Source organism: Entelurus aequoreus, linkage group LG01 (genome assembly GCF_033978785.1).
Source record: "Entelurus aequoreus isolate RoL-2023_Sb linkage group LG01, RoL_Eaeq_v1.1, whole genome shotgun sequence".
Classification (NCBI taxonomy): Eukaryota; Metazoa; Chordata; class Actinopteri; order Syngnathiformes; family Syngnathidae; genus Entelurus; species Entelurus aequoreus.
The window spans coordinates 794,889-917,460 of NC_084731.1; the positions used below are offsets into that span (position 1 = coordinate 794,889).

At 42.5% G+C, this 122,572-nt stretch overlaps 9 protein-coding genes across 17 annotated transcripts; 7 read left to right on the forward strand and 2 right to left on the reverse strand.

The window, feature by feature from the left end:
* Nucleotides 1-357: 357 nt before the first annotated feature.
* On the reverse strand, nucleotides 358-22,270 carry creg1 (cellular repressor of E1A-stimulated genes 1). Its single transcript, XM_062041610.1, has 4 exons — nucleotides 21,915-22,270; nucleotides 10,056-10,175; nucleotides 1,295-1,408; nucleotides 358-873 (listed from the first exon to the last, which is right to left on the reverse strand). Exons 1-4 carry the CDS (start codon nucleotides 22,185-22,187, stop codon nucleotides 787-789), a joined length of 594 nt encoding a protein of 197 aa, XP_061897594.1. The 5' UTR covers nucleotides 22,188-22,270; the 3' UTR covers nucleotides 358-786.
* Nucleotides 22,271-24,116: 1,846 nt separating this feature from the next.
* setdb2 (SET domain bifurcated histone lysine methyltransferase 2) lies at nucleotides 24,117-37,207 on the reverse strand. Of its 7 annotated transcripts, none has more exons than XM_062041647.1 (10): nucleotides 36,972-37,207; nucleotides 35,717-35,830; nucleotides 32,693-32,788; nucleotides 32,475-32,617; nucleotides 32,154-32,408; nucleotides 28,117-28,442; nucleotides 27,886-28,055; nucleotides 26,349-26,719; nucleotides 24,417-24,505; nucleotides 24,117-24,340 (listed from the first exon to the last, which is right to left on the reverse strand). In XM_062041647.1, exons 1-10 carry the CDS (start codon nucleotides 36,976-36,978, stop codon nucleotides 24,154-24,156), a joined length of 1,758 nt encoding a protein of 585 aa, XP_061897631.1. In that variant the 5' UTR covers nucleotides 36,979-37,207; the 3' UTR covers nucleotides 24,117-24,153. The 7 variants fall into 7 exon arrangements, with proteins under 7 accessions (XP_061897631.1, XP_061897640.1, XP_061897650.1 ...); XM_062041656.1 differs by lacking the exon at nucleotides 36,972-37,207 and adding an exon at nucleotides 36,786-36,827; XM_062041666.1 differs by lacking the exon at nucleotides 36,972-37,207 and adding an exon at nucleotides 36,600-36,621.
* LOC133646390 (uncharacterized) lies at nucleotides 36,623-47,806 on the forward strand. Of its 2 annotated transcripts, none has more exons than XM_062041710.1 (9): nucleotides 36,623-37,036; nucleotides 39,898-40,086; nucleotides 40,150-40,272; nucleotides 40,348-40,580; nucleotides 40,713-40,850; nucleotides 46,937-47,124; nucleotides 47,248-47,327; nucleotides 47,390-47,473; nucleotides 47,643-47,806. In XM_062041710.1, exons 1-9 carry the CDS (start codon nucleotides 37,021-37,023, stop codon nucleotides 47,789-47,791), a joined length of 1,200 nt encoding a protein of 399 aa, XP_061897694.1. In that variant the 5' UTR covers nucleotides 36,623-37,020; the 3' UTR covers nucleotides 47,792-47,806. The 2 variants fall into 2 exon arrangements, with proteins under 2 accessions (XP_061897694.1, XP_061897685.1); XM_062041701.1 differs by having other exon boundaries at nucleotides 36,625-37,047; nucleotides 39,900-40,086.
* Nucleotides 47,807-49,734: 1,928 nt separating this feature from the next.
* On the forward strand, nucleotides 49,735-59,012 carry f7l (coagulation factor VII, like). Its single transcript, XM_062041686.1, has 8 exons — nucleotides 49,735-49,954; nucleotides 53,159-53,322; nucleotides 53,401-53,425; nucleotides 54,941-55,054; nucleotides 55,127-55,267; nucleotides 55,336-55,424; nucleotides 55,488-55,608; nucleotides 58,375-59,012. Exons 1-8 carry the CDS (start codon nucleotides 49,735-49,737, stop codon nucleotides 58,920-58,922), a joined length of 1,422 nt encoding a protein of 473 aa, XP_061897670.1. The 3' UTR covers nucleotides 58,923-59,012.
* A 2,661-nt stretch (nucleotides 59,013-61,673) lies between these two features.
* On the forward strand, nucleotides 61,674-66,707 carry LOC133646410 (coagulation factor VII-like). Its single transcript, XM_062041732.1, has 8 exons — nucleotides 61,674-61,889; nucleotides 62,044-62,207; nucleotides 62,299-62,323; nucleotides 64,086-64,199; nucleotides 64,267-64,413; nucleotides 65,611-65,729; nucleotides 65,824-65,944; nucleotides 66,117-66,707. Exons 1-8 carry the CDS (start codon nucleotides 61,835-61,837, stop codon nucleotides 66,695-66,697), a joined length of 1,326 nt encoding a protein of 441 aa, XP_061897716.1. The 5' UTR covers nucleotides 61,674-61,834; the 3' UTR covers nucleotides 66,698-66,707.
* A 262-nt stretch (nucleotides 66,708-66,969) lies between these two features.
* On the forward strand, nucleotides 66,970-72,220 carry f7i (coagulation factor VIIi). Its single transcript, XM_062041722.1, has 8 exons — nucleotides 66,970-67,183; nucleotides 67,289-67,452; nucleotides 67,538-67,562; nucleotides 67,697-67,810; nucleotides 67,894-68,031; nucleotides 68,779-68,882; nucleotides 70,813-70,933; nucleotides 71,001-72,220. Exons 1-8 carry the CDS (start codon nucleotides 67,126-67,128, stop codon nucleotides 71,621-71,623), a joined length of 1,347 nt encoding a protein of 448 aa, XP_061897706.1. The 5' UTR covers nucleotides 66,970-67,125; the 3' UTR covers nucleotides 71,624-72,220.
* Nucleotides 72,221-75,687: 3,467 nt separating this feature from the next.
* LOC133646417 (coagulation factor X-like) lies at nucleotides 75,688-83,810 on the forward strand. The gene is made up of 9 exons (XM_062041746.1): nucleotides 75,688-75,837; nucleotides 76,022-76,182; nucleotides 79,924-79,948; nucleotides 80,028-80,141; nucleotides 82,262-82,387; nucleotides 82,464-82,735; nucleotides 82,812-82,929; nucleotides 83,007-83,194; nucleotides 83,272-83,810. The coding sequence occupies exons 1-9, from the start codon at nucleotides 75,777-75,779 to the stop codon at nucleotides 83,680-83,682; spliced, it is 1,476 nt and encodes a 491-aa protein (XP_061897730.1). The 5' UTR covers nucleotides 75,688-75,776; the 3' UTR covers nucleotides 83,683-83,810.
* An 11,279-nt stretch (nucleotides 83,811-95,089) lies between these two features.
* On the forward strand, nucleotides 95,090-103,667 carry LOC133646431 (coagulation factor X-like). Of its 2 annotated transcripts, XM_062041773.1 has the most exons (7): nucleotides 95,093-95,308; nucleotides 95,930-96,043; nucleotides 98,904-99,029; nucleotides 99,106-99,377; nucleotides 101,288-101,405; nucleotides 101,483-101,670; nucleotides 101,748-103,662. In XM_062041773.1, the coding sequence occupies exons 1-7, from the start codon at nucleotides 95,221-95,223 to the stop codon at nucleotides 102,156-102,158; spliced, it is 1,317 nt and encodes a 438-aa protein (XP_061897757.1). In that variant the 5' UTR covers nucleotides 95,093-95,220; the 3' UTR covers nucleotides 102,159-103,662. The 2 variants fall into 2 exon arrangements, with proteins under 2 accessions (XP_061897766.1, XP_061897757.1); XM_062041782.1 differs by lacking the exon at nucleotides 95,930-96,043 and having other exon boundaries at nucleotides 95,090-95,308; nucleotides 101,748-103,667.
* Nucleotides 103,668-113,626: 9,959 nt separating this feature from the next.
* On the forward strand, nucleotides 113,627-118,929 carry prozb (protein Z, vitamin K-dependent plasma glycoprotein b). The gene is made up of 8 exons (XM_062041758.1): nucleotides 113,627-113,846; nucleotides 115,468-115,631; nucleotides 115,706-115,730; nucleotides 117,278-117,442; nucleotides 117,507-117,638; nucleotides 117,778-117,854; nucleotides 117,938-118,070; nucleotides 118,228-118,929. The coding sequence occupies exons 1-8, from the start codon at nucleotides 113,759-113,761 to the stop codon at nucleotides 118,845-118,847; spliced, it is 1,404 nt and encodes a 467-aa protein (XP_061897742.1). The 5' UTR covers nucleotides 113,627-113,758; the 3' UTR covers nucleotides 118,848-118,929.
* Nucleotides 118,930-122,572: the final 3,643 nt, after the last annotated feature.

A 122,572-nucleotide genomic window follows, 5' to 3' on the forward strand; every position in this document is an offset into this window, starting at 1 on the left:
CCCTGTGCACTAAATACTTCTTTGCACACTGTTGGCATTCTCTCCATGAGCTTCAAGAGGTAGTGGTTTTCACTTCACAGGTGTGCTTGAAGCTCATGGAGAGAATGCCCAGAGTGTGCAAAGCAGTAATCAGAGCAAAGGGTGGCTATTTTGAAGACACTAGAATATAAAACATGTTTTTGTTAAGTACATAACTCCACATGTGTTCATTCCTAGTTTTGATGTGACAATCTACAATGTAAATAGTCATGAAAATAAAGAAAACACACTGAATGAGGAGAAGGTGTGTCCACACTTTTGGCCTGTACTGTACTGTATATTATGAACATTTCAAAAAAGGTTATACGACAGCTGGTAAGGTTACACTTTTTAGACCAAATCAAACCTCGCCCGTCTTTGAGGCTTTAAAAGAAGCGCACACCCTTAGAACTGCAAATTCATTCTTTGACACTTGCACACACACACACACACACACACACACACACACACACACACACACACACACACACACACACACACACACACACACACACACACACACACACACACACACACACACACACACACACACACACACACACACACACACACACACACACACACACACACACACACACACACACACACACACACACACACAACATTGTACAGAATATGTACCGCACTGTGCAATCTACTAATAAAAGTTTCCATCAATCAATCAAACAGATATTTTGCATGACATATTTGTATAGAAAGCACATCATGATCCACGGCATAGAACTACACACTGAATATTAATAGTAATTAATTGTGCTTTTCGTTTGGGGAAGCTTGGAAGTATTCATCTGGACTGACTGTCTTCACCCCGCCAAAATAATCTAGCACCCAGACCTGCAAAACAAAATAAAACAATAACATTAGCAATGTACTTACAGTAGTACCTCAGTTTCCTTTTGTTATTCATCCCTTTCTAAGAGTAAGTTGAAAACCCAATCAATGTTTCCCTGTAGGAATAATGAATGAGTTCCAGACAGCAGAACATATGACCACTCTTTGTTGAGATTGAATGCATCACCTCTGGAAAATATGACGGCGTCACCAGAGGAGGATAATCATTCACTTTAATTTGGTAGAAAAATAAATCAAGAAAATAAATTGTGGTAGTAACAGGAACTCTTTTCTTATGCTTTTGAAACATTTTCTATATTTACTTCTTGTAATTGTGATAAAATAATATACCATGGGGATCAAGAAAGTTTTCGAAAGCCGAGGTAGCACTACAGGTATATTAGTGTTGTTAGCATTTCCTTACCTGTGTGATGTTAAACTTGGCGAAGAACCAGTTGTGGTCGGACGGCCAGTCAATCATCTCAGGGTGTCGATCAAAGAGTGCTTTTTTAGCAAACTCAGCCTCCGTGCCATTCACCTGGAGATGCACAGGTTAGCATGACTACAAACTCAGCCTCCGTGCCATTCACCTGGAGATGCACATTTTAGCATGACTACAAACTCAGCCTCCGTGCCATTCACCTGGAGATGCACATGTTAGCATGACTACAAACTCAGCCTCCGTGCCATTCACCTGGAGATGCACAGGTTAGCATGACTACAAACTCAGCCTCCGTGCCATTCACCTGGAGATGCACATGTTAGCATGACTACAAACTCAGCCTCCGTGCCATTCACCTGGAGATGCACAGGTTAGCATGACTACAAACTCAGCCTCCGTGCCATTCACCTGGAGATGCACATGTTAGCATGACTACAAACTCAGCCTCCGTGCCATTCACCTGGAGATGCACAGGTTAGCATGACTACAAACTCAGCCTCCGTGCCATTCACCTGGAGATGCACATGTTAGCATGACTACAAACTCAGCCTCCGTGCCATTCACCTGGAGATGCACATGTTAGCATGACTACAAACTCAGCCTCCGTGCCATTCACCTGGAGATGCACATGTTAGCATGACTACAAACTCAGCCTCCGTGCCATTCACCTGGAGATGCACAGGTTAGCATGACTACAAACTCAGCCTCCGTGCCATTCACCTGGAGATGCACAGGTTAGCATGACTACAAACTCAGCCTCCGTGCCATTCACCTGGAGATGCACATGTTAGCATGACTACAAACTCAGCCTCCGTGCCATTCACCTGGAGACGCACATGTTAGCATGACTACAAACTCAGCCTCCGTGCCATTCACCTGGAGATGCACATGTTAGCATGACTACAAACTCAGCCTCCGTGCCATTCACCTGGAGATGCACAGGTTAGCATGACTACAAACTCAGCCTCCGTGCCATTCACCTGGAGATGCACAGGTTAGCATGACTACAAACTCAGCCTCCGTGCCATTCACCTGGAGATGCACATGTTAGCATGACTACAAACTCAGCCTCCGTGCCATTCACCTGGAGATGCACAGATTAGCATGACTACAAACTCAGCCTCCGTGCCATTCACCTGGAGATGCACATGTTAGCATGACTACAAACTCAGCCTCCGTGCCATTCACCTGGAGATGCACATGTTAGCATGACTACAAACTCAGCCTCCGTGCCATTCACCTGGAGATGCACAGATTAGCATGACTACAAACTCAGCCTCCGTGCCATTCACCTGGAGATGCACATGTTAGCATGACTACAAACTCAGCCTCCGTGCCATTCACCTGGAGATGCACATGTTAGCATGACTACAAACTCAGCCTCCGTGCCATTCACCTGGAGATGCACATGTTAGCATGACTACAAACTCAGCCTCCGTGCCATTCACCTGGAGATGCACATGTTAGCATGACTACAAACGCACCCTCCGTGCCATTCACCTGGAGATGCACAGGTTAGCATGACTACAAACTCAGCCTCCGTGCCATTCACCTGGAGACGCACAGGTTAGCATGACTACAAACTCAGCCTCCGTGCCATTCACCTGGAGACGCACAGGTTAGCATGACTACAAACTCAGCCTCCGTGCCATTCACCTGGAGATGCACATGTTAGCATGACTACAAACTCAGCCTCCGTGCCATTCACCTGGAGACGCACATGTTAGCATGACTACAAACTCAGCCTCCGTGCCATTCACCTGGAGATGCACATGTTAGCATGACTACAAACTCAGCCTCCGTGCCATTCACCTGGAGATGCACAGGTTAGCATGACTACAAACTCAGCCTCCGTGCCATTCACCTGGAGATGCACAGGTTAGCATGACTACAAACTCAGCCTCCGTGCCATTCACCTGGAGATGCACATGTTAGCATGACTACAAACTCAGCCTCCGTGCCATTCACCTGGAGATGCACAGATTAGCATGACTACAAACTCAGCCTCCGTGCCATTCACCTGGAGATGCACATGTTAGCATGACTACAAACTCAGCCTCCGTGCCATTCACCTGGAGATGCACATGTTAGCATGACTACAAACTCAGCCTCCGTGCCATTCACCTGGAGATGCACAGATTAGCATGACTACAAACTCAGCCTCCGTGCCATTCACCTGGAGATGCACATGTTAGCATGACTACAAACTCAGCCTCCGTGCCATTCACCTGGAGATGCACATGTTAGCATGACTACAAACTCAGCCTCCGTGCCATTCACCTGGAGATGCACATGTTAGCATGACTACAAACTCAGCCTCCGTGCCATTCACCTGGAGATGCACATGTTAGCATGACTACAAACGCACCCTCCGTGCCATTCACCTGGAGATGCACAGGTTAGCATGACTACAAACTCAGCCTCCGTGCCATTCACCTGGAGACGCACAGGTTAGCATGACTACAAACTCAGCCTCCGTGCCATTCACCTGGAGACGCACAGGTTAGCATGACTACAAACTCAGCCTCCGTGCCATTCACCTGGAGATGCACATGTTAGCATGACTACAAACTCAGCCTCCGTGCCATTCACCTGGAGACGCACATGTTAGCATGACTACAAACTCAGCCTCCGTGCCATTCACCTGGAGATGCACATGTTAGCATGACTACAAACTCAGCCTCCGTGCCATTCACCTGGAGATGCACAGGTTAGCATGACTACAAACGCAGCCTCCGTGCCATTCACCTGGAGATGCACATGTTATCATGACTACAAACTCAGCCTCCGTGCCATTCACCTGGAGATGCACAGGTTAGCATGACTACAAACTCAGCCTCCGTGCCATTCACCTGGAGATGCACATGTTAGCATGACTACAAACTCAGCCTCCGTGCCATTCACCTGGAGACGCACATGTTAGCATGACTACAAACTCAGCCTCCGTGCCATTCACCTGGAGATGCACATGTTAGCATGACTACAAACTCAGCCTCCGTGCCATTCACCTGGAGATGCACAGGTTAGCATGACTACAAACGCAGCCTCCGTGCCATTCACCTGGAGATGCACATGTTATCATGACTACAAACTCAGCCTCCGTGCCATTCACCTGGAGATGCACATGTTAGCATGACTACAAACTCAGCCTCCGTGCCATTCACCTGGAGACGCACAGGTTAGCATGACTACAAACTCAGCCTCCGTGCCATTCACCTGGAGATGCACATGTTAGCATGACTACAAACTCAGCCTCCGTGCCATTCACCTGGAGATGCACATGTTAGCATGACTACAAACTCAGCCTCCGTGCCATTCACCTGGAGATGCACAGGTTAGCATGACTACAAACTCAGCCTCCGTGCCATTCACCTGGAGATGCACAGGTTAGCATGACTACAAACTCAGCCTCCGTGCCATTCACCTGGAGATGCACATGTTAGCATGACTACAAACTCAGCCTCCGTGCCATTCACCTGGAGATGCACATGTTAGCATGACTACAAACTCAGCCTCCGTGCCATTCACCTGGAGATGCACAGGTTAGCATGACTACAGTATGTGTAGCAGTGAGGTTCATGACTGATGAGGCGCTGACATTTCTTGTAATTGTGTTCTAATCCAACATTTCTTAACCACAGGGTTTCTTAAGCGAGAGTATATTTTCTTCTTGGCTGTGGTCTGTATGAGCTGCAGCAATACTCCGTAGTAATTACCTTTTCCACCACTTGACAGTAACGACAATCTCAAATGGAAGAAATCTGGAGCTAAAGTCATTAAAAGTTATCGAAGCGCAAAAATGATGACTAAAGTGGTGAAGTTGTATTTTCATCTGAACCAGTTTAGTTAAGAAAAATGTTCATTATTAATTTAGCACAACATATGTACATTTATTTTACGTCATTTATGAGTTTCTTGGTATGTTGTATATTTAGAATACTTGTTTTCCTAATCAGCCTGACCTAAGCCTACAGTTGATGTGTTAAGTAATAATCTTGGTAAATAACACAGGGTTTCGTATCATTTGACAAGGCTATAAACTGTAAGTAGGTTATATATCCTTATTGAATACCATTACAATCAAGAGTAAGATGACTAACGCAGTGTTAATATTTGAGTGATCCACTGACCTCTGTGTGATGGTAACGTTAGACCCCGAGGTCAAAAAAGTTAAGAAGCCCTGTTCTAATCAATATATTAATACAGCTTGTTCATTAAAAGTGCTGTTTGCAACTTCCTCACAGTAACATTTTTCAAAGCAAAAAATATAACAACACCACCGGCGAGCAGTGGTTTGACATAAAACATTTGGTTGACAATTGTCTATAAATATACACTAGCGTTCAAAAGTTTGGGGTCACATGTAAATGTCCTTATTTTTGAAGGAAAAGCACTGTACTTTTCAATGAAGATAACTTTAAACTAGTCTTAACTTGACAGAAATACACTCTATACATTGCTAATGTGGTAAATGACTATTCTAGCTGCAAATGTCTGCTTTTTGGTGCAATATCTACTAGAGGCCCATTTCCAGCAACTATCACTCCAGTGTTCTAATGGTACAATGTGTTTGCTCATTGGCTCAGAAGGTTAGTTGATGATTAGAAAACCCTTGTGCAATCATGTTCACACATCTGAAAACACTTTAGCTCCTTACAGAAGCTACAAAACTGACCTTCCTTGGAGCAGATTGACTTTCTGGAGCATCACATTTGTGGGCTCAATTAAACGCTCAAAATGGCCAGAAAAAGAGAACTTTCAACTGAAACTCCACAGTCTATTCTTGTTCTTAGAAATGAAGGCTCGAATGAAGGCTATTCCACTAAATTGTTTGGGTGACCCCAAACTTTTGAACGGTAGTGTATATATATATATATTCCACAATGATAAAGTTTGCTGACATTTTTACCGGCCTGAATAAAAGGATTGGTGTTCATGGCGGTCCTTCACTCAGTCACAAACACACATACAGTATGAAAGCAGTCCAAGAGAATTTGCAGTCATGTTGTTATGATAGAATATACATTCAATGGCAGCTAACGCTAGCTATCATTAACTAACAACTAAAGCTAACACGTGTGCATGTGTGACGTCGTACATAAATACATCATTTAGTAGAAGAAAGCAGGATAAAGTGTGTAAAATACATGGGACCCTCTAGGCATCTGTGTACATGTTGCAAACTCTCCCTTTAAGCAGATACCAAGAATAATTAAAGCTGCAAACAGCGTTGGTCGGATCCGCCTTTTGGCAGGTGCTAGTCCTAGGTGTCCCAATACTTTTGTCCAGTGGTAGTCCTGAGTGAGACCTACATAGAGGTTTTTGTTTCGTGTCTCTACGATATTGGTACTGGGAGTTAGAGGAAGTTGTGTCTGAGTTGACATTGTCATTATAGGCTATTGTGTGTATTGAGGCCAAAGAAGGAGTAATCGCATTTTCGTTGTCATTTTTGGCACCGGAGCAACTTTAGTGCTGCGGGTCTTTGAAGGCTCGTAAAATCAAAACGGTAGCACGTATCAAAAATCCGTACCGACAGTTTAATCAGAAGGGTTCAATCTCTCTCCTGTAGCAGTTTGAAGCCGAAACGACAAACGCGCTCAGAGGAGATAACGTTTGATGTTTGGTGACCGGGTGTAACAAAAATGTTGTTTTGAAGGAGGAATAGCAAACTTCCTGTTGATTTTTGCTGAAGGATGTCAATCTATGAAATGTAGGTCTAGGCGAGACCTACATAGAGGTATTTGTTTCATGTCTCTAACACGTTCCTACCGGAAGTTACAAGCAGTTTTGTCTGAGTTTTCCTCTGAGGAGCAGTTTTTTCTCTGTTTTTTGCAAAAATTATGTATAGCACAATTTTGAGTTTTGGGGTTCGGTTTTTTTTTAAGATCGCAATTTCCACCAGTCCCGATGTGTGTGAGAAGTTTGGTGAGTTTTGAAGTATTTTAAGGGGGTGAAATTACAGCTCAAAAATAAAAAATGAGTGTTTTTAGTCATTTTTTGTCTTGAAGGGGAAATTGCCAACTTCCTGTTGGTTTTCGCCCGAAGAAGTGAAATTATGAATTGTAGGTCTAAGTGAGACCTACATACAGGTTTTTGTTTCATGTCTCTACGACCTTCCTAGTGGGAGTTAGAGGCAGTTTTCTTCCTAGGAGGCGCTAGAGCGCAATGATGATTTTTTGGGTTTGTTTTTTTTTACTAAAGTGTGCTGTACCCCGGGTTTGTATGTGTGTAAAAAATTTGGTGAGTTTTGAAGCATGTTAAGGGGGGCAAAGTAGTGCGCAAAGCTGCGGAAGAATAATAAAGAATAATAATAAACATTACAATAACAATAGGTTCCTTTGTACAGGGTACAGGGCGGACCCTAATAATAAACATTACAATTTCAATAGGGTCCTTTCGTCCCATTGCAAAAGGACTCCCTTTGGGATTCCTTTTGAAAAGGTCCTGTGCGGACCCTAATAATATAATTCACTTTATTAAAAAACCCAAACATTTTTTGAGTTACTTCTTAATTCCACTTGTTTAAAAAAACAAATAAGACTGTTTTAGATACATGGTCCCTGGACACATACTCAGTGATGTAACCTGGGATCACAGGGGTTTCTGCTCTTTCAACAGTCAGACAACCACCCCCAGACCACCCAGCATCTGAAATCCTTCACTCTTAAGGGCGAGAGTCATACCCCCTACAGTCATACCCCCTACAGTCATACCCACTACAGTCATACCCCCTACAGTCATACCCCCTACAGTCATACCCCCTACAGTCATACCCCCTACAGTCATACCCCCTACAGTCATACCCCCTACAGTCATACCCCCTACAGTCATACCCCCTACAGTCATACCCCCTACAGTCATACCCCCTACAGTCATACCCCCTACTCCTCGTTATGCCCACATGCAGAGAGTCATCGGGACACCACTACCTTCACGGGAACGCGCACAATGTCGGCTAAAGTCTATCCTAGAAAGTCATGGTGTAGAATTGTTTCTGTGCAACATTATATCAGCGACATGGTGACAAAAAAAATGGGCATTTGCCATCAAACCCAGCGGCTGAAGAGTGACTGCACGCTGAGAGAGGAGGCTCTTACAAACCCCGTTTCCATATGAGTTGGGAAATGGTGTTAGATGTAAATATAAACGGAATACAATGATTTGCAAATCCTTTTCAAGCCATATTCAGTTGAATATGCTACAAAGACAACATATTTCATGTTCAAACTGATAAGCAAATAATCATTAAGTTAGAATTTCATGGCTGCAACACGTGCCAAAGTAGTTGGGAAAGGGCATGTTCACCACTGTGTTACATGGCCTTTCCTTTTAACAACACTCAGTAAACGATTGGGAAGTGAGGAAACTAATTGTTGAAGCTTTGAAAGTGGAGTTCTTTCCCATTCTTGTTTTATGTAGAGCTTCAGTGGTTCAACAGTCCGGGGTCTCCGCTGTCCTATTTTACGCTTCATAATGCCAAACACATTTTCCATGGGAGACAGGTCTGGACTGCAGGCGGGCCAGGAAAGTACCCGCACTCTTTTACTATGAAGCCACGCTGTTGTAACACGTGCTGAATGTGGCTTGGCATTGTCTTGCTGAAATAAGCAGGGGCGTCCATGAAAAAGATGGCAACATATGTTGTTCCAAAAGCTGTATGTACCTTTCAGCATTAATGGTGCCTTCACAGATGTGTAAGTTACCCATGTCTTGGCCACTAATACACCCCCATACCATCACACATGCTGCCTTTTACACTTTGCGCCGATAACAGTCTGGATGGTTCGCTTCCCCTTTGGTCCGGATGTGGAATATTTCCAAAAACAATTTGAAATGTGGACTCGTCAGACCACAGAACACTTTTCCACTTTGCATGAGTCCATCTTAGATGATCTCGGGCCCAGAGAAGCCGGCGGCGTTTCTGGGTGTTGTTGACAAATGGCTTTCGCTTTGCATAGTAGAGCTTTAACTTGCACTTACAGATGTAGCGACCAACTGTATTTAGTGACAGTGGTTTTCTGAAGTGTTCCTGAGCCCATGTGGTGATATCCTTTACACACTGATGTGGCTTGTTGATGCAGTACAGCCTGAGGGATGGAAGGTCACGGGCTTAGCTGCTTATGTGCAGTGATTTCTCCACATTCTCTGAACCCTTTGATGATATTACGGAGCGTAGATGGTGAAATCCCTAAATTCCTTGCAATAGCTGCTTGAGAAAGGTTGTTCTTAAACTGTTCAACAATTTGCTCAGGCATTTGTTGACAAAGTGGTGACCCTCACCCCATCCTTGTTTGTGAATGACTGAGCATTTCATGGAATCTACTTTTATACCCAATCATGGCCAATTAGCCTGTTCACCTGTGGGATGTTCCAAATAAGTGTTTGATGAGCATTCCTCAACTTTATCAGTATTTATTGCCACCTTTCCCAACTTCTTTGTCACGTGTTGCTGCCATCAAATTCTAAACTTAATGATTATTTGCAAAATAAATAAAGTTTATGAGTTTGAACATGAAATATGTTGTCTTTGTAGCATATTCAACTGAATATGGCTTGAAAAGGATTTGCAAATCATTGTATTCTGTTTATATTTACATCTAACACCATTTCCCAACTCATATGGAAACGGGGTTTGTATATTTGATCATGAAATGTGTAAAAGCAGTTATTTAAAAACATGTGAAACAATTGGAATCATATTAATATTACAGCTCAACTGCCATGCCAAGTGTGCATACTGTACCTCCAGCACAGATCCAGACAGAATGATGTGAGCACAGAGTGGACTCTGAGGGTCGAATCCTTGCTGGCGACAATAACCAGTCTGAGCCAGAGACATGGACAAAGACGCCTGCGGGTTCACCTGCATGGACATGAGGTTTTAGTTCATCTTATCCGCTGATTTACAACTCCTGCAAATATTTATGGACTCACCAGACTTGGAGGATGTTTAAGGCTGCAGCTAACGATTATTTTTCTATCGATTAATCTATAGATTATTTTTTTCGATTAATCGGTTAATCTATAGATTATTTTTTCGATTCATCCATAGATTATTTTTCCTTTTACCGATTATGTTTTATTTTATTTTATTTAAAATGAAGATGAAAAAATAAAAGTAGGCCAGTTTTTTCAAAAGGCACGGCTTTTATTTACAAAAAAAAAAAAAGTATGGCCACTCAGTCAACATTGACAACAACATGACTAAATATTCTGTAACAATGTAAACATTTAAAACTTTTAACATTTAACAAAATTAAAAGTAGCTTATTTGCTTTTTAATGTGCAAATATAAAAGTCAACATCCAGTGCAAATCTTAATATTCTGCAATAGTATAAGCATTTCAAAAGTAAAAGTATTGCTTATTTTGCTTTAAAATGTGCAAAAATAAAGATAAACATCCAATACAAAAAAGTGCCAATCTAAATATTCTGGAGCACTGTAAACATTAAGTATTGCTTTTAAAATGTGCAAAATAAACATCCAGTCCAACACAGTACACAATAACCAATTCTACTCATTCCAGTGAGTGACTAACAGTTGTAATGAAGAAAGGTTAGCATGTCTACATGCTCTGCTTCTTTTCTTGTTTACAATATTCCCAGCAGCTGAAAATAGGCGCTCAGAAGGGGTCGATGTGGCTGGAACTGAGAGCTAATTAGCCTTCACCTCAAACCAGGACTGCGAGCGAGCTGAGCTGCAGTTTAAGTTTCTAGAAGGTCAACGGGCTCATAGTGATGTTACTAGTAGTTGACTGGGAGGTGTTTATTATCATTTGGGGAGAGTCCGCTGCCTGATGATTACCTGCTATACACCTATCTGCTCCACGCTGAAGCGCTGACTACATGCGCTCTGAATATGCACTGCTGATTGGCTGATAATGCTGCGTGTGTACCAATCAGATGGTTGTGTGGGTGGGACAATGCTTCGTGTGTACCAATCAGATGGTTGTGTGGGTGGGACAATGCTGCATGCTGAGACAGAGGCAGAGGAGCAAAGCAACTTGTTAAGACTTTAGCAGCTAAAGTTAGCTTTAGCTTAGAAACTCGTTCGGTACACCCCCGTACCGAACCGAAAGCCCCGTACCGAAACGGTTCAATACAAAACACGTACCGTTACACCCCTAGCAGATACAAATGACGCATTCATGTTTTTGTGTAATGATGACAACGTATGCTAACGCGGACGATTTACTAGTTGATGGTTTTCTTTTCAAATGTTGGTTCATAGCCGTTGTGCTGCTATGATAGGCCATTTCCGCTCGACACAGTGTGCATACAACAACATTATTAGGCTGTGTATTGAAATACTCCCACACTTTTGACCACTTTTGGCGTGCGTTTTCCCCCTCGCTCGCACAGTCTGCTTTGCGCTCCGCCATGACGGTAGTGTGACGTAAATATGCGACGCGTCGACGCACAAAAACGGCGTCCACGTATTTACGTAACCGATGACGTCCTCCCACCTCCAAAGACATGCACCTGGGGATAGGCCCCTCCCACCTCCAAAGACATACACCTGGGGATAGGCCCCTCCCACCTCCAAAGACATGCACCTAGGGCAGGGGTCGGCAACCCAAAATGTTGAAAGAGCCATATTGGACCAAAAATACAAAAACAAATCTGTCTGGAGCCGCAAAAAATTAAAAGCCATATTACATCCACATAGTGTGTCATGAGATATACATTGAATTAAGAGGACTTAAAGGAAACTAAATGACCTCAAATATAGCTACAAATGAGGCATAGTGATGTAATATGTACATATCGCTAGCCTAAATAGCATGTTAGCATCGATTAGCTTGCAGTCATGCAGTGACCAAATATGTCTGATTAGCACTCCACACAAGTCAATAACATCAACAAAACTCACCTTTGTGCACTCATGCACAACGTTAAAAGTGTGGTGGACAAAATGAGACAGAAAAAGGAGTGGCATAAAACACGTCCTAGAAAGTCGGAGAAAGTTATACATGTAAACAAACTATACGGTGAGTTTAAGGACCGCCAAAATTAGTAGGACAAAACGCGCGCTCGCCAAATACTCGAATCAGTGAAGCATGTTTAATATAAACAGTGTGCTTTATAACAATTAGGGAGGTTTGTGTCATGTTTGTCCTCATACACAAACCATACTAAAACAAAAAAAATAGATTTTTTTCCCCTCATCTTTTCCATTCTTCATACGTTTTTGAAATATCTCCAGAGAGCCACTAGGGCGGCGCTAAAGAGCCGCATGCGGCTCTAGAGCTGCGGGTTGCCGACCCCCGACCTAGGGCTAGGCCCCTCCCACCTCCAAAGTCATGCACCTGGGGATAGGCCCCTCCCACCTCCAAAGACATGCATCTAGGGATAGGCCCCTCCCACCTCCAAAGACATGCACCTGGGGGTAGGCCCCTCCCACCTCCAAAGACATGCATCTAGGGATAGGCCCCTCCCACCTCCAAAGACATGCAACTGGGGATAGGCCCCTCCCACCTCCAAAGACATGCACCTAGGGATAGGCCCCTCCCACCTCCAAAGACATGCACCTGGGGATAGGCCCCTCCCACCTCCAAAGACATGCATCTAGGGATAGGCCCCTCCCACCTCCAAAGACATGCACCTAGGGATAGGCCCCTCCCTCCTCCAAAGACATGCACCTGGGGATAGGCCCCTCCCACCTCCAAAGACATGCACCTGGGGATAGGCCCCTCCCACCTCCAAAGACATGCATCTAGGGATAGGCCCCTCCCACCTCCAAAGTCATGCACCTGGGGATAGGCCCCTCCCACCTCCAAAGACATGCACCTGGGGATAGGCCCCTCCCACCTCCAAAGACATGCATCTAGGGATAGGCCCCTCCCACCTCCAAAGACATGCACCTAGGGATAGGCCCCTCCCTCCTCCAAAGACATGCACCTGGGGATAGGCCCCTCCCTCCTCCAAAGTCATGCACCTGGGGATAGGCCCCTCCCACCTCCAAAGTCATGCACCTGGGGATAGGCCCCTCCCACCTCCAAAGACATGCACCTGGGGATAGGCCCCTCCCACCTCCAAAGACATGCACCTGGGGATAGGCCCCTCCCACCTCCAAAGGGGGATAGGTTGATTGGCAACACTTAACGGTCCCTAGTGTGTGAATGTTGTCTATCTGTGTTGGCCCTGTGATGAGGTGGTGACTTGTCCAGGGCGGAATCCGCCTTCCGCCCGTGTGCAGTTGGGATAGGCTCCAGCACCCCCGTAAGTGACAAGCAGTAGAAAATGGATGGATATACAGTATTGTAAACAAGTTAACCAGCAATAATAAACCAGGCAAAGTCATTTTTAGACAAAAAGTATTACCATACACTCGATCATTTTGCCATACTTGACTTATTGTATAGAAGCACGGTGGACAAGCGGTAGAAAATGGATGGATGGATGGGCTTTCTTGAATAAATGTTGCACCGAAGAGACAACGTTTGGTCATTTAGGGGTGCAACATATTCAATTTAAGAAGAAGGTGTAAATGTGCATGTTGCCTTCGGGTTGTAAATATTGTATATGGATCAGCTCCAAATAAACTAATGGAAAGAAAACGTGCAACTTTGCAGTTATTGATGACATGTCAGGTGATGGCACTCAGGGAATGGCTGTCAGTACATCATCAATAAATGCACACTTTGACATTTGGCACACTTGTTATTTCATCAATCGAAAGGAAGTTTGGGGATGATATCAGTTTTCAAGATGATAATGCATCTTGCCATTGAGCAAAAATTGTACATAAAGTCACAGCATGGCCTGCAAATAATCCGAATTGCAATCTAATTGAAAATCTCTGGTGGAAATGGAATAAAATAGTGGAGAACAAGACTCCAACCTGCAAAGGTGATCTGACAACAGCAATTAGAGAAATATGGATCATTAGGTGTATTGTTGTTTTTTTCATTATTCCATATTTTCCTCAGAATTAAGTGATTCCATATTCGTACTTGATGTAAAAATGTAACTGTAACTGACAACTACACTTTATATACTTGATTTATTTTAGTGTTTGAAAGCCAGAAAGTTGCCACGTGGAATGACTATCTTTGTGTCACGTCTGATATTTGCTGTCTTTCTACACAATTAAACAACTGAATAAACATCCTCCAAGACTGGCGATTAAAATACGATGTATTCATTGTTTTCATCACCAATTATGCAAAGCTAAGATGTTGATGTTTTGGTCAGAACACTTAGCAATATACTCCAGATTCAAAAGTGTTTATTCAGTCGTACCAATCAGACCCCAGGAAGACTAGTGGTTTGTTGAGGCAACCAGCTAGAGGGGATCCTTAATAAAAATTAAATCAAATCAAACACTAACATGCTGGGAACAACATTGAGGGCCCAGCAAAAAATGATAAATAGTACAAATAATGGGGAAACAAGAATATTTGAATGCAACAAAAACAATGTTCATATACAGTGGTGGTCAAAAGTGTACGTACACTAGTAAAGAACATGATGTCATGGCTGTCTTCACTTTACAATCATTTCTTATTTTTGTGTGATGTAGTGATTGGCGCACATACTTGTTGCTCACAAAACACATTCATGAAGTTTGCTTCTTTTAGGAATTTATTATGGGTCTACTGAAAATGTGAGGGTGAAAAGTATACATACAGCAATGTTAATATTTGCTTCCTTGGCAAGTTGACCTGCAATAAGGTGCTTTTGGTAGCCATCCACAAGCTTCTGCTTGAATTATTGACCACAAAGTTGGTGTAGTTCAGCTAAATGTGTTGCTTTTCTGACATGGACTTGTTTCTTCAGCATTGTCCACACCTTTAAGTCAGGACTTTGGGAAGGCCATTCTAAAACCTTCATTCTAGCCTGATTTAGCCATTCCTTTACCACTTTTGAGGTGTGTTTGGGGTCATTGTCCTGTTGGAACACCCAACAAGACCCAACCTCCGGGCTGAGGATTTTAGCTTGTCCTGAACAATTTGGAGCTAATCCTCCTTTTTCATTGTCCCATTTAAAGCAGCAGTTCCATTGGCAGCAAAACAGGCCCAGAGCATAATACTACCACCACCATGCTTGACGGTAGGCATGGTGTTCCTGGGATTAAAGGCCTCACCAAACATATTGCTGGGTATTGTGGCCAAACAGCTCCATTTTTGTTTCACCTGACCACAGAACTTTCCTCCAGAAGGTCTTATCTTTGTCCATGTGATGTCAGATGAAACACAAATGGAGCTGTTTGGCCACAATACCCAGCAATATGTTTGGTGAGGCCTTTAATCCCAGGAACACCATCCTACCGTCAAGCATGGTGGTGGTAGTATTATGCTCTGGGCCTGTTTTGCTGCCAATGGAACTGCTGCTTTAAATGGGACAATGAAAAAGGAGGATTAGCTCCAAATTGTTCAGGACAAGCTAAAATCATCAGCCCGGAGGTTGGGTCTTGTTGGGTGTTCCAACAGGACAATGACCCCCAACACACCTCAAAAGTGGTCAAGGAATGGCTAAATCAGGCTAGAATGAAGGTTTTAGAATGGCCTTCCCAAAGTCCTGACTTAAACACTGCAAAAAGTCAGTGTTCAAAAACAAGAAAAAAAAATACAAAAATGAGGGGTATTTTATTTGAACTAAGCAAAATGATCTGCTAATAGAACAAGAACATTTGGCTTGTCAAGACTTTCCAAAACAAGTAAAATTAGCTAATTCCAATGAACCCCAAAATAGCTTAAAATAAGTATATTCTCACTAATAACAAGTGCACTTTTCTTGGTAGAAAAAAATATGTTGAAAAATGTTCTTAAATGAAGTAAATGCTAGTGCCATTATCTTGACATAATGATATGCACTCGGCATTACATTTCTTGAAACCAGCAAACTTATACTAAAAACTAGTTTATTGTTCTTAATGGAAAGACAACAAGGCAAGCGCTTGTTACTCTCGGGGTCTCCTAGCCGCTCAGGCTAATCATATGGTCTAAACATGCATTTTTCCATGGATAACATGACATCATCACGCCAAGTGCGTGCTCTTTCAGTCAATTAGTGCGCATATATACAGCCCGGCCCACGGACAAAAATGTTTTAATTGTAATTTTGAAGAATTCATCTGAATGTGCATGAACTATTTCTGTTCAAAATACTTAGAAATGTCAAATGTTTAAATATTAACTGTCAGTTTACTGTACTGTGCCAACTGTACTACTATATGAGTACGTGTTTTCTATTGTTTCATTGGAAATAAAACAGCAAAGTCCATTTGGCTGTCATCTGTTTTAATTATGAGACACAATTGTGTCAAAGTCATGACTTTTTTTGTTCATGCTTGAAATAAGAAATGATGACTTTAAAAAAGTAGTTTTCTACTTGTGAGTGTTGATAACACAACACTTGATTTTCTAGTTTCAAGCACGTTTTACTCAATATAGCTCATCAAATCTCAGCAACAAGCTGTAATATCTTACTGACATCATTTAGGAGCAAAACACATAAAACAAGTAAAACACTCTAACATCAAATCTGCTTAGTGAGAAGAATGATCTTATCAGACAGAAAATCAGCAAATATCAGCCTTATTTGACATATTTCATCTTACTTAGATTTCACTTTTTGCAGTGAACGTGTGGACAATGCTGAAGAAACAAGTCCAACACATTTAGCTGAACTGCAGCAATTTAGTGGTCAAGTGGTCAAGCAGAAGCTTGTGGATGGCTACCAAAAGCACCTTATTGCAGGTCAACTTGCCAAGGAAGCAAATATTAACATTGCTGTATGTATACTTTTCACCCTCACATTTTCAGTAGACTCATAATAAATAGAGATGTCCGATAATATCGGCCTGCCGATATTATCGGACGATATATGCGTTAAAATGTAATATCGGAAATTATCGGTATCGGTTTTTTTATTATCGGTATCGGTTTTTTTAATTAAATCCACATAAAAAACACAAGATACACTTACAATGAGTGCACCAAACCAAACCCCCCCCCCCCCCATTTACACTCATTCACACAAAAAGGTTGTTTCTTTCTGTTATTAATATTCTGCTTCCTACATTATATATCAATATATATCAATACAGTCTGCAAGGTTCCTACATTATATATCAATATATATCAATACAGTCTGCAAGGTTCCTACATTATATATCAATATATATCAATACAGTCTGCAAGGGATACAGTCCGTAAGCACACATGATTGTGCGTGCTGCTGCTCCACTAATAGTACTAACCTTTAACAGTTAATGTTACTAATTTTCATTCATAACTAGTTTCTATGTAACTGTTTTTATATTGTTTTACTTTCTTTTTTATTCAAGAAAATGTTTTTAATTTATTTATCTTATTTTACCAATTTTTTTTAAAAAGCACCTTATCTTCACCATACCTGGTTGTTCAAATTAGGCATAATAATGTGTTAATTCCACAACTGCATATATCGGTTGATATCGGTATCGGTTGATATCGGTATCGGTAATTAAAGAGTTGGACAATATTGGAATATCGGATATCGGCAAAAAGCCATTATCGGACATCCCTAATAATAAATTCATAAAAGAAGCAAACTTCAAGAATGTTTTTTTGTGAGCAACAAGTATGTGCTCCAATCTCTACATCACAACAAAATAAGAAATGCTTGTAAAGTGAAGACAGCCATGACATGACATGATGTTCTTTACACGTGTACGTACACTTGTGACATCACAAGTCAGGTGATTAGAGAGTTGACATGTGACTTTAAGTCCAACAAGTCACAGAAGTTACATCGCAGATAAGAAGTTGCTGCGTCATGCTTGCGTTTCTACGGTTGCATAAATGACCATTTTTGCCATGTTTTTTTGTTTGGATTCAACATATTAACAAAAGTAAAACATGTATTATTGATGAGATAAATTAGTAAATATTAAAATGATTTGCTTCATCACCTATAAAGAGGAAGTTGAGTTAAATTGAAGTGACTCAGCATACATAGTGTTGCTTTAAACCTACAATGACTTACATAGTGTTGCTTTAAACCTACAATGACTTACATAGTGTTGCTTTAAACCTACAATGACTTACATAGTGTTGCTTTAAACCTACAATGACTTACATAGTGTTGCTTTAAACCTACAATGACTTACATAGTGTTGCTTTAAACCTACAATGACTTACATAGTGTTGCTTTAAACCTACAATGACTTACATAGTGTTGCTTTAAACCTACAATGACTTACATAGTGTTGCTTTAAACCTACAATGACTTACATAGTGTTGCTTTAAACCTACAATGACTTACATAGTGTTGCTTTAAACCTACAATGACTTACATAGTGTTGCTTTAAACCTACAATGACTTACATAGTGTCGCTTTAAACCTACAATGACTTACATAGTGTTGCTTTAAACCAAAATGACTTACATAGTGTTGCTTTAAACCTACAATGACTTACATAGTGTTGCTTTAAACCTACAATGACTTACATAGTGTTGCTTTAAACCTACAATGACTTACATAGTGTTGCTTTAAACCTACAATGACTTACATAGTGTTGCTTTAAACCTACAATGACTTACATAGTGTTGCTTTAAACCTACAATGACTTACATAGTGTTGCTTTAAACCTACAATGACTTACATAGTGTTGCTTTAAACCTACAACGACATACATAGTGTTGCTTTAAACCTACAATGACTTACATAGTGTTGCTTTAAACCTACAATGACTTACATAGTGTTGCTTTAAACCTACAATGACTTACATAGTGTTGCTTTAAACCTACAATGACTTACATAGTGTTGCTTTAAACCTACAATGACTTACATAGTGTTGCTTTAAACCTACAATGACTTACATAGTGTTGCTTTAAACCTACAATGACTTACATAGTGTTGCTTTAAACCTACAATGACTTACATAGTGTTGCTTTAAACCTACAATGACTTACATAGTGTTGCTTTAAACCTACAATGACTTACATAGTGTTGCTTTAAACCTACAACGACATACATAGTGTTGCTTTAAACCTACAATGACTTACATAGTGTTGCTTTAAACCTACAATGACTTACATAGTGTTGCTTTAAACCTACAACGACATACATAGTGTTGCTTTAAACATACAATGACTTACATAGTGTTGCTTTAAACCTACAACGACTTACATAGTGTTGCTTTAAACCTACGACTTACATAGTGTTGCTTTAAACCTACAATGACTTACATAGTGTTGCTTTAAACCTACAATGACTTACATAGTGTTGCTTTAAACATACAATGACTTACATAGTGTTGCTTTAAACCTACAACGACTTACATAGTGTTGCTTTAAACCTACGACTTACATAGTGTTGCTTTAAACCTACAACGACTTACATAGTGTTGCTTTAAACCTACAATGACTTACATAGTGTTGCTTTAAACATACAATGACTTACATAGTGTTGCTTTAAACCTACAACGACTTACATAGTGTTGCTTTAAACCTACGACTTACATAGTGTTGCTTTAAACCTACAATGACTTACATAGTGTTGCTTTAAACCTACAATGACTTACATAGTGTTGCTTTAAACCTAAAACGACTTACATAGTGTTGCTTTAAACCTACAATGACTTACATAGTGTTGCTTTAAACCTACAATGACTTACATAGTGTTGCTTTAAACCTACAATGACTTACATAGTGTTGCTTTAAACCTACGACTTACATAGTGTTGCTTTAAACCTACAATGACTTACATAGTGTTGCTTTAAACCTACAATGACTTACATAGTGTTGCTTTAAACCTACAATGACTTACATAGTGTTGCTTTAAACCTACAATAACTTACATAGTGTCGCTTTAAACCTACAATAACTTACATAGTGTCGCTTTAAACCTACAATGACTTACATAGTGTTGCTTTAAACCTACAATGACTTACATAGTGTTGCTTTAAACCTACAATGACTTACATAGTGTTGCTTTAAACCTACAATGACTTACATAGTGTTGCTTTAAACCTACGACTTACATAGTGTCGCTTTAAACCTACAACGACTTACATAGTGTCGCTTTAAACCTACAATGACTTACATAGTGTTGCTTTAAACCTACAATGACTTACATAGTGTTGCTTTAAACCTACAATGACTTACATAGTGTTGCTTTAAACCTACAATGACTTACATAGTGTTGCTTTAAACCTACAATGACTTACATAGTGTTGCTTTAAACCTACAACGACTTACATAGTGTCGCTTTAAACCTACAACGACTTACATAGTGTCGCTTTAAACCTACAACGACTTACATAGTGTCGCTTTAAACCTACAACGACTTACATAGTGTCGCTTTAAACCTACAATGACTTACATAGTGTTGCTTTAAACCTACAATGACTTACATAGTGTTGCTTTAAACCTACAATGACTTACATAGTGTTGCTTTAAACCTACAATGACTTACATAGTGTTGCTTTAAACCTACAATGACTTACATAGTGTTGCTTTAAACCTACAATGACTTACATAGTGTTGCTTTAAACCTACAATGACTTACATAGTGTTGCTTTAAACCTACAATGACTTACATAGTGTTGCTTTAAACCTACAATGACTTACATAGTGTTGCTTTAAACCTACAATGACTTACATAGTGTTGCTTTAAACCTACAATGACTTACATAGTGTTGCTTTAAACCTACAATGACTTACATAGTGTTGCTTTAAACCTACAATGACTTACATAGTGTTGCTTTAAACCTACAATGACTTACATAGTGTTGCTTTAAACCTACAATGACTTACATAGTGTTGCTTTAAACCTACAATGACTTACATAGTGTTGCTTTAAACCTACAACGACTTACATAGTGTTGCTTTAAACCTACAATGACTTACATAGTGTTGCTTTAAACCTACAATGACTTACATAGTGTTGCTTTAAACCTACAATGACTTACATAGTGTTGCTTTAAACCTACAATGACTTACATAGTGTTGCTTTAAACCTACAATGACTTACATAGTGTTGCTTTAAACCTACAACGACTTACATAGTGTTGCTTTAAACCTACAATGACTTACATAGTGTTGCTTTAAACCTACAATGACTTACATAGTGTTGCTTTAAACCTACAATGACTTACATAGTGTTGCTTTAAACCTACAATGACTTACATAGTGTTGCTTTAAACCTACAATGACTTACATAGTGTTGCTTTAAACCTACAATGACTTACATAGTGTTGCTTTAAACCTACAATGACTTACATAGTGTTGCTTTAAACCTACAACGACTTACATAGTGTTGCTTTAAACCTACAATGACTTACATAGTGTTGCTTTAAACCTACAACGACTTACATAGTGTTGCTTTAAACCTACAATGACTTACATAGTGTTGCTTTAAACCTACAACGACTTACATAGTGTTGCTTTAAACCTACAATGACTTACATAGTGTTGCTTTAAACCTACAACGACTTACATAGTGTTGCTTTAAACCTACAATGACTTACATAGTGTTGCTTTAAACCTACAATGACTTACATAGTGTTGCTTTAAACCTACAATGACTTACATAGTGTTGCTTTAAACCTATTTCACACACTTCGTGTTAAGTCGTTAGTTGTGTTGACTTGTACGCTGGCTAGTTGTACCTGCAGGTCCTGCACGGACACCTCCATGCGCGTCAAGTACAGGTAGGGCACACCTGAGCTGGAGCCGCGGGGTCCGTCGCTCACCGAGAAGACGTTAGAGAAGGGCTGCCCCGCCACCGGCGTGTGGCTGCTGATGGTGGCCATGGACGTCCAGTCGACCAGGTGGGCGATGAAGCGGGCGACCCGGGCCACCTGGTCGTGGGGGGGCACACCGGCCCAGCAGGAGGTCGCGAGGAGGAGGAGCGTACAGGTAAGCCGGAAGAGAGTCTTCATGGTTGCGGTCAACAAAGTAACACGAAGAGGAACAAACAGCTCGACAACTTCTTTTAAGGTCGGTCCGGAAGTATAAGCACGTACTTCCGGCTTTCAGAATAAGACACATTTTCATTTTTATTTATCTCCTTCATTGATGTGCATCTTTGATCGATAGACAATTGTACCTCAATTATTCAATTAAACATTTACACACCAATGCCTGAGAAGGAGCAGGATGAAGAAAACTCTTATATTTTCCAGCCCCCCCTTCAACATAATACGTAGTCTTACTTAATGATATCATATAAAGCAGGGGTCAGCAACCTTTTTGAAAGCAAGAGCTACTTCTTGGGTAGTGATTAATGCGAAGGACTACCAGTTTGATACACACTTAAATAAATTGCCAGAAATAGCCAATTTGCTCAATTTACCTTTAACTCTGTTATTATTAATAATGATATTTACACTTAATTGAACGGTTTAAAAGAGGAGAAAACACGAAAAAAAATCACAATTACATTTTGAAACATAGTTTATCTTCAATTTCGACTCTTTAAAATTCAAAATTCAACCGAAAAAAAGAAGAGAAAAACTAGCTAATTCGAATCTTTTTGAAAAAATTAAAAAAATTATTTATGGAACATCATAAGTAATTTTTCCTGATTAAGATTAATTTTAGAATTTTGATGACATGTTTTAAATAGGTTAAAATCCAATCTGCACTTTGTTAGAAGATATAACAAATTGGACCACGCTATATTTGTAACAAAGACAAATCATTATTTCTTCCAGAACAAAAATTTTAAAAGAAATTCAAAAGACTTTGAAATAAGATTTAAATTTGATTCTACAGATTTTCTAGATTGAATTTTAATCATAATAAGTTTGAAGAAATATTTCACAAATATTCTTCGTCGAAAAAACAGAAGCTAAAATGAAGAATTAAATTAAAATGTATTTTTTATTCTTTACAATAAAAAAAAAATAATTTACTTGAACATTGATTTAAATTGTCAGGAAAGAAGAGGAAGGAATTTAAAAGGTAAAAAGGTATATGTGTTTAAAAATCCTAAAATCATTTTTAAGGTTGTATTTTTTCTCTAAAATTGTCTTTCTGAAAGTTATAAGAAGCAAAGTAAAATAATTAATGCATTTATTTAAACAAGTGAAGACCAAGACTTTAAAATATTTTCTTGGATTTTCAAATTCTATTTGAGTTTTGTCTCTCTTAGAATTAAAAATGTCGAGCAAAGCGAGACCAGCTTGCTAGTAAATAAATACAATTTAAAAAATAGAGGCAGCTCACTGGTAAGTGCTGCTATTTGAGCTATTTTTAGAACAGGCCATCTGGTCCTTACGGGCTACCTGGTGCCCGCGGGCACCGCGTTGGTGACCCCTGATATAAACCAACAATTACCTCCAAATATAATGAAAACAAACAAAAAAACACAAGTACAAAACTTCATGAAGTACAAGCCGAACAAAACAAAAAAAAAGTAATATACACCTCACGGGATGATACAAAACCAGGCAAAAAATAAGTAAAATAATAAATATAAAGCAAAATGTAAACACTTATGATGTTGTTTTGTCTTTATATATTTTTTTCAATTGGAATATATTTTTACAATCTTTTATCTCATTGTAAAGAGAATTCCATAGTTGAACCTGATATACACATTTGTTTTAAAGTTGTCCTTCAATACTGATGTCTGAAACAACATTTTCTTCTCTGCTCTTCATTCTCACAAGTCATGACAAACATTTTTTGTACATTTGCTAATAATGTTTGACTTTTAGCCTTAAACATGACACATCATGTCTGTAACTTTACTAGTTCTGTAATTTCAATAAACCCGAATGAATAAATAATATGTTAGTGTGTTCTAAGTAATCTACTTTATGAATAATCCTTATGTATTGATTTCAAAATAAAAAGGGACAGGAAGATGTAAAAAGTGTTTTATTTGAAAAAGTAGTAGAATCAAGGAGTGTTGGGCTCACAAGCATCTCCACGTCCACAAGCAGCCACGTCACGGAAATTCTCCTTCATGAATCTGCCTCGACAGCAGCCGCTGCCACACATGCACGCCACTTCCTGTTGATGCTTGGGTGGCACGTGTGTGTCAGGAGAATAATTCCAGGTGAGTTCCGTACCTGCCTTCACCACACTTACACACACACACACACACACACACTTGTAATATTGCAGACTGAAACACAGTACATCATTAGTGCTCTTCTCACCGGCTGGTGAAGAAAGCGGTGATGGCAAAGTCGGGGTCATGAGAGTCAGTGAAGACGTTCTGGATGAAAAGATTAGGCTGGCAACTGTGCTGCAGTGGACATACAAGTCAAATGGCATTCATATCACAGGTTGTTTCTGACAACAATTCTCAACCGATTAGTCTTAGGAGAACACAAATGTAATTCCAAAATAAATAACATTGAATATACACTACCGTTCAAAAGTTTGGGGTCACCCAAACAATTTAGTGGAATAGCCTTCATTTGTAAGAACAAGAATAGACTGTGGAGTTTCAGATGAAAGTTCTCTTTTTCTGGCCATTTTGAGCGTTTAATTGAGCCCACAAATGTGATGCTCCAGAAACTCAATCTGCTCAAAGGAAGGTCAGTTTTGTAGCTTCTGTAAGGAGCTAAAGTGTTTTCAGATGTGTGAACATGATTGCACAAGGGTTTTCTAATCATCAATTAGCCTTCTGAGCCAATGAGCAAACACATTGTACCATTAGAACACTGGAGTGATAGTTGCTGGAAATGGGCCTCTATACACCTATGTAGATATTGCACCAAAAAGCAGACATTTGCAGCTAGAATAGTCATTTAGCACATTAGCAATGTATAGAGTGTATTTCTGTAAAGTTAAGACTAGTTTAAAGTGCTTTTCCTTCAAAAATAAGGACATTTACATGTGACCCCAAACTTTTGAACGCTAGTGTATTATAATTGGAACTTTACAGGATTTACAGCTAAATGATCTCAACATTATTCATGTATTTATTAAAGTCCCCCCCAGAAAATACTGAATATTCTTCTTCTTTTCTTCTTATCGGTGTGGATTTTAAGCGGCACTGAAAATCTTCAACATCATTGCAAGTTAGATGTATCTGTAAACTTCATTCATTTGCAGTAGTTTGCAAAAAATAAAATTAACATTGACTAACACAGCTTACACTACATGCATCATCTGTACATTTTGAAAATAAATGTACCGTCCTTTTCAAAGGGGTTTAAATTAGACATGTCCGATAATGCCTTTTTTGTCGATATCCAATATTGTCCAACTCTTAATTACCGATTCCGATATCAAGCGATACCGATATATACAGTAGTGGAATGAACACATTATTATGCCTCATTTTGGTGTGATGCCCCGCTGGATGCATTAAACAATGTAACATTTTTCCAAAATAAATCAACTCAAGTTATGGAAAATAATGCCAACATGGCACTGCCATATTTATTATTGAAGTCACAAAGTGCATTATTTTTTTTTTAACAAGCCTCCAAACAGCAGCTTGGAATTTGGGACATGCTCTCCCTGAGAGAGCATGAGGAGGTTGAGGTGGGCGGGGTTGGCGGGGGGGTGTATATTGTAGCGTCCCGGAAGAGTTAGCGCTGCAAGGGGTTCTGGGTATTCTTTGTGTTGTGTTTATGTTGTGTTACGGTGCGGATGTTCTCCCCAAATGTGTTTGTCATTCTTGTTTGGTGTGGGTTCACAGTGTGGCACATATTTGTAACAGTGTTAAAGTTGTTTATAGGGCCACCCTCAGTGTGACCTGTATGGCTGTTGACCAAGTCTGCCTCGCATTCACTTGTGTGTGTGAAAAGCCGTAGATATTATGTGACTGGGCCGGCACGCAAAGGCAGTGCCTTTAAGGTTTATTGGCGCTCTGTACTTCTCCCTACGGCCGTGTACACAGCAGCCTTTTAAAAAGTCATACATTTTACTTTTTGAAACCGATACCGATAATTTCCGATATTACATTTTAAAGCATTTATTGGCCGATAATATCGGCAGTCCGATATTATCGGACATCTCTAGTTTGAATACATCATATATAATAATTATGGAAATATATATATATTTTTTTAACAGACTGGACATGTCAACTAAAAATGTGTCTCTAACGATGACTTCATGTTAAGTTCACCTACGTTGAAGAAGCGGCTCACGTTTCCTTCCCTCGTGGCATCCAACAAATAAACACCACCAGGGTTTGTAACTCTGTTCAAACTCTTTAGACTCTCCATCTTGTTGCCATTCCCAGCAGCATTTGCGGTCATCACAGAGATCTTCTTCCCCGTCTTTTCGTCCGGATGTGCGCTGACCTCTGTGGGTCTCTGGATTACTGGAACATGCAGCGGGGGCGAGGTGGGTGCAGGTGTTTCCAAGGTGCTCCCTTCCAGTACGGGGGGTGCCAGCCACTCCGTCACCACCTCCACCTCGTCATCTGACGGCAAATCCACTCTGGTCAGTTTGGGAGGAGGAGGCTCGATGGGTCTCTGGGCTCTCTGCAGGATCACGCCTGGAGAAGTCCACATAGTCAGCACTTATTTGGGGTGGACATCAGAATAAAATGATGGCTTCTTTGTAGAGATGTCCGATAATATCGGACTGACGATAGTATCGGCCGATAAATGCTTTAAAATGATCGGTATCGGTTTCAACAAGTAAAATGTATGACTTTTTAAAAGGCCGCTGTGTACACGGCCATAGGGAGAAGTACAGAGCGCCAATAAACCTTAAAGGCACATAATATCTATGGCTTTTCACACACACAAGTGAATGCAAGGCATACTTGGTCAACAGCCATACAGGTCACACTGAGGGTAGCCGTATAAACAAGTTTAACACTGTTACAAATGTGCGCCACACTGTGAACCCACACCAAACAAGAATGACAAACACATTTTGGGGAGAACATCCGCACCGTAACACAACATAAACACAACACAACAAATACCCAGAACCCCTTGCAGCGCTAACTCTTCCGGGACGCTACAATACCTACTCAGTAGCCTAGTGATTAGAGTGTCCGCCCTGAGATGGGTAGGTTGTGAGTTCAAACCCTGGCTGAGTCATACCAAAGACTATAAAAAAAATGGGGCCCATTACCTTCCTGCTTAGCACTCAGCATCAAAGGTTGGAATTGGGGGTTAAATCACCAAAAATGATTCCCGTAGCGCGGCAACGCTGCTGCCCACTGCTCCCCTCACCTCCCAGGGGGTGAACAAGGGAATGGGTCAAATGCAGAGGACACATTTCGCCACACCTAGGGTGTGTGTGTGACTATCATTGCTACTTTAACTTGAATATACACCCCCCGCTAGCCCCTACCCCCCCAACCCCGCCCACCTCAACCTCCTCATGCTCTCTCAGGGAGAGCACGTCCCAAATTCCAAGCTGCTGTTTTGAGGCATGTTAAACAAAAGAATGCACTTTGTGACTTCAATAATAAATATGGCAGTGCCATGTTGGCACTTTTTTCCATAACTTGAGTTGATTTATTTTGTAAAACCTTGTTACATTGTTGAATGCATCCAGCGGGGCATCACAACTAAATGAGGCTTAATAATGTGTTCATTCCACCACTGTATGTATCGGTATCGGTCGATATCGGAATTAGTAATTAAGACTTGGACAATATGGGCAAAAAAGCCATTATCGGACATCTCTAGTTGTTTGTCTTACCTGCAAATATGCACACAAAAGTCCCCGCATCCAAGTCGTCACGGCAACGCACAGCCCAGCCACAAGGGTCTCTCCAGAACACTTGAAGACGGACTCGGATTCCTCGCTGCACAAGTTGATTTTGGCAGCGTGCTCGATCACAGCTGCACCACGGCCCGCACTCAAACAACCTGCCGCACGTCATCACCCGCTGATTAGCCACACCTGTCATTCATACTCTCCTCAACTCACCCTAGCGGCAAAGGCTCGGTCAGTCTCTGATGGCTATAATTGCGCTGAGCTCCCGTCATGGCGATGCAGGCGCAGCGTTGTGCGTCCAAGCAGCCGTCCGGGCAGTCACAGCAGGCATCAAACATGGGGCCGCGGCTCAAGAAGCAGCCGTGCGGCCATCGTTCCTTCCTGTAGCGGAATTCAGCAGGCCGGGTATCGCCGGGGCCGAGGCACAGCTCCACTGGCGTTGGCTCAGAGCCACGACTCAGGTCTATCTCCGGAAGCTGGGGACTCTGCACTTCAGAAGGATCCAACTGCACGGCCATGTTGAAGGAGAAGTAGTCTAGCTGGAGGAAGGATTTTGAAATGATTTGTTGAAATTGTCAAACTCACAGCGGAGTGTCACAATTCCCGCTCTCTATCCTGTGATAAGTGGGCTGGACATCAAATAACCTCAAAAGCCTGGAAATAATATGTATCAATAAAGTACTAAATGTATTATTCCTTTCCATTTTGGGGGAAAAAAATATATGTACTCCATGTAATCGCAAATGATGTTAACGTAAATATCATGCAAAAAATATATGATCAAACATTCAAACCATTTTTTAAATAGAAATAAATACTAATAATAATGATTACAAAATCAAAAGGTGCAATGTAAAAGTAGCAATAGATTTCATGGTCAAATTGTGAAATTTAATGTGCTTTTTACAGCATTTTTCTCTAAATGAAAAAAAACAACTACTTTTTTTACTGTAATAAACTGTGATGGCATTTTGGCATTTACAGTAATTAGGGATGTCCGATAATGGCTTTTTGCCAATATCCCGATATTGTCCAACTCTTTAATTACCGATACCGATATCAACCGATACTGATACTGATATATACAGTTGTGGAATTAACACATTATTATGCCTAATTTGGACAACCATGTATGGTGAAGATAAGGTCCTTTTTTTTTAAAATTAATAAAATAAAATAAGATAAATAAATTAAAAACATTTTCTTGAATAAAAAAAGAAAGTACAACAATATAAAATCAGTTACATAGAAACTAGTAATGAATGAAAATGAGTAAAATGAAGTGTTAAAGGTTAGTACTATTAGTGGAGCAGCAGCACGCACAATCATGTGTGCTTACGGACTGTATCCCTTGCAGACTGTATTGATATATATTGATATATAATGTAGGAAGCAGAATATTAATAACAACCCTTTTGTGTGAATGAGTGTAAATGGGGGAGGGAGGTTTTTTGGCTTGGTGCACTAATTGTAAGTGTATCTTGTGTTTTTTATGTGGATTTAATAAAAAAAAACAAAAAAAACGATACCGATAATTTCCGATATTACATTATAAAGCATTTATCGGCCGGCCGATATTATCGGACATCTCTAACAGTAATACATTTACAGTAATACACCCACAAATCTACACTTGTTGATTTGCGGTAAAAACAAACAAACTGGCAGCTCAGGACATTTGCTTTGCAATGACCTTTTTTCCCCAACTCATTTGTGTTAGCTTGCGGTGCTCTCCCGCCTCCACCCACACAAACAAAGATCACGGGTGACTGACAAGATGGTCAACTCTGTTCATGTAATTGTGTTCTACAACAAACATGCTCAGCTGCTGAGAGTGAAACCTCTGCACGCAAGAGACGGAGAAACTTATCAACTTCATTTTCATTTATCGTGCACTAAATTTACTCATGGATTATCGGCCCCGAAGTAGCCACTAAACTACTGGATCACTAGACCAGAGGTTCTCAAACTGTGGTACACGTACTCCATCTGGTGGTGCGCCAAAGAAGCACTTGATCAAAGTACAGTGTTTTATTTTCCTCTATTCAAACACAGTGTTACTGTTTAAACTGAGTACTGTTACAGTGGCCAAAAATACTAAATACTTGTTAAATAAAACCTCTGCCTTGTTTTTAATGAATACTTAGGCCATTACTTATTTTAATGTTGGTCATTATGTTGGTACTTGGAGAGCCAAGTGTTTTCTGAGGTGGTAACATTTTGAGAACCACTGCTTAGACACCAGCAACTCAATCTCAGATCAAGGGTTAAGCCTAATTGAGTCAGGTGTGGTCAAATTAAGAGTCATTTATCACATACGGAACAAGAATGCTCTACACACTCCAGTATAGCTGGCATGTCACGTCCCGCCCAATGAATACTTGTGGTGGTCAATGGGTACTGGGCGCCATTAAGCCTTTCCCAAAGAAAACATGTCCTATGCTTGTGATTGTTTTGACTGTACCAATCGTTCAAATTGTGAAAAGGATGAACGTTTCTCCAGAGTTTCTCCAGGGGGAATTAAAAAGGGAGGAATAGTGCAAGATTTTACGACACGAGGAGAAAAGCGTGCAGCAGACACACTTCAGTCCACAGGAGCAGAGTCAAAAAAACACAAGAGCCATCTTAGCTTGTTTAAGGTTTGTTTGATATACCGTATTTTTCAGACTATAAGTGGCAGTTTTTTCATAGTTTGGCCGGGGGTGCGACTTATACTCAGGAGCGACTTATGTGTGAAATGATTAACACATTAGCGTAAAATGTCCAATAATATTACTGATGTCATTCACGTAAGAGACTAGACGTATAAGATTTCATGGGATTTAGCGATTAGGAGTGACAGATTGTTTGGTAAACGTATAGCATGTTCTATATGTTATAGTTATTTGAATGACTCTTACCATAATATGTTACGTTAACATACCAGTTGGTTATTTATGCCTCATATAACGTACACTTATTCAGCCTGTTCACTATTCTTTAGACATTTTAAATTGCCTTTCAAATGTCTATTCTTGCTGTTGGATTTTATCAAATACATTTCCACAAAAAATGCGACTTATACTCCAGTGCGACTTATATATGTTTTTTTCCTTCTTTATTATGCATTTTCGGCCGGAGCGACTTATACTCCGGAGCGACTTATACTCCGAAAAATACGGTACATTTAAAGGTTATTATTTATTTAGAAAAGAATCAAAGAGTATCGAGATACATTTTGGTACCGGTGCTGGTACCGAGGTATTGGTATCGGGACAACACTACCAGAATGTTACCACAGCAACAAAAAACTAAATGCTCACATTTGTTTACTTAAGAAAAATTGTGCATGCATGAAAACTTTATTATCGGAGAATTTTTAAGAACAGTTCAGGAAATGTCCGTAATGGTAAGAGGAACAAATGATTACATTTTGAGGGTGATCTGTATCAGTTCTACTATGATACCTTTAAGTTTCCATTAATAGGTTCTACAGTAGGTGGTTGTATTTTTGCCTCAGCCTTCACTTTTCTGAACCAAGGATGTCGTTGTGACTTGTGCAGCCCTTTGAGACACTTGTGATTTAGGGCTATATAAATAAACATTGATTGATTGATTGATATTTCCCATTTAAGTATTATCTTGATATTATTTGTGTTAATCAGATTTCGAAAAGCACCAACTGGGCGAGTCTGAATAAAAGAAAGCAAATGTGGGCAAAACGTAAAATAGTTCAACTTTTTACCAAAGGCAGTAATCCTAAATGAATCTTTCAGCACGTACACAATGTTGACATCCATAGTTATATTTTGATAAACAATCATAAATGAATCTTTCAGCACGTACACAATGTTGACATCTATAGTTATATTTTGATAAACAATCATAAATGAATCTTTCAGCACGTACACAATGTTGACATCCATAGTTATATTTTGATAAACAATCATAAATGAATCTTTCAGCACGTACACAATGTTGACATCCATAGTTATATTTTGATAAACAATCATAAATGAATCTTTCAGCACGTACACAATGTTGACATCTATAGTTATATTTTGATAAACAATCATAAATGAATCTTTCAGCACGTACACAATGTTGACATCTATAGTTATATTTTGATAAACAATCCTAAATGAATCTTTCAGCACGTACACAATGTTGACATCTATAGTTATATTTTGATAAACAATCCTAAATGAATCTTTCAGCACGTACACAATGTTGACACTAGCAATACAGTCATGTAGAAGAAAGTGGCTGACCTGCAGTACATCGTAGCTCTCTGTGGCCAATAGAAAGCGCATCACATCGTCGTGGTTACGGAGGCTTTGCCCACATGGGGTTTTATAAATGACATCCCAGCGGCCTTCATGTTCTTCCTCAGTTAAAAAATCTGTCTGCGGTTCTTTTTTGGCCAAAATCCTCCTGAAATTGCAAAGCTGCGGGGCCATAAGCGGGTTCTGAGCCCAGAATGGCGGTGTGGACTGGAACATGTCAGGTAAAGAAGGCAGGCAGGTCTAAAGAGAGAAGAGCATCAAAGCTGCTTAGAAGAGAAATGGAATGTTGGTAGTGGAACATATTACCTTGCAGCACTCGTGCAGATGGTAGGGCATCTGAGCGGGCTCCAGAGGAGGCAGCAGTTCCTCACCGCCTGCAGGACAAGTGGCTGACAAGGGAGGTGTGGAAGTAGGGCTCTGCTGGGCAAGTTCATTTTGCGGTACATCATCTGAGCAGGAAAATAGAAAAATGAGTAGTTACAAAATGTGCCACATGCATTTAATTTGCAGCAGAGGTTAGTTACCAGCACCGACAACAACCCGCACCACTGGGGTGTCCACTGAAGAAGACAGAACCGTCCAATCCAGGCAGTCAAATAGCTTCAATGCCTGAACCTGTTCTGTTGGAAAAGAGCCAGACATCAGACGGCTGATTCATCAGTGCAAATAATTGCCATTTATTCAGGATGGACTAAATTTAGAATGAACAAATGAAACAAAGGTAAACAAAATCCTCTCTGCATTATCAAACTCACGATCTAGAGATATATACGGTCTGGACACTTTCTTCCTAAAAACGTATAAAGATAGTCTTACTGCTCCTATAACAACATTGATAAATAAATCAATAACAGAAAACACTTTCCCTACTACGTTGAAAACTGCCACTATCATCCCAATCCATAAAGCAGGAAATAAACAAGACATCAACAATTACAGACCAATTAGCCATCTCCTCGTTATATCCAAAGCAATAGAAAAAGTGATCGTGGAGCAACTCACAGAACATTTGGACTATGAAGACCTCCTACATCCCATGCAGTTTGGCTTTCGGGCAAATCACTCGACCGAAACTGCATGTTGCCTTCTACTAGAAACAATCAAACTGCATGTTACCTTCTACTAGAAACAATCAAACTGCATGTTACCTTCTACTAGAAACAATCAAACTGCATGTTACCTTCTACTAGAAACAATCAAACTGCATGTTGCCTTCTACTAGAAACAATCAAACTGCATGTTGCCTTCTACTAGAAACAATCAAACTGCATGTTACCTTCTACTAGAAACAATCAAACTGCATGTTGCCTTCTACTAGAAACAATCAAACTGCATGTTGCCTTCTACTAGAAACAATCAAACTGCATGTTACCTTCTACTAGAAACAATCAAACTGCATGTTGCCTTCTACTAGAAACAATCAAACTGCATGTTGCCTTCTACTAGAAACAATCAAACTGCATGTTGCCTTCTACTAGAAACAATCAAACTGCATGTTGCCTTCTACTAGCAACAATCAAACTGCATGTTACCTTCTACTAGAAACAATCAAACTGCATGTTGCCTTCTACTAGAAACAATCAAACTGCATGTTACCTTCTACTAGAAACAATCAAACTGCATGTTGCCTTCTACTAGAAACAATCAAACTGCATGTTGCCTTCTACTAGAAACAATCAAACTGCATGTTGCCTTCTACTAGAAACAATCAAACTGCATGTTGCCTTCTACTAGCAACAATCAAACTGCATGTTACCTTCTACTAGAAACAATCAAACTGCATGTTGCCTTCTACTAGAAACAATCAAACTGCATGTTGCCTTCTACTAGAAACAATCAAACTGCATGTTACCTTCTACTAGAAACAATCAAACTGCATGTTGCCTTCTACTAGAAACAATCAAACTGCATGTTGCCTTCTACTAGAAACAATCAAACTGCATGTTACCTTCTACTAGAAACAATCAAACTGCATGTTGCCTTCTACTAGAAACAATCAAACTGCATGTTGCCTTCTACTAGAAACAATCAAACTGCATGTTGCCTTCTACTAGAAACAATCAAACTGCATGTTGCCTTCTACTAGCAACAATCAAACAAAACCTTGATAATGGAGGTGTAGTTGGAGCAATATTCTTAGACCTCCGCAAGGCATTCGATACAGTCAGTCACCCCAAGTTACTTACAAAATGAACATCTTTTAAACTGTCGACAGATCCTCTGGCCTGGATTATGTCATATCTATCTGGTCGGACCCAATGTGTCCGTATTGATAACACAACATCCAGTCTCACCGCTACTGATATTGGCCTGCCACAAGGCTCTAATATCGGCCCTCTTCTTTTCTCCATGTATATAAATGACCTGCCATCTGTATGTGAGGAGGTAAATATCCAGATGTATGCAGATGACACGGTTATTTATACTTGGGGAAAGGACGCTGAAACGGTTGCCAGAAAACTTCCAGCAGCCACGGAGAAGGTGGCAAGATGGCTACATGACTCTTGTCTTACATTAAACATTAAGAAAACTGCATTTTGTAAACAAATATAAAATGTCATCCTTTCCAAATATAACGGTTAATAAGGAAATAATACAAAATGTTAGTGAATATCGTTACCTGGGTGTCATTTTAGAGCCAACACTTGGCTTTAAAAAAACGTATCAAACAGATGTGCCAGAGTCTTAAATACAACATAAAAAGGTTCACTTTGCACAAACAATCCCTCAAAATCCTTGACCGAAAACCACAACACCACAATCACTGTTTAGTTCTCCAAAAATATAGATTGTTAAATTTAGCTAACATTCAAAGATTAGCATCAATACGAATGGCCCATCGAATCTTAAATAACACTGCACCAGCGCCACTTAAGCACTTTGTCCATTTTACATCTGCTGTGACAACTAGAAACACACGAGCCTCCACCAGGGGGCAGTGTGGCGTACCCAGATGTAAAACCTCTTTTGCACAATCAGCCTTTTCATATAAAGCCATAAAGGAATGGAAGGACCTCACAACAAACTTGAAAAGTCTAACAGATGACTCTTCATTCACAATTGAAGTTAAAAAGTGGCTTTGGAGCAATCAAAGCTGCTCACTCGGTCACTAAGGTGGGCATTATGTTTGACACATCAACCTAATGTGTATTATATTTATCCATGAGAGCATTTTTTATTGTAAATTGTGAGATGTGTGTGTTAAAATCTTGGTTGTTTTTACAAATGATGACAGATGTGAACAAAAGCATGTATTGTCTTTGTGTGATGATGTAAATGAGGTGTGCTTGTATTGTATATTAAGTATGTGTCCATGAAAAGGCATTTGATGACTTTTCTTAATACTTGTGTATGATTTTATTGCCATAATTTTATTGCATGATTTTTGTGTCCCTTTCATTTAGGTAGCCAGGGACTGCAGATGGAAATGAGCTATTTAGCTATAATCTGGTACAGAACATATCTGTATTTAAACTTAATGTTTCTGTGCATTGTCCCTTCAAATAAAGACTAAACTACTATGCTGATTGATCCGCAAACAAGAGAACCTTTGTCTGATGCGGTCTTCTTCTTCAGGACTTCCCTCAGGTGGTTGAGGTGCTTGTATATGATCTTGAAGACGTGGTCCACATTCTCTTTGGCCCAGAACGTTTTTGCCCGATCTTGAAACACAAAATGTGAGAAGGTGTTTTTCCATCTTTGAAAAGGGACAAGCGGTAGAAATGGATGGATGGATGGACTTGGGGACATCAGCAGATTTGACAGATTGTATCACACAACAGTTCACAGGACTACAAGCAATAATGTGGACTTCTCACCAACATCTTGATCAAATGAAGCATCCATTTCAAGCCCAAAGAACGACTTAGTAAAGACTTAGTAAAGACTTAATTAGTAAAGACTTAGTAAAGACAGCAGAACTGAAGATAACAACAAAGTGAAACTAGAAGGCGTTAGCTGCTATGCTAACTAAATCACTTCAAATCAAACCAGCAGCTGAGATCCTGTTAATACTAAATCATACCCAAACTTGCATTTTATATTTGATCTTAATGGCATTCCAAATGTTGTTATATTTCTAACAATTAGCCCCAGCAGCATTGACTGGAAGAAAGATTCTCTTCAAACAAAAGCAGTAGGATAATGTGCCCTGTTGTTTGTCTCGCAGACAAAACGTCTGAAAGTCACAATGTCCAATTTCGATACATATGCTGCCAAAATAACATGCAGCAAAATATAATTGAATATTGATATCCAACTTATGAAAACTGGACTAGTTTTATAATTCATTGAATAATATATTTCGCCTGCGAGTCTAAAAGGAGGAAACATTCTCACCGTTCATTTGAGACTTCAGTCGGCCACCGTAGTTTTATAATTCATTGAATAATATATTTCGCCTGCGAGTCTAAAAGGAGGAAACATTCTCACCGTTCATTTGAGACTTCAGTCGGCCACTGTAGTTTTATAATTCATTGAATAATATATTTCGCCTGCGAGTCTAAAAGGAGGAAACATGCTCACTGTTCATTTGAGACTTCAGTCGGCCACTGTAGTTTTATAATTCATTGAATAATATAATTCGCCTGCGAGTTTAAAAGGAGGAAACATTCTCACCGTTCATTTGAGACTTCAGTCGGTCACCGTAGTTTTATAATTCATTGAATAATATATTTCGCCTGCGAGTCTAAAAGGAGGAAACATGCTCACCGTTCATTTGAGACTTCAGTCGGCCACTGTAGTTTTATAATTCATTGAATAATATATTTCGCCTGCGAGTTTAAAAGGAGGAAACATTCTCACCGTTCATTTGAGACTTCAGTCGGTCACCGTAGCTTCTTCACTTCTGCGCATGTCACGTTCACGTGAGGAAAGTCAGGTTTGTTATTGTGTTATTTTGTGTTGTTTTATTGTGTTGTTTTCTGTTGGGTTATTTTGTGTTGTGTTATTTTGTGTTGTGTAATTGTGATGTGTTATTTTATTGTTTGTTGTGTTATTTTGTGTTGTGTTATTATTTGTTGTGTTATTGTGTATTGTGTAATTGTGACGTGTTATTTTGTGTTGTTTTATTGTTTGCTGTGTTATTGTTTGCGATTATTCCAGTTTTCGGCAACAATCAAAAAAACAGCAACACATGGCTGGTGTTACTTCCGGTGTGTTTGTGTAACAGTCTAATCGACAAGTTGTGCAACTCTGACGTCATGAAAAGTGAGGCGATCACTACCTTCATTAATTAGTATTTCGCTAATTGTGCTATAAATGAATGTGTACATGAAATGTATTTATCTATTTTTTTAACCTATAAAGTAGTATTTTTTTTCCTGGCAGGTAAAATGCTTTTAATTTGAAATACATTTCAGTCAGCGAGTAGGGAATAGTCAATACATCCGCGTAAATACAGTTTAAATGAATGTGTACATGAAATTTATTTATCTATTTTTTTAACCTATAAAGTAGTATTTTTTTTCCTGGCAGGTAAAATGCTTTTAATTTGAAATACATTTCAGTCAGCGAGTAGGGAATAGTCAATACATCCGTGTAAATACAGTTTAAAGATGTGATGTAGGAAAGTCAGATTTTCGGCTAATTATGTTTGATTATTATTTGTCTCGAAGACGCACACAATTACAACATGATTCTTCACCATTTCCAGTTTCTCTTTCAACATTTTCGAAAAGGAGTAGGAAGAAGCAGAGGTCACTTGGTGCCACCCGTGTTCTATTTCATAGCAAATACCAACACATTTATTCACTTCCTTTTCTAAATGCGGACACAATTTACTCCATAAATAATACATTTGAATAAATATACAGTAGAGGCCAAAAGTTTGGACAAAACCTTCTCATTAAATGTGTTTTCTTTATTTTCATGACTATTTACATTGTAGATTGTCACATCAAAACTATGACACCTGTGAAGTGAAAACCATTTCGGGTGACTACCTCTTGAAGCTCATGGAGAGAATGCCAAGAGTGTGCAAAGCAGTAATCAGGGTGGCTATTTTGAAGAAACTAGAATATAAAACATGTTATTTCACCTTTTTTTGTGAAGTACATAACTCCACATGTGTTCATTCATAGTTTTGATGTGACAATCTACAATGTAAATAGTCATGAACATAAAGATTGAATGAGGAGAAGGTGTGTCCAAACTTTTGGCCTGTACTGTATACAAATACACCAGAGGGACAAGCGGTAGAAAATGTATGGATAAATAGGAACGTAAGTTGTAATTCTCATAGTGAGATGACTAAGATGATCTCATTTTTATCATCTTTGTGCTTTGTAAGCACTTTGAGTTTTATGGCCAATAAAGTTGTGAAGGAGTTTGCTTTACACCTGGTAGATGACTCCTGTGTGGCGGTCTGTGAGGGAAGTCTTATGCCAATAAAGTTGTGAAGGCGTTTGCTTTACACCTGGTAGATGACTCCTGTGTGGCGGTCTGTGAGGGCAGTCTTATGCCAATAAAGTTGTGAAAGAGTTTGCTTTACACCTGGTAGATGACTCCTGTGTGGCGGTCTGTGAGGGAAGTCTTATGCCAATAAAGTTGTGAAGGAGTTTGCTTTACACCTGGTAGATGACTCCTGTGTGGCGGTCTGTGAGGGCAGTCTTATGCCAATAAAGTTATATGGGAGTTTACTTTGCTCCTGGTAGATGACTCCTGTGTGGCGGTCTGTGAGGGCAGTCTTATGCCAATAAAGTTATATGGGAGTTTACTTTGCTCCTGGTAGATGACTCCTGTGTGGCGGTCTGTGAGGGCAGTCTTATGCCAATAAAGTTGTGAAGGCGTTTGCTTTACACCTGGTAGATGACTCCTGTGTGGCGGTCTGTGAGGGCAGTCTTATGCCAATAAAATTGTGAAGGAGTTTGCTTTACACCTGGTAGATGACTCCTGTGTGGCGGTCTGTGAGGGCAGTCTTATGCCAATAAAGTTGTGAAGGCGTTTGCTTTACACCTGGTAGATGACTCCTGTGTGGCGGTCTGTGAGGGCAGTCTTATGCCAATAAAGTTGTGAAGGAGTTTGCTTTACACCTGGTAGATGACTCCTGTGTGGCGGTCTGTGAGGGCAGTCTTATGCCAATAAAGTTATAAGGGAGTTTACTTTGCTCCTGGTAGATGACTCCTGTGTGGCGGTCTGTGAGGGCAGTCTTATGCCAATAAAGTTGTGAAGGAGTTTGCTTTACACCTGGTAGATGACTCCTGTGTGGCGGTCTGTGAGGGCAGTCTTATGCCAATAAAGTTGTGAAGGAGTTTGCTTTACACCTGGTAGATGACTCCTGTGTGGCGGTCTGTGAGGGCAGTCTTATGCCAATAAAGTTATAAGGGAGTTTACTTTGCTCCTGGTAGATGACTCCTGTGTGGCGGTCTGTGAGGGCAGTCTTATGCCAATAAAGTTGTGAAGGAGTTTGCTTTACACCTGGTAGATGACTCCTGTGTGGCGGTCTGTGAGGGCAGTCTTATGCCAATAAAGTTGTGAAGGAGTTTGCTTTACACCTGGTAGATGACTCCTGTGTGGTGGTCTGTGAGGGCAGTCTTATGCCAATAAAGTTGTGAAGGAGTTTGCTTTACACCTGGTAGATGACTCCTGTGTGGCGGTCTGTGAGGGCAGTCTTATGCCAATAAAGTTGTGAAGGAGTTTGCTTTACACCTGGTAGATGACTCCTGTGTGGCGGTCTGTGAGGGCAGTCTTATGCCAATAAAGTTGTGAAGGAGTTTGCTTTACACCTGGTAGATGACTCCTGTGTGGCGGTCTGTGAGGGAAGCCTTATGGGCCATGTGTGCAGCCGACGCCATGTCAATGCCTGTCCACTGGTACTACGACATCCATGACATCAAGCGAGACTTTGGTGGTTGGATATCCGGCTTGAACGCGCCCAGAAGCAAACACCCGAGCAGCATCCTCAGCCTTTCCAGCACCAGTGAGTCTTCTCAATGTGTTTGTTGCTGAGTGGTTTTTAAAGCTCTGTGGTTATGTGACTCAGCTGGTAGCGGCCGCACTTGGTGCTTGTCGACTGCCAATCAAGAGGAGGTGGTTGGTAACGTCATTCTTCATGACAAATTGCCATTTTGGAAATCCTCTGGTGGATCCCCTCATTATCACCAAGGTACCTTTTGGCAGATGGCAATGGTTTGTTGACTAATGTACAATAGTAATGATTACCTATGTTGGAATGTTGCAGGAATGAAGGCAGGTGACAACACGCTCAATGTCCTGTGTGCCCTCCGAGCCGCTCGAACGCTCGCCAGCGCTGGTTATGCGGACATCTCTCTTCCTGATGCTCGGGCTGCCGTGCTGGTGGATTACATTCAGTTCTTGACCACACCTGGCATGCACAGCGACACATATGCCGAGTCTTTCCACCGATCATTCTTTTCGGACTGGCAGGACAGCAGGCCGACATCAAGCCGGGATGTAAGCTCAATCTCAATGCTCTAAGATGGTAGTTTGAGGAAACAACATTCTAATACTGGATGACAGGAATCTATGTCAAAGTCTACCCATTTTGTTTAACTAACAACCCCATTGTCTATCAACCCATGCAAGGTTCTGGAGTTTGCGGAAAGACGTTCAAGGCAGAAGCTAAGCGCCTCGTTCCATGACAGCCAGCTGGATGCTATCGGTTGTTTTCCCATGACTCTGCCCTTCATTCTTCTCTCAGCCTCAAGCAGTGAGGAGGAAGCTGTGAGTACCACGCTCACTGAGTAGAAATAAGAAGGTGGATGTGTAATAGAGACCAGCCAGTGTACATTGGTATACCTCACTATCTAGCACAGTGGTTCTTAACCTGGGTTGGATGGAACCCTAGGGGTTCGGTGAGTCGGCCTCAGGGGTTCGGCGGAGGTCAAGACACACCCGACTCATCGTGTAAATACAAACTTCTCCCTATCGGCGTATTACGGATACGACAACAGCAGAAGTCAGACTGATTTGCAGGTGTGTCGTTTGTTGTGGGTTTATGCACTGTGTTGGTTTTGTTGTTAGAACAAGGTGATGTTCATGCACGCTTCATTTTGTGCACCAGTAATAAAACATGGTAACACTTTAGTATGGGGAACATATTCACCATTAATTAGTAACTTATTAACATGCAAATTAGTAACATATTGGCTCTTAACTAGTCATTATTAAGTACTTATTAATGCCTTATTCGGCATGGCCTTATTATAACCCTAACCCTCTAACCCTGGCCCTAACCCTCTAACCCTGATCCTAACCCTCTAACCCTGACCCTAACCCTCTAACCCTAACCCTAATCAAATAACTCTAAAGTAAGTCTTTGTTACTTAAAAACTCTAAATTAGGTCTTTGTTACTTAGAATATGTTCCCCTAGTGTCCAAATAACTCTAAATTAAGTCTTTGTTACTTAGAATATGTTCCCCTAGTGTCCAAATAACTCTAAATTAAGTCTTTGTTACTTAGAATATGTTCCACATACTAAAGTGTTACCAACAACATATAACTTCGGCTTGAATTTGAAAAAAAAACACATTTTATTTTTCACTAAAGAAGGGTTGGGTGAATGCGCATATGAAACTGGTGGGGTTCGTTACCTCCAACAAGGTTAAGAACCACTGGTCTAGCACCTTAAGAGCTTGTGTTGGACATGGAGTTGAGAGCTTTTAGCTCGATGTTTGGCGCTCCTGCACACTCATTCGGTGGATCCATTTTCAAGACCTGGGCGGAAGTGAAAAAGGTGCTAAACCAAGCGGGTTACAGATGCATGAAAAAATTCATTACAGTGGAACCTGTTTATCAATCAATCAATCAATCAAAGTTTACTTATATAGCCCTTAATCGCGAGTGTCTCAAAGGGCTGCACAAGCCACAACCACATCCTCGGCTCAGATCCCAATTAGGGCAAGAAAAAACTCCAGCCAATGGGATAACAATGAGAAACCTTGGAGGGGACCACAGATGTGGGGACACACCCACCCACCCACAGACCCACCCGGTGTCTGGTGCAATGGACGTGGAGTTTATGTTGATGCCTTTCGGACTGGCTGACCTAAGCGGTTATCAGCATAATCAAAACCGTTATTGCTTGCACATTTACGTTTGACTTTGGCCAGAGACAAAAGGAGAATTAGCTACAATAAAGGCCATACCAAACCCATTTTTAAGCCTTTTTAATTAAACCGGGACATCTGTGCAGATTTTTATTTTGATTCTGTTTTCATTTGATATTTTACACTCTTGTGTAATAGAGCTGCTCTGGTCATTTATTTGGATGTCCTCACCTCATTACCTATAAAGCTTTGGTACGTGCGCAAATCTTTATTTCGTTGGCTAACAATCTAAACCAGGGGTGCACATTACGTGGATGGCAAGCTAGCGGTGGATGGTGGAGGGTGTGTCAGTCCATGGTGGAGGGTGTGTCAGTCCATGGTGGAGGGTGTGTCAGTGGAGGTGTCAGTCCATGGCGGAGGGTGTGTCAGTCCATGGTGGAGGGTGTGTCAGTCCATGGCGGAGGGTGTGTCAGTGGATGGTGGAGAGTGTGTCAGTCCATGGTGGAGGGTGTGTCAGTGGAGGTGTCAGTCCATGGCGGAGGGTGTGTCAGTCCATGGTGGAGGGTGTGTCAGTCCATGGTGGAGGGTGTGTAAGTGGAGGTGTCAGTCCATGGCGCAGGGTGTGTCAGTCCATGGTGGAGGGTGTGTCAGTCCATGGTGGAGGGTGTGTCAGTCCATGGTGGAGGGTGTGTCAGTCCATGGCGGAGGGTGTGTCAGTCCATGGTGGAGAGTGTGTCAGTCCATGGTGGAGGGTGTGTCAGTCCATGGTGGAGGGTGTGTCAGTCCATGGTGGAGGGTGTGTCAGTCCATGGTGGAGGGTGTGTCAGTCCATGGTGGAGGGTGTGTCAGTCCATGGTGGAGGGTGTGTCAGTCCATGGTGGAGGGTGTGTCAGTCCATGGCGGAGGGTGTGTCAGTCCATCGCCAGTCAGGCATTAAAAAAATAGACTTAAAAATTGGCCATCATTAATCTTTACTATGACGTGACTTTGGTCACTTGATTGACATTGACAACACCCGAGGGTCTTGTGAGATGATGCTGGCTGCTGCCAGATCATTATTAAGAAAAAACGACCGACAGGAAGGCCAGAAACACTTTTTATTTCAACAGACTCTCGCGCCGTACCTGCCGTCAAAACTGTAAAGACCGACTGCACAGTTCCTGTCTTCACAACAAAAGTGCTGCTTCATCCTGCCTGCGCTAACAAAATAAGAGTCTCAGAAAGCTACGGAGTTTTCCGCCAATGTATTTCTTGTAAAGTGCATAAAGAGGAGTATGGAAGCTGGACAAACTTTCATGTGGTATTGGACAGGAAGGAGGACTTCATTGTCAAATGTGGAGGTTATCATCACTACTGTCTGATTCTAAGTGGAGGTTATCATCACTACTGTCTGATTCTAAGTGGAGGTTATCATCACTACTGTCTGATTCTAAGTGGAGGTTATCATCACTACTGTCTGATTCTAAGTGGAGGTTATCATCACTGCTGTCTGATTCTAAGTGGAGGTTATCATCACTGCTGTCTGATTCTAAGTGGAGGTTATCATCACTACTGTCTGATTCTAAGTGGAGGTTATCATCACTACTGTCTGATTCTAAGTGGAGGTTATCATCACTACTGTCTGATTCTAAGTGGAGGTTATCATCACTACTGTCTGATTCTAAGTGGAGGTTATCATCACTACTGTCTGATTCTAAGTGGAGGTTATCATCACTACTGTCTGATTCTAAGTGGAGGTTATCATCACTGCTGTCTGATTCTAAGTGGAGGTTATCATCACTACTGTCTGATTCTAAGTGGAGGTTATCATCACTACTGTCTGATTCTAAGTGGAGGTTATCATCACTACTGTCTGATTCTAAGTGGAGGTTATCATCACTACTGTCTGATTCTAAGTGGAGGTTATCATCACTGCTGTCTGATTCTAAGTGGAGGTTATCATCACTGCTGTCTGATTCTAAGTGGAGGTTATCATCACTGCTGTCTGATTCTAAGTGGAGGTTATCATCACTACTGTCTGATTCTAAGTGGAGGTTATCATCACTACTGTCTGATTCTAAGTGGAGGTTATCATCACTACTGTCTGATTCTAAGTGGAGGTTATCATCACTGCTGTCTGATTCTAAGTGGAGGTTATCATTACTACTGTCTGATTCTAAGTGGAGGTTATCATCACTACTGTCTGATTCTAAGTGGAGGTTATCATCACTGCTGTCTGATTCTAAGTGGAGGTTATCATTACTACTGTCTGATTCTAAGTGGAGGTTATCATCACTACTGTCTGATTCTAAGTGGAGGTTATCATCACTACTGTCTGATTCTAAGTGGAGGTTATCATCACTGCTGTCTGATTCTAAGTGGAGGTTATCATCACTGCTGTCTGATTCTAAGTGGAGGTTATCATCACTACTGTCTGATTCTAAGTGGAGGTTATCATCACTACTGTCTGATTGTAAGTGGAGGTTATCATCACTACTGTCTGATTCTAAGTGGAGGTTATCATTACTACTGTCTGATTCTAAGTGGAGGTTATCATCACTACTGTCTGATTCTAAGTGGAGGTTATCATCACTGCTGTCTGATTCTAAGTGGAGGTTATCATCACTGCTGTCTGATTCTAAGTGGAGGTTATCATCACTGCTGTCTGATTCTAAGTGGAGGTTATCATCACTACTGTCTGATTCTAAGTGGAGGTTATCATCACTACTGTCTGATTCTAAGTGGAGGTTATCATCACTACTGTCTGATTCTAAGTGGAGGTTATCATCACTACTGTCTGATTCTAAGTGGAGGTTATCATCACTACTGTCTGATTCTAAGTGGAGGTTATCATCACTACTGTCTGATTCTAAGTGGAGGTTATCATCACTACTGTCTGATTCTAAGTGGAGGTTATCATCACTACTGTCTGATTCTAAGTGGAGGTTATCATCACTACTGTCTGATTGTAAGTGGAGGTTATCATTACTACTGTCTGATTCTAAGTGGAGGTTATCATCACTACTGTCTGATTCTAAGTGGAGGTTATCATCACTACTGTCTGATTCTAAGTGGAGGTTATCATCACTGCTGTCTGATTCTAAGTGGAGGTTATCATCACTGCTGTCTGATTCTAAGTGGAGGTTATCATCACTACTGTCTGATTGTAAGTGGAGGTTATCATTACTACTGTCTGATTCTAAGTGGAGGTTATCATTACTACTGTCTGATTCTAAGTGGAGGTTATCATCACTGCTGTCTGATTCTAAGTGGAGGTTATCATCACTGCTGTCTGATTCTAAGTGGAGGTTATCATCACTGCTGTCTGATTCTAAGTGGAGGTTATCATCACTACTGTCTGATTCTAAGTGGAGGTTATCATCACTACTGTCTGATTCTAAGTGGAGGTTATCATCACTACTGTCTGATTCTAAGTGGAGGTTATCATCACTGCTGTCTGATTGTAAGTGGAGGTTATCATCACTACTGTCTGATTCTAAGTGGAGGTTATCATCACTACTGTCTGATTCTAAGTGGAGGTTATCATCACTACTGTCTGATTCTAAGTGGAGGTTATCATCACTACTGTCTGATTCTAAGTGGAGGTTATCATCACTACTGTCTGATTCTAAGTGGAGGTTATCACTGCTGTCTGATTCTAAGTGGAGGTTATCATCACTACTGTCTGATTCTAAGTGGAGGTTATCATCACTACTGTCTGATTCTAAGTGGAGGTTAGCATCACTGCTGTCTGATTCTAAGTGGAGGTTATCATCAATACTGTCTGATTCTAAGTGGAGGTTATCATCACTACTGTCTGATTCTAAGTGGAGGTTATCATCACTACTGTCTGATTCTAAGTGGAGGTTATCATCACTGCTGTCTGATTCTAAGTGGAGGTTATCATCACTACTGTCTGATTCTAAGTGGAGGTTATCATCACTACTGTCTGATTCTAAGTGGAGGTTATCATCACTACTGTCTGATTCTAAGTGGAGGTTATCATCACTGCTGTCTGATTCTAAGTGGAGGTTATCATCACTACTGTCTGATTCTAAGTGGAGGTTATCATCACTACTGTCTGATTCTAAGTGGAGGTTATCATCACTACTGTCTGATTCTAAGTGGAGGTTATCATCACTACTGTCTGATTCTAAGTGGAGGTTATCATCACTACTGTCTGATTCTAAGTGGAGGTTATCATCACTACTGTCTGATTCTAAGTGGAGGTTATCATCACTACTGTCTGATTCCCATCAATGCAAGTCATCACAATCATAGCAACTTATAATAAACATGCTTATATTATCATTAAACACCTTTCACTTGTTAACAGAAACCTCTCTTTCATAAATAAATCAATATAAATGTGAATGATCACCTCCACTTGGTCAATTGAAAAGTAGCTCACCTGCAGAAAAAGTGTGACCACCCCTGGTCTAAAAAAAAACTGTAAAATGTTTTAATTTTGAAGTTTTGCACAGAACAAGAAGTCACTTTTTGAATGTTGTGTAATTAGACAGGAGTTATCTTGTTGTCATGCCATGTTAATAATGACATTTGACATAAATGGGCCTGTTTTTAAAAGACATAACCCCTTTGAACCTCTAATAATTGTCCACAGTCAACCAGGTATGTCCACTTTCTCGGGAAAATACGCTGAATGTGATGAGTTGGTCGATATAAAGCGGTTGTCGACATAAGCTGGACTTACTGAAGCGGGTTCCACTCAATCAAACATTGATGTTCTCTATTGTAACCTCTCACCTGTGGGTCTTTAGGTTTGTGCTGCAGTTGAGTTTGTGAAGCTCTCCCACCCCCACCCCGCTGTGCCCGAGTACGTGTCCATCTACAGCCGGGCACTGCACGCCGTGCTGGGCGGTGCCAGCGTCTGCCAGCAGGCTGAAGGTGCTCTCAGGACGCTGGGAGTGTGGGACACCTGCAACAAGTACAGTCAACAGGCCGCCAGGTGCAAACTCAGACAATGTTGCTCTTACATGCTTTTTTCTATCTCCCAGGAAAGGATTATTTGCACTGTACATTTGATTCATTGAAGAAACCTTTTCAAATGTTTTGTCTCTGGGCGTGTCAGCTTTCCCGAGTGGTCTGAACAACGCCTGCGGGTTCATCAGAGTGCTGTCAGTCACCTCGGCCTTGCTTGCTACACCAAAGGTGGCGAGAGAAACTTTTGTCTGGGAGTTAAATGTCACTGAACTAACGCTGTGACTTCCCAGGAGCACTTTCTAGCATGTTCTACCTCGCCCACCAGTTTCACGACAACCCCACCGCAGGAATCCTGGCCAACACCAATTGTGGAGGTTGGAATGCTCACTTTTTCAGCTATTTCAGACGTCAAGGCACTTTGTAATGATTAACAATTAAAACACATCTGAATGGCACATTTGATTGTTTTAACACTTTTTTTAATCCCAGTTATTCCTTGGTCAGTGCTAATGCTTCTGATATGTGCCTTCATTTTCATTTCAGGGGAAAACTGTAACCGTGGGTCAGCATTGGGCGCCCTGCTAGGGGCAGGGGGATCCTACACCGATGCAACTATCCCTCAGGACTGGAAGGACAAGTTGACGGACGCCCAGGACTTTATTCCCAACATACTGAAGTATCTGCAGCATTGACTGAGGAACACCACTACCACTTTACCACCTATGTCTTCTGCTTTACACATACTAGTTGAAATATTTGATTTAAAGGGTTCCCATTATGCAAAACCAACTTTTCTTACCTTTCGGTACCTATATTTGGGAACCCCGTAAGTCTAGAAATTGTGACATCAAACCATGTAGGCATGGCGGAGATATTTATAAAACACTCTTGCCTTTTTCTAAAAGGAGCCATTTGAAAATCGAGACTTTTGTGATGTATTTTGCCTTCAGTTACGTGAGCGCATGACACCCGAAGAGAAGTTTGGACACACCTTCTCATTTCAATGTGTTTTCATGATTATTTACATTGTAGATTGTCACATCAAAACTATCACACCTGTGAAGTGAAAACCATTTGAGGTGACTACCTCTTGAAGCTCATGGAGAGAATGCCAAGAGGGCGAGTTAAAGTTAAAAGTTAAAGTTAAAGTACCAATGATTGTCATGCCGTCAGGGGGTGCATTCTACGGCGGGGGTGCATTATCCAGCACAACAGCGGCGCATGGACTTCATTTATAAGTAAAGGTAAGACCATAATAACATTTTTTTTATTAAATGTGTTTTTTTGTGTGCTACAGTTTGTATGTATAAAGTTAAAGTAGCAATGATTGTCACACACACACTAGGTGTGGTGAAATTTGTCCTCTGCATTTGACCCATCTCCTTGTTCACCCCCTGTGAGGTGAGGGGAGCAGTGGGCAGCAGCGGTGCCGCGCCCGGGAATCATTTTTGGTGATTTAACCCCCAATTCCAACCCTTGATGCTGAGTGCCAAGCAGGGAAGTAACGGGTCCCATTTTTATAGTCTTTGGTATGACTCGGCCGGGGTTTGAACTCACAACCTACCCATCTCAGGGCGGATAAAACATGTTTTCAGTTATTTCACCTTTTTTTTTGCTAAGTACATAACTCCACATGTGTTCATTGATAGTTTTGATGTGACAATCTACAATGTAAATAGTCATGTGTCAGGGTGTGTTGGTGACGAACCCCAACATGCAGAGATGGCGGCAGGCATTGTCCAGGAAAACATGATTTAATGTTCAACAAAATAAAGGTAAAAACACAAACCAGGAACTAGGAATAGCCAAAACTGAAAACAGGAACCAGCAAACAGAAAAACTGGAAACAGCTAATGGCTAACAAGAAAACACAAAACAAAAGAGCTAGGAGAAAGCAAACTCCAAATAGCTAACAGGAACAGCTTACCGCTACGACGACAGGTAGTAGCACGACAGGTAGTAGCTGTAACGATCTACACGACAGGTAGGAGTGACAATAATCCAGCCCTGACTGGAGGAGAAGGCCGGTTCAAATAGCAGCTGGCTGATTGACACCAGGTGTGCCCAGGTGCCAATCAGCCGCAGCTGAGGGGAAGCAGCACTCAGGGAGACAATCAGGAAATAACCAAAATAAAAGCACTGACAGGAAACTAAGACAAACACAACCAAACTGTCAGGGGCAACCCTGACATCATGAAAATAAGGAAAACACATTGAATGAGGAGAAGGTGTGTCCTAACTGTTGGCCTCTACTGTACGTGCATTCCAAAATTCTCCGCTGTTTCCATTTGTAATACATAGTAGCCTATAGTTGTAACTAATATCTGTCAGTAGACTTGATACGGAGGCGCTAACAACTACAACATGGCTGCAGGGAGAAGAGGGGGCGTGGCCTGGAGGAAGGCTTTTGACCGCCCACAAAGCGTCAGAAAGCGGCTAGAAGATGACCTGTGAAACAAAATCTACGCTAAATTGTGCCTAAAGAACCACCATGTCATGTTATGTAAACATCAAGGAGGTTTTTAAATGTAGGGGAAAACAAATCAAACTATGACCCTCCTCCCCAAATGATTGTATTAGTAAGTAACAAGTGTGAACATGCATTATACATGTTGTCTGTTTTGAGAGAATAAAAATGGTCAGAATCATCACCAAAACAATCCTTCGCTCCGAAGTCCAGACAAAACCAACAAGGGCGAGCTGTACTGGGACAGTTTACACACGCCAGTGTTTACGTGTTGAAAGTTCATTGGTGACCTTCGTTCAGATCAGAATAAAAATGGCGACCACAAGCAGGCACACAAAACCTCTCTTCTTCCTCGGACTTCTCATGTCTTCAATCCCAGCATGCAAAGGTCAGTTCTCTGCCGGTTGAACTCTCCCTTGAGCTGTGAAGATGTGCTACCAAAGTTCAACATAGTCAACATTTAGCATCAGGGAACTTGTCATTAATTGGCCATCAGTCTGGAGTGTGAGCTGCTTCCTTCTGATCATCATCAGGCGGAGCATTACAAAGGATGGAGCTATAGATAGCATTGGGTGGTTTTGATTGATTGATTGAGACTTTTATTAGTAGGTTGCACAGTGAAGTACATATTCCGTACAATTGACCACTAAATGGTAACACCCCAATAAGTTTTTCAACTTGTTTAAGTCGGGGTCCACTTAAATTGATTCATGATACAGATATATACTATCATCATAATACAGTCATCACACAAGATAATCACATTGAATTATTTACATTATTTACAATCAGGGGTGTGGAGGAGGGGGGGGGGGGTAGGATATGGACATCAAGTAGTGGACATAGAGAGAGAGAGAGAGAGAGATCAGAAGGCATAAGAAAAAGAAAAAGAATCTGCATTTGATTGTTTACATTTGATTATTAGCAATCCGGGGAGGGTGTTAGTTTAGGGTTGTAGCTGCCTGGAGGTGAACTTTTATTGCGGTTTTGAAGGAGGATAGAGATGCCCTTTCTTTTATACCTGTTGGGAGTGCATTCCACATTGATGTGGCATAGAAAGAGAATGAGTTAAGACCTTTGTTAGTTGGGAATCTGGGTTTAACGTGGTTAGTGGAGCTCCCCCTGGTGTTGTGGTTATGGCGGTCATTTACGTTAAGGAAGTAGTTTGACATGTACTTCGGTATCAGGGAGGTGTAGTGGATTTTATAGACTAGGCTCAGTGCAAGTTGTTTAACTCTGTCCTCCACCCTGAGCCAGCCCACTTTAGAGAAGTGGGTAGGAGTGAGGTGGGATCTGGGGTGGAGGTCTAGAAGTAACCTGACTAGCTTGTTCTGAGATGTTTGAAGTTTAGATTTGAGGGTTTTGGAGGTGCTAGGGTACCAGGAGGTGCATGCGTAATGGAAAAAGGGTTGAACGAGAGTTCCCGCCAGAATCCTCAAGGTGCTTTTGTTGACCAGAGAGGAGATTCTGTAGAGAAATCTCGTTTGTTGGTTAACCTTTTTGATTACCTTGGTTGCCATTTTATCACAGGAAAGGTTAGCCTCTAGAATGGAACCTAGGTAGGTGACCTCATCTTTCCTGGTGATAACAATGTCACCCACTTTTATGGTGAAGTCATTGACTTTCTTAAGGTTGAAGTGGGACCCAAACAGGATGGATTCAGTTTTACCCAAGTGTATGGATAGCTTGTTGTCAGCGAGCCAGGTGCAAGTTCTACAGAGTTCAGCACTGAGGATTTTCTCCACCTGTGACTTGTCCTTGCCGGATACCAGCAGGGCAGAGTCATCCGCAAACAAGAACAATTCACAGTCGCATGCCGATGACATGTGGTTTATGTATATTAGGAACAATAAAGGTCCCAATATACTGCCTTGGGGGACTCCACAGCTCACCGAGAGGGGGGGGGGGGGGGGGGGGGGGACACGGTGCCGTTCACCTCTACCACCTGCTCCCTCCCTTCCAAGTAAGACTGCATCCAGCTCCATGAGGTTTTGTTAAATCCGATTGCTCTGAGCTTATCCAACAGTATAGCGTGGTTAACGGTGTCAAAGGTCTTCTGAAGGTCCAGCATGACCATGCCGCAGTATTTGCCCGCGTCCACCTCATGTTTGATGTGGTCGCTCACATAGAGAAGGCATGTGTCAGTGGAGTGGTTAGTTCTGAAGTCAGATAGAGAAGGCATGTGTCAGTGGAGTGGTTAGTTCTGAAGTCAGATAGAGAAGGCATGTGTCAGTGGAGTGGTTAGTTCTGAAGTCAGATAGAGAAGGCATGTGTCAGTGGAGTGGTTAGTTCTGAAGTCAGATAGAGAAGGCATGTGTCAGTGGAGTGGTTAGTTCTGAAGTCAGATAGAGAAGGCATGTGTCAGTGGAGTGGTTAGTTCTGAAGTCACATAGAGAAGGCATGTGTCAGTGGAGTGGTTAGTTCTGAAGTCACATAGAGAAGGCATGTGTCAGTGGAGTGGTTAGTTCTGAAGTCACATAGAGAAGGCATGTGTCAGTGGAGTGGTTAGTTCTGAAGTCACATAGAGAAGGCATGTGTCAGTGGAGTGGTTAGTTCTGAAGTCAGATAGAGAAGGCATGTGTCAGTGGAGTGGTTAGTTCTGAAGTCAGATAGAGAAGGCATGTGTCAGTGGAGTGGTTAGTTCTGAAGTCACATAGAGAAGGCATGTGTCAGTGGAGTGGTTAGTTCTGAAGTCACATAGAGAAGGCATGTGTCAGTGGAGTGGTTAGTTCTGAAGTCACATAGAGAAGGCATGTGTCAGTGGAGTGGTTAGTTCTGAAGTCAGATAGAGAAGGCATGTGTCAGTGGAGTGGTTAGTTCTGAAGTCACATAGAGAAGGCATGTGTCAGTGGAGTGGTTAGTTCTGAAGTCAGATAGAGAAGGCATGTGTCAGTGGAGTGGTTAGTTCTGAAGTCACATAGAGAAGGCATGTGTCAGTGGAGTGGTTAGTTCTGAAGTCAGATAGAGAAGGCATGTGTCAGTGGAGTGGTTAGTTCTGAAGTCAGATAGAGAAGGCATGTGTCAGTGGAGTGGTTAGTTCTGAAGTCAGATAGAGAAGGCATGTGTCAGTGGAGTGGTTAGTTCTGAAGTCAGATAGAGAAGGCATGTGTCAGTGGAGTGGTTAGTTCTGAAGCCGGATTGGAATTTGTACATGAGTTTATTAGTGGCCAGGTAACTATCGACCTGTTCATAAACTATTTTCTCCATTACTTTGGAAATGGAACTGAGAATAGAAACAGGTCGGTAGTTGCCAGGTTCTAATTTGCTTCCTTTTTTAAAGAGGGGAGTTACTCTTGCTATCTTGAAATCTGTTGGTACTTGGCCTTGAGTAATTGAGAGGTTTATTATGTGCGTGATGATCGGGGCAATGGTGGAGGCAGAGTCCCTGAGGAATCTGGAGGGAATATTATCAAGGCCGGTGGCCTTGTTAGGGTGGAGCGCGCTCAATTTTTTAAACACCTCATCAGCTGTGACCATTTCTAATTTGAAATCATCGTTGGATACTCCTAACTTTCTGTAGAAGGCTTTAATGTGTTCTACACCAAAGTGACCAGTCAGTGTCAGGTGGATTGACATGTTGTTGCTGAAACAGGCATGTTCCTGGAGAGACCTGAAGCAAACGTTTTCCTTCATCGTACCCGTCGGGCCAATTTTCTTTTCGAGGAGCTTAAACAAGGAAACTTAGAGCGTGAATGTTTGGAGGAGAAATGCTCCTATGAGGAGGCCAAGGAGATCTTCGCTTTGCCGCAGCAGCTGGTCAGTATAACTCACTCCATGTTCAGTTTGGACTGTTTGGCAATGTTGCTTCTTAACGTGTCGTGGCCGCCTTTGCAGGAGGTTTTCTGGAGGATGTACACGGGTAAGACTCTCCTCCAAACGTAACAATATACAGAACCCACAAGCAGTGAAGTTGTCACCTTGTGTAAATGGTAAATAAAAAGAGAATACAACAAATCCTTTTCAACTTATATTCAATTGAATAGACTGCAAAGACAAGATATTTCATGTTCACACTGGAAAACTTTGTTATTTTTTGCAAGTATTAGCTCATTTGGAATTTGATGCCTGCAACATGTTTCAAAAAAGCTGGCACAAGTGGCAAAAAAGACAGAAAGTTGAGGAATGCTCTTATTTGGAACATCCCACAGGTGAACAGGCTAATTGGGAACAGGTGGGTGCCATGATTGGGTATAAAAGCAGCTTCCATGAAATGCTCAGTCATTCACAAACAAGGACGGGGCGAGGGTCACCACTTTGTCAACAAATGCCTGAGCAAATTGTTGAAGAACAACATTTCTCAAGCAGCTATTGCAAGGAATTTAGGGATTTCACCATCTACGCTCCGTAATATCATCAAAGGGTTGAGAGAATGTGGAGAAATCACTGCAGGTAACATTGAATGCCCGTGACCTTCCATCCCTCAGGCGGTACTGCATCAAAAAGCGACATCAGTGTGTAAAGGATATCACCACATGGAACACTTCAGAAAACCACTGTCAGTAACTACAGTTGGTCGCTACATCTGTAAGTGCAAGTTAGAACTCTACTATGCAAAGCCAAAGACATTTATCAACAACACCCAGAAACGCCGTCAGCTTCGCTGGGCCCAAGCTCATCTAAGATGGACTGATACAAAGTGTTCTGTGGTCTGACGAGTGCACATTTCAAATTGTTTTTGGAAACTGTGGACGTCGTGTCCTCCGGAACAAAGAGGAAAAGAACCATCCGGATTGTTCTAGGCGCAAAGTGTAAAAGCCAGCATGTGTGATGGTATGGGGGTGTATTAGTGGCCAAGACATGGGTAACTTACACATCTGTGAAGGCACCATTAATGCTGAAAGGTACATACAGTTTTTGGAGCAACATATGTTGTTATCATGGACGCCCCTGCTTATTTCAGCAAGACAATGCCAAGTCAGGTGTTACAACAGTGTGGCTTCATAGTAAAAGAGTGCGGGTACTAGACTGGCCTGCCTGTAGTCCAGACATTGAACATGTGTGACGGCTAACATATGAGAAGGGAGACTGTTGAACAACTTAAGCTGTACATCAAGCAAGAATGGGAAAGAATTCCACTTCCAAAATGTGTCTCCTCACTTCCCAAACCAAAACTGAGTGTTGTTAAAAGGAAAGGCCATGTAACACAGTGGTGAACATGCCTTTTTTGCAATGTGTTGCTGCCATTCCATTCTAAGTTCATGATAAGTTTCTCAGTGTGAACATGAAATATCTTGTCTTTGCAGTCTATTCAATTGAATATAAGTTGAAAAGGATTTGTTGTATTCTCTTTTTATTTAGCATTTACACAACATGACAACTTCACTGCTTTTGTGTTTAGTACCTCTAAGACTATTCGTGTGGTGTGTGTTTGTAGCCGTGGATCACTGCCTGTCATCTCCCTGTAAGAATGGCGGCACCTGCACTCGCCAGATGAACACCTTCGTGTGCAAATGTCGGTCTGGATTCCATGGATCCACCTGCGACAAAGGCAAGACCCGCTTGTTCCGCCATCATTCAGAACTGTTAATGTTTTTATGCTAACGTCTGGGATTGTTCTTAGTGCGCGTGACTTCTGTGGGATGTCGCTACAGAAATGGAGGATGTGAACATTTCTGCAGAGACCTTCCTGACCGGACACGCACTTGCTTCTGCACTACAGGCTACAGTTTGGGTCAGGACAACAGCACGTGTATACCCCAAGGTAAGTACTGCTTCTCATAGTCACCTGAAGGTGGTGGTAGATGTTGCACACCAGCTGATGTCATCTAGATGCAGTCTCCTGTGGAAGACCAATGACCCATTTTGGCCCGAGAGTTGTCAATGGTGAGATCTGTCCTAAAGGACAATGTCCCTGGCAGGTGAGGTTCCTCTCCCCAATTGTGATGCCATAGCAGATCAATGTTGATACAAACAATGTCTAGGCTCTCCTGACTGAGAACCATGCCTATGCCTGTGGTGCCATTGTTCTATCCACTCACTGGATTCTAACTGCAGCTCACTGCGTGTGGAGGAAACCAAGCAGCATCTTCCATGTCATCGTGGGTACGCCAGCTGATGAAAGACTCAAACGCATAGCTACCGTGTTTTCCAAACCGTAGGGCGCACCGGATTATAAGGCGCACTGCCAATGAATGGTCTATTTTCAATCTTTTTTCATACATAAGGCACATTAAAGGAGTCATATTATTATGATTATTTTCTAAATGTAAAAGACTTCCTTGTGGTCTACATAACATGTAATGCTGCTTCTTTGCTTTAAATGTTGCACAGATCAGTGTTTTTCAACCACTGTTCTGCGGCACACTAGTGTGCCGTGAGATGCAGTCCGGTGTGCCGTGGGAGATTACGTCATTTCACCTATTTGGGGTAAAAATATTTTTGGCAAACAAGTAATTATAGTCTGCAAATAATGTGCCGTTGTTGAGTGTCGGTGCTGCCAAGAGCTCGGCAGCGTAACAATGTAATATTCTTCCATATCAGCAGGTGGCAGCCGGTAGCTAATTGCTTTGTAGATGTCGGGAACAGGTCGTGTGAGACGACGATGGTTAGTCGTGAACCCAATATGCAGACGACAGTGGGAGGCAGCATGCAGGTGAAAAGGTATCTAATGCTAAAACCAAAAATAAACAAAAGGTGAGTGCCCCTAAGAAAATGCATTGAAGCTTAAGGAAACTAAAACTGAACTGGCTAAAAAGTAAACAAAAACAGAATGCTGGACGAGAGCAAAGACTTACAGCGTGTGGAGCGTCCACAAAGTACATACGAACATGACATGACAATCATCAATGTCCCCACAAAGAAGGATAGCAACAACTTAAACATTCTTGATTGCTAAAACAAAGCAGATGCCGAGAATAGCGTTCAAGGAAGACATGAAACTGCTACAGGAAAACACCAATAAAATGGGAAAAGCCACCAAAATAGGAGCGCAAGACAAGAAGTAAAACACTACACACAGGAAAACACCAAAAACCTTAAAATAAGTCACAGTGTGATGTGACAGGTCGTGACAGTACACCTACTTTGAGACAAGAGTATGGTTTAAAGTCATATCCAACACTTGCAACAACGACTTTTTACTGTCAATATCGGCTGCCGAGTTTCATTTTTTAATGATTTCTGCTGGTGGTGTGTCTCAGAATTTTTTCAATGAAAAAAATGTGCCTTGGCTCAAAAAAGGTTGAAAAACACTGGCATAGATGATGTTTTACTCATCATCTTCAACTCACTTTCTGACAGTCTCTTCAGGATGCGCCGTTTTATTTACGTGCCTCCACTTGGACAGCGTCATCTTTGTTGTAGCGGTGTAGCGTGCAAGGACGGGAGTGGAAGAAGTGTCAAAAGATGGCGCTAACTGTTTTAATGACATTCACACTTTACTTCAATCAATAACGGAGCAGCATCTCCTCATCCGTGGCTCACTAGTGCAACAACAACGCCCGAAATGTGTCCCGTGACCGGAACTCTCTAATAAGTAAAGTTCCTTGGGTGAATAATGTAAAGTCACTACACCGGTATGTTTTAGTGCTTTCATGGTGAGTTTACTGACAGATATAAGTAAGAACTTTACACTACTTTATATTAGAAATGACAACATGAATGTCACATAACAAGAAGATAGAGAAAAAGTTAGAAGATTATCCACTACGGTGTCGGCACGGACTACAAAGGCGGACGTGTGCACATTTTCAGGACTTATGCAGATCCCAAATACAGATCAGCAGGTACCAGAAGGCAAGAAAAATTGTTTCTGCATAATATTGTGAAACAAAACAGCAGATAATATGTCTTACCTTATACACACAGCATAATAATACTCCTATGTTGAAGCACAGTACAATCCATCAAGTGGTGTGGCTTCATAGCTTACCTAGATTTCTGAGCGCCGTGTGTAATGTTCTATATTTTCAATGGAACATATCAAATGTTGGTGTTGTTTACCTCAGCATACTTGCCAACCCTCCCGTTTTTAGCGGGAGAATCCCGGTATTCAGCGCCTCTCCCGACAACCTCCCGGCAGAGATTTTCTCCCGACAAACTCCCGGTATTCAGCCGGAGCTGGAAGCCACGCCCCCTCCAGCTCAATGCGGACCTGAGACTGAGTGGGGACAGCCTGTTCTCACGTCCGCTTTCCCAGCTTGCCTGCCCAATGAACGGAGAAGTTAAACAGGACAATACTGCCATCTAATGGATAGCCACTGGAACACTGAAATTCAAGTATTTTTATTTTTTTTCTATGTAAATAAAATAAATATATATATATAAATATATATATACATATATATATATATATATATATATATATATATATATATATATATATATATATATATATATATATAGCTAGAATTCACTGAAAGTCAAGTATTTCATACATATATATATATATATATATATATATATGAAATACTCGAGTTGGTGAATTCTAGCTGTTAATAACCACGCCCCCAACCCCCCCACCCCCCCACCTCCGACCAAGCCCTCCCCCCACCTCCCGATATTGGAGGTCTCAAGGTTGGCAAGTATGACTTCAGTCATATTGCAGTCTACACGTATCTCTTATGTGTGACTGCCATCTACTTATCGTTACACCATGTACCAAATAAAACAGCTTGGAGGTCAGTAGGCAAAACCAGAATGATTCCGTACATTAGGCGCAGCGGGTTATAAGGCGCACTGTTGAGTTTTGAGGGGAAAAAAAGGATGTTAAGTGCGCCTTATAGTCTGGAAAATACGGTACTGTAATAAACCCATTAGACTTCACAGTCTGCTTGTTTCTTATTTTCTTTGATTTCTTTGCATGCAAAGGCGAACATGACCTGGAGGTAGACGAGAAGACGGAGCAAAAGCGACGAGTATCCAAAGTCCTGATCCACCGTGGCTACAACAACTCCAGCTATGATAGCGACCTAGCGATGCTGAAGCTTCATCGTCCTGTCAAACTGGGACTCTATGTTGTTCCTATTTGTCTAGCGGCTAAGAACAGCTCTTTCAGCCGCATGCTAGCAGCTGTGAGACACAACACCGTGTCAGGGTGGGGTCGCCTGGCCCAGCACGGCTCCACTGCCAGATTGCTGCAGCGCTTGGCACTACCACGTGTGCCACTACAGGAGTGCCGCCTGCACACCAGACTCAACATCACCCGGAACATGCTTTGTGCCGGGCTGCAGAATGGCGGCCAGGATGCATGCAAGGGCGATAGTGGTGGCCCTCTAGTGACGCGCTACAAGAAAACCTGGTTTCTGACCGGTGTGGTGAGTTGGGGTAAAGGGTGCGCCGGGAGGAACCTGTACGGTGTTTACACCAGAGTCAGCAACTTCCTGGACTGGATACAACATACCATGTCCAGAGGGTGAAAGCAGGAATACCCTTGCAAATCTACGACACGTTATTTACTTTCACTTGTTGAGGTTGTTTCATTAGAGGGAATAAAAAAGGACAAAGACATAATGTTTATATTGTCTCTGCTGGGTAAAATGTTCAAGTAGCAATGATAGTCACACACACACTAAATGTGGCAAAATTTGTCCTCTGCATTTGACCCATCACCCTTGATCACCCACTGGGAGGTGAGGGGAGCAGTGAGCAGCAGCGGTGGCCGCGCCCGGGAATCATTTTTGGTGTTTTAACCCCCAATTCCAACCCTTGATGCTGAAAGCCAAGCAGGGAGGTAATGGCTCCCATTTTTATAGTCTTTGGTGTGACTTGTCATATAAACAAAGCAAATATAATATATATGTTTTAGTTTTATTATACTAGCCTGGAGGTAAGCAAGATAGGATGGAGATAGACCCTTTAGTATTTTATACCTAAGTAGTAAAACCTTAAAGTCACATCTTAAGTGCACAGGAAGCCAGTGCAGGTGAGCCAGTATATATATATATATATATATTTGTACACACCAGTGACGTGCAGTCAGGGGAGGCAGGTGAGGCGGGGCCTCAAGTGCCATCATGGAAAGACAAAAAATGTAAAAAGAAAAACAATTAATGAAATTATTATATGTATCCAGTGATTATACTATAAAGTTATTTTCCATTTAACTTCACCAGTTTTAGATTATTTTTATTCAAAATCGCTGAATTTTCACATTTGCCGTTCAAATACTGAGAAGAGACGGTGCGGTGAGTCACCAGCCAGTTGTGCCTCAACATGGATTGCGCAATGACTGGGCTAACTGCTGGCCTGCTGTGCAGTGAGAGCGTATTGCTATATGAATTATATTATACATTTCCATAGTTGAGTTATCTGAGGTATATAATGTACAGTGTATTTTGTCAACAACTGTATGTGTGTAACGTATTTCTTGTGCTGAGCAATCATAAAACGGCCGCGAAGACACACTGGCAGAGGCTCGCAGTAATCCCGCCTCTTGGTGCTGGATAATGCACCCCCGCCGTAGAATGCACCCCCTGACGGGAGTGTTATATCAACTAAAGCCCACACTTAAACTGTCCACGTGCAAGATTGAATCTATTTCAAAAAGTTATTTAATAAGAAGCCAAAAAGTGCAAAAACAATAATGTTGGTGTTGGAGGAGTTGTCAGGGCCACAACATTAGGTACACCTGCAGACTGCAGCACAGATTTCATATTTCATTCATTCACAACTCCTCCAACACCAACATTATTGTTTTTGCACTTTTTGGCTACTTATTAAATAACTTTTTTAAATAGATTCAATCTTGCACGTGGAAAGTTTAAATGTGGGCTTTAGTTGATATAACACTCCCGTCAGGGGGTGCATTCTACGGCGGGGGTGCATTATCCAGCACAACAGCGGCGCATGGACTTCATTTATAAGTAAAGGTAAGACCATAATAACGTATTTTTTTATTAAATGTGCTTTTTTGTGTGCTACAGTTTGTATGTGTAAAGTTCAAGTTAAGTTAAAGTACCAATGATTGTCACACACACACTAGGTGTGGTGAAATTTGTCCTCTGCATTTGACCCATCCCCTTGTTCACCCCCTGGGAGGTGAGGGGAGCAGTGGGCAGCAGCGGCGCCGTGCCCGGGAATAATTTTTGGTGATTTAACCCCCAATTCCAACCCTTGATGCTGAGTGCCAAGCAGGGAAGAATGCTGGTATGAGCTTTTAAACATAACCCGTTAACTGCTGCCAATCAAATGGTGAATAAGATACTCTTTAGGGTTCATATGTTTGTAAATCTGACTGTGATGAAGTCAGTGCCTCACCAGCCACGAACCTCACCGCACCCGCACGTCACTGATATACACACACAGTATAGGTATATATGTCATACTTGCCAACCCTCCCGGATTTACCGGGAGACTCCTGGAATTCAGCGCCTCTCCCAAAAACCTCCCGGAAGAAGTTTTCTCCCGAGAATCTCCCGGAATTCAGCCGGAGCTGGAGGCCACGCCCCCTCCAGCTCCATGCGGACAGCGGCGGCAGTCTGTTTTCACGTCCGCTTTCCCACGATATAAACAGCGTGCCTGCCCAATGACGTCATAACCGTAGAATGATCGAGGGCGAGTTCTTAGTTTCTTGCGTGGGTTTATTGTTAGGCAGTTTCATTCACGTCCTCCCAGCACGGTAACAACACACAACAACACACGTCACGTTTTCGTCTACTGTAAAGCAGTTTGTCTGCCGTAAACAGCAATGTTGTGACACTCTTTAACAGGACAATACTGCCATCTACTGGATAGCCTCCGGAACACTGAAATTCAAGTGTTTCTTTTATTTATATGTATAATAAAATAAATATATATATATAGCTAGAATTCACTGAAAGATAAGTATTTCATACATATATATATATATGAAATACTCGAGTTGGTGAATTCTAGCTGTAAATATACTCCTCCCCTCTTAACCACGCCCCCCCGCCCCAACCAATAGTTTATTCTATATTTTTATTGTAATATTTTCGGAATGTGTTTGTTATATTTTTGGCCAAAGTAAGACAAGGAAAACAATCTGAAGCTGTGTTTACTTTGGAGTTTGAATGCCATGGTTGTAATAGTCCGTGTGCACAGATGTTCCTCCATGTGGCCCCTGAGATCAGATGACTGCTGTGCCTGCTGATTAGACTGTATTTGTGGAGGGTTGACAGTACAAAGGCATGCAGCTCCAGTATTGGCCAGTCAGTCTGACAAAGATGGTTAACGTGCCAGCAGAGGGCATGCAGGAGGTTCTCCCAACTAGGCTGACTTCAGTATGACAGGTGGGAACATGTGACCAGTGTTGGACTTCAACCCTTCAGCCTCACACACAACAGCCAACATTTCCCTGCCGTCAACAATGTGGCTCAGCGTCTTCATCACCCTCGTCTTCAGCGTGGCATCAGTGGCGTCAGGTCAGTGCAGGAATGTGGAGTCTGACAAAGTCTTTTAGACTAATCATGGAAGAGACAGCCGGCTTTATTTTTCAAGTGTGCTTGTTCTTTGGCTCTTTGAATGTCCCCCAGGGATCAATAAAGTACTTTCTATTCTATTGTGTTTGCATGCAAGTGTTCCTGGACCCAGATGAAGCCCACCGTGTCCTGGTGCGCATGAGGAGGTTCAACTCAGGCTGGCTGGAGGAGCTCCAGATGGGTGATTTGAAGAGGGAGTGTCTGGAGGAGAAGTGCACTTACGAGGAGGCAAGGGAGGTGTTTGAGCACACTGAGACCACGGTGAGAATGGAGCGCTTCTTTCTGACAAATTCAAGCTTTATCCTCTAAAAGTGGTGTTGATTAGGTGAGCGCCTCCTTTTTGTTTCCTCAGGACGAGTTCTGGAAGACGTACAGCAGTGAGCAGGATTGACACATCTGGGGCTTGGGGGCATTTATGGAAAACTGTTTTTTACTAGAAACTTACAAAGCAGTCTTTCAACCGTATGCTAACAATTTTTTAATTTTTTTTTACAACAAATGGGAGTAAAGCAACAAACAACATCAGCAACACCCGGTGGTTTCCTCCAGGAGGACCAGCAGGAGGAGCATCGAGTGTTTCTCTAAAAAATGTTATGTCCAACGACTCGCTGGCAGAAAACTTAGTCTTCTGTTTTTGTTTTTTTACAGATATCTTTTTGACAACAAAAAGTTATTTTTTTATGAGGTTAAATGCACAAAAGCCAAAAACAGTGAAGTTGTCACGTTGTGTAAATGCTAAATAAAAAGAGAATACAACAAATCCTTTTCAACTTATATTCAATTGAATAGACTGCAAAGACAAGATATTTCATGTTCACACTGAGAAACTTTGCAAATAATCATGAACTTAGAATGGAATGGCAGCAACACATTGCAAAAAAGGCATTTTTACCACTGTGTTACATGGCCTTTCCTTTTAACAACACTCAGTTTTGGATTGGGAAGTGAGGAGACACATTTTTGAAGTGGAATTATTTCCCATTCTTGCTTGATGTACAGCTTCAGTTGTTCAACAGTCTCCCTTCTCATATTTTAGCCTTCACACATTTTCAATGTCTGGACTACAGGCAGGCCAGTCTAGTACCTGCACTCTTTTACTATGAAGCCACACTGCTGTAACACCTGGCTTGGCATTGTCTTGCTGAAATAAGCAGGGGCGTCATGATAACAACATATGTTGCTCCAAAAGCTGTATGTACCTTTCAGCATTAATGGTGCCTTCACAGATGTGTAAGTTACCCATGTCTTGACCACTAATACACCCCCATACCATCACACATGCTGCCTTTTACACTTTCACCCGAGAACAATCCGGATGGTTCTTTTCCTGTTTGGTCCACAGTTTCCACTTTGCATCAGTCCATCTTTTGGCTTTGCATAGTAGAGTTTTAACTTGCACTTACAGATGTAGCGACCAACTGTAGTTACTGACGGTGGTTTTCTGAAGTGTTCTGGATCCCATGTGGTGATATCCTTTACACACTGATGTGGCTTTTTGATGCAGTACCACCTGAGGGATCCAAGGTGTGTGATATCATGGCTTACCTGCAGTGATTTCTCCAGATTCTCTGAACCTTTTGATGATATTACGGAGCGTAGATGGTGAAATCCCTAAATTCCTTGCAATAGCTGCTTGAGAAATGTTGTTCTTAAACTTTTCGACGTGCATTTGTTGACAAAGTGGTGGCCCTCGCCCCGTCCTTGTTTGTGAACGACTGAGCATTTCATGGAAGCTGCTTTTATACCCAATCATGGCACCCACCTGTTCCCAATTAGCCTGTTCACCTGTGGGATGTTCCAAATAAGAGCATTCCTCAACTTTCTCACTCTTTTTTGCCACTTGTGCCAGCTTTTTTTTTGCAGGCATCAAATTCCAAATGAGCTAATATTTGCAAAAAAAAACAAAGTTTCTCAGTGTGAACATGAAATATCTTGTCTTTGCAGTCTATTGAATTGAATATAAGTTGAAAAGGATTTGTTGTTTTCTCTTTTTATTTAGCATTTACACAACGTGACAACTTCACTGCTTTTGGGGTTTTTGTAAATGAAAATAAAAAGGGGCACTTTGAAACTAATGAGTACGTTAGCACCTGAGCAACCATCGACGTTTCAGGTTTTTGACCAGCTATCGTCCTACAGTTCCAGACTACTGTGAGTCCAACCCCTGCTTAAATGGGGGAAGTTGCTCGGTCCAGACCGGGTCCTACACCTGCCTGTGCCCACAGCACTTCAGTGGCCTCGTCTGTGAGCTGGGTAAGGACAGCTTGAACGCTCACAAATGCATTCGCTCCGAAGAATACATGGTTGTGTCCTTCGACAGACGACCGCGCTAAGCCAGACTCCTGCCTGCTGGAGAATGGAGGCTGTGAGCACTTCTGTGATGAAGACCACTGGGGAGGAAGACTGAACTGCTCCTGTGCAGACGGCTACTTCTTGCACACTGATGGCTGGAGCTGCCTTGCGGAGGGTAAGAATGACATATGATGGTTGTAGAGCAGGGGTCACCAACCTTTTTGAAAGCAAGAGCTACTTCTTGGGTAGTGATACACACTTCAATAAATTGCCAGAAATAGCCAATTTGCTCAATTTACCTTTAACTCTATGTTATTATTTATAATTAATGATATTTACACTTAATTGAACGGTTTGTAAGAGGAGGAAACAAAATTAAATTTTGAAACATAGTTTATCTTCAATTTCGACTCTATAAAATTGAAGATTCAACCGAAAAAAAGAAGAGAAAAACTAGCTAATTCGAATCTTTTTGAAAAAATTAAAAAAAGAATTTATGGAACATCATTAGTAATTTTTCCTGATTAAGATTAATTTTAGAATTTTGATGACATGTTTTAAATAGGTTAAAATCCAACCTGCACTTTGTTAGAATATATAACAAATTGGACCAAGCTATATTTCTAACAAAGACAAATCATTATTTCTTCTAGATTTTCCAGAACAAAATTTTTAAAAGAAATTAAAAAGACTTTGAAATAAGATTTAAATTTGATTCTAAAGATTTTCTAGAGTTGCCAGAATATTTTTTTTAAACTTTAATCATAATAAGTTTGAAGAAATATTTCACAAATATTCTTCGTCGAAAAACAGAAGCTAAAATGAAGAATTAAATCAAAATGTATTTATTATTCTTTACAATAAAAAAATAAATTTACTTGAATATTGATTTAAATTGTCAGGAAAGAAGAGGAAGAAATTTAAAAGGTCAAAAGGTATATGTGTTTAAAAATCCTAAAATCATTTTTAAGGTTGTATTTTTTCTCTAAAATTGTCTTTCTGAAAGTTATAAGAAGCAAAGTAAAAAAAAATAATGAATTTATTTAAACAAGTGAAGACCAAGTCTTTAAAATATTTTCTTGGATTTTCAAATTCTATTTGAGTTTTGTCTCTCTTAGAATTAAAAATGTCGAGCAAAGCGAGACCAGCTTGCTAGTAAATAAATACAATTTAAAAAATTGAGGCAGCTCACTGGTAAGTGCTGCTATTTGAGCTATTTTTAGAACAGGCCAGCGGGCTACTCATCTGGTCCTTACGGGCTACCTGGTGCCCGCGGGCACCGCGTTGGTGACCCCTGTTGTAGATTGTAAAGCTAGCTTCTTAGTTAAGTTCTGTGAGATGCGATCAGGTATGTTTCATTTTCTTGCCTCAGATGCAATACCGTGTGGCGTGACGCCAGTCATTGAGGATTCAAGCAAAGCCGGACAGAATGACCCTCGTGCAAGGATTGTGGGTGGCAATGAATGTCCCAAAGGGGAATGTCCCTGGCAGGTATGCTACATTAAAGGGATCTGTTAACTGCACAGCCACGGGCTTTTATGTAGGCCTCATCGAGCTGAAGATGTGGTTGATGTGTTCCTTGTAGGTGTTGCTGCTCTATAAAGGAAAAGGTTTCTGTGGAGGAGTCATCTTAAAACCCACATGGATCCTCACAGCATCCCATTGCATGGAGGATGCCGATGTCAGCTTTTTAAGCATAGTTGCAGGTATGAGCTAGCCAAGTTGGTTTGTTGGCCCCTGACGCTGACGGACCTCAAACGTGCTCTAAGGCTTTAGGGCAGAGCTATTTAGTGATTTACAGCTCGACGCACTTATCTAGAAGTGTGTTCTCATGCTTGCTGAACGCACTCCTCCTACAACTTTGACACTGTCTGACAGGTGAGCACAATACGGAGGTGACGGAGGGAACAGAACAGGTCATCCAGGTGGCTGAAATCATCATGCACGAGCGCTATGTAAAGACGACGGCTGACAACGATATTGCCCTGCTGCGACTCACTGCTCCCATCGTGCTCACACCGTACGCCGTAGCAGCCTGCCTGCCCACAAAGTCTTTGGCTGAGCGTGAGCTGTGGGCCGTGAGCACGCACACGGTGAGCGGCTGGGGCCGCAGGGCTGAAAACGGCCCCACCTCGCACTTGCTGCGGCGTCTCAGGGTGCCTCGGATTCGTACACAACAGTGCGTGGAGGAAAGTGGCGTGGCCCTCACGGACAACATGTTTTGTGCCGGATACATCCAAGGCCAACAGGACTCCTGTAAAGGTGACAGCGGCGGGCCCCTGGTGACACAGTACAAGAAGACAACCTTCTTGCTCGGCATTGTGAGCTGGGGGAAGGGCTGCGCCCGACCTGGACACTATGGAATCTACACGCGCATTTCCAACTACCTGCAGTGGATCCACAACCGCACAACACCGCAACAACCCACAAACAACACACAGCTACCCCCTGTACACTGAAAAGCTGAGCACTAAGTAGCCAATAAACTACCCTGAGTCAACATGGAGTTGATTAACCATTAACCACGCACATGTTAACATAAACATATTTAAAGTCATCATAGTAGCACTGCTAAGGTTCTTCCATTAATCACATACAGCAGCGCAGAAGTTGGCCAGTTAGGGCTCAGCATTGGACATTGTAGTCCTTGTTTGGTACCAGTAAATACCATGCCAAACTTTCTTGGTGATCATATGTTCTTTTTGTATAGTAAAATTGCAAACCAGTGACGTCAGATTTGTTTTCTAAACTGGTGAATAATGAGGGTGATGTTTGTTCTGCTGAGTCCAAGGGTGATAGGGCTCATGGAGCATGCGGTACAAAGGCTCATCCTCTCCTGAAAGCGGTCCTGGAAACTTCATTTTTGCAATTCTGCACACTGGAAATCATGTTGGTGAGAAACGGCATTGTGTGGATTCTGTTGTTTGGGATCTCTGCAGCTGCAGGTTTGTGTTACGGGAGACTTGCTTGGACAATTTCAAAAGGATAACATTTCAAGAGTTTATCTGCAGTCTGGTGTTGATAATGTTACTACATGTGGTTGGCATCAGTGTTTGTGGAGAGACCGGAGGCCAGCGATGTGCTGACCAGAAGGCGGCGAGCAAATACCGGATTCCTGGAGGAGCTCAAGCAAGGCAACCTGGAAAGGGAATGCATGGAGGAGATGTGCGACTATGAGGAGGCCAGAGAAGTATTTGAGGACAAAGGACAGACAGTCAGTCAATTCCTTTACTATACGACTATAGTAAGACGACAATTTATACTCACAAATATGTTTTTGTTGTTTTCTGCTTCTGCAGGAGCAATTCTGGCAGACCTATGACCGTGAGTTTCTGTCAACTTTCAACAATCATCTGCGTTTCATATTTGATATTTAATTCATCTTCCTGTTCTTTTTCTCCCAATGTTTGTGGTGCCAATAACGGCCGACTATTAACGTGATTCTAATTCGCTGTCAGGTCGGGAGCCCTGCAACATAAACCCATGTCGCAACAATGGCGTGTGTGTCCAGCAGGGGACAACCTTTCAGTGTCAATGTCCCGAAGGCTTTGAAGGACGCGTCTGTCAGATGGGTACTAAATGAAGAGAACCGAGAGAGAGCCAATGACAGCCTGTAGATGCATTCATGACATCACTCAGTATGGCTCTCTTTCAGTGTTTGAAGACTCCCTCAAGTGTATTTACCACAACGGTCAGTGTCAGCATTTCTGCGATGGCTCAGGGAAACGCCGCAGGTGTTCCTGCGCTGATGGCTACATTCTGGGCGAAGACGGGCGTCAGTGCGTTGCTCAAGGTAGAAACATCTTTTTCACATGGATGCTTCTACTCAAGATGACCGGGACACTTACACAAGTGACAGTAAATGACTAATAGCTGCTTTACTATTAGTATTTAGCGTTGTGGGAAAGAAGTTGAGCCAACACACGACGTGCTGCTAACTGTACTTTTATTCACCACTCTTGGGAATAACCTTTCTCATCTCTGGCAACGATAGAACAGGAAGTCTCATGTCACATGGGCCAATCACATTTATGTATACTTCAGGGACCGATCGGAGATCGTATTACCTAAGAATATTACATCCCCCTTCTTTTAAGAAAAATATGAAACACAACATTCAAGGATAGCTTTTTCTGTGCAACATATTGAAATTAAAGTAGCACATGTACGACAGCCATAAAGTAAGGATTCAACAAACAGATTTCAATTATCTCTTCATTTGCCAACGATCTTATCCCAATTCTGACACCATGTCTTGTTCCGTACTGCGGAAAATAAGTCGAGCCAACACAAAACGTGCTGCTAACTGTACTTTTATTCATGACTCTTGGGAAAAACCTTTCATATCTCTATTTCAAGTCCCAAGTCCCATGTGCCATAGGGCCAATCACATTTATGTATACTTCACGATTGGAGATCAAATTACCTAAGAATATTACAAGCGTAAGTTTGTCCTTACATTTTTTAATAGTTTCACGCACAAACTGTAATGTGCACACGAGGCCAACAGTTGGCATAAATGTGCCCTCCTGTCTTCCAGTGGAGTTTCCATGTGGTCAGCTGGCTCCAGCCAATCAGAGCCTGACAGGTCAGACCAGGCTTGTAGGAGCCAATCATTGTCCCAAAGGAGAGTGTCCCTGGCAGGTAAACGCTCGCTCCATGGCAGTAATGAATGAGATCATGTGATGGTCTTGAGCAAACGTGAAACCTAGCTGGCTAACTTAATCTTTACATAGGTATCCCTAACATCTTACCAAGACCACGGAAAGGCAAAGTCTTGATGCAACCACACCATTTGCTCTTGGCTGAGTTGGATGAACTATGCACTTGGGTTAGGTGTCATTTTAGCACTAGTCTATTAAAGGCCTACTGAAAGCCACTACTAGCGACCACGCAGTCTGATAGTTTATATTTCAATGATGACATCTTAACATTGCAACACATGCCAATACGGCCGGGTTAACTTATAAAGTGACATTTTAAAATTCCCGCCACACTTCCGGTTGAAAAACTCTTTTGGATTTGATTTATGCGCGTGACGTCACAAAATCCACGGAAGTGGTTGTACGCCATCGACCCGATACAAAAACCTCTTGTTTTCTTCGACAAAATTCCACAGTATTCTGGACATCTGTGTTGGTGAATCTTTTGCAATTTGTTTAATGAACAATGGAGGCTGCAAAGAAGAACGTTGTAGGTGGGATCGGTGTATTAGCGGCTAAGTACAATACTTACAGCAACACAACAAGGACTACTTACTACGCCTAGCCGATGCTTGCCGCCAAACCCACGGATGAAGTCCTTCGTCACGCCGTCGATCGCTGGAATGCAGGTGAGCACGGCTGTTGATGGGAATGGGAAGATGAGGGCTGGCTGGCGTAGGTGGAGCGCTAATGTTTTATCATAGTTCTGTGAGGTCCGGTTGCTAAGTTGCTAAATTAGCCTTAGCGTCGTTAGCAACAGCATTGTTAAGCCTTACCAGGCTGAGAATTATTAACCGTGTAGTTACATGTACATGCTTTAATAGTATTGTTGATCTTCTGTCTATCCTTCCAGTCAGGGGTTTATTTATTTTGTTTCTATCTTCATTTGAGCCAGATGCTATCACGTTAGCTCAGTAGCTAAGTGTGTCACCGATGTATTGTCGTGGAGATAAAAGTCACTTTAAATGTCCATTTCGCGTTCTCGACTCTCATTTTCAAGAGGATATAGTATCCCAGGTGGTTTAAAATACAAATCCGTGATCCACAATAGAAAAAGGAGAGAGTGTGGAATCCAATGAGCCAGCTTGTACCTAAGTTACGGTCAGAGCTAAAAAAGATACGTCCATCGCTGCCTCTCAAGTCCTTCACTGTAACGTTCCTCATCCACGAATCTTTCATCCTCGCTCAAATTAATGGGGTAATCGTCACTTTCTCGGTCCGAATCTCTCTCGCTCCATTGTAAACAACGGGGAATTGTGAGGAATACTAGCTCCTGTGACGTCACGCTACTTCCGCTACAGGCAAGGCTTTTTTTATCAGCGAGCAAAAGTTGCGAACTTTATCGTCGATTTTCTCTACTAAATCCTTTCAGCAAAAATATGGCAATATCGCGAAATGATCAAGTATGACACATAGAATGGCTCTGCTATTCCCGTTTGAATAAAAAAAATCATTTAAGTAGGCCTTTAAGTTGGTGTATGTAGCATTCACATTTCAGCAGCACTTAAATGATAAACAAACAAACCACTGACAGCATAATTGCACCAGAGTTTGTTTTAACGGAATCAACCAAGTGTGAAGAGAGCCTAAAGCTGAGTACATAGCCTGTCGAAGCCAGATTCCGAATTGGGTGTCGCTAGCCTTGCAATGAGTGATTGGCAGCCTCTGACAGGTTGCATGACCATTACATTCATGTCAGAAAGTCTGAGCAGTGCATTTGTGGCTCGCGGTCTGTTGGAAGAGCGTAAACACAATTGTTAGTTTTGACTTCACTTTAAAGGCAATTTGACTTTACTCCAGTGTGAGTTGTTGAAATGTAAAATAACAATATTGTACATGCTACTAAAATGACCTATTTGTATCGTGATCAGGTTCTGATTGAGTTGAACCAAACAAGTCATTGTGGAGGCGCCCTGATCCGTCCTGACTGGGTTGTTACTGCAGCTCACTGCGTTCTTGGAATCCACCCTGACCAGCTTACGGTGGTGGCAGGTAAGCAGATGATAGAAGCTCTGTGCACCTTTTTTTATTTTCAAATGCCATTTGCTGCTGTTTCCAGGGGAACACAACCTGGAGGCCGACGATGGCACAGAACAAAGAATCCCAGTTTCCAAGGCAATAGCTCATGAGGGTTATGTCCCAGCAACAGGTGACAGCGACATTGCGCTGCTGCACCTGAGTAGAAGTGTGGCCCTAAACAGCCAGGCGCTCCCTATCTGCTTGCCCAGTAAAGACTTAGCGGAGAAAGAGCTGCAACTGCTGCGGTACCACACCGTGTCCGGTTGGGGCAAGAGGACCACTGGTGGAAACGCTGCCAGCCACAGCACCGCAACCAGCGGCGTCATCTCCCCTGTCCTCCGCAAGATGTCCGTACCAATCGTCCCCAACTCTCAGTGCTCACAGACAGCCCAGTTCAACTTCACCAACAACATGCTGTGTGCTGGCTACCTGGACGGCCAACAGGAGAGTTGCCGTGGCGACGATGGGAGCCCGTTGATCAGTGTCTTTGGTTCCACCCACTTCCTATTGGGCATCGTGGGATGGGGGCGGGGCTGTTCACACCCTGGTTATTATGGCGTTTACACCAACATGGCCAAATTTGTTGACTGGGCTGAGTCCACCATTAAGAACCCCCCCGCAGCCCCAATGTTTACTGACATGATGCAACAGAAAGTTGTCTAACAGCCACTAAGAAAAGCTTTTTCAATGGTTTAACAGCACTTTGGTTGAAACAATTGAAAGTGCTCGATTGTTGCTCATTTTAAACCAACGCCATTGTTGTGTCATTTCTGGAAATAAAGAACCACTAATGATAGACACATATTGTCATGCACAGTGAAGTCTGCTGTCAAGTTGTGTAAGAGTCTCACGTAGGGTAATACGGTACATTGGTATAGTACCGCGATACTAATGAATCATACTCGGTACTAGACCGCCTCTAATAAAGTGTGGTATCATCCAAAACTAATGTCAAGTATCAAAGAAGAGAAGAATAAGTGATTATTACATTTGAACAGAAGTGTAGATAGAACTTGTTAAAAGAGAAAATAAGCAGATATTAACAGTAAATGAACAAGTAGATTAATAATCCATTTTTACAGCTTGTCCCTCATAATGTGTACAAAATAATAGGTGTATAAATGACACAATATGTTACTGCATACATCAGCAGACTAATTAGGAGTCTTTGTTTGTTTACTTACTACTAAAAGACAAGTTGTCTAGTATGTTCAACATTTTATTTAAGGACTAAATTGCAATAATAAACATAGAGGGGGGGAGGGGGGGGGGTTACCCACATATGCGGTCCTCTCCAAGGTTTCTCATAGTCATTCACATTGACGTCCCACTGGGGTGAGTTTTTCCTTGCCCGTATGTGGGCTCTGTACCGAGGATGTCGTTGTGGCTTGTACAGCCCTTTGAGACACTTGTGATTTAGGGCTATAGAAATAAACATTGATTGATTGATTGATTGATTGATATGTTTAATATACCCTAAGATTTTTTGTTAAAATAAAGCCATTAATGACATTTTCTGTGGTCCTCTTTATTTAGAAAAGTATTGAAATACATTTTGGTACCAGTACCAAAATATTGGTATCGGGACAAGCCTAGTCTAACGATAAACCATCATCATGGTTCGGTACGTACCTCAGATTTGAGGTCACGTTTCAGTTAACAAAATGCAAAACATAAAACTGCTTAACATTTGGTGTGTAAATAATTTGAAAAGGGATCCATCATGTTGTATGGAGTCATGATGTGACTCCATCATTTTGGACCTCTACTCCTTGCAAGTAGAAGTGTGGTCGACCAGATAGCTTTAAAAGTCCATTTCAGTGATGTTGATTTTTTTAAATCTAGTAAAAACTATTTCTACTCACCGGCTTTTTCGGACTATAAGGCGCACTTAAAATCCTTTTATTTTTTCAAAACTCAACAGTGCGCCTTATAACCCGGTGGGCCTAATGTACGGAATAATTGTGGTTGTGCTTACTGACTTCGAAGCAATTTTATTCTGTACATGGTGTAATGATAAGTGTGACCAGTAGATGGCAGTCAAACATAAGAGATACGTGTAGACTGCAATATGACGCCAGTAAACAACACCAAAACTTTACATGTTCCATTGAAAATAAAGAACATTACACACGGCACTCAAAAATCTGTCAAAATGTTTTAGTAAGACTTTGAAGCTGCACCGCTGTCCAAGTGGAGGCACATAAATAAGACCGCTCACAGAACGGCGCATCCTGAAGCGACTGTCAGAAAGTGACTTGAAGATACTACCACCTACAAGCCTGCTCAGTGGCCTAGTGGTTGGAGTGTCCGCCTTGAGATGGGTAGGTTGTGAGTTCAAACCCCGGACCGAGTCATACCAAAGACTATAAAAATGGGAGCCATTACCTCCCTGCTTGGCACTCAGCATCAAGGCTTGGAATTTGGGGTTAAATCACCAAAAATGATTCCCGGGCGCAGCCACCGCTGCTGCCCACTGCTCCCCTCACCTCCCAGGGGGTGATCAATGGTGATGGGTCAAATGCAGAGGACAAATTTCACCACACCTCGTGTGTGTGTGACTATCATTGCTCCTTTTACTTGAACTTAACACCTCCAAAGGCTTAGTGGCCACATGCGTGGACAGCACTTTTTAGCTCTTATTTACAAAATTGTGTCCACTACTGAATTGGGGTCTTATGGCTGCTTATACTGCCATCTGGTGGTGTCAGAAGAGTATAACATACAATGGAATTTGGAAAAAAAAAGTGTAAAAATAAGAATTAGCATGTCACTAAACATGAAGTACACGTTTGTGTACAAACCCCGTTTCCATATGAGTTGGGAAATGGTGTTAGATGTAAATATAAACGGAATACAATGATTTGCAAATCCTTTTCAAGCCATATTCAGTTGAATATGCTACAAAGACAACATATTTCATGTTCAAACTCATAAACTTTATTTTTTTGTGCAAATAATCATTAACTTTAGAATTTGATGTCAGCAACACGTGACAAAGAAGTTGGGAAAGGTGGCAATAAATACTGATAAAGTTGAGGAATGCTCATCAAACACTTATTTGGAACATCCCACAGGTGAGCAGGCTAATTGGGAACAGGTGGGTGCCATGATTGGGTATAAAAGTAGATTCCATGAAATACTCAGTCATTCACAAACAAGGATGGGGCGAGGGTCACCACTTTGTCAACAAATGCCTGAGCAAATTGTTGAACAGTTTAAGAACAACCTTTCTCAAGCAGCTATTGCAAGGAATTTAGGGATTTCACCATCTACGCTCCGTAATATCATCAAAGAGAATGTGGAGAAATCACTGCAGGTAAGCAGCTAAGCCCGTGACCTTCCATCCCTCAGGCTGTACTGCATCAACAAGCCACATCAGTGTGTAAAGGATATCACCACATGGGCTCAGGAACACTTCAGAAACCCACTGTCAGTAACTACAGTTGGTCGCTACATCTGTAAGTGCAAGTTAAAACTCTCCTATGCAAGGCGAAAATGTTGCACCGCTGTATGTGAGCCGCAACATGAACAGTCCATACAGTCACGTTGCACCGCTGTATGTGAGCCACAACATGAACAGTCCATACAGTCACGTTGCACCGCTGTATGTGAGCCGCAACATGAACAGTCCATACAGTCACGTTGCACCGCTGTATGTGAGCCGCAACATGAACAGTCCATACAGTCACGTTGCACCGCTGTATGTGAGCCACAACATGAACAGTCCATACAGTCACGTTGCACCGCTGTATGTGAGCCGCAACATGAACAGTCCATACAGTCACGTTGCACCGCTGTATGTGAGCCACAACATGAACAGTCCATACAGTCACGTTGCACCGCTGTATGTGAGCCACAACATGAACAGTCCATACAGTCACGTTGCACCGCTGTATGTGAGCCGCAACATGAACAGTCCATACAGTCACGTTGCACCGCTGTATGTGAGCCACAACATGAACAGTCCATACAGTCACGTTGCACCGCTGTATGTGAGCCACAACATGAACAGTCCATACAGTCACGTTGCACCGCTGTATGTGAGCCACAACATGAACAGTCCATACAGTCACGTTGCACCGCTGTATGTGAGCCGCAACATGAACAGTCCATACAGTCACGTTGCACCGCTGTATGTGAGCCACAACATGAACAGTCCATACAGTCACGTTGCACCGCTGTATGTGAGCCGCAACATGAACAGTCCATACAGTCACGTTGCACCGCTGTATGTGAGCCGCAACATGAACAGTCCATACAGTCACGTTGCACCGCTGTATGTGAGCCACAACATGAACAGTCCATACAGTCACGTTGCACCGCTGTATGTGAGCCACAACATGAACAGTCCATACAGTCACGTTGCACCGCTGTATGTGAGCCACAACATGAACAGTCCATACAGTCACGTTGCACCGCTGTATGTGAGCCACAACATGAACAGTCCATACAGTCACGTTGCACCGCTGTATGTGAGCCACAACATGAACAGTCCATACAGTCACGTTGCACCGCTGTATGTGAGCCGCAACATGAACAGTCCATACAGTCACGTTGCACCGCTGTATGTGAGCCACAACATGAACAGTCCATACAGTCACGTTGCACCGCTGTATGTGAGCCACAACATGAACAGTCCATACAGTCACGTTGCACCGCTGTATGTGAGCCGCAACATGAACAGTCCCTCCCCTCCCACACGTCAACACTCCTTCCTCCCCCTCACAAGGTCGTTGGCCTTCAGACTGTTTCCCACTGCATTCCTTCCACGCAGCATTGACAACTTCTTCTTCTTACCTGACCACCGGGCGCCATGTTATGTTTGGGTGGACTGTCGCTCTGCGTGCTGCTGATCTCTACGGCCAGCGCTCACGGTATGGAGAGTTCATGGTCACTTCCTGTTGTGTGTTTAGCATGTTGACCTTCTTCCGCCTGATTGGATGAAGACAGGCACGACACAAGAATCTGCTTTTGTTAACGCCGGCGTGGTGCTAGCCTTGGTAAAAGCAACAAATAAAAGACGTACCTTTTACAATGTCGTCCTTTGGCCATTGTCAGTGTTCCTGAGTGAGGGGGAGGCCAGTCAGATGCTGACGCGGCGCAGACGAGCCAATAGCTACTTTGAAGAGCTGAAGCAAGGCAACCTGGAGCGCGAGTGTATGGAAGAGCGCTGCAACCTGGAGGAAGCGCGAGAGATTTATGAAGATCAAGAAAAAACTGTATATAATTCCTGCACCTTCACACATTAACTGTTGCACTTCCTAGATTAGCCTGAGGTAGGCTAGTTAGCTGGGGGTTGCTTGAATGACTTGATATTCTGTTGGTTAGTTTCAACTAGCTTGTTGAGAGGTAGGCTAGTTAGCTGCTAGCTAGTTTGAACTAGCCTGGCGATCTATGACCACTTTTTATAACTTTCTTAGCTAGACTAGTGTTTTTCAACCACTGAGGTTGGGGCGCACTTGGGGCGGTATGGCGTAGTGGGTAGAGCGCCCGTGCCAGAAACCTGAGGGTTGCAGGTTCGCTCCCCGCCTCTTGACATCCAAATCGCTGCCGTTGTGTCCTTGGGCAGGACACTTCACCCTTGCCCCCGGTGCCGCTCACACTGGTGAATGAATGATGAATGGTAGGCGGTGGTCGGAGGGGCCGTAGGCGTAAACTGGCAGCCTCGCTTCCGTCAGTCTACCCCAGGACAGCTGTGGCTACAAATGTAGCTTACCACCACCAGGTGTGAATGAATGATGGGTTCCCACTTCTCTGTGAGCGCTATGAGTATCTAACAATAGAAAAGCGCGATATAAAATCGAATCCATTATTATTATTATTATTATTATTATTATTATTATTATTACTGTGCCATACAGTCTGGTGTGCCGTGGGAGATTACGTAATTTCACCTATTTGGGGTAAAAATATTTTTCGCAAACAAGTAATTATAGTCTGCAAATGATGTGTTGTTGTTGAGTGTCGGTGCTGTCTAGAGCTCGGCAGAGTAACCGTGTAATACTCTTCCATATCAGTAGGTGGCAGCCGGTAGCTAATTGCTTTGTAGATGTGCGGGAGGCAGTGTGCAGGTAAAAAGGTATCTAATGCTTAAACCAAATATAAACAAAAGGTGAGTGCCCCTAAGAAAAGGCATTGAAGCTTAGGGAAGGCTACGCAGAACGGAACTAAAACTGAACTGGCTACAAAGTAAACGAAAACCAGAATGCTGGACGACAGCAAAGACTTACTGTGGAGCAAAGACGGCGTCCACAAAGTACATCCGAACATGACATGACAATCAACAATGTCCCCACAAAGAAGGATAAAAACAACTGAAATATATTCTTGATTGCTAAAACAAAGTAGATGCGGGAAATGTCGCTCAAAGGAAGACATGAAACTGCTACAAGAAAATACCAACAAAAAAGGAAAAAGCCACCAAAATAGGAGCGCAAGACAAGAAGTAAAATACTACACAGGAAAACGGCAAAAAAGTCCAAATAAGTCAGGGTGTGATGTGACAGGTGGTGACAGTACATCTACTTTGAGACAAGAGCTATACTGATGCACGCTTGCTTATGCTTTAAAGTCATATCCAACATTTGCGATTTTTTACTGTAAATTGAGTTTCGTTTTTTTTAATGATTTCTGCTGGTGGTGAGCGGGTCTAGTCAGGTCTATTTTCATACATAAGGCGCATTAAAGGAGTCATATTATTATGATTATTTTCTAAATGTAAAAGACTTCCTTGTGGTCTACATAACATGTAATGCTGCTTCTTTGCTCCAAATGTTGCATAGATGATGTTTTACTCATCATCTTCAACTCACTTTCTGACAGTCTCTTCAGTTTTGTGGGCGCTCTTATTTACGTGCCTCCACTTGGACAGTGTCTTCTCCCCGTCATCTTTGTTGTAGCGTGCAAGGACGGGAGTGGAAGAAGTGTCCAAAGATGGCGCTAACTGTTTTAATGACATTCACACTTTACTTCAATCAATAACGGAGCAGCATCTCCTCATCCGGAAACAACAACGACCGGAACTCTGTAATAACTGAAGTTCCTTGGGTGAATAATGTAAAGTCACTACACCGGTATGTTTTAGTGCTTTCATGGTGAGTTTACTGACAGATATAAGTAAGAACTTTACACTACTTTATATTAGAAATGGCAACAGAGGAGGATGAATGTCACATAACAAGAAGATAAAGAAAAATAAAAACCTTATCGACAACAGTGTCGGACTACAAAGGCGGACACGCGCACATTTTCAGGACTTATGCAGATCCCAAATACTCATCAGCAGGTACCAGAAGGTAAGAAAAGTTTGTTTTGCATAATATTGCAAAACAAAAGACCAGATAATATGTCTGCTAATAGGTGACATTTTGTGGTCCTTATACACACACCATAGCAATACTCTTATGTTGAAGCAGAGTACGTCTCACTACTGTAGCCGTAACGCGCCATCAAACGGTGCAGCTTCATAGCTTTTTGAGTCATGTGTGTAATGTTCTATATTTCCAATGGAACATTTGAAGTTTTGGTGTTGTTTACTGGCGTCATATTGCAGTCTACACGTATCTCTTATGTGTGACTGCCATCTACTGGTCACACTTATCATTACACCATGTACCAAATAAAATAGCTTCGAGGTTGGTAAGAACAACCAATATTATTCCGTATATTAGGCGCACTGGGTTTTAAGGCGCACTGTAGATTTTTGAGAAAATGGAAGGATTTTAAGTGCGCCTTATAGTCCGAAAAATACGGTACATAAATCAAGTTAACCATGAGGATCAAGCCTAGCTTGTGAAAATGCTTTGGTAGTTAGGGTACAACTGTTGCTATAACTGGCATAGCCCAGGTCAGGTTAAATTATTTAAATTTTTTCAATCAGTTTGTGTAAAGGACCTCTTTAAGGGGCCCTTTAATCCAAAGCCAATTTAGTCCCCATAAGTGCCGAAAATTTTAAATCAAACCATGGGGGCACGGCGAAGATATTTAAAAAAACAATCTTACATTTTTAAAAACATGCAGCAAACAAGCCGTTTGAGACTTCGGTGACATATTTGTCCGTAGTTACGTCAGCGGATATCTCCATATATGGTCGAGGTTTACCCAAAAAGCTTTGCACAAGCCTGCCATTTTTATCCAGTTGTAGTCCAAAGTTGTAGTCAGTAAGTTCCTTATTTTCTCTATTTTATCGCTGTGGGGCAGACTGGCTCGTACATGCACATGCTTGCTAAAATCCTCCGCTATTGCCATTTCTACTAAAAAAGTAGCCTGCAGTTCCAACTTGTATCTGTCAGTAGACTCGATATGGAAGCTCTAAAAACGACATCATGGCTGACGATGCAGTCAAATGGGGCTTTGGCTTTGGCTAGGGAAGAACTTTGGCACAAAAATAAGACCACTCACAAAAAGGCATACTCTGAAGACACAGTCAAAAAGTGTTTTGCAGATGGTCTGTAGAAAAATATACATGCAAAATTTGGACCAACATTACAGAAATGTGTTTTGAATGTGGAAAAACAAATCTAATAACCGCTTTAATTCCTTGATCATTTGGCTTGAAAAAGAAAAATCCCCAGAAAATAGGTCTGCCAAGCAAAGAGGTTCAGGCTTGTTGTGACAATTTAGATAAATAAGTGTAGTGTAAAGTGTTTAGTAAGTTGTATTAGTAAAAGAATGATACAGTACCTGCACCATTGGGACACTTAAGTGTTCGCTGTCAAGCTCGGTTAAGTTTCTTACATTATTGTGTTTTTGTTTCTCAGAGTAAATTATTGACATTTGCCTCCTTTAAGGGATTGGAGTTTAAATTGTCCTGATTTCCTTAAATTCGCTTTGTTTAGCTTAGTTTCCTCTAGTTCCATGGACTTGTGTTTAATAATATTGAGCATTTCCGTACACACCCTAGGAGGGTAACTGTGGTTTTCCTTTTTTAGACGTTTGATTATTGCTTCTTTTTTTTTCAGAATGAATTCTGGGCCAAGTATATTGGTAAGATTAGATGCTATGAAGTTGTTTTGCTGTTGTTGTTGTTGTTGATCTGATCCGTAGATTTTCTGGTTGCCTGCAGATGGTGATGCATGTGAGTCGATGCCCTGCGCTCACGGAGGACGTTGTGAAGATGGCATCGGCAGCTACAGCTGCTACTGTGCTGAAGGCTACCAGGGCTCCAATTGTGAAATTGGTACAGAAGCACCGCACCTGTGGACGTCCAGCTTAGATGACTTGTAAACCAGCACAGCAATGTTTATCATCAATCTCAAATCTAGATGAGGCAATTCCTGAAGAAAATTGGGTGTGAATGCTCCAATGCTGAAGTTGAACTGAAATCCGGGATTTTTTTTTAGAATTGTTGAAGTAGAGCACACACTTCCCAAACAAGCTGAATATTTTGAAGTTGGAATGGTTGGAATCAGATGAAAAATGTGGGAATTGGGGAACTTTGAAAAATGTTCCATTGATTTCAAAGGGAATTTCCAAAAAATGTGGGAATTTCGGGAAAAGCAGGGATTTTTTTGAACATTCTAAAACACTTGAAATGGTCTGAATAAGTGGAAATGGTCGGTGTTGGAATTTTTCAAATCGGTTGAGAAATGTTGAAGTAGTAACATGTTGCATTGAGAAATGGTATTACGGAATGCCTGGAATTTTGGGAAAACCAGACATTTTCCAGTTCAAAAAACAAATTTGTTGGAATGTTTTGACGGTGGAAACGGTTGAAGTGGGTTGAAAAATGTGGGAGGAGTAGAAAAAAGGGTGGAAATAGGGCTTTGGAAAACCAGGAATTCTGGAGAAGGGTAGTTTGAATTTCCAGAATGGTTGAATGTGTTGAAGGTGGAATGGTTTGAATCGGTTGAAAAATGTGGAAATGGTGGAAGTTTGAAAAATGGCCAATTAATTTTGAATGGGAAAAATGTCCCGGAAAACCTGGAATTCTAGGAAATCTGGGAATTTGTCAAGGGAAAGCCTGCGGTTCCAGAATAGGCTGAACAGTTTGAAGTTGGAACAGTTGGAATCAGATGAAAAATGTAGGAATTGGGGAACTTTGAAAAATGTCCCATTGATTTCAATGGGAATTTCCAAAAAATTTGGGAATTTCAGGAAAAGCGGGAATTTTTTTGAAAATTCAAAAACAATTGAATGGTCTGAATGAGTTGAAATGGTTGGTGTTGGAATTTTTCAAATCGGTCGAGAAATGTTGAAGTAGTTGAATTGAGAAATGGTATTACGGAATCCCTGGAATTTCGGGAAAACCGGGAATTTCCAGTTCAAAAAACAACTTAGTTTTTTTGTCTCATTAAGAGGAATGTTTTGACGGTGAAACGGTTGAAAAATGTGGGAAGAATAGTTGTCAGAAAAAAGGGTGGAAATAGGGCTTTGGAAAACCAGGAATTCTGGAAAAGGGTAGTTTGAATTTGAAAAATTATAGTTTGAATTTCCAGGATGGTGGAATGTGTTGAAGGTGGAATGGTTTGAATCAGTTGAAAAATGTGGAAATGGTGGAAGTTTGAAAAATGACCAATACATTCTGAATGGGAAAAATGTCCCGGAAAACCTGGAATTCTAGGAAATCTGGGAATTTGTCAAGGGAAAGCCCGCGATTCCCGAATAGGCTGAACAGTTTGAAGTTGGAATGGTTGGAATCAGATGAAAAATGTGGGAATTGGGGAACTTTGAAAAATGTCCCATTGATTTCAAAGGGAATTTCCAAAAAATGTGGGAATTTCGGTAAAAGCGGGAATTTTTTTGAACATTCTAAAACACTTGAAATGGTCTGAATAAGTGGAAATGGTTGGTGTTGGAATTTTTCAAATCGGTCGAGAAATGTTGAAGTAGTAACATGTTGCATTGAGAAATGGTATTACGGAATGCCTGGAATTTTGGGAAAACCAGACATTTTCCAGTTCAAAAAACAACTTTGTTGGAATGTTTTGACGGTGGAAACGGTTGAAGTGGGTTGAAAAATGTGGGAGGAGTAGAAAAAAGGGTGGAAATGTTTGAAAAATGACCAATACATTCTGAATGGGAAAAATGTCCCGGAAAACCTGGAATTCTAGGAAATCTGGGAATTTGTCAAGGGAAAGCCCGCGATTCCCGAATAGGCTGAACAGTTTGAAGTTGGAATGGTTGGAATCGGATGAAAAATGTGGAAGGTAGAGCGCGCCAACATCTGGAGAAGAAGAGGAACTAGATGAATGTTGTTGTAGAAAAGCCTATGTGGAGCATTCACACAATAACAAAGTCATGTGCGTACTACAGAAGCTCCAACCAAAGCGATGTTGATGCTTTCTTGTTTCTTAACAGCCGCTCCTCAACTCTGTGAAAACCAAAATGGCGGTTGTGAGCACTTCTGCAGGGTGGTGCGAGGACACATTGAATGCTCATGTGCTGATGGGTATTTCCCCGTGGACAAATCATGTCACTCCAACGGTGAGTCTACAGTACTTTCTGCCTCAAATTTCAGAGGTTCTGAATTCCACTCTTCACACCACAAAACTCCTTTTAGAGCCCTTCAAATGTGGCGCCATCATCTCTGGAAAGACACGGTCCATTTTCAGGTATCAGCACCGGAACTACACGCAGGGAAGCGACTCCTGGTTGAACCAGACCGACATAGAAAGCAACATCACCTCCACCGCCGTCTCATCTCCTGGTAACTTCAGCACCGATCAAATCCCGCATGACTTTGAAGAGGAGGAATATGTCTTACCTGAAATGGTGGGAATGACCCGCATCGTCAATGGCAAAGACTGTCCGCCAGGGGAATGTCCATGGCAGGTGAGACAAGGGATGGACTGTGTCGGGGTATTAAAGTGAGATACTGTGTTGAAAGTCCTTGGTGTTCTCAACACAGGCACTTCTCATCAATGAGGAAGGCCAAGGGTTTTGTGGCGGTACCATCTTGACCCAATACATCATCTTGACTGCAGCGCACTGCATGAAGCAATTAAATTACATCTCTGTGAGGCTGGGTGGGTCTGACTGACCAATGAGTCCAAGTCTGTCCTTGGGATGTTTTCTTGACAACTGCCGGCCTCTGTCCATTCAGGTGAGTTTGACGTACTGGTGACTGACGGGAACGAAGCCAACCACAATGTGGAGGCTGGCTTCAAACACCATAACTACCGCCCAGACACTTATCACAACGACATTGCTCTCATCAAACTGGCCACGCCCATCAAGTTCTCCAGGTTCGTCTTGCCAGCCTGCATGCCTGAATCAGATTTTGCTGAGAAGGTGAGCTTTTATTGGCTTCACGTTGATGCACAGTATGTGTACACGCACTGTATATGTTTGGCCACCTGTCTCGGCAGGTTCTGATGAAGCAGCCGCTTGGCATGGTTAGCGGTTTTGGACGTCTTGGCGAGGGTCAACAACCGTCCACCATCTTGCAGCGCCTTGCCGTGCCCTATGTGGCCCGCCAGGTTTGTCAAGAATCCACCGGTTTTCATATTTCTACACGCATGTTCTGTGCCGGCTATGACAAAGAAGCAAAGGATTCATGCAAGGGAGATAGTGGCGGGCCGCATGTCACAAAGTTCAAAGGAACATATTTCCTCACTGGCATAGTGAGCTGGGGAGAAGGCTGTGCACGAGAAGGCAAATATGGCGTTTACACACAAGTATCCAGATATATTCGCTGGATCCGTGAAGGCATTCAGAAGCTGATGAGCGTAGGCAGGGTGAAGAGGCACCAAGGACCAATCAGGTGGCTGGATATGTAAAATGACCAGACTTTACAGTCCATCACTACATCTAGTAGGAAAACAACTTTTAATCTGTGCCTTATAATCTTTATGTATATCCTGATACCATGACCATAATAAAAACTACAACAGTTGATGTGATCAAATGTGTGTGACGTATGATTCATCTAGACTAGGGCTTTCCAATGCGCAGCCAGGGCGCCATTTACTACACGCATGTCACGGAGTGGTGAGCGTTGCTTGATGCGTGACCCCAAGGATGCAGAGAATAGCAGGCGGAATGCAAGTAAAAAAACTATTACTTACAAGGAAGCGTGGAACCAAAAGAGCACACGGAAGCATCGGTCTCAAAAGGAAGAGGAAGAATGATTCAGCCCTGAAGGAGGGACCCAGGTGGAACTATTTAAACGAGGAACAGGTCTGCTGACACGACGTGGAACATTCTAAGTTTATTCATATAGCCCTTAATCACAAGTGTATCAAAGGGCTGCACAAGCCACAACGACATCCTCGGCTCAGATCCCACATCAGAGCAAGGAAAAACTCAACCCAATGGGATACAATGAGAAACCTTGGAGGGGACCTCAGCAGGAGTGGGTCTAGTTAATAGTGTGAGAGTCCAGTCCATAGTGGATCTAGTTAATAGTGTGAGAGTCCAGTCCATAGTGGATCTAGTTAATAGTGTGAGAGTCCAGTCCATAGTGGATCTAGTTAATAGTGTGAGAGTACAGTCCATAGTGGATTTAACATAATAGTTTGAGAGTACAGTCCATAGTGGATCTAGTTAATAGTGTGAGAGTCCAGAAAGTAAAGGTGCTGCAAAACACAGAGATCAAACAGGAAACACTGACAAAACAAGAGCACCAGGACAGAAAGTGATTCCAAACATAGGAAAATCCAAACATAACCAGACTGTCAGTAGCACTTCTGGCAGTAGCCCCCTTCCAATAACGGATTCCAGACGTTAAGTTTAACAAAAAGTCCAAAACCAAGGGAGGGTGGAAGGAGGAATGGCGCCAAACTGCGCCCCTGCCTCAACAAGCCGACCGACAGTCCAGGCCATGTGCCCCCGCAGCCAGCGGGGAAGAGCCCGGTGGCGGCGGCGATTTGAACGCCGCTGCATCTAGTGAGGCGAGCGCCCACGGAATGTCCACATCCGTGGCCAACGAGAAGGCAGTTGCGAGTGGCCACGGTGCACCAGCAGCTACAATCGTCCATGCCCAGGTCCTTAGCATAGCTGCTGATCGTGCAGAGGGCGTCCCTGAAACGGCCACACTCTAGGCTGACAAGGGGGCCGCTTGTGCGATCGACAAGGAGGTAGCGGAGGCGGCGAGGAGTCCACTGGAGACGTAGAAGGCGGCGGCCTCGGCAAGAAGCTCGCTGAAGACGAAAAGAAGGCGGCGGCCTCAACGAGGAGCCCGCAGGAGACGAAGAAGGCAGCGGCTGCGGTGGCCTCACTGGGAAAGGTGAGAGCTGTGCCTCCCCTGTCGCACAGCTGACCTCAGCCCCCCCCCCCCCCCCCCCCCTCAAGGGACTGATCCCAGACGTCCCCAAAGAGGCCAACAGACGACAGGGATGGGTTGGAGGGAGCTTGAAAAGAGGCAAAACATCGCTTTGATTCGGCCATCAGTGCCAAAATGTTGTTAAGCCTCTCTGCCATTGAAATCTCTGCGGGGTTACTCACTGGCTGGGTCACTTCTGTCACGGGTGCGTGAGCGTTGCTTGATGCGTGACCCCAAGGATGCAGAGAATGGCAGGCAGAATGCAAGTAAAAAAACTATTTTTACTTAGGAAGCGTGGAACCAAAAGAGCACACGGAAGCATCGGTCTCAAAAGGAAGAGGAAGAATGATCCAGTCCTAAAGGAGGGACCCAGGTGGAACTAAATAGAACTAATTAAAGGAGGAACAGGTGTGCTGACAGGACGTGGAACAGAAAGTAAAGGTGCTGCAAAACACAGAGACCAAACAGGAAACACTGACAAAACAAGAGCACCAGGACAGGAAGTGATTCTAAACACAGGAAAACCCAAACATAACCAAACTGTCAGGAGCACTTCTGACAATGCAGCTTCTTTGATATTGGAGGTGCAAAAATGAAAATAAAAATATAGAATAAATTCATAATTGATGAGCTACTTTTTTAGATATTAAATTGAATTGCTTGAACTCTCTATCAGTGATAAGAGCCTCGTGGGAGGGCGATCTTAATACCAACATATCCGACCAACACTGGGACTCTGCCCTGAAACTGGTTCACTCCTCCTCAATATGTGCCCGCCATAGTCTCATCCAATGCAAAGTAATCCATAAAATTCATTACACTAACTCAAAACTATCCAAAATCTACCCCACTGTTAGCAATACCTGCAATAGATGCAAACAATCTCCGGCCGACCATGTCCATATGTTCTGGTCCTGCTCTAAACTATGTTCCTTTTGGGAGGATATTTTTGACACGATCGGGAAAGCATACGGTCAAAACTTTCCCCCCAACCCATTATCAGCCATTTTTGGCGTATGCCCCGATAACATATTTTTCTGTCTTGCCTCTTGGTGAGGGTGGTCGCATTTTTCCCTGCTCCTCCTCCTTCCCGCTTGCTTTCTTGTGTCCTTGTCTTGTCCGAACTAACTTTTTGAAGCTCTTTTCTTGAGCTGTCCTCAAATCTAAACATCAAAATGAATTTGATCAACTGGACTCTCGACGCAATTGACACAGTCTTTTCGACAAGGAAAAGAGGTTCGGGGGAGCCTGGCTGCCCTGATGGAACCATTGCTGCGGGGTACGTGAGAGATTCCTGGAATACTTGGAGAATCATGTGCCTCTCAGTCCTTTCCATCGAGGACGTGGAAGACATCTACCTATTTGGAGCTGTGATCGCAGGGCATTTGCTGATTGGGCTGGGCATTGCTCTGGTGTATCGTCAAATTCGGAAGACGATGGCAGCCACTCAAGGGGCCACAGGCTGTTCAACGCAATGGAAGGATTGGGTCGTGCTGTGGGATCACAGACTGGAGCGATTGCTGATTTGAATCGCAAGGTAGATTCCATCTTGATGAAGTTAGAGAAAGAATAAATTGGAATTGTCAGAGCCAGCATACAGAGCAGGAATGTCATTGTTTTGACTGCTCGAAGAAAAAACAACATCTTAATCTACGATTTGACTCCCTCGAATGGCCTTGAGGAACAGGCTGTTGAAAACACTCCCCTGAGGACTCCTCAAAGATGGACGCTTTTGACCTTTCCCTTCTTTTCAAAAGCACCTGGGTCGGACTCTTGAACTCTTGAACTCTTGGGGCCGCCTCGGCCCATAAAGACAATTCCAACATCTCACCCAAGTTAATTGGGCATACATGCACGCACACACCCCTCCCCAAATCAACGCCTTCACCACTGCTTAATTCCTCCGGGGTTGTGGGGGCTGAGCAGCGCTCAACAGCAGCTGCCGGCTCCAAAGTCCTGTTGGATGACTCTGTTGCGAGTTGTTGTGATTACATGTACCATGTTTATGTGTGCCATGCTATGTGAGGTTTTTTTCCTCGGACTCAGTCTGGACCATTCCTGAGGGTCCAGCCTCAGACTGATATTTTTTTTACTCTCCCCCCCTTCTCCAATGTCACCTTTTTCCCACCTTTTTAAGGAGCGCCTAAGTGGCTGAATCCGTTGGCGGTCCCGTCTTGTCTCCCTGTAACGTATGTCTGCTCTTAGCGGGATTGTGCCGAAAATGTAATTTCAGTTCTTATGTGTCTTGTACATGTTAAGAATGGACAAATAAAGCTCTGATACTGATATGCCGGTATCATTAAAACGCGCTGTTGCTTTTACGACCTTGCTGGCCAGGCGATTGATTTTGTTTAATTGGAAGCTGGCTCGTCCCCCATCACACGGCCGTTGGATTAGAGAGGTTCTCTACAATCTAAAACTAGAAAAACTTAGGTTTTCGCTAAAAGGCTCGGCTCAAGCGTTTGAAAACTCATGGAGTCCTTTCTTGCTGTATGTCAACTCTCTTGATTTATCCCCAGACGCAGATGAGGAATAATCTCCTTTTATTTTATTATTATTATTTTAATTTAATTTAATTGTATTTTATTTTATTTAAATTTTATTTTCTCCCTTTCTCTCCTTTCAGCCTGTTTGTCTGTCTCTGGCCTCGTATGTGTGTGTGTATGTGAGGATGTCTGTCTTTGTCGTCTTACTTGTTATATGATTGTGCCATATGTCCCTTGTTGGTGTGACCTGAGTGGGGTGGGAGGGTGGGTGGAGATTTGGGTTTTAAGGGAAAGGGTGTGAAGAATTTTCTGACTTTAAAATTGTACTGTTTCGACTTGCACTTTTTTCTGTATTTGAAAATGCCAATAAAAAAAGTTGGATTAAATTGAATTGCTTGGTCACACAAAGCTAGGATGTGGAGGTTTTCTCCATACAATATTGACCTACATTTGATTGTTTTTAAAGCACAGAAAGTATTAAAGCGGCTTCAACATCCTTCAATTGTTCTTTATGTGTTCCACGATAGAAAAAGTGGATGTCCTTCGTGTCATCACAATGTTGCCCTGGTTTTTACCCCTTTTTGGTTATCATATTTCCAAATATTGTGCGTTACTGTAGTAGAATTTCTGACCTTTTGACCTATATTTCTTGTCTTTTAAGAATGTCCGCTCATTTTCAATACTCTTGTATTTTTGTGCCATTGAATGGACCAGTTGTGGGACAAAAGTGAATATTAAGTCGTGCCAACCTGTCTATAGAATGTGTTGACTGTCTACAGAATTCGAGTTGTTATGGAACAGATAGGAAAAGCAAAACAAGACATTGACGCATTTGATAAGGAACGATGACGCACAACAGACATATAAAAAATGGGAGAAGACCGGAACTCGGGGGTGATTTTGGCTTGTGTGTGTCTTGTTGGCTCCGGAGTAACTTGTGGTTTGTCTGCACGACCAACTCAATTCAACCTGCACTTCTGATAATGGGTAAATAAATTTGTCGTACTAAACTACTTTTGTTGCCTGCTTAAGCTTCGGACAATCCACTACACAAATTGGCGTCACGAACAGCCTTCTCCACGTTATAACAAAAGGAATAGAAAATTTGAAAAAAAAAAAAAAAAAAAGTGGCTTTGGAGCAATCAAGGCTGCTCAGACGGTCACTAAGAGGGGCATTATGTTGACACATCAATTTAATGAGTATTATATTTATCCATGAGAGCATTTTTGTTGTAAATTTTGAGGTATGGCTGTTAAAATCTTGGTTGTTGTTATGAATGATGACAGATGTGAACAAGAGCATGTATTGTCTTTGTGTGATGATGTCAATAAGGTGTGGTTGTATTGTATGTTAAGTATGTGTCCATGAAGGGGCATTTTAGGATTTCTCTTAATCTGATTACATGCTACAGTATGATTATTTTTGATTAATTATTGATTATTATGAATGTATATATTTATTATGATTAATTAGTGTCATAATTTTATTGCTTGATTTGTGGATCCCCTTTAATTTAGGTAGCCAGGGACTACAGATGGAAAGTAGCTATTTAGATATAATCTAGTACAGAACATATCTGTTTCTGAACTTAATGTTTCTGTGCATTGTCCCATCATAGATAGACTAAATTAAATACAACTATTTAGTGAATTATTGAGGCCACAATAATTCACTAGGTGTTGTAAAATATCAAAGTACTATTGCAAAAGCGAACAGTGACCTCAAACATGACCTGTCCTCCGCCTCTGTTCTTGCTGCACTTGACTATCAGCTGTCTTTTCTTTTTCTTGGATGTTTCTGAAACTACTAATACTACTACTACTACTATTACTATTACTACGACTAACACTGTCCCTGTGAGAGGGACAGAGGGGGGAGGTGAGTTTGGATTGGGTCAAGTTTGAGCGTGTTGAGGTTTTATTTAATCGATATGATCAATCCGGTGCAAGGATAAAGGAACGTAGTGATTTAGATTGACAATTGCAGTGGTTGGCGAAAGCAACCCCAACCTCAAAGGAGGGTGCCAATTCAGTAATTAAATATTTTGTGAATGATCTAATATCCCGACATGGTTTCCCCAAAAAGATTAGGTCAAACAACGGCACCTATTTTAAGAAAACAGGTTAATCTTCTTCAGTCACAAGATCAGCACTTCTCAGGACCAGCAGCTTCCTAGGAAGGTGGAAAGACCATGAGACCAAAATGGTAAGTTTGCAAAATGTAGAATTTGTGTGCCAGTTCCTCTGTGCAGATTTGAGGATGAAAGCAGCCACTCCAGATTCCCTTACACTCGCTAAGAGGGGCACGGTCAAAGCCGATCCAGGACCAACACCCGATACCTGACTGGAAGGAACCGAGAGGAGAGACAACACCTTGCCAGCGATGACGAGAACAACTAAGGTTGCCAGCCAATGTGTCCACCGGGACTCCAGCAGCTGTGGAAAGAAGTGTCGGGAGTGCCGAAGCAGCGAGGAGGCCTGAAGCAAGCCGAGGGCCTGGACCAAAGCCCCACGCCCCATACTCTGCCCCAGCCTTCCCCAAAGCCCCCACAGCTCCAACTCTACCTGAGTTTTCCCCAATTTCGGCCAGCACGCACATGCCACTGAACAGTCTGCCCAATGGACTGAACCACACCCCAAAGAGAGACAGACTGTTTGAGTGGATCTCGTTCTTCACCAAGGCAGCCAAAAGCCCAACGAGGTGTCAGCAGGCCATCAGCCTGAGGCACCACCGAGCCATCTATACGAGCACTAATCGAACATGGACTCATACGAAATTCAGTTGTGTGTTCAAAATCAATTGATAATGAACAATATTGGTAACTACATTCATTGCAAATGCCGGGAAAAATATTTTTGCAAATGTCTTACAGTCATAAGTCTATATACATTCATCTATTTATGTTCAATGATGTCCATGATCAAAGTATTTGTTATTCCCTTACTAAATCAAAGGGTAGGCCACTAATTGTGTTCTGTGAGATGGTTTTACTGCAGGCTGGTAACAGCGATCGCTCTGAAGGAGGGTCATAGACGGAATTTTTGCCTCGTATAAAAACATTGAGGTTTTTGCCTCTATCTGCGGTAGAGATTTAAGTTAGTGGTCTCTATCAGAAATTGTTTTGGTCCAGGGTCTTAAGACCCTGGAAGGCGGGTATGTAGTAGAATTTCTGACCTTTTGACCTATATTTCTTGTCTTTTAAGAATGTCCGCTCATTTTCAATACTCTTGTATTTTTGTGCCATTGAATGGACCAGTTGTGGGACAAAAGTGAATAATAAGTCGTGCCAACCTGTCTATAGAATGTGTTGACTGTCTACAGAATTCGAGTTGTTATGGAACAGATAGGAAAAGCAAAACAAGACATTGACGCATTTGATAAGGAACGATGACGCACAACAGACATATAAAAAATGGGAGAAGACCGGAACTCGGGGGTGATTTTGGCTTGTGTGTGTCTTGTTGGCTCCGGAGTAACTTGTGGTTTGTCTGCACGACCAACTCAATTCAACCTGCACTTCTGATAATGGGTAAATAAATTTGTTGTACTAAACTACTTTTGTTGCCTGCTTAAGCTTCGGACAATCCACTACATTACAAATTATAGTTTTATAGCCCACAAATCATTCCAGCAAATCCAGTGCCTAAACAAAGTATGCCACCAGTTGGTGATTCGGGCTATGTACATTCTTTATTAAGTCCATTCATCCATCCATCTTCTTCCGCTTATCCGAGGTCGGGTCGCGGGGGCAGCAGCTTAAGCAGGGAAGCCCAGACTTCCTTCTCCCCAGCCACTTGGTCCAGCTCCTCCCGGGGGATCCCGAGGCGTTCCCAGGCCAGCCGGGAGACATAGTCTTCCCAACGTGTCCTGGGTCTTCCCCATGGCCTCCTACCGGTTGGACGTGCCCTAAACACCTCCCTAGGGAGGCGTTCAGGTGGCATCCTGACCAGATGCCCGAACCACCTCATCTGGCTCCTCTCCATGTGGAGGAGCAGCGGCTTTACTTTGAGCTCCCCCCGGATGGCAGAGCTTCTCACCCTATCTCTAAGGGAGAGACCCGCCACCCGGCGGAGGAAACTCATTTGGGCCGCTTGTACCCGTGATCTTGTCCTTTCGGTCATAACCCAAAGCTCATGACCATAGGTGAGGATGAGAACGTAGATCGACCGGTAAATTGAGAGCTTTGCCTTCCGGCTCAGCTCCTTCTTCACCACAACGGATCGATACAGCGTCCGCATTACTGAAGACGCCGCACCGATCCGCCTGTCGATCTCACCATCCACTCTTCCCTCACTCGTGAACAAGACTCCGAGGTACTTGAACTCCTCCACTTGGGGCAGGGTCTCCTCCGCAACCCGTAGATGGCACTCCACCCTTTTCCGGGCGAGAACCATGGATTTGGACTTGGAGGTGCTGATTCTCATCCCAGTCGCTTCACACTCGGCTGCGAACCGATCCAGCGAGAGCTGAAAATCCTGGCCAGATGAAGCCATCAGGACCACATCATCTGCAAAAAGCAGAGACCTAATCCTGCAGCCACCAAACCAGATCCTCTCAACGCCTTGACTGCGCCTAGAAATTCTGTCCATAAAAGTTATGAACAGAATGGGTGACAAAGGGCAGCCTTGGCGGAGTCCAACCCTCACTGAGAACGTGTCCGACTTACTGCCGGCAATGCGGACCAAACTCTGGCACTGATCATACAGGGAGCGGACCGCCACAATCAGACGGTCCGATACCCCATACTCTCTGAGCACTCCCCACAGGACTTCCCGAGGGACACGGTTGAATGCCTTCTCCAAGTCCACAAAACACATGTAGACTGGTTGGGCAAACTCCCATGCACCCTCAAGGACCCTGCCCAGAGTATAGAGCTGGTCCACAGTTCCACGACCAGGACGAAAACCACACTGTTCCTCCTGAATCCGAGGTTCGACTATCCGGCGTAGCCTCCTCTCCAGCACACCCGAATAGACCTTACCGGGAAGGCTGAGGAGTGTGATCCCACGATAGTTAGAACACACCCTCCGGTTCCCCTTCTTAAAGAGAGGAACCACCACCCCGGTCTGCCAATCCAGAGGTACCGCCCCCGATGTCCACGCGATGCTGCAGAGTCTTGTCAACCAAGACAGCCCCACAGCATTTTCTTTATTAAGTACGACAGACAAATAACTCACCACGAGGCTAAATCAATCACAAAAAACTAGTGAATTCTAGAAATAACTCCCGGCCTCCTTTTCCACTCATCGCTCAACGCAGTCTTGACCGGTAAGATTCTTCAATAAAGGTCAAAGTGATTTTTAAGTTTATTTATCCCTAATTAGTCATTTATATGTATTTCACGTTGTTTTTTTTGCTTGTAAAACGATTCTTCTTCTTCATGAAATGTGATTATTGTGAATATATTTGGGTGTCTGAAATGGCTGCATTTATTTGATTTGCATTTTTTCTTATAAGAAAAATGGCTTCTATTTTTGTACAATTACATTTTTAAAAACCGAGGTACCACCGTTCATACATTATACACATTTTAAAATGTTTTGTCACCAATACTTAATACATAAAAACATTTGATAAATTATATTTCAAAATAAAATAATGCAAATAAAAATATATGAAAATACAATATTTGAAATACATGTACAAAAGCAGTGAAGTTGTCACGTTGTGTAAATGGTAAATAAAAAGAGAATACAACAAATCCTTTTCAACTTATATTCAATTGAATAGACTGCAAAGACAAGATATTTCATCTTTTTTGCAAATAACCATGAACTTACAATATAATGGCAGCAACACATTGCAAAAAAGGCATTTTTACCAGTGTGTTACATGGCCTTTCCTTTGAACAACACTCAGTAAAGGTTTGGGAAGTGAGGAGACACATTTTTGACGTGGAATTCTTTCCCATTCTTGCTTGATGTACAGCTTAAGTTGTTCAACAGTCTCCCTTCTCATATTTTAGCCTTCACACATTTTCAGTGTCTGGACTACAGGCAGGCCAGTCTAGTACCCGCACTCTTTTACTATGAAGCCACGCTGTTGTAACACCTGGCTTGGCATTGTCTTGCTGAAATAAGCAGGGGCGTCCATGATAACGTTGCTTGGAGGGCAACATATGTTGCTCCAAAAGCTGTATGTACCTTTCAGCATTAATGGTGCCTTCACAGACGTGTAAGTTACCCATGTCTTGGCCACTAATACACCCCCATACCATCACACATGCTGCCTTTTACACTTTCACCCTAGAACAATCCGGATGGTTCTTTTCCTCTTTGGTCCGGAGGACAAAACATCCACAGTTTCCAAAAACAATTTGTAATGTGGACTCGTCAGACCACAGAACACTTTTCCACTTTGCATCAGTCCATCTTAGATGAGCTCGGGCCCAGCGAAGCCGACGGCGTTTCTGGGTGTTGTTGATAAATGGCTTTTACTTTGCATAGTAGAGTTTTTTAACTCGCACTTTCAGATTGGGCGATGAACTGTAGTTACTGACAGTGGTTTTCTGAAGTGTTCCTGAGCCCATGTGGTGATATCCTTTAAACACCGATGTCACTTTTTGATGCAGTACCGCCTGAGGGATCGAAAGTCTTGGGCATTCAATGTTACCTGCAGTGATTTCTCCAGATTCTCTGAACCTTTTGATGATATTACGGAGCGTAGATGTTGAAATCCCTAAATTCCTTGCAATAGCTGCTTGAGAAATGTTGTTCTTAAGCAATTTGCTCAGGCTTTTGTTGACAAAGTGGTGACCCTCGCCCACGTCCTTGTTTGTGAACGACTGAGCATTTCATGGAAGCTGCTTTTATAGCCAATCATGGCACCCACCTGTTCCCAATTAGCCTGCACACCTGTGGGATGTTCCAAATAAGTCTTTGATGAGCATTCCTCAACTTTCTCACTCTTTTTTGCCACTTGTGCCAGCTTTTTTGAAACATGTTGCAGGCATCAAATTCCAAATGAGCTAATGTTTGCAAAAAATAACAAAGTTTACCAGTGTGAACATGAAATATCTTGTCTTTGCAGTCTATTCAATTGAATAGAAGTTGAAAAGGATTTGTTGTATTCTCTTTTTATTTACCATTTACACAACGTGGTTTTGGGTTTTGTATATGAAATAGATTTTTTAAAAATATTTTATAATCTATATTATAATGAAAAAATATATATCTTTCTAGAAATTACGTAAAAACACGCATTTGTTCAAAAGTGTCTGAGCTTTTGGGACACCTTGCCTTATAAAAGTCTTACTAGAACATGACTTGTATTTGCTATCAGGAGATGTCCCTCAACAAATGATAGAAACAAACAAACTGGTGTGCTGCTTGTTTGGAGGAGTCAGAGTCCAAGAACAAGTTGAGTTTGCACTGCTAACTGAACTTGATGTCAACATCCGAACACACGTGGAGCTCCCTGAACATTGAGAGCAAACATGTGGGAGGCAGTCAGGTGACTCACCCATGTAATGGAGGACGATGTGCAGGAGCTTCTCTCACTGGCCTTCACCACCGGGATGTGACCAGATTCATTGACCCCCAATGTGTGTGTGGTTGCACGCAGCGTCATGGCCCTTTGCGTTGTATTACCTCAAATGTCCGTCCTCTGGCTTACCTTGCTCACGTGCGGTCTTCAGGTGCAGAGCCAAGGCCACGGTAAGACATTTGACCTTCTTAGTACTTGTACGTCATCTGTAACATGAAATAGATAGTTAGCTTTCTAAACCTAAATGTTAAAGTAGAAGTCTCCCCATGGAAATATTTGGTGTTCAAACTTTCCTTTAAAGAATTCTTTCTCATATAGTCCAATACAGTCTTTTTCAACCACTGTGCCGCGTGAGATACAGTCTGGTGTGCCGTGGGAGATGATCTAATTTCACCTATTTGGGTTTAAAATATTTTTTGCAAAGCAGTAATTATAATCCGCAAATGATGTGTTGTTGTTGAGTGTCGGTGCTGTCTAAAGCTAGGCAGAGTAACCGTGTAATACTCTTCCATATCAGTAGGTGGCAGCTGGTAGCTAATTGCTTTGTAAATGTCTGAAACAGCGGGAGGCAGTGCAAAGGTAAATAGGTATCTAATGCTTAAACCAAAAATAAACAAAAGGTGAGTGCACCTAAGAAAAGGCATTGAAGCTTAGGGAAGGCTATGCAGAACCAAACTAAAACTGAACTGGCTACGAAGTAAACAAAAACAGAATGCTGGACGACAGCAAAGACTTACTGCGGAGCAAAGACGGTTGTTGATCTGATCCGTAGATTTTCTGGTTGCCTGCAGATGGTGATGCATGTGAGTCGATGCCCTGCGCTCACGGAGGACATTGTGAAGATGGCATCGGCAGCTACAGCTGCTACTGTGCTGAAGGCTACCAGGGCTCCAATTGTGAAATTGGTACAGAAGCATCGCACCTGTGGACGTCCAGCTTAGATGACTTGTAAACCAGCACAGCAATGTTTATCATCAATCTCAAATCTAGATGAGGCAATTCCTGAAGAAAATTGGGTGTGAATGCTCCAATGCTGAAGTTGAACTGAAATCCGGGATTTTTTTTTAGAATTGTTGAAGTAGAGCACACACTTCCCAAACAAGCTGAATATTTTGAAGTTGGAATGGTTGGAATCAGATGAAAAATGTGGGAATTGGGGAACTTTGAAAAATGTTCCATTGATTTCAAAGGGAATTTCCAAAACATGTGGGAATTTCGGGAAAAGCAGGGATTTTTTTGAACATTCTAAAACACTTGAAATGGTCTGAATAAGTGGAAATGGTCGGTGTTGGAATTTTTCAAATCGGTCGAGAAATGTTGAAGTAGTAACATGTTGCATTGAGAAATGGTATTACGGAATGCCTGGAATTTTGGGAAAACCAGACATTTTCCAGTTCAAAAAACAACTTTGTTGGAATGTTTTGACGGTGGAAACGGTTGAAGTGGGTTGAAAAATGTGGGAGGAGTAGAAAAAAGGGTGGAAATAGGGCTTTGGAAAACCAGGAATTCTGGAGAAGGGTAGTTTGAATTTCCAGAATGGTTGAATGTGTTGAAGGTGGAATGGTTTGAATCGGTTGAAAAATGTGGAAATGGTGGAAGTTTGAAAAATGGCCAATTAATTTTGAATGGGAAAAATGTCCCGGAAAACCTGGAATTCTAGGAAATCTGGGAATTTGTCAAGGGAAAGCCTGCGATTCCAGAATAGGCTGAACAGTTTGAAGTTGGAACAGTTGGAATCAGATGAAAAATGTAGGAATTGGGGAACTTTGAAAAATGTCCCATTGATTTCAATGGGAATTTCCAAAAAATTTGGGAATTTCAGGAAAAGCGGGAATTTTTTTGAAAATTCGACAACAATTGAATGGTCTGAATGAGTTGAAATGGTTGGTGTTGGAATTTTTCAAATCGGTCGAGAAATGTTGAAGTAGTTGAATTGAGAAATGGTATTACGGAATCCCTGGAATTTCGGGAAAACCGGGAATTTCCAGTTCAAAAAACAACTTAGTTTTTTTGTCTCATTAAGAGGAATGTTTTGACGGTGAAACGGTTGAAAAATGTGGGAAGAATAGTTGTCAGAAAAAAGGGTGGAAATAGGGCTTTGGAAAACCAGGAATTCTGGAAAAGGGTAGTTTGAATTTGAAAAATTATAGTTTGAATTTCCAGGATGGTGGAATGTGTTGAAGGTGGAATGGTTTGAATCGGTTGAAAAATGTGGAAATGGTGGAAGTTTGAAAAATGACCAATACATTCTGAATGGGAAAAATGTCCCGGAAAACCTGGAATTCTAGGAAATCTGGGAATTTGTCAAGGGAAAGCCCGCGATTCCCGAATAGGCTGAACAGTTTGAAGTTGTAATGGTTGGAATCAGATGAAAAATGTGGGAATTGGGGAACTTTGAAAAATGTCCCATTGATTTCAAAGGGAATTTCCAAAAAATGTGGGAATTTCGGTAAAAGCGGGAATTTTTTTGAACATTCTAAAACACTTGAAATGGTCTGAATAAGTGGAAATGGTTGGTGTTGGAATTTTTCAAATCGGTCGAGAAATGTTGAAGTAGTAACATGTTGCATTGAGAAGTGGTATTACGGAATGCCTGGAATTTTGGGAAAACCAGACATTTTCCAGTTCAAAAAACAAATTTGTTGGAATGTTTTGACGGTGGAAACGGTTGAAGTGGGTTGAAAAATGTGGGAGGAGTAGAAAAAAGGGTGGAAATAGGGCTTTGGGAAAGCAGGAATTCTGGAGAAGGGTAGTTTGAATTTCCAGAATGGTTGAATGTGTTGAAGGTGGAATGGTTTGAATCGGTTGAAAAATGTGGAAATGGTGGAAGTTTGAAAAATGGCCAATTAATTTTGAATGGGAAAAATGTCCCGGAAAACCTGGAATTCTAGGAAATCTGGGAATTTGTCAAGGGAAAGCCTGCGGTTCCAGAATAGGCTGAACAGTTTGAAGTTGGAACAGTTGGAATCAGATAAAAATGTAGGAATTGGGGAACTTTGAAAAATGTCCCATTGATTTCAATGGGAATTTCCAAAAAATTTGGGAATTTCAGGAAAAGCGGGAATTTTTTTGAAAATTCGAAAACAATTGAATGGTCTGAATGAGTTGAAATGGTTGGTGTTGGAATTTTTCAAATCGGTCGAGAAATGTTGAAGTAGTTGAATTGAGAAATGGTATTACGGAATCCCTGGAATTTCGGGAAAACCGGGAATTTCCAGTTCAAAAAACAACTTTGTTTTTTTGTCTCATTAAGAGGAATGTTTTGACGGTGAAACGGTTGAAAAATGTGGGAAGAATAGTTGTCAGAAAAAAGGGTGGAAATAGGGCTTTGGAAAACCAGGAATTCTGGAAAAGGGTAGTTTGAATTTGAAAAATTATAGTTTGAATTTCCAGGATGGTGGAATGTGTTGAAGGTGGAATGGTTTCAATCGGTTGAAAAATGTGGAAATGGTGGAAGTTTGAAAAATGACCAATACATTCTGAATGGGAAAAATGTCCCGGAAAACCTGGAATTCTAGGAAATCTGGGAATTTGTCAAGGGAAAGCCCGCGATTCCCGAATAGGCTGAACAGTTTGAAGTTGGAATGGTTGGAATCGGATGAAAAATGTGGAAGGTAGAGCGCGCCAACATCTGGAGAAGAAGAAGAACTAGATGAATGTTGTTGTAGAAAAGCCTATGTGGAGCATTCACACAATAACAAAGTCATGTGCGTACTACAGAAGCTCCAACCAAAGCGGTGTTGATGCTTTCTTGTTTCTTAACAGCCGCTCCTCAACTCTGTGAAAACCAAAATGGCGGTTGTGAGCACTTCTGCAGGGTGGTGCGAGGACACATTGAATGCTCATGTGCTGATGGGTATTTCCCCGTGGACAAATCATGTCACTCCAACGGTGAGTCTACAGTACTTTCTGCCTCAAATTTCAGAGGTTCTGAATTCCACTCTTCACACCACAAAACTCCTTTTAGAGCCCTTCAAATGTGGCGCCATCATCTCTGGAAAGACACGGTCCATTTTCAGGTATCAGCACCGGAACTACACGCAGGGAAGCGACTCCTGGTTGAACCAGACCGACATAGAAAGCAACATCACCTCCACCGCCGTCTCATCTCCTGGTAACTTCAGCACCGATCAAATCCCGCATGACTTTGAAGAGGAGGAATATGTCTTACCTGAAATGATGGGAATGACCCGCATCGTCAATGGCAAAGACTGTCCGCCAGGGGAATGTCCATGGCAGGTGAGACAAGGGATGGACTGTGTCGGGGTATTAAAGGCCTACTGAAACCCACTACTACCGACCACGCAGTCTGATAGTTTATATATCAATGATGAAATCTTAACATTATAACACATGCCAATACGGCCGGGTTAACTTATAAAGTGACATTTTAAATTTGCCGCTAAACTTCCGGTTCGAAACGCCTCTGAGGATGACGTATGCGTGTGACGTAGCCCGACGAACACGGGTATGCCTTCCACATTGAAGCCGATACGAAAAAGCTCTGTTTTCATTTCATAATTCCACAGTATTCTGGACATCTGTGTTCGTGAATCTGTTTCAATCATGTTCATTGCATTATGGAGAAGGAAGCCGAGCAAGCAAAGAAGAAAGTTGTCGGTGCGAAATGGACGTATTTTTCGAACGTAGTCAGCCACAACAGTACACAGCCGGCGCTTCTTTGTTTACATTCCCGAAAGATGCAGTCAAGATGGAAGAACTCGGATAACAGAGACTCTAACCAGGAGGACTTTTGATTTGGATACACAGACGCCTGTAGAGAACTGGGACAACACAGACTCTTACCAGGATTACTTTGATTTGGATGACAAAGACGCAGACGTGCTACTGTGAGTATGCAGCTTTGGCTTTTTTTTGCGTATGTACGTAACTTTTTTTAAATATATAAGCTTTATGAACCTTGGGTTAGGTGAACGGTCTTTTGGGCTGAGTGATTGTGTGTGTTGATCATGTGTTTGAATTGTATTGGCGTGTTCTATGGAGCTAGGAGCTAGCAGAGGAGCTAGGAGCTAGCATAACACGTACCGTACCGTACGTGCGCGTCACGTACGTAACTTTTTAAAAATATATAAGCTTTATGAACCTTGGGTTAGGTGAACGGTCTTTTGGGCTGAGTGATTGTGTGTGTTGATCGGGTGTTTGAATTGTATTGGCGTGTTCTATGGAGCTAGGAGCTAGCAGAGGAGCTAGGAGCTAGCATAACAAACACGCAGGTGTTATTATGCAGGATTAATTTGTGGCATATTAAATATAAGCCTGGTTGTGTTGTGGCTAATAGAGTATATATATGTCTTGTGTTTATTTACTGTTGTAGTCATTCCCAGCTGAATATCAGGTACCGTGAGTATGCAGCCTTGGCTGCTAAACATTCGATAACTTGACCGTATGTGCGCGTCACGTACGTAACTTTTTAAAAATATATAAGCTTTATGAACCTTGGGTTAGGTAAACGGTCTTTTGGGCTGAGTGATTGTGTGTGTTGATCAGGTGTTTGAATTGTATTGGCGTGTTCTATGGAGCTAGGAGCTAGCAGAGGAGCTAGGAGCTAGCATAACAAACACGCAGGTGTTTTTATGCAGGATTAATTTGTGGCATATTAAATATAAGCCTGGTTGTGTTGTGGCTAATAGAGTATATATATGTCTTGTGTTTATTTACTGTTGTAGTCATTCCCAGCTGAATATCAGGTCACCCCCGGCTCTCACAGCATCTTCCCTATCTGAATAGCTTCAACTCCCCACTAGTCCTTCACTTGCACTTTACTCATCCACAAATCTTTCATCCTCGCTCAAATTAATGGGGAAATTGTCGCTTTCTCGGTCCGAATCTCTCTCACTTCATGCGGCCATCATTGTAAACAATAGGGAACTTTGCGTATATGTTCAACTGACTACGTCACGCTACTTCCGGTAGGTGCAAGCCTTTTTTTTATCAGATACCAAAAGTTGCAATCTTTATCGTCGTTGTTCTATACTAAATCCTTTCAGCAAAAATATGGCAATATCGCGAAATGATCAAGTATGACACATAGAATAGATCTGCTATCCCCGTTTAAATAAAAAAAATTCATTTCAGTAGGCCTTTAAAGTGAGATACTGTGTTGAAAGTCCTTGGTGTTCTCAACACAGGCACTTCTCATCAATGAGGAAGGCCAAGGGTTTTGTGGCGGTACCATCTTGACCCAATACATCATCTTGACTGCAGCGCACTGCATGAAGCAATTAAATTACATCTCTGTGAGGCTGGGTGGGTCTGACTGACCAATGAGTCCAAGTCTGTCCTTGGGATGTTTTCTTGACAACTGCCGGCCTCTGTCCATTCAGGTGAGTTTGACGTACTGGTGACTGACGGGAACGAAGCCAACCACAATGTGGAGGCTGGCTTCAAACACCATAACTACCGCCCAGACACTTATCACAACGACATTGCTCTCATCAAACTGGCCACGCCCATCAAGTTCTCCAGGTTCGTCTTGCCAGCCTGCATGCCTGAATCAGATTTTGCTGAGAAGGTGAGCTTTTATTGGCTTCACGTTGATGCACAGTATGTGTACACGCACTGTATATGTTTGGCCACCTGTCTCGGCAGGTTCTGATGAAGCAGCCGCTTGGCATGGTTAGCGGTTTTGGACGTCTTGGCGAGGGTCAACAACCGTCCACCATCTTGCAGCGCCTTGCCGTGCCCTATGTGGCCCGCCAGGTTTGTCAAGAATCCACCGGTTTTCATATTTCTACACGCGTGTTCTGTGCCGGCTATGACAAAGAAGCAAATGATTCATGCAAGGGAGATAGTGGCGGGCCGCATGTCACAAAGTTCAAAGGAACATATTTCCTCACTGGCATAGTGAGCTGGGGAGAAGGCTGTGCACGAGAAGGCAAATATGGCGTTTACACACAAGTATCCAGATATATTCGCTGGATCCGTGGAGGCATTCAGAAGCTGATGAGCGTAGGCAGGGTGAAGAGGCACCAAGGACCAATCAGGTGGCTGGATATGTAAAATGACCAGACTTTACAGTCCATCACTACATCTAGTAGGAAAACAACTTTTAATCTGTGCCTTATAATCTTTATGTATATCCTGATACCATGACCATAATAAAAACTACAACAGTTGATGTGATCAAATGTGTGTGACGTATGATTCATCTAGACTAGGGCTTTCCAATGCGCAGCCAGGGCGCCATTTACTACACGCATGTCACGGAGTGGTGAGCGTTGCTTGATGCGTGACCCCAAGGATGCAGAGAATAGCAGGCGGAATGCAAGTAAAAAAACTATTACTTACAAGGAAGCGTGGAACCAAAAGAGCACACGGAAGCATCGGTCTCAAAAGGAAGAGGAAGAATGATTCAGCCCTGAAGGAGGGACCCAGGTGGAACTATTTAAACGAGGAACAGGTCTGCTGACACGACGTGGAACATTCTAAGTTTATTCATATAGCCCTTAATCACAAGTGTATCAAAGGGCTGCACAAGCCACAACGACATCCTCGGCTCAGATCCCACATCAGAGCAAGGAAAAACTCAACCCAATGGGATACAATGAGAAACCTTGGAGGGGACCTCAGCAGGAGTGGGTCTAGTTAATAGTGTGAGAGTCCAGTCCATAGTGGATCTAGTTAATAGTGTGAGAGTCCAGTCCATAGTGGATCTAGTTAATAGTGTGAGAGTCCAGTCCATAGTGGATCTAGTTAATAGTGTGAGAGTACAGTCCATAGTGGATTTAACATAATAGTTTGAGAGTACAGTCCATAGTGGATCTAGTTAATAGTGTGAGAGTCCAGTGCATAGTGGATCTAGTTAATACTGTGGGAGTCCAGTCCCTAGTGGATCTAGTTAATAGTGTGAGAGTCCAGAAAGTAAAGGTGCTGCAAAACACAGAGATCAAACAGGAAACACTGACAAAACAAGAGCACCAGGACAGAAAGTGATTCCAAACATAGGAAAATCCAAACATAACCAGACTGTCAGTAGCACTTCTGGCAGTAGCCCCCTTCCAATAACGGATTCCAGACGTTAAGTTTAACAAAAAGTCCAAAACCAAGGGAGGGTGGAAGGAGGAATGGCGCCAAACTGCGCCCCTGCCTCAACAAGCCGACCGACAGTCCAGGCCATGTGCCCCCGCAGCCAGCGGGGAAGAGCCCGGTGGCGGCGGCGATTTGAACGCCGCTGCATCTAGTGAGGCGAGCGCCCACGGAATGTCCACATCCGTGGCCAACGAGAAGGCAGTTGCGAGTGGCCACGGTGCACCAGCAGCTACAATCGTCCATGCCCAGGTCCTTAGCATAGCTGCTGATCGTGCAGAGGGCGTCCCTGAAACGGCCACACTCTAGGCTGACAAGGGGGCCGCTTGTGCGATCGACAAGGAGGTAGCGGAGGCGGCGAGGAGTCCACTGGAGACGTAGAAGGCGGCGGCCTCGGCAAGAAGCTCGCTGAAGACGAAAAGAAGGCGGCGGCCTCAACGAGGAGCCCGCAGGAGACGAAGAAGGCAGCGGCTGCGGTGGCCTCACTGGGAAAGGTGAGAGCTGTGCCTCCCCTGTCGCACAGCTGACCTCAGCCCCCCCCCCCCCCCCCCCCCCCCTCAAGGGACTGATCCCAGACGTCCCCAAAGAGGCCAACAGACGACAGGGATGGGTTGGAGGGAGCTTGAAAAGAGGCAAAACATCGCTTTGATTCGGCCATCAGTGCCAAAATGTTGTTAAGCCTCTCTGCCATTGAAATCTCTGCGGGGTTACTCACTGGCTGGGTCACTTCTGTCACGGGTGCGTGAGCGTTGCTTGATGCGTGACCCCAAGGATGCAGAGAATGGCAGGCAGAATGCAAGTAAAAAAACTATTTTTACTTAGGAAGCGTGGAACCAAAAGAGCACACGGAAGCATCGGTCTCAAAAGGAAGAGGAAGAATGATCCAGTCCTAAAGGAGGGACCCAGGTGGAACTAAATAGAACTAATTAAAGGAGGAACAGGTGTGCTGACAGGACGTGGAACAGAAAGTAAAGGTGCTGCAAAACACAGAGACCAAACAGGAAACACTGACAAAACAAGAGCACCAGGACAGGAAGTGATTCTAAACACAGGAAAACCCAAACATAACCAAACTGTCAGGAGCACTTCTGACAATGCAGCTTCTTTGATATTGGAGGTGCAAAAATGAAAATAAAAATATAGAATAAATTCATAATTGATGAGCTACTTTTTTAGATATTAAATTGAATTGCTTGAACTCTCTATCAGTGATAAGAGCCTCGTGGGAGGGCGATCTTAATACCAACATATCCGACCAACACTGGGACTCTGCCCTGAAACTGGTTCACTCCTCCTCAATATGTGCCCGCCATAGTCTCATCCAATGCAAAGTAATCCATAAAATTCATTACACTAACTCAAAACTATCCAAAATCTACCCCACTGTTAGCAATACCTGCAATAGATGCAAACAATCTCCGGCCGACCATGTCCATATGTTCTGGTCCTGCTCTAAACTATGTTCCTTTTGGGAGGATATTTTTGACACGATCGGGAAAGCATACGGTCAAAACTTTCCCCCCAACCCATTATCAGCCATTTTTGGCGTATGCCCCGATAACATATTTTTCTGTCTTGCCTCTTGGTGAGGGTGGTCGCATTTTTCCCTGCTCCTCCTCCTTCCCGCTTGCTTTCTTGTGTCCTTGTCTTGTCCGAACTTTTTGAAGCCTCTTTTCTTGAGCTGTCCTCAAATCTAAACATCAAAATGAATTTGATCAACTGGACTCTCGACGCAATTGACACAGTCTTTTCGACAAGGAAAAGAGGTTCGGGGGAGCCTGGCTGCCCTGATGGAACCATTGCTGCGGGGTACGTGAGAGATTCCTGGAATACTTGGAGAATCATGTGCCTCTCAGTCCTTTCCATCGAGGACGTGGAAGACATCTACCTATTTGGAGCTGTGATCGCAGGGCATTTGCTGATTGGGCTGGGCATTGCTCTGGTGTATCGTCAAATTCGGAAGACGATGGCAGCCACTCAAGGGGCCAACAGGCTGTTCAACGCAATGGAAGGATTGGGTCGTGCTGTGGGATCACAGACTGGAGCGATTGCTGATTTGAATCGCAAGGTAGATTCCATCTTGATGAAGTTAGAGAAAGAATAAATTGGAATTGTCAGAGCCAGCATACAGAGCAGAAATGTCATTGTTTTGACTGCTCGAAGAAAAAACAACATCTTAATCTACGATTTGACTCCCTCGAATGGCCTTGAGGAACAGGCTGTTTGAAAACACTCCCCTGAGGACTCCTCAAAGATGGACGCTTTTGACCTTTCCCTTCTTTTCAAAAGCACCTGGGTCGGACTCTTGAACTCTTGAACTCTTGGGGCCGGCCTCGGCCCATAAAGACAATTCCAACATCTCACCCAAGTTAATTGGGCATACATGCACGCACACACCCCTCCCCAAATCAACGCCTTCACCACTGCTTAATTCCTCCGGGGTTGTGGGGGCTGAGCAGCGCTCAACAGCAGCTGCCGGCCTCCAAAGTCCTGTTGGATGACTCTGTTGCGAGTTGTTGTGATTACATGTACCATGTTTATGTGTGCCATGCTATGTGAGGTTTTTTTCCTCGGACTCAGTCTGGACCATTCCTGAGGGTCCAGCCTCAGACTGATATTTTTTTTACTCTCCCCCCCTTCTCCAATGTCACCTTTTTCCCACCTTTTTAAGGAGCGCCTAAGTGGCTGATCCGTTGGCGGTCCCGTCTTGTCTCCCTGTAACGTATGTCTGCTCTTAGCGGGATTGTGCCGAAAATGTAATTTCAGTTCTTATGTGTCTTGTACATGTTAAGAATGGACAAATAAAGCTCTGATACTGATATGCCCGGTATCATTAAAACGCGCTGTTGCTTTTACGACCTTGCTGGCCAGGCGATTGATTTTGTTTAATTGGAAGCTGGCTCGTCCCCCATCACACGGCCGTTGGATTAGAGAGGTTCTCTACAATCTAAAACTAGAAAAACTTAGGTTTTCGCTAAAAGGCTCGGCTCAAGCGTTTGAAAACTCATGGAGTCCTTTCTTGCTGTATGTCAACTCTCTTGATTTATCCCCAGACGCAGATGAGGAATAATCTCCCTTTTATTTATTATTATTATTTTAATTTAATTTAATTGTATTTTATTTTATTTAAATTTTATTTTCTCCCTTTCTCTCCTTTCAGCCTGTTTGTCTGTCTCTGGCCTCGTATGTGTGTGTGTATGTGAGGATGTCTGTCTTTGTCGTCTTACTTGTTATATGATTGTGCCATATGTCCCTTGTTGGTGTGACCTGAGTGGGGTGGGAGGGTGGGTGGGGATTTGGGTTTTAAGGGAAAGGGTGTGAAGAATTTTCTGACTTTAAAATTGTACTGTTTCGACTTGCACTTTTTTCTGTATTTGAAAATGCCAATAAAAAAAGTTGGATTAAATTGAATTGCTTGGTCACACAAAGCTAGGATGTGGAGGTTTTCTCCATACAATATTGACCTACATTTGATTGTTTTTAAAGCACAGAAAGTATTAAAGCGGCTTCAACATCCTTCAATTGTTCTTTATGTGTTCCACGATAGAAAAAGTGGATGTCCTTCGTGTCATCACAATGTTGCCCTGGTTTTTACCCCTTTTTGGTTATCATATTTCCAAATATTGTGCGTTACTGTAGTAGAATTTCTGACCTTTTGACCTATATTTCTTGTCTTTTAAGAATGTCCGCTCATTTTCAATACTCTTGTATTTTTGTGCCATTGAATGGACCAGTTGTGGGACAAAAGTGAATATTAAGTCGTGCCAACCTGTCTATAGAATGTGTTGACTGTCTACAGAATTCGAGTTGTTATGGAACAGATAGGAAAAGCAAAACAAGACATTGACGCATTTGATAAGGAACGATGACGCACAACAGACATATAAAAAATGGGAGAAGACCGGAACTCGGGGGTGATTTTGGCTTGTGTGTGTCTTGTTGGCTCCGGAGTAACTTGTGGTTTGTCTGCACGACCAACTCAATTCAACCTGCACTTCTGATAATGGGTAAATAAATTTGTCGTACTAAACTACTTTTGTTGCCTGCTTAAGCTTCGGACAATCCACTACACAAATTGGCGTCACGAACAGCCTTCTCCACGTTATAACAAAAGGAATAGAAAATTTGAAAAAAAAAAAAAAAAAAGTGGCTTTGGAGCAATCAAGGCTGCTCAGACGGTCACTAAGAGGGGCATTATGTTGACACATCAATTTAATGAGTATTATATTTATCCATGAGAGCATTTTTGTTGTAAATTTTGAGGTATGGCTGTTAAAATCTTGGTTGTTGTTATGAATGATGACAGATGTGAACAAGAGCATGTATTGTCTTTGTGTGATGATGTCAATAAGGTGTGGTTGTATTGTATGTTAAGTATGTGTCCATGAAGGGGCATTTTAGGATTTCTCTTAATCTGATTACATGCTACAGTATGATTATTTTTGATTAATTATTGATTATTATGAATGTATATATTTATTATGATTAATTAGTGTCATCATTTTATTGCTTGATTTGTGGATCCCCTTTAATTTAGGTAGCCAGGGACTACAGATGGAAAGTAGCTATTTAGATATAATCTGGTACAGAACATATCTGTTTCTGAACTTAATGTTTCTGTGCATTGTCCCATCATAGATAGACTAAATTAAATACAACTATTTAGTGAATTATTGAGGCCACAATAATTCACTAGGTGTTGTAAAATATCAAAGTACTATTGCAAAAGCGAACAGTGACCTCAAACATGACCTGTCCTCCGCCTCTGTTCTTGCTGCACTTGACTATCAGCTGTCTTTTCTTTTTCTTGGATGTTTCTGAAACTACTAATACTACTACTACTACTATTACTATTACTACGACTAACACTGTCCCTGTGAGAGGGACAGAGGGGGGAGGTGAGTTTGGATTGGGTCAAGTTTGAGCGTGTTGAGGTTTTATTTAATCGATATGATCAATCCGGTGCAAGGATAAAGGAACGTAGTGATTTAGATTGACAATTGCAGTGGTTGGCGAAAGCAACCCCAACCTCAAAGGAGGGTGCCAATTCAGTAATGAAATATTTTGTGAATGATCTAATATCCCGACATGGTTTCCCCAAAAAGATTAGGTCAAACAACGGCACCTATTTTAAGAAAACAGGTTAATCTTCTTCAGTCACAAGATCAGCACTTCTCAGGACCAGCAGCTTCCTAGGAAGGTGGAAAGACCATGAGACCAAAATGGTAAGTTTGCAAAATGTAGAATTTGTGTGCCAGTTCCTCTGTGCAGATTTGAGGATGAAAGCAGCCACTCCAGATTCCCTTACACTCGCTAAGAGGGGCACGGTCAAAGCCGATCCAGGACCAACACCCGATACCTGACTGGAAGGAACCGAGAGGAGAGACAACACCTTGCCAGCGATGACGAGAACAACTAAGGTTGCCAGCCAATGTGTCCACCGGGACTCCAGCAGCTGTGGAAAGAAGTGTCGGGAGTGCCGAAGCAGCGAGGAGGCCTGAAGCAAGCCGAGGGCCTGGACCAAAGCCCCACGCCCCATACTCTGCCCCAGCCTTCCCCAAAGCCCCCACAGCTCCAACTCTACCTGAGTTTTCCCCAATTTCGGCCAGCACGCACATGCCACTGAACAGTCTGCCCAATGGACTGAACCACACCCCAAAGAGAGACAGACTGTTTGAGTGGATCTCTTTCTTCACCAAGGCAGCCAAAAGCCCAACGAGGTGTCAGCAGGCCATCAGCCTGAGGCACCACCGAGCCATCTATACGAGCACTAATCGAACATGGACTCATACGAAATTCAGTTGTGTGTTCAAAATCAATTGATAATGAACAATATTGGTAACTACATTCATTGCAAATGCCGGGAAAAATATTTTTGCAAATGTCTTACAGTCATAAGTCTATATACATTCATCTATTTATGTTCAATGATGTCCATGATCAAAGTATTTGTTATTCCCTTACTAAATCAAAGGGTAGGCCACTAATTGTGTTCTGTGAGATGGTTTTACTGCAGGCTGGTAACAGCGATCGCTCTGAAGGAGGGTCATAGACGGAATTTTTGCCTCGTATAAAAACATTGAGGTTTTTGCCTCTATCTGCGGTAGAGATTTAAGTTAGTGGTCTATATCAGAAATTGTTTTGGTCCAGGGTCTTAAGACCCTGGAAGGCGGGTATGTAGTAGAATTTCTGACCTTTTGACCTATATTTCTTGTCTTTTAAGAATGTCCGCTCATTTTCAATACTCTTGTATTTTTGTGCCATTGAATGGACCAGTTGTGGGACAAAAGTGAATATTAAGTCGTGCCAACCTGTCTATAGAATGTGTTGACTGTCTACAGAATTCGAGTTGTTATGGAACAGATAGGAAAAGCAAAACAAGACATTGACGCATTTGATAAGGAACGATGACGCACAACAGACATATAAAAAATGGGAGAAGACCGGAACTCGGGGGTGATTTTGGCTTGTGTGTGTCTTGTTGGCTCCGGAGTAACTTGTGGTTTGTCTGCACGACCAACTCAATTCAACCTGCACTTCTGATAATGGGTAAATAAAACTACTTTTGTTGCCTGCTTAAGCTTCGGACAATCCACTACATTACAAATTATAGTTTTATAGCCCACAAATCATTCCAGCAAATCCAGTGCCTAAACAAAGTATGCCACCAGTTGGTGATTCGGGCTATGTACATTCTTTATTAAGTCCATTCATCCATCCATCTTCTTCCGCTTATCCGAGGTCGGGTCGCGGGGGCAGCAGCTTAAGCAGGGAAGCCCAGACTTCCCTCTCCCCAGCCACTTGGTCCAGCTCCTCCCGGGGCATCCCGAGGCGTTCCCAGGCCAGCCGGGAGACATAGTCTTCCCAACGTGTCCTGGGTCTTCCCCATGGCCTCCTACCGGTTGGACGTGCCCTAAACACCTCCCTAGGGAGGCGTTCAGGTGGCATCCTGACCAGATGCCCGAACCACCTCATCTGGCTCCTCTCCATGTGGAGGAGCAGCGGCTTTACTTTGAGCTCCCCCCGGATGGCAGAGCTTCTCACCCTATCTCTAAGGGAGAGACCCGCCACCCGGCGGAGGAAACTCATTTGGGCCGCTTGTACCCGTGATCTTGTCCTTTCGGTCATAACCCAAAGCTCATGACCATAGGTGAGGATGAGAACGTAGATCGACCGGTAAATTGAGAGCTTTGCCTTCCGGCTCAGCTCCTTCTTCACCACAACGGATCGATACAGCGTCCGCATTACTGAAGACGCCGCACCGATCCGCCTGTCGATCTCACCATCCACTCTTCCCTCACTCGTGAACAAGACTCCGAGGTACTTGAACTCCTCCACTTGGGGCAGGGTCTCCTCCGCAACCCGTAGATGGCACTCCACCCTTTTCCGGGCGAGAACCATGGATTTGGACTTGGAGGTGCTGATTCTCATCCCAGTCGCTTCACACTCGGCTGCGAACCGATCCAGCGAGAGCTGAAAATCCTGGCCAGATGAAGCCATCAGGACCACATCATCTGCAAAAAGCAGAGACCTAATCCTGCAGCCACCAAACCAGATCCTCTCAACGCCTTGACTGCGCCTAGAAATTCTGTCCATAAAAGTTATGAACAGAATGGGTGACAAAGGGCAGCCTTGGCGGAGTCCAACCCTCACTGAGAACGTGTCCGACTTACTGCCGGCAATGCGGACCAAACTCTGGCACTGATCATACAGGGAGCGGACCGCCACAATCAGACGGTCTGATACCCCATACTCTCTGAGCACTCCCCACAGGACTTCCCGAGGGACACGGTTGAATGCCTTCTCCAAGTCCACAAAACACATGTAGACTGGTTGGGCAAACTCCCATGCACCCTCAAGGACCCTGCCCAGAGTATAGAGCTGGTCCACAGTTCCACGACCAGGACGAAAACCACACTGTTCCTCCTGAATCCGAGGTTCGACTATCCGGCGTAGCCTCCTCTCCAGCACACCCGAATAGACCTTACCGGGAAGGCTGAGGAGTGTGATCCCACGATAGTTAGAACACACCCTCCGGTTCCCCTTCTTAAAGAGAGGAACCACCACCCCGGTCTGCCAATCCAGAGGTACCGCCCCCGATGTCCACGCGATGCTGCAGAGTCTTGTCAACCAAGACAGCCCCACAGCATTTTCTTTATTAAGTACGACAGACAAATAACTCACCACGAGGCTAAATCAATCACAAAAAACTAGTGAATTCTAGAAATAACTCCCGGCCTCCTTTTCCACTCATCGCTCAACGCAGTCTTGACCGGTAAGATTCTTCAATAAAGGTCAAAGTGATTTTTAAGTTTATTTATCCCTAATTAGTCATTTATATGTATTTCACGTTGTTTTTTTTGCTTGTAAAACGATTCTTCTTCTTCATGAAATGTGATTATTGTGAATATATTTGGGTGTCTGAAATGGCTGCATTTATTTGATTTGCATTTTTTCTTATAAGAAAAATGGCTTCTATTTTTGTACAATTACATTTTTAAAAACCGAGGTACCACCGTTCATACATTATACACATTTTAAAATGTTTTGTCACCAATACTTAATACATAAAAACATTTGATAAATTATATTTCAAAATAAAATAATGCAAATAAAAATATATGAAAATACAATATTTGAAATACATGTACAAAAGCAGTGAAGTTGTCACGTTGTGTAAATGGTAAATAAAAAGAGAATACAACAAATCCTTTTCAACTTATATTCAATTGAATAGACTGCAAAGACAAGATATTTCATCTTTTTTGCAAATAACCATGAACTTACAATATAATGGCAGCAACACATTGCAAAAAAGGCATTTTTACCAGTGTGTTACATGGCCTTTCCTTTGAACAACACTCAGTAAAGGTTTGGGAAGTGAGGAGACACATTTTTGACGTGGAATTCTTTCCCATTCTTGCTTGATGTACAGCTTAAGTTGTTCAACAGTCTCCCTTCTCATATTTTAGCCTTCACACATTTTCAGTGTCTGGACTACAGGCAGGCCAGTCTAGTACCCGCACTCTTTTACTATGAAGCCACGCTGTTGTAACACCTGGCTTGGCATTGTCTTGCTGAAATAAGCAGGGGCGTCCATGATAACGTTGCTTGGAGGGCAACATATGTTGCTCCAAAAGCTGTATGTACCTTTCAGCATTAATGGTGCCTTCACAGACGTGTAAGTTACCCATGTCTTGGCCACTAATACACCCCCATACCATCACACATGCTGCCTTTTACACTTTCACCCTAGAACAATCCGGATGGTTCTTTTCCTCTTTGGTCCGGAGGACAAAACATCCACAGTTTCCAAAAACAATTTGTAATGTGGACTCGTCAGACCACAGAACACTTTTCCACTTTGCATCAGTCCATCTTAGATGAGCTCGGGCCCAGCGAAGCCGACGGCGTTTCTGGGTGTTGTTGATAAATGGCTTTTACTTTGCATAGTAGAGTTTTTTAACTCGCACTTTCAGATTGGGCGATGAACTGTAGTTACTGACAGTGGTTTTCTGAAGTGTTCCTGAGCCCATGTGGTGATATCCTTTAAACACCGATGTCACTTTTTGATGCAGTACCGCCTGAGGGATCGAAAGTCTTGGGCATTCAATGTTACCTGCAGTGATTTCTCCAGATTCTCTGAACCTTTTGATGATATTACGGAGCGTAGATGTTGAAATCCCTAAATTCCTTGCAATAGCTGCTTGAGAAATGTTGTTCTTAAGCAATTTGCTCAGGCTTTTGTTGACAAAGTGGTGACCCTCGCCCACGTCCTTGTTTGTGAACGACTGAGCATTTCATGGAAGCTGCTTTTATAGCCAATCATGGCACCCACCTGTTCCCAATTAGCCTGCACACCTGTGGGATGTTCCAAATAAGTCTTTGATGAGCATTCCTCAACTTTCTCACTCTTTTTTGCCACTTGTGCCAGCTTTTTTGAAACATGTTGCAGGCATCAAATTCCAAATGAGCTAATGTTTGCAAAAAATAACAAAGTTTACCAGTGTGAACATGAAATATCTTGTCTTTGCAGTCTATTCAATTGAATAGAAGTTGAAAAGGATTTGTTGTATTCTCTTTTTATTTACCATTTACACAACGTGGTTTTGGGTTTTGTATATGAAATAGATTTTTTAAAAATATTTTATAATCTATATTATAATGAAAAAATATATATCTTTCTAGAAATTACGTAAAAACACGCATTTGTTCAAAAGTGTCTGAGCTTTTGGGACACCTTGCCTTATAAAAGTCTTACTAGAACATGACTTGTATTTGCTATCAGGAGATGTCCCTCAACAAATGATAGAAACAAACAAACTGGTGTGCTGCTTGTTTGGAGGAGTCAGAGTCCAAGAACAAGTTGAGTTTGCACTGCTAACTGAACTTGATGTCAACATCCGAACACACGTGGAGCTCCCTGAACATTGAGAGCAAACATGTGGGAGGCAGTCAGGTGACTCACCCATGTAATGGAGGACGATGTGCAGGAGCTTCTCTCACTGGCCTTCACCACCGGGATGTGACCAGATTCATTGACCCCCAATGTGTGTGTGGTTGCACGCAGCGTCATGGCCCTTTGCGTTGTATTACCTCAAATGTCCGTCCTCTGGCTTACCTTGCTCACGTGCGGTCTTCAGGTGCAGAGCCAAGGCCACGGTAAGACATTTGACCTTCTTAGTACTTGTACGTCATCTGTAACATGAAATAGATAGTTAGCTTTCTAAACCTAAATGTTAAAGTAGAAGTCTCCCCATGGAAATATTTGGTGTTCAAACTTTCCTTTAAAGAATTCTTTCTCATATAGTCCAATACAGTCTTTTTCAACCACTGTGCCGCGTGAGATACAGTCTGGTGTGCCGTGGGAGATGATCTAATTTCACCTATTTGGGTTTAAAATATTTTTTGCAAAGCAGTAATTATAATCCGCAAATGATGTGTTGTTGTTGAGTGTCGGTGCTGTCTAAAGCTAGGCAGAGTAACCGTGTAATACTCTTCCATATCAGTAGGTGGCAGCTGGTAGCTAATTGCTTTGTAAATGTCTGAAACAGCGGGAGGCAGTGCAAAGGTAAATAGGTATCTAATGCTTAAACCAAAAATAAACAAAAGGTGAGTGCACCTAAGAAAAGGCATTGAAGCTTAGGGAAGGCTATGCAGAACCAAACTAAAACTGAACTGGCTACGAAGTAAACAAAAACAGAATGCTGGACGACAGCAAAGACTTACTGCGGAGCAAAGACGGCGTCCACAATGTACATCCGAACATGACATGACAATCAACAATGTCCCCACAAAGAAGGATAAAAACAACTGAAATAGTCTTGATTGCTAAAACAAAGTAGAAGCGGGAAATGTCGCTCAAAGGAAGACATGAAACTGCTGCAGGAAAATACCAAAAAAAGAGAAAAAGCCATCAAAAATCGGAGCGCAAGACAAAAACTAAACGGCAAAAAACTCCAAATAAGTCCAATAAGATGTGGCAGGTGGTGACAGTACACCTACTTTGAGACAAGAGCTATAGTCATGCATGCTTGGTTATGCTTTAAAGTCATATCCAACAGTTGCGATGACTTTTTACTGTCAACTGAGTTAGTTTTTTAATGATTTCTGCTGGTGGTGTGCCTCCGGATGTTTTCAACGCAAAAAATGTGCCTCGGCTCAAAAAAGGTTGAAAAACACTGGTCCAATAGATGCAAGCACAAATACGGTGTAGTAGTGCCGCTGAATTGGTAAATGGTTACTACAATTACCTCAGCACCACCGTAGCAACAATTTAACAAAAATAAGTCATCATTTGCTGTTGTTTATCTCTTACACATTTCCAAGATAATGCCACTCATTGCAGTGCACATAACTAATGATTACTGTGTCACAATCGCTAAATAAAACTCAACAAAACGTGTCTCACAAAAAAACATTTTGTGTGGTAAGTGTCACCACATAGAGGCTCGCCACTGGCAAGATGGCGCAATATTGGGGACGGCGTGGCGCAGTCGGGAGAGTGGCCGTGCCAGCAACCTGAGGGTTCCTGGTTCGATCCCCACCTTCTACCAACCTCGTCACGTCCGTTGTGTCCTTGAGCGAGACACTTCACCCTTGCTCCTGATGGGTGGTGGTTAGGGCCATCAGTGTGTGAATGTGTGTGTGAATGTGTGTGTGAATGGGTGAATGTGGAAATAGTGTCAAAGCGTTTTGAGTACCTTGAAGGTAGAAAAGTGCTATACAAGTATGTTTGTACATTTACCACAACTGTTTGACCAAAAATGGCCTGATGTTTCAGTATTTGTGCGAGCGCCGGCAGCAAGTGACATCTTCCTGCGCTCCAAACGAGCCAACATGTTCTTTGTGGAGGAGATCCTGCAAGGCAACCTGGAGCGTGAGTGTTATGAGGAAAGGTGCACGTACGAGGAGGCCTTGGAGTACTTTGAAGACAACGCCAAGACGGTCAGAATGCTCACCATGACAATGCTTTTTTTTCTTTCTGCTTCTAATTTTTGTTAACGTTTGTGTCTCCACAGCTCGCCTTCTGGTCCGTTTACGTTGGTACGTCCACTGCAAGGAAACCTTGTTAATGACATTCAAAGAAATGTGATGGATTTATACAAATACTGATACATAGGGGTGTAACGGTACGTGTATTTGCATTGAACCCTTTTGGTACGGGGGTTTCGGTTCGGTTCGGAGGTGTACCGAACGAGTTTCCACACGGACATATTAAGTAGCGTAGCGCACGTTGTGTAAACAATGCACACCGAGGCGCAACACACGGCATGCTAGCAGCAATCGGGCTAGGACAACATGTAAAAGCCAGAGCTGGAAGACCCTTTTGCCTCGTTAAGATCTCCCGTTTGGGAACATTTCGGCTGCGCGGTGCGATACAACAATGGAGGACGGAGGTTTGCCGACATTGTTCAGCAGCTGCTTCTGACAACACGTCAAACATGCTAACCCATTTGAAGTGTCACCCCCGCATTCAAGCAGCCTCTCCTCGGCGAGTCAGGCAGGGCTAAAGCAATAACAAATGTTTTTATAGCAGCAGATTTAAAGGCCTACTGAAAGCCACTACTAGCGACCACGCAGTCTGATAGTTTATATATCAATGATGAAATCTTAACATTGCAACACATGCCAATACGGCCGGGTTAACTTATAAAGTGACATTTAAAATTTCCCGGGAAATATCCAGCTGAAATGTCGCGGTATGATGACGTATGCGTGTGACAAAGTCAGAGTAACGGAAGTTACGGTACCCGTAGAATCCTATACAAAAAGCTCTGTTTTCATTTCATAATTCCACAGTATTCTGGACATATTTTGCAATTTGTTTAATGAACAATGAAGGCTGCAAAGAAGACAGTTGTAGGTGGGATCGGTGTATTAGCAGCGGACTACAGCAACACAACCAGGAGGCTGAGGTGACTTGAAACTGTTTAAAGTTGCACTTTTTATATGTAGAAGAAAGGGTTTGTCATTTTATTTAATCTGAGCAACAACTTGAGGCAGTTTAATGTTGATTAATGTGGACCCCGACTTACACAAGTTGAAAAACTTATTGGGTTTACCATTTAGTGGTCAATTGTATGGAATATGTACTGTACTGTGCAATCTACTAATAAAAGTCTCAATCAATCAATCAATCAAAAAAGCACTTTATATGTAGAAAGGTTTTGCTAAGAAACCATTCTGAGCCTTATCTTATTTAGTTTTTATTTGATATTGGTTGACCACATGAACCCTGGCAATGGACCCTGTGTGTATGTATGTTATTGTTATGTGTGTGTGTATATGTATGTTATTGTTATGTGTGTGTGTGTGTGTGTATATGTATGTTATGCCATTGTTTACACATTTGGTAAATAAATAACCAAAAAATGTATATTTTGTTGTTTTCTTACTGCACCGAAAATGAACCGAACCGTGACCTCTAAACCGAGGTACGTACCGAACCGAAATGTTTGTGTACCGTTACACCCCTACTGATACATCAATACTTCATTGGGGAACTGCACTGTGTTTTTACTCTTATTTGCTTGCATTTCTTCATTTATTTGTCGTTTTTTAGTCACAACATATTTGTTTGCGTCCAACAGACGGGGACCAGTGTGTGCCCAACCCCTGTCTTCACGGGGGGAATTGCACCGACAAGGTAGGTGGATTCAACTGTTCGTGCAGAGCCCCCCACTATGGACCATTCTGTCAACTGGGAGCCTTAGCCGATTTGAAAAAGGTGCAGAAAACTCCACGGCTGGCCCCAGGTGAACTTAAGGGATTGACCGACAATGGGCCCACAGAACCACTTCAACATGCGGTGTGTTTCAGGGATGATGCCGTGTCCCACTGGAGGTCCAAACATGTGTCACCAGCTGTGTACGGTGTCCCCGTACAGCTTCAGCTGCTCCTGCGTGGAGGGCTTCAGACTGCAGAGTGACAAGCAGAGTTGCCTGCCTGAAGGTACCACAGCAGCACCAACACAGCAGCACCAGCACCAACACCAACACCAACACCAACACCAACACCAACACAGCAGCACCAACACAGCAGCATGAAAGAGCAAGTCAACTGAGAAAACGGGTGTTCTGTATTTCCTCAGTGGAGTTTCCGTGTGGGCGACTCCCTGGCATCCCTGCCTCAGCTCCAATGTGTCACCATGGAAACTGTCCCTGGCAGGTGACACCAACAGTAACAATCCATGGGGTTTGTTTCCCAGAAAACAAGCATCATCTTGAAAGGAGTGTTGGTTCTGTCTGCAGGCGGTGCTGCTGGACAGTGGAGGGGAAGAACTTTGTGCCGGTGTGCTGTTGGGTCGGCGGTCGGTCCTGATTTCTGCCAAATGCCTCCTGCAGGAATCTGACCCTCACCCCTCTAACTTCTTAGTTGTCACTGGTATGTAACTTTAGCAACTCAATCAATGACTTCAACTTGTATTACAAACCCCACAAGCAGTGAAGTTGTCAGGTTGTGTAAATGCTAAATAAAAAGAGAACTTCACTGCTTTTGGGGTTTGTATTTCCTCTTGTATCTTCTGTTACCTGTCCTGCAGGTAACAGGGGCACAGTGATGTCAGTTAAAGCGTTTTACATCCACAAACGGTACCTTGAAAATCACCACGACTACAACCTGGCCTTCCTGGAGCTGACCAGTCCCCTGTCCTTGGGCACCTCCCTGGTCCACCTGTGTTTGCCCACCAAAGATTTCAGCGAAAACATCCTCATGAATTCCGGGAGAGTTGGAGTTGCAGCAAGCATGAACCAGGACCTGGACCCGAACCTGGTCTACATGAGTTTGGACGAGTGTCGCCGTCAGCTTAACGTCTCTCTTCCACTCAACAATAAAATGTTCTGCATGAGGAGTCTAAGCGGACAAACGAGGATGTATCATCAGAACCAAACCCAGACGGCGAGTCCCCAGAGAGAAGGTGGCTTACCATTCAAGTCCAGAGGCCGACCGTGTGGGGGTCTGTTGGCTGGTACGCCGGTGGCTACAATGGAGCGAGGCACTGCCTTTCTAACAGGACTGCTCATCTTGCCACCTGAAGGCTGTCCTCAAAACGGGCTGGCATTCACCAAAGTGTCTCGGCACCTGGTTTGGATCAGGTCACGTTTGGAGGCTCTGGAGAACCACATGACCAAAGAAGTCCCAAACATGAAAAAGACTAACTAAACAAACTGTGTCCAATTTCTGATTATAAAGATGTTGAAAAGATGGTCTAATAAAGAGGATCTATGATCATTCTAATCTACATCTAACACACTTCCTTGCGGTCTCAGTAATATTGAAGAAGCTTTGGGGTGAATTTGGTGTCAACTTTGTGTCCCATCCCATCTTAAAACTCATTTGTAGCCTTTAAATAGACCCCCCTTTTAGACCAGTTGATCTGCCGTTTCTTTTCTGCTCTGCCCCCCTCTCCTGCGTGGAAGGGGGAGGCGGGGGGGGGGGACAGATTCGGTGACCACAGATGAGGCGTTAGCTGTCCAAAGTCAGGACCCAGGGTGGACCACTCATCTGTGCATCAGTTGGTGACGTCTCTGCTGCTGACCTGTCGCCACTCAAGGACTATGGACTGGACTCTCACACTATTATGTTAGATCCACTATGGACTGGACTCTCACTATTATGTTAGATCCACTATGGACTGGACTCTCACTATTATGTTAGATCCACTATGGACTGGACTCTCACTATTATGTTAGATCCACTATGGACTGGACTCTCACACTATTATGTTAGATCCACTATGGACTGGACTCTAACACTATTATGTTAGATCCACTATGGACTGGACTCTCACACTATTATGTTAGATCCACTATGGACTGGACTCTCACACTATTATGTTAGATCCACTATGGACTGGACTCTCACACTATTATGTTAGATCCACTATGGACTGGACTCTCACACTATTATGTTAGATCCACTATGGACTGGACTCTCACTATTATGTTAGATCCACTATGGACTGGACTCTCACACTATTATGTTAGATCCACTATGGACTGGACTCTCACACTATTATGTTAGATCCACTATGGACTGGACTCACACTATTATGTTAGATCCACTATGGACTGGACTCTCACACTATTATGTTAGATCCACTATGGACTGTTGCCATGCATCAAAAGTGACGTTGGCGTGGAAATGTGCACTGCTTGTCGCACGCACATTTCTACAGGCTGTAGATACTTTAGTGACAACATATCCATGTGTCTCTGGAAGGTGTGTCAGTCCATGGTGGAGAGTGTGTCAGTCCATGGTGGAGGGTGTGTCAGTCCATGGTGGAGGGTGTGTCAGTCCATGGTGGAGGGTGTGTCAGTCCATGGTGGAGGGTGTGTCAGTCCATGGTGGAGAGTGTGTCAGTCCATGGTGGAGGGTGTGTCAGTCCATGGTGGAGGGTGTGTCAGTCCATGGTGGAGGGTGTGTCAGTCCATGGTGGAGGGTGTGTCAGTCCATGGTGGAGGGTGTGTCAGTCCATGGTGGAGAGTGTGTCAGTCCATGGTGGAGGGTGTGTCAGTCCATGGTGGAGGGTGTGTCAGTCCATGGTGGAGAGTGTGTCAGTCCATGGTGGAGGGTGTGTCAGTCCATGGTGGAGGGTGTGTCAGTCCATGGCGGAGGGTGTGTCAGTCCATGGTGGAGGGTGTGTCAGTCCATGGTGGAGGGTGTGTCAGTCCATGGTGGAGGGTGTGTCAGTCCATGGTGGAGGGTGTGTCAGTCCATGGTGGAGGGTGTGTCAGTCCATGGCGGAGGGTGTGTCAGTCTATGGTGGAGGGTGTGTCAGTGGATGGTGGAGGGTGTGTCAGTCCATCGCCAGCCAGGCATTGAAAAAATAGACCTAAAAAATAACCATCATTAATCTTCACCAAGACGTGACTTTGGTCACTTGATTGACGTTCACGGCACCCGAGGGTCTTGTGAGATGACGCTGGCTGCTGCCAGATCATTAAGAAAAAACGACCGACAGGAAGGCGAGAAACACTTTTTATTTCAACCGTACCTCCCGTCAAAAGCCTTAAGACTGACCGCACAGTTCTTGTCGTCACAATAAAAGCCTTGCTCTATCCTGCCTGCGCTGACAAAATAAGAGTCTCAGAAAGGTAGCGCACACACGCTACAGAGTTTGCCGCCAATGTATTTCTTGTAAAGTGTATAAAAAGAGCGTATAAAACTTTTTTTCTCCTCCATTGTAAAATGTGGAGGTTATCATCACTGCTGTCTGATTCTAAGTGGAGGTTATCATCACTACTGTCTGATTCTAAGTGGAGGTTATCATCACTACTGTCTGATTCTAAGTGGAGGTTATCATCACTACTGTCTGATTCTAAGTGGAGGTTATCATCACTACTGTCTGATTCTAAGTGGAGGTTATCATCACTACTGTCTGATTCTAAGTGGAGGTTATCATCACTACTGTCTGATTCTAAGTGGAGGTTATCATCACTACTGTCTGATTCTAAGTGGAGGTTATCATCACTACTGTCTGATTCTAAGTGGAGGTTATCATCACTACTGTCTGATTCTAAGTGGAGGTTATCATCACTACTGTCTGACTCTAAGTGGAGGTTATCATCACTACTGTCTGATTCTAAGTGGAGGTTATCATCACTACTGTCTGATTCTAAGTGGAGGTTATCATCACTACTGTCTGATTCTAAGTGGAGGTTATCATCACTACTCTCTGATTCTAAGTGGAGGTTATCATCACTACTGTCTGATTCTAAGTGGAGGTTATCATCACTACTGTCTGATTCTAAGTGGAGGTTATCATCACTGCTGTCTGATTCTAAGTGGAGGTTATCATCACTACTGTCTGATTCTAAGTGGAGGTTATCATCACTACTGTCTGATTCTAAGTGGAGGTTATCATCACTACTGTCTGATTCTAAGTGGAGGTTATCATCACTACTGTCTGATTCTAAGTGGAGGTTATCATCACTACTGTCTGATTCTAAGTGGAGGTTATCATCACTACTGTCTGATTCTAAGTGGAGGTTATCATCACTACTGTCTGATTCTAAGTGGAGGTTATCATCACTACTGTCTGATTCTAAGTGGAGGTTATCATCACTGCTGTCTGATTCTAAGTGGAGGTTATCATCACTACTGTCTGATTCTAAGTGGAGGTTATCATCACTACTGTCTGATTCTAAGTGGAGGTTATCATCACTACTGTCTGATTCTAAGTGGAGGTTATCATGACTGCTGTCTGATTCCCATCAATGCAAGTCATCACAATCACACCAACTTATATTCTTGTCTTGGTGAAAGAAAGGAATGTTAAACATGCTTATATTTTGTACACCTTTAACATGTGAGCAAAAACGGCAAAATAACTAAATATATAAATATATGAGGTAGATCACCTGGACTTGGTCATTTAAAAAGTATCTCACCTGCTGAAAAGGTGTGGGCACCCCTGCCCTAGGTCCATGGCTTGCCTGGTCAAAGAAATGCAGTCACTCACGTTGTCTGTTTTCTCTTCCACTCAATGTTCCAAAGCTCTGATGAAACACGTACCTTGAAGAGGGACTCCATCAATGTGACCGACTTACTTCTTAGGAGTTAACGTACGTATATTTTGGGTAGAAGATCAGACTCGGCTTGTTTCACTAAGAACACAACTCCATAACTCAAGGACCGACGCAATATTGCACAAAAAGGTAGCAGTTCAATTTAAATCCACATTTTAAACGAGATATACGTAGGGGTCACCGCTCGGTAATCAAAAAGGTTTACCAACGAACGAGATTTCTCTACAGAATCTCCTCTCTGGTCAACAAAAGCACCTTGAGGATTCTGGCGGGAACTCTCGTTCAACCCTTTTTCCATTACGCATGCACCTCCTGGTACCCTAGCACCTCCAAAACCCTCAAATCTAAACTCCAAAC

Excerpts from the sequence above, each read along its gene's own strand:
- f7i (XM_062041722.1), top strand. The coding sequence starts at position 67,126 with ATGTTGGTGAGAAACGGCATTGTGTGGATTCTGTTGTTTGGGATCTCT. Across the intron at positions 67,184-67,288 it reads TGGGATCTCTGCAGCTGCAG|TGTTTGTGGAGAGACCGGAG; the intron begins GTTTGTGTTACG and ends GGTTGGCATCAG. Across the intron at positions 67,811-67,893 it reads AGGACGCGTCTGTCAGATGG|TGTTTGAAGACTCCCTCAAG; the intron begins GTACTAAATGAA and ends GCTCTCTTTCAG.
- LOC133646431 (XM_062041773.1), top strand. The coding sequence starts at position 95,221 with ATGGCCCTTTGCGTTGTATTACCTCAAATGTCCGTCCTCTGGCTTACC. Across the intron at positions 95,309-95,929 it reads GGTGCAGAGCCAAGGCCACG|ATGGTGATGCATGTGAGTCG; the intron begins GTAAGACATTTG and ends GGTTGCCTGCAG. Across the intron at positions 101,671-101,747 it reads AATCAGATTTTGCTGAGAAG|GTTCTGATGAAGCAGCCGCT; the intron begins GTGAGCTTTTAT and ends CTGTCTCGGCAG.
- prozb (XM_062041758.1), top strand. The coding sequence starts at position 113,759 with ATGGCCCTTTGCGTTGTATTACCTCAAATGTCCGTCCTCTGGCTTACC. Across the intron at positions 115,632-115,705 it reads TTGAAGACAACGCCAAGACG|CTCGCCTTCTGGTCCGTTTA; the intron begins GTCAGAATGCTC and ends GTGTCTCCACAG. Across the intron at positions 117,443-117,506 it reads AACTCCACGGCTGGCCCCAG|GGATGATGCCGTGTCCCACT; the intron begins GTGAACTTAAGG and ends GGTGTGTTTCAG.
- setdb2 (XM_062041623.1), bottom strand. The coding sequence starts at position 36,014 with ATGGATGCTTCATTTGATCAAGATGTTG. Across the intron at positions 32,618-32,692 it reads GCGGGTTGTTGTCGGTGCTG|ATGATGTACCGCAAAATGAA; the intron begins GTAACTAACCTC and ends TTTCCTGCTCAG. Across the intron at positions 24,506-26,348 it reads ACGTGAGCCGCTTCTTCAAC|CACAGTTGCCAGCCTAATCT; the intron begins GTAGGTGAACTT and ends TGTCCACTGCAG.
- LOC133646410 (XM_062041732.1), top strand. The coding sequence starts at position 61,835 with ATGTGGCTCAGCGTCTTCATCACCCTCGTCTTCAGCGTGGCATCAGTG. Across the intron at positions 62,208-62,298 it reads TTGAGCACACTGAGACCACG|GACGAGTTCTGGAAGACGTA; the intron begins GTGAGAATGGAG and ends TTGTTTCCTCAG. Across the intron at positions 64,414-65,610 it reads CTGGAGCTGCCTTGCGGAGG|ATGCAATACCGTGTGGCGTG; the intron begins GTAAGAATGACA and ends TTCTTGCCTCAG.
- LOC133646417 (XM_062041746.1), top strand. The coding sequence starts at position 75,777 with ATGTTATGTTTGGGTGGACTGTCGCTCTGCGTGCTGCTGATCTCTACG. Across the intron at positions 76,183-79,923 it reads ATGAAGATCAAGAAAAAACT|AATGAATTCTGGGCCAAGTA; the intron begins GTATATAATTCC and ends TTTTTTTTTCAG. Across the intron at positions 82,388-82,463 it reads CAAATCATGTCACTCCAACG|AGCCCTTCAAATGTGGCGCC; the intron begins GTGAGTCTACAG and ends AACTCCTTTTAG.
- creg1 (XM_062041610.1), bottom strand. The coding sequence starts at position 22,187 with ATGAAGACTCTCTTCCGGCTTACCTGTACGCTCCTCCTCCTCGCGACC. Across the intron at positions 1,409-10,055 it reads TGTCTGGATCTGTGCTGGAG|GTGAATGGCACGGAGGCTGA; the intron begins GTACAGTATGCA and ends GTGCATCTCCAG. Across the intron at positions 874-1,294 it reads CCAAGTTTAACATCACACAG|GTCTGGGTGCTAGATTATTT; the intron begins GTAAGGAAATGC and ends TTTGTTTTGCAG.
- LOC133646390 (XM_062041701.1), top strand. The coding sequence starts at position 37,021 with ATGTCACGTTCACGTGAGGAAAGTCAG. Across the intron at positions 37,048-39,899 it reads GTTCACGTGAGGAAAGTCAG|ATGACTCCTGTGTGGCGGTC; the intron begins GTTTGTTATTGT and ends TACACCTGGTAG. Across the intron at positions 40,581-40,712 it reads GGCCGACATCAAGCCGGGAT|GTTCTGGAGTTTGCGGAAAG; the intron begins GTAAGCTCAATC and ends AACCCATGCAAG.
- f7l (XM_062041686.1), top strand. The coding sequence starts at position 49,735 with ATGGTCAGAATCATCACCAAAACAATCCTTCGCTCCGAAGTCCAGACA. Across the intron at positions 55,425-55,487 it reads AAGGACAATGTCCCTGGCAG|GCTCTCCTGACTGAGAACCA; the intron begins GTGAGGTTCCTC and ends AACAATGTCTAG. Across the intron at positions 55,609-58,374 it reads CATCTTCCATGTCATCGTGG|GCGAACATGACCTGGAGGTA; the intron begins GTACGCCAGCTG and ends TTGCATGCAAAG.